The sequence below is a fragment of the Gossypium hirsutum genome, chromosome D10 (genome assembly GCF_007990345.1).
Source record: "Gossypium hirsutum isolate 1008001.06 chromosome D10, Gossypium_hirsutum_v2.1, whole genome shotgun sequence".
Lineage (NCBI taxonomy): Eukaryota > Viridiplantae > Streptophyta > Magnoliopsida > Malvales > Malvaceae > Gossypium > Gossypium hirsutum.
Genome location: NC_053446.1, coordinates 8,976,891 through 9,120,325, shown reverse-complemented (window position 1 = coordinate 9,120,325; position 143,435 = coordinate 8,976,891). Strand labels below are relative to the sequence as shown.

General features: G+C 33.1%; 12 protein-coding genes, 2 long non-coding RNA genes and 1 pseudogene across 33 annotated transcripts; 9 read left to right on the top strand and 6 right to left on the bottom strand.

Moving 5' to 3' along the window:
* Positions 1–3,138: 3,138 nt before the first annotated feature.
* Positions 3,139–4,092, bottom strand: LOC107914566 (uncharacterized). Its single transcript, XM_016843506.2, has 2 exons — positions 3,621–4,092; positions 3,139–3,536 (listed from the first exon to the last, which is right to left on the bottom strand). Exons 1-2 carry the CDS (start codon positions 3,760–3,762, stop codon positions 3,292–3,294), a joined length of 387 nt encoding a protein of 128 aa, XP_016698995.1. The 5' UTR covers positions 3,763–4,092; the 3' UTR covers positions 3,139–3,291.
* Positions 4,093–5,854: 1,762 nt separating this feature from the next.
* LOC107914160 (putative nuclease HARBI1) lies at positions 5,855–15,858 on the bottom strand. 6 transcript variants are annotated; one of them, XR_005919625.1, is made up of 5 exons: positions 15,201–15,858; positions 14,980–15,112; positions 6,848–7,392; positions 6,531–6,762; positions 5,855–6,415 (listed from the first exon to the last, which is right to left on the bottom strand). XR_005919625.1 is itself a non-coding variant. In XM_041103052.1 (4 exons), exons 2-4 carry the CDS (start codon positions 6,860–6,862, stop codon positions 6,138–6,140), a joined length of 525 nt encoding a protein of 174 aa, XP_040958986.1. In that variant the 5' UTR covers positions 6,863–7,392; positions 14,980–15,858; the 3' UTR covers positions 5,855–6,137. The 6 variants fall into 6 exon arrangements, 1 of the variants encoding a protein (XP_040958986.1); XR_005919627.1 differs by having other exon boundaries at positions 15,360–15,857; XR_005919626.1 differs by having other exon boundaries at positions 10,159–15,857.
* An 11,469-nt stretch (positions 15,859–27,327) lies between these two features.
* LOC107915300 (protein MAIN-LIKE 1-like) lies at positions 27,328–28,322 on the bottom strand. The gene is made up of 3 exons (XM_016844468.2): positions 27,670–28,322; positions 27,503–27,584; positions 27,328–27,405 (listed from the first exon to the last, which is right to left on the bottom strand). Exons 1-3 carry the CDS (start codon positions 28,320–28,322, stop codon positions 27,328–27,330), a joined length of 813 nt encoding a protein of 270 aa, XP_016699957.2.
* A 3,126-nt stretch (positions 28,323–31,448) lies between these two features.
* Positions 31,449–36,395, bottom strand: LOC107914161 (phospholipase D alpha 1). Of its 2 annotated transcripts, XM_016842956.2 has the most exons (4): positions 36,110–36,395; positions 35,847–35,943; positions 32,488–34,387; positions 31,449–32,108 (listed from the first exon to the last, which is right to left on the bottom strand). In XM_016842956.2, exons 2-4 carry the CDS (start codon positions 35,934–35,936, stop codon positions 31,675–31,677), a joined length of 2,424 nt encoding a protein of 807 aa, XP_016698445.1. In that variant the 5' UTR covers positions 35,937–35,943; positions 36,110–36,395; the 3' UTR covers positions 31,449–31,674.
* Positions 36,396–74,029: 37,634 nt separating this feature from the next.
* On the top strand, positions 74,030–75,203 carry LOC107915868 (ethylene-responsive transcription factor WIN1). 3 transcript variants are annotated; one of them, XM_016845065.2, is made up of 2 exons: positions 74,030–74,273; positions 74,588–75,203. In XM_016845065.2, exons 1-2 carry the CDS (start codon positions 74,194–74,196, stop codon positions 75,063–75,065), a joined length of 558 nt encoding a protein of 185 aa, XP_016700554.2. In that variant the 5' UTR covers positions 74,030–74,193; the 3' UTR covers positions 75,066–75,203. The 3 variants fall into 3 exon arrangements, with proteins under 3 accessions (XP_016700554.2, XP_040958985.1, XP_016700555.2); XM_041103051.1 differs by having other exon boundaries at positions 74,123–74,319; XM_016845066.2 differs by lacking the exon at positions 74,030–74,273 and adding an exon at positions 74,350–74,486.
* A 921-nt stretch (positions 75,204–76,124) lies between these two features.
* On the top strand, positions 76,125–79,578 carry LOC107914163 (TSET complex member tstD). 3 transcript variants are annotated; one of them, XR_001688715.2, is made up of 6 exons: positions 76,125–76,288; positions 77,265–77,378; positions 78,124–78,203; positions 78,693–78,817; positions 79,151–79,296; positions 79,371–79,578. XR_001688715.2 is itself a non-coding variant. In XM_016842959.2 (5 exons), the coding sequence occupies exons 1-5, from the start codon at positions 76,236–76,238 to the stop codon at positions 79,220–79,222; spliced, it is 444 nt and encodes a 147-aa protein (XP_016698448.1). In that variant the 5' UTR covers positions 76,125–76,235; the 3' UTR covers positions 79,223–79,578. The 3 variants fall into 3 exon arrangements, 2 of the variants coding, with proteins under 2 accessions (XP_016698448.1, XP_016698447.1); XM_016842959.2 differs by having other exon boundaries at positions 79,151–79,578; XM_016842958.2 differs by having other exon boundaries at positions 79,044–79,578.
* Positions 79,579–81,688: 2,110 nt separating this feature from the next.
* LOC121222377 (uncharacterized) lies at positions 81,689–92,283 on the top strand. The gene is made up of 3 exons (XR_005919622.1): positions 81,689–82,572; positions 90,873–91,199; positions 91,456–92,283. It is a non-coding gene; the product is annotated as an uncharacterized lncRNA (long non-coding RNA).
* Positions 92,284–92,565: 282 nt separating this feature from the next.
* On the top strand, positions 92,566–93,630 carry LOC107916042 (SPX domain-containing protein 1). Its single transcript, XM_016845212.2, has 3 exons — positions 92,566–92,953; positions 93,077–93,200; positions 93,284–93,630. The coding sequence occupies exons 1-3, from the start codon at positions 92,753–92,755 to the stop codon at positions 93,445–93,447; spliced, it is 489 nt and encodes a 162-aa protein (XP_016700701.1). The 5' UTR covers positions 92,566–92,752; the 3' UTR covers positions 93,448–93,630.
* Positions 93,631–94,504: 874 nt separating this feature from the next.
* LOC107914165 (DEAD-box ATP-dependent RNA helicase 15) lies at positions 94,505–99,639 on the top strand. Of its 2 annotated transcripts, none has more exons than XR_005919621.1 (12): positions 94,505–94,767; positions 94,898–95,011; positions 95,130–95,230; positions 95,852–96,024; positions 96,144–96,375; positions 96,481–96,599; positions 96,928–96,984; positions 97,316–97,500; positions 98,468–98,612; positions 98,699–98,782; positions 98,874–99,236; positions 99,325–99,639. XR_005919621.1 is itself a non-coding variant. In XM_016842960.2 (12 exons), exons 2-12 carry the CDS (start codon positions 94,899–94,901, stop codon positions 99,333–99,335), a joined length of 1,284 nt encoding a protein of 427 aa, XP_016698449.1. In that variant the 5' UTR covers positions 94,505–94,767; position 94,898; the 3' UTR covers positions 99,336–99,639. The 2 variants fall into 2 exon arrangements, 1 of the variants encoding a protein (XP_016698449.1); XM_016842960.2 differs by having other exon boundaries at positions 98,874–98,937.
* Positions 99,640–102,187: 2,548 nt separating this feature from the next.
* LOC107914715 (probable polygalacturonase At1g80170) lies at positions 102,188–104,570 on the top strand. Its single transcript, XM_016843730.2, has 9 exons — positions 102,188–102,506; positions 102,602–102,724; positions 102,814–102,951; positions 103,051–103,245; positions 103,311–103,518; positions 103,607–103,688; positions 103,771–103,879; positions 103,973–104,089; positions 104,170–104,570. Exons 1-9 carry the CDS (start codon positions 102,504–102,506, stop codon positions 104,401–104,403), a joined length of 1,209 nt encoding a protein of 402 aa, XP_016699219.2. The 5' UTR covers positions 102,188–102,503; the 3' UTR covers positions 104,404–104,570.
* A 6,744-nt stretch (positions 104,571–111,314) lies between these two features.
* LOC107915301 (probable polygalacturonase At3g15720) lies at positions 111,315–112,937 on the top strand (annotated as a pseudogene).
* Positions 112,938–119,208: 6,271 nt separating this feature from the next.
* On the bottom strand, positions 119,209–121,579 carry LOC107914406 (uncharacterized). 9 transcript variants are annotated; one of them, XR_005919618.1, is made up of 8 exons: positions 121,319–121,559; positions 121,147–121,198; positions 120,836–120,927; positions 120,639–120,735; positions 120,275–120,513; positions 120,107–120,197; positions 119,946–120,029; positions 119,209–119,828 (listed from the first exon to the last, which is right to left on the bottom strand). It is a non-coding gene; the product is annotated as an uncharacterized lncRNA (long non-coding RNA). The 9 variants fall into 9 exon arrangements; XR_001688829.2 differs by having other exon boundaries at positions 120,275–120,348; XR_005919616.1 differs by having other exon boundaries at positions 120,639–120,668; positions 121,319–121,558.
* A 5,431-nt stretch (positions 121,580–127,010) lies between these two features.
* Positions 127,011–129,127, top strand: LOC107915909 (probable polygalacturonase At3g15720). Its single transcript, XM_016845098.2, has 9 exons — positions 127,011–127,130; positions 127,224–127,361; positions 127,452–127,622; positions 127,709–127,732; positions 127,820–128,027; positions 128,152–128,233; positions 128,349–128,457; positions 128,566–128,679; positions 128,766–129,127. The coding sequence occupies exons 1-9, from the start codon at positions 127,086–127,088 to the stop codon at positions 128,994–128,996; spliced, it is 1,122 nt and encodes a 373-aa protein (XP_016700587.2). The 5' UTR covers positions 127,011–127,085; the 3' UTR covers positions 128,997–129,127.
* A 2,568-nt stretch (positions 129,128–131,695) lies between these two features.
* LOC107914166 (signal peptidase complex catalytic subunit SEC11A) lies at positions 131,696–134,795 on the top strand. The gene is made up of 8 exons (XM_016842962.2): positions 131,696–131,884; positions 132,291–132,403; positions 133,133–133,204; positions 133,328–133,363; positions 133,464–133,509; positions 133,603–133,690; positions 134,229–134,286; positions 134,568–134,795. The coding sequence occupies exons 1-8, from the start codon at positions 131,806–131,808 to the stop codon at positions 134,616–134,618; spliced, it is 543 nt and encodes a 180-aa protein (XP_016698451.1). The 5' UTR covers positions 131,696–131,805; the 3' UTR covers positions 134,619–134,795.
* Positions 134,796–138,894: 4,099 nt separating this feature from the next.
* LOC107914168 (EG45-like domain containing protein 2) lies at positions 138,895–139,879 on the bottom strand. The gene is made up of 3 exons (XM_016842964.2): positions 139,651–139,879; positions 139,260–139,539; positions 138,895–139,157 (listed from the first exon to the last, which is right to left on the bottom strand). Exons 1-3 carry the CDS (start codon positions 139,757–139,759, stop codon positions 139,151–139,153), a joined length of 396 nt encoding a protein of 131 aa, XP_016698453.1. The 5' UTR covers positions 139,760–139,879; the 3' UTR covers positions 138,895–139,150.
* Positions 139,880–143,435: the final 3,556 nt, after the last annotated feature.

Below are 143,435 nucleotides of genomic sequence, written 5' to 3'. Positions count from 1 at the left end.
AATTATTAGCTTTTGTAACCAATCTCCTTCCAATCTTCACAAGCACCACCAAGATACAATCACACATTATTTTCAACCCCAAATCACCAACTTCTAACGGTAAATAAAAATATCCCAATTAACAAGGTGCACTTTTCTTGTATTTTAAATAGATCCTCAAATAAATATCTGACATATCAATCTAATCACGTACATCTAAGCGTAATTTTGTAGTTTTCGTAGTATAAGTCCGTAGCAAAATTAATTATTTAACTCCTAGACTTGAATTATAATTGTTGGATGATTGTAATTATAAATCATACAAATCTAGAATTGAAACCCAAAAAATTAAAATTTATTTGAATGTAAGAAAATTGCTCAAAATTTCCCAAATATTTTGATACTTAACCACAAATCTAATTTTGGGTTTCACAACCAGAATTTATGGTAATCAAATTTAGAAGTATGGGTACGAATGCAAACCAAGTTAAGAATAAAGTGAGGTTGTTGATGACAGAAAACAAAAAGCATGGCTAAGGGAAATGCACTTAATTTGATTATGAAACACAAACTTGGGCCACATGTATACTTGTAAATTTATCTCAACTTAGAGGCCCATGTTAGTTGAATTTAGGATCTCCAAATCATTTTCTTCATGTGTTGACAGAAATACAGAATATATCTCAAGAAACTAGGGCCAAAATAGCAGTATCAGTTCCATGCTATTTCTTTCAAATCCTTAAGATATGTGCTCAACTCTATGTCTTTTGAATTCACTAATGTATCAACTATTGAAGAAACCGACATTATTGCTCATAGTTTATATGTATAGTGGAATGCACGCTAGAAGACACGAGAGGAATGCTTACATGGTTGAGTTTTAGATTTAGTATAATTTTGCGTTTATTTCGGTAGTGCTTGCTTGATAACTCATTTTATTATTATCTCATCTATTGATTATAAAATTCAAAATTCAACAAGCATGCTACATTTCACTTATATAAAAGATAAATGAATAAATAAACATGTCTTGATTTTGCTTTAGGATCTTTAAATTTCATTATTAGTGTATAAGATTGTATTTCAAATGAAAATATCGATTGCTATTAAATGCTAATTAAATTAGGTGAAATTAAAATTTCATTCAAGTACAAATTTAAATTTTATTTAGTGCAAACAAGTTTCAAGAGTATTATTGGATGGAGAGTGCTTATTTGGGTGAAGTGATAAAATTAGAGGGATTCTTTTTATTTTATTTTATTTTATTTAGATTGTTTTTACATAAATATGATAATTTATTATAATACACCTTCTTTTTCAAAAAAAAAAATGGGCACCGACTTGCAATATAGAAAAAAAAGAGAGAAAGAAAGTATATAATGGTTAACAGTTAACACTAATAGTGATTAAGTGGACCAAAACCAACCACTTGTCCATCACTCAATTAATCTTCTTTTTCTACATCAATTATTTTTTTCTCAAATATTTTAAATCAAATTTTTTATACCATATTTAGAAAACATTAATGGGTATTTAGTAAAAAAAATATACAAATTATTCATGAAAATTTTTTTTGATGGAAATATTATATTTGGTTAGAAGAGCTTCTCAGAAGTATAAAAAGGTGATTTGAATTAAAGGTTGAGTTGGTCAAATTAGGTAGGCAATGTTTGATTTTTAATGGAGTATCATTTGACTGTGAAGAATAAAATTATAGTAGGAAAGTAGGTGCTTAAGGTGGTCCAGACAGGTTTTTGGGCCCAAAATGTACTAACTAGAATGGGCATCATGTGAATGTTGATATAATCTTTGGTGGCTCAAATGTGTCGTGCAAGTTCTATCCCTATTTTCTTCTTTGCATTACACATTATTTTGTTTAAATTTAGATTTTCCTTTTCCTTTTTTTTGACTAATAAAAGTCACCCAATTTACTCACAATAATATTTGTTTCAGACCTTTATGGTTAGGTAAATCGCATGATGATGCTTAATTGATTTTTATACAATTATTTTAAAAATAACAATGGATTAATTTTTTAACTGTTTTCATAATTGTTGACAATGAATATTTCCGACTATATTTACTTTAATAAATTATAAATATAATAATTTATTTGATCTTTTAATTTTATAAATTATTATTCTAATTTTTATACCATATTAAAAAATATAAATTTAAAAATTAAATAAATTGTTATGCCTAAATTATATCAGTGTAACTTTTCATAAGAACAGTTGGAAAAAAAATGTGGGATTTACATTTTCTTGATTGAAGATTAAAATTTTAATTAGGCTTAATACATAATTTAGTATCTAAGTTTGATATTTTTTTTTAATGTAGTATTTGTATTTTTTTGTCCAATGTAATACCTGTATTTGACAAAAAAAAATATACATTTTAGTACTTAAAGGTAACAGTGTTAACTTTTTAATATTTAATTCAGGTTACCTAGTAATATTAGTGCTTAACTGTCATCAAATCAATCTTAAAACCCGAATAAATCACATCCATCATATTATATTTGATAGATTAAACGTAAAATTAAATAAATTCATAATTAACACTAAATTTATCCTAATAACTAAATCATAAAAAATTCAAATATAATAATATTAGCAATTAACTTTCACTAAATAAATCCTAAAACCTGACTAAACACTAAAAAAGTTGACATCGTTATCTTTAAGTACCAAAATTTTTGTCAAATACATGTACCAAATTGGATAAAAAATTAAGCACTATATTAAAAAAAAGTGTAAAACTTGAATACAATATGATTTATTAAGCCTTTTAATTGTTTTTGTATTTAATATATTATTTTAGTGAAAGTTTAAAAAATAAATTATTAATTACATTTGTTTAAACTTATTAACATTTCTTATGCATCTACCTGTTCCTACAAACATAAGTCTTAATTAGGGATGGGAATGAGCCAATATTTGTAAAATTTTGCAGAGTGCCTTTAGAGCTTTAAAGATAACTACAACAACAAAAAAACCCCATATTCAGAGTCATGTGTCTGCATTTAAATTATATATAGAATAAATTATTTATGAATTTAAATTAAAAATAATTTGTTTAATATAATAATCTTGGAAAATATATATTATTAGTTGAATTAGCAAAATTCCAGACTTGATATGCTGAAATAATTAGGAATTAGTTACGAATTCTGACATTTTCATTAGAAATTTTGCCCAAATTTAAGACTCGTAATTAGGACAGAGTGATATTATTTACATTCTAAACAAAGAGAAAAAGTTTTACACTTTTTGGTCTGCAAAAGCTAAGGAGAAGAGGGAATCAAAATAATCAATATGAACACTCCATTTTATGAACATGAACACGGTCCCTGAGAATTCCATTGTACAAAGCTATCCTATTTGCCGGCATTTCACTTCTGCAAAACCCATCCATTTTTCTTCTTCTTGTTGATGCTGCTGCAATTAACTTCTTGTGTTGTTCTTTTCTGTATTCTTGTCCATCGCCACTTGTTTCTTTAACATTCTCAGCAAACTGTACTTTTTTCTTCCTCTTTTTATCCCTTTTCTTTCCATCTACATGACCAACAATCAACAAAACATTAATTCAATCCATCAAAAAACATAGAAAAAGAAAAAGAAGCTTATCCCAAGGTGTACCTGAAGGCAAGCAAGAACGAAGGGTTTGTTTAGGAGGAGGAGACAAGGTTTTTTGCCTTGAAAAAGTGAGGAAAATAACAGTGCTGGAAACAACCATAGCGGTAGCTAAGACCAAGCCTTGTGAACATATACCTGACGACATAGTGGCAGCGATGGAAGATGATGTACTCAGTGTTTGGTTTATATATAGAAAGAAGTGAAAACTGAATACAAAGGAAGTGGCGCAAGGGAAATCGAGTTGGAGAAAAGGGTCAAATAGGGGATATTATAGAAAGAAAGAAAGAAAGGAACAGGCGTGAGGAACTAGAGTTCTCTGGTTTGATTAGCTTTCTATTGGAGTTTGGGTTTGGGATTTGGCATTTTATTTCAAAGGAAGTGAACCACATGGACAAGGCAAGGTGAAACTGAAAGGAAAGGAGCTTTGGGAAGAGGTGATGGGGTCGGTCAACAGAGTCCTCGGTCATGGAGTTCTAGAACGAAGTAAATGTCAAAGTAGTTTCTTTTATCTTCTTTAACAGGAAAAAAACAAAGAAAAATTGGGAATGTGTGTAATGTGTATTAGGTATGTGGACTAGATTTGCTCATGGTTGGTTCATTCGGACAATTCGAAGAATCCCTCGAAAAGTGGAAAAGTTTAAATAAAAATATAAGTTTAAAAAATGAGTTTGAATAAAAAAATGGTCCGTTTTAAAAAAGGGTAGGGGCTCAGGCAAGATATTTTTGTCCCGAGCCCTGCTCGATCCAACCCAAATTCACTAAATGTAAAAAAAAATCAGTTATTTTTTTTGTTATTTTAATGATATGTTCTTGTTATTTTCTACTTATTTTACTATCATTTCACTATTATATTGTTACTATTTTGTTGTCATTGTTTGGATATTGTATAACACTTGTTTTGTTTTGTTGTTAATTTTATTATTATTTTAGAGACATTTTGTTATTAAGTTGCATCTATCTTAGTATTATTTAAGTATACATATTTTTTAAAATTTATTTTCAATTTGGTCGGAAATATTTATTTTAATATTTTTAGTATTTTTGATGTATTATATATATTTAAAAGTTATGTAAAAATAATATAATATAAAAAAATTAATATGAGCAGACTAGGCTAAATTTGGATAAAATTTTAGGCCCATTTTTCGAGCCGGGTCAAGCCTTAATTTTTGTTTAGATCCAACCCATGATCACCAAGTTTTTTTAAATAAAAATCATAAATGAAAATTAATGCATAGGTAGATTACAATTAAATCACTACAACTACTCTTGTATTGGAACAAAATGGAAGTAACTATTGCAGTAATGCCACTTTCTTCATTGGGAATTTTAAGAAAAAACTAGAGATCGATAATAATTACTTTTTACTTCTATCATAGTTAGATTTTTTTTATAATAAATATTAATCAATCAAAAGTTTGCAACAAATCTTTCAACATTAGTGATGCACGAAACCAATCGTTATATAGGTTATCCTCTTTTTCATTATCTCAAAATTTAATTTCATGTTTTACCTAAAAGAATAGACTAATAAGAAAATTGATAACTTCCGTATATTAATGTTTTGTCTTCAAAATAAAAGTATAAATTCTACATTAAAACATAGTTATTTTGTTATTGAATTAATGGATTGGGACCTTCTTTTTGGTGTCATTAGTTGTAACTTTTGGAAAAGAAGAAACAACTTTATTTTTATAAGCATTATCCAGTTCTTTTGAAAAGTGTTGTGGAAAAATACTTTTGAGAAGTGCTTTTAAAAATTTTGAGTGTTTGGTATTCCTGTCAAAAAGTGCTTTTGAAGAATAAAATGTCTATTTTAGACATGATATTATAAAGTAACAAATATGTATTTAAATAATGTTTAAATTGTTTAATATTATGATATTTTAGCAAAAATATAAAAAATAATTTATTATAACTTATTGTTAATATTTTAATATATAATATCAATTTTAAATATTTCTAAGTAATTAATATTAATTATTTATTAAATTTAATTAGAATATATAAATTATATTTAAATATTTAAATATAATAATTAAATATTTGTAATTAGATATTGACACAATTGTATTATTATAAAAATTATTTTTTTATTTTTAATTAATGCTTTTAACACATTTGTCTTATTTTATTTTAAAATGTATTTGAATATATAACTCATATTAGATATTAACATAACATAGAAAACATAAACCTAACAAATTAAAATATTACATATATTTGGATTAAAGTTTTAAAAAGGGATAATATTTATATACCAAATATAAATACTAAAAATTTTACAATAGCATTTACAATTTAAAGTGAATTCATTAAACTAAAAGCTATAGCATCTCTTGTTAATTCCATTTCAAAACCACTTAAATTGTTTGATTCACCGTCATCATCACTATCATCGTCGTCGTCGTCGTCATCACTTTCTCGACCATGCGCATTTTCTAAATCAATAATATTCTCATATGTCCAGTTAATATCTTCGTATTCCATAAAATCTGCATCATTTCGACCGGCATATTTTCAAATAAAATTGTGTATCGTCATTGTAGCAACAACGATCATCGTTTGCTTTTCAAAACTATAACTTGGCATATCTCTTAAAATGGCCCATCTGTTTTTCAAAACACCAAAAGTTTGTTCAATTACACTACGTAATGATGAATGTGAATGATTGAATATCTCTTTACCAGATATCAATCTACCTCTACGAAAGTCAGGTAAATGATATCGTTGACCTCTATATGGTCCAAGATAACCTTTCATTTGAGGATTTCCAGAATCAACAAGATAATATTTTCCTACAAGTCATAATATAACAAACAATTAATTCAAGAATTTTTTTTTATAAAAATTATCAATTAAAGAACGTATACTTTATTATTTAAAAAATCACTTATAAATAAAATATCTAACCATTTGGTGGGTGCAGAAATTTGTATTTTGGATCTCGAATTGCATCAAGAAATATTCTAGTGTCATCTGCCGATCCTTCCCATCTAGCCATGACAAATGTGAAACACATATTAAAATCACATACTGCCATAACATTTTGAGTCGGGATACCTTTTCTTCCAATATAGGGAATTTGTTCATTTGGTGGAAGAATAGCCGCAATGTGAGTACCATCAATTGCACCTATGCAATCCTGAACAAATAATCATATTACTCTCGTGCATATTTTTAGTCGACCAAATATATCAAAATATAATAATATAAAATTAAATTTTAACCTTAAAATGCGGCATATATCTAGAATCTTTACGTATTTGTTCGGGTATTGAGCTAAAAAAAGATCTTCGGGTGCAATTAGATCAGTGGCCATCCTTGAAACTTTCTCAAGCACAATTGCAAAGTGTCGACTTATTGTTGATCCAGACCTTTGAAATCTTTCTTGACATTGGGAAACTTTTGCTCCGGTGCCCAAGATGTATAAAAAAATTCCCAACATTTCACTAGAAGATATGTTTCTTGAAGTTTGCAAGTTGTATCTTGTCTCCAAAACTCTCAACAAACTTGTGAATACCATTTTAGACATCCTAAAATTAATCATACAACGTGATTCGTGACCGTCAAGGATCTCTCGGATCCATGTCTCACCTGACTATTTTGAATCCATGCATGGTTGCCTCAATATATACTTCTCGTAATATAATTGCACAGAAGAAGATGCAACAACAAATAATTGGTTAAAACATTCCATGCGTTGTAAAATCTCTTTCTTTTCCCTCTCATCATCACTTTCATCACCGCTGTAATCCTCAACTATGCTCATCACCTGTGAATAAATTTTATATCCAAAATCATATATAAATAACTATTGATAAAACTAATTTAGTAAAAATAAGTAGAACATAAATTCAATATCTAAAGACCAAACATAAACAACTATTAAAAAAAACTAGATTACACATAAATAAGTAGAACATAAAATCAATATCCAAAAACCAAACATAAATAACTATTGATAAAACTAGTTTAGCATTGTTGTTTCGTCACATAATAGATATCTTTGAACCCTAGAAAATCAGAAAATTTTCAAATATCCTCCATTTCTGTCTTAAGCCACAAAGCTCTAATCTTGGGATTAATTGATAAAAACATAATTCGCTTGTCCTTATTGAGCAGTAATTTAAGTGCGAAAAAGTATAGGGGACTAGCTTCTGAAACTTCTTCCGACATGTTGTCAAGCATTTTGACTGCTTGTGGAATACCATATGGATCCATAACAGGAGTCAAACTAGATGTGGCTTGACTCATATTGTCAGCTGCATTGCATAATTTTTCTATTTGACTAGACAATCTTGCAGCCCCTCCAATTTGCTTTGAGGATTTCTTTCTTCTAGTTTTAAAATGTGAACTTGATATCTCAGGGTTTTTTCTTTTTTGACCGTTTCCATCAATTTGAACATCATTTGAAATGTGAACATCATTTGAAATGTGAACATCATTTAAAATGGGAACATCATTTCTCATATTTTCTTCTTCATTCTCTTCAGGTATTTCGTTGTTAACATCCTCAAAAAAATCACTACGGAGTGTACCAGAAGAAGGTGTCCATGCTTTATCACCTATTGCAACTATTCCCATGAACATTTGGTCCAACTTCCTTTCGAATTCAGGATCAATGCCCGATGTTCAAAATTTTTTAGCTTCAGGCATAACCTACATATAAAATGATAATTTAATAACAATAATTATCAATAATGTCATAAATAAGGAAAAAATTAAAAAATATTCAGAATTATTAATGTACCTGGAGCCTACTCTCCCACCAATCATCCGATGCATCAACGGTTCTTTTTATAGGATTCCATCCTAGACCAGTATCTTCGCATTTAAGTTTCTTCCAAGCTTTCCATTCTTTTTTTAGGGCATCCCACCTATTTTTAAGTTATCTTTGTGAAAAACCCTTGCCGGTTTCTTTCTCAAAGCTGGTCATTATTTTCAACCATCCATCTTTTGTGAAATGAGTACCAGGCTTATTGCCTTTCAGTATCTCTTTAATACAAATATTATAAAAGTAGATTGATCCATATGAAATATGGTTAAATGTGGAATCTGGTTAAATATCTTCCACCAAGACCATACAAATTCATGCCATTTTCCATACTAAAAAACTTTATTACTTTTTTTTCTCTTTTATTTCCGTGGGTAAACAATATTATAAAGTTAAAAACCCACAATTTTCCCCTCCTATTTATACTTGTGCCTTTGTATTTCAATATGTTCATAATTGGTATTAAGAAAATTTTGAAACATATTATGGGTGACTCCATTTTGATACACCCTCCCACCATTAATTAACGTGGCCCTCAACTTTTAATTGAAACAAAATCAACAGCAGCATAAACCAGTTCCCTACATTAATTGATTGTATTGCAAAACAATGGGCATGTCAGGATCAAAACCAGATAAATAGTCCCTACATATATGCAGCCTTGAGGGAGAGGATGGAGGAAGAGAAATCGAAAATAGTGAAGGAGAAGAAGAAGAGGGGAATTGATGTTGTGGATAGGAAAAAAGATTGTGGTAAGTTGGAAGGGAATGAAAAGCTTGAGAATGGGAAGAAATTAAATAATGGTGGGGTGAAGAAGTTTCGAGCTACGGATGTGGCACCGGCTAATGCAACAAAAGAAGTTTATGCTTCCATATTTACTTCTTCAAAGAAGTTGGATTTTAAGGATCGAGTTACTGTGGTGAAGAAGTTTAGAGCTGCAGATCATGTGACACCAGCTAAGGATGCTAAGGAAGTTTCTGTTTCCATATTTACTTTGAAGAAGTCGGTAGATCAATTCCGGCTTCTTAAAGGTGATCTGTTGGTATTTTTCTTTGTTCATGGATGAAGAATAGTGTGTTTCAAGGTTGCTATTCCCTCATATATTTCATTTTTCATTGAAACTGAATTGTACTTGTTTAACCTAGAAATCTAGTAAATATCTAATTTAAATATTGAATTACTATTAATATTTTCTATTACTTTCTTTGGTGTTATCTTTAAATTTGTGTTGTTACTGAATTTGAAGTTGTCCCAATAAATTAAATCATCTGTAGCTTTTCAAATCATGGAAAAAGATGAGATTTTGAGATAAAATCAGGACCAGCCTTCACATTAATTTTCACTATTCTTGTTTAGTATATCAAGTTTGATGAATACTGTAATGGAACAATGTTGTCAAATATTTGTCTTGAGTCCTTATATAGATGGTTTCATTGCTTAATTTGGATGGAAAATTCTTATGTTGTCTACCCTGTCAATTTCCCCTCATTAACAGCTCATCTTCAAGCTTCAATAGCCATCATTAATAAGTTTTAAGTTTAAATGTCTCCATTTTCAGACCTTTAGAACTTGAACACCAAAACCAAAAGAAAATCTAGTTTGTGTCGTATATACATTTCTTCACTTATCCTATGAATTAAACCTAGAGATCAAGGAAGCAAATCAACGGATAATTTGGTGTACTAATTTTCCAAGACATCACCAGCAATAAAAGAAATCTGAAAAAAAAATAAAGTTACCCAGACGAAAAAAAGATAAACTCACCGGTGGTGGAGAAGAGGAACAAAGAACCAAAGACTTCTTCAATGGAGAAGAGGAACAAATAACCAGCAGAGGAACAAAGAACTAGCACCAGTAGAGGAACAAAGAACCAACACCAGCAGAGGAACAAAGAACTAGCGATGAGAGAAGAGATGAGACCAAAGAACCAGCGTTGTGTGTAAGGCTAAAAAAGTAAAAGACCAGCCCAAAAGCACTTTTGGCTGAAAAAGCTAAAAATTTCTGCTTTTTCATCTGCCCAAAAGCACTTCAAATAAGTTAGAAATTTGCTACCAAATGAAGACCGTTCTTCATTACTTTTCAGAGAAAATCATTTTTCCATATAAAAGCTCATCTCTTAAGCAACAAAGAACACAGCCTAAGAGCTTCTTCGATAGATGTGTACGCTTTCACACGAAAGCTATATTTGCCTTATATTTTTCAAAACTTTCCTTGCGATCGCCTCCTCTTTTTGAGGTATGGAAGATTAATATTAATGATACTTTTAAAAAGGAAATGGAGATGTCAAATTCAAGAAGGATGATTATAGATTCAACTGATAGATGGTTATGGGGTTTTGCACGAAACATTGGTTTTTGCAATACTTATGATACTAGATGATTTAGATCAAATTTAGAAATTGGGTGGGCATCGAATTATTTTTGAAATAAGATAATTTAGTAGTTCTGCAACAAGTTTAGAACACGATCAATAACTAAAGACCAAATTACGTTATAGAGAGGGGAGTGCAAATCCAAACCCATCGGGGTTGAAGGTGCACCCGCACATGTGGACGATGCAAAATGTCCGGACTGGTCGGGCTTTCTGGGTCTACGGATATTTTATCCCAATATGTATCCTTAATTTTTCTCAACAGAGCTTATCTTTTTTTTGGAATCAAAAGGAGTTAATGCCTTTATTTAAGGTTTAAATTCTCCTTGATTCACGGACATGTTTTGGCTCAATTAGTCAAATATTTCAAAAAAATTCTCCCTTTGAATTTATTTTAAAAGCCAAATAATCTGACAGAGAAGATACACACTGAAATATTTTCCAACTTTTTCATGATATCATTCCCTGCATATTATTCAATCTGTTTTCCGGTGATAGACAAAAGCAAGCCCATTGTTCGTTGATCATTGCAGCCGTGCTATTGTTGTGTTCATCTTGTTGTTGTATCCTAAGAGACAACTGACCGACGTTTCTCCAGCACCCAGAGGAGCGGCCTAATCTATCTTAAGGAGACTATCTAAACAGGCCTCAACCACGAGTATAGTATTTGAATTTAATTTTTTTTTGTTTTTCCAGTTATATATATGTATTAATATTGCTCTTGTTTGACCTTGTGATTGATATAAAAAGTTTTATATTACTATTATTTTACTAACACTTGTGCAACAATCTTAAGACTGACTCATTCAAATCTTTCTAATCCGAGACAAACAGGACTCCAACGAGAGATTGTTTGATTTCTGTTTCAAACAGAAAATCAATTAAACATTCCTGTTTCAGGATTTTACTCCTGCAGTTTAACAGGATTTGTTTGATTTCTATTTCAAACAGAAAATCAATTGAACACTCCTGTTTCAGGATTCCATTCCTGCTGTTTAACAGGATTTGTTTGACTTCTCTTTCAAACAAAGAATTAATTGAACACTCCTATTTTTGGATTTTTTTCCTGTCATTTAACAAGATTTTTTTTTTATTTTTGTTTCAAATAGAATCTCTATTGAACACTCCTATTTCAGGATTTTTATTCCTGTCGTTCAACAGGATTTGTTCGATTTCCTCAATTCTATTTCAGGATTTTATTTCCTGCCGTTCAACAGAATTTATTCGATTTATGTTGTTAATAGTAATCGTTTAAGAGTAACAATTTGTTATAAAAAATTGGTTATTCAAGACAGTGATTTACTTGGGAGAAGGGTCAAACCAATGCTATTAACATTCGCGAGCGGTTAGATCAGGGGACTGCTAATGACGAATGGTGGACTTTGTTTCCAAACTACAAAGTGTATCATCTGTCATACTTTTTCTCGGATCATTGTCCTTTGCTCCTAAATTTGAAGTTGGAAAGTATGACTACAAGAGTGCATTATTTTTGCTTCGAGGCAGTCTGGCTCTTGGAGGACACATGTGAAATATAGGTTAAGAATTTGTAGGCCACTAGCTTGGGCTCTATTCCAACGAGGCTTTGTAAGGTTCGGGAGGGCCTTGATAAGTGGTTCATAAAAGTTACATTAAAAAATCACTTTCAAAAAAAGACCTTGAAAAACAGCTCCAAAGGCTAAATGATTTAACTCCAACTAATGAAGTTCTGGGGGACATTGTTGATACAAAACTAGCTCCTAGTATGGAGGCCGATAAAGAAGAACTGTATTGAGAACAAAGAGCTAGAGCAAACTGGTTGAAGAATGATGACCGAAACACGAACTTTTTCCACAAAGCAGCGTCCGAGAGAAGAAGAAGAAACACAGTGAAAAAATTGATAGACTCTAACGGAAATGTTTATGATAGTAAAGAGGGTCTTCTGTCACATGCTACCAGTTACTTTGATTCTCCATTTTCATCAAATGGAATTGCTCATACAGATGCCAATCTTGAGGGAGTTGAAACTTGCATTACAGCGTCAATGAATGTTGATCTCACAAAGGCATTTTCATATAAAGCAGTGTGTATGGCCCTTAAAAATATAAGTCCATTGAAGGCATCGGGAAAGTGTGATTTGGGTGTGGTATTTTGTTAAAGATCCTGGCACATTGTGGGTAAGGAGGTTGCAAGTTATTGTATTCAGGTGTTAAATGGAGATCATAATATCTCAAAATTAAATCAGACACGAATCATCCTTATTCCAAAGGTCAATAATCCTAGCCTATGTCTCAATTTTGACCTATTAGCCTTGTAATATTTTGTACAAAATCGTTACAAAAATGTTAGTAAACAGATTTCAGTCGGTACTATATTTTTGTATCAATGAAGCGCAAAGTGTTTTTGTACCTGAAAAACTCATTTGATAACATCTTGGCCGCATATGAAATTCTTCATTCGATGTCTAAGAGAAGACTAGGGAAATTGGGTTCTTTTGCTTTGAAACTTGACATGAGCAAAATATATGACAGGGTGGAATGACCTTTCTTAAGATTATGCTTAGAAGAATGGGTTTAGAAAATAATGAAATGTATTGAACCAGTCTCAGATTTCATGGTTCTGAATGAGCAGATAAAAGAAAGGTTCTTTCTAACTCGTGAGCTTAGATAGGGTAATTCACTTAGTCCCTACTTATTTCTCATATGTAGTGAGGGTTTATCGGCTTTGTTACGTTTGGCTTCTAAAAGGGGTGCACTCAAGGGAGTTCATGTGAATAAACATGCCCCACTCATCACTCATTTACTTTTCGTGGATGATAGTCTAATTTTCAGAGAGGCTACGATGGATGAGGCTAAGGTTCTTAAAGATATATTGAAGATATATGCCAATAGTTTGGGGCAGTTAATAAATTTCGATAAATCGGGATCTTTTTCAGTTTAAATGTGTGTCAAGAAATCAATGAGAATGTTTTGTCAAATATTGGGATTCAATTCAAGTAATAATCTTGAGAGATACCTTAGACTGCCTTCGATTGTGGGCAGGAACAAAAAGTTGTTGTTTAAAAATATTAAGGAGAGAATGAGCAAAAGGGTGGCTAGTTGGAGTGCGAGAATGCTTTCTATAGGGGGTAGAGAAGTCATTATCAAAGCAATTATCCAAGCAATCCCGTTGTATACGATGTTGTGTTTTCTTTTACTAAGCTTATTATGCAAGAAATCGGAAGCTGGGATCACAAGGTTCTGGTGGCAGAAAAAAGCCGAAAAGAGTGGATTGCATTGATGCTTTTGGAAATCCTTATGTGTTTCAAAACTAGATGGGGGTATGGTTTTCGAGACTTATCAAAATTCAACATTGTACTTTTAGCCAAGCAAGGGTGGAGATTAATGGAGAATCTTACTTCTCTAATGGCAATGATCATTCGTGCTAAGTACTATCATGACTCAAATTTGATGAAGGTTCAAACCCATCTCTCATTTGGCAAAGTATTTGGAGTTCTAATTCTCTGCTGGAATCTGGGCTTCGATGAAGGGTTGGATCAAGACAATCCGTCTCAATTTGGAAGGAATATTGGCTATCGGGGCATAATCGGGTGAGGATCACTACTAGCCCAATATCATGTCCGAATTGGGTTAGTGACTTAAGGTTACCTTGTTCAAGCAGTTGGAATCATGCTCTAATCGTTAGTATTTTCTCTTATAAAGAAGCAAAGAAAATTGTAAGCATTCCTATTCCACTAACTAGTCAATTTAATAAGTTAGTTTGGTTTAAGGAAAAATCTGGTATATATTCTATTGAGAGTAGGTATAAAGCACTTATGGAGCATTCAAACACAATCGCCATGGAGAGTGACTTATACAATCAGATTTGGAGCTTTAACTGCCTAGCAAAAATAAAAATTTTAGTTTGGAAATTTGTTTGAAATTACATTCCTACATTCCAGAATTTACATTTTCGATGAATTATGATGGAGAATTGTTGCTTGCGTTGTCGTGACTATAGTGAGTTAAATGTTCATGTTGCTCGTGACTATATGTTTGCAAAACAAGTGTGGTCGAAGCTTAATTATCAGTGGCCAATTTTAATTGCAGAGTCAAGTTTTATAGAGTGATTATCTTGGATGTTTGATAATATAGTAAGTGATAAGGATGAGGAAACTGCTATTACAATCTGAGCCCTTTGGTTTGCCTGAAACAAATTGCTACATGATAAAAAAGTGTTGTCTGTGAAAGAGGTTATTACCTTCATCAGAGGTTATGGAAGTGAATATCGGGATTTATCGGCAAATTTGCAACACCCTAGACCAAGGGAGATGATTCGCTGGAATCCCTTCCACCGAATTGGGTTAAAGTGAACATAGACGTTGGTTTCTCTGCTGCAAAATAGGTGACAACCTCAGGGTTTGTTATAAGAAACAAAGAGAGGCACATACTGGGTTATGGGTTTCGAGTACATGACCTTACCACAACAACTGCAATGGCAAAAGTGACCGCAATGTTCCATGAAGTTCAGTTCACCTCAGAAATAGGTTTCATGCATGTACTTTTTGAAAGTGGTTCAAAGCTCACAATAAAAAACATTACATCTCTAGACGAGGACTGTTCAGAGATGAGACCAATTACCTAGGATGTAAAGGTATGGGGAAAAATTTCTTCTGTTGTCGATTCGAGTACACCGTGTGCCAAGGTAACTCTATTGCACATGCTTTGATGGAGGAAGGAATGAGGAGGCTTGATGACTATTTCTGGGTCAAAGATGCACCGAGGAAAGCAAAGGAGTTGGCAGATTTTGACCGCTGATTTTAACAACCATCGTAGTCATCTGATTCTCTGTTCTGCTCGTGGATTTGGGGACATTTCTGATCTAAAGTAAGGCAACCTCAAACCCCTTCCATTTTGTTTTTTAGTTCGCCAGAATCGAAGGAAGGTTTTGCTGCCATTTAGGTTTTGTGGTGTCCAAAAGGGCCTAAAATGAAGTTTCTTGATTTCTATTTTTACTCTCTTGTTTTTCATGCTTTTTGTTGTTTCATGCTTTAATTTTTACTGTTGGCGTGTTTGTTGGGTTTTCTCCTGGATATTGTCTTTGGACTTGTGCTTTGTTTTTTTAGGCCCATTTATTTAATCTTAAATGGTAATCTTTTCAAAAAAAAAATCATAAATTTTACATTTTTGCATCTATCTGTATGAAATTGGATAAATATGTGTTTAGATTAAGATAATTTCGATATCCATTTGTCCAAATTTATTATGAGTGTATATTTTTATTAACTTCTGAATAATATTTTAGACTTTTAATTTTAAATTATTTTATGTACATGGCATAACATATTAGCATACTTATCCAAGTGGCATGTCACATGTCAACTTCTCATGGTTTACGTCTGCCTCATCAACAACTATTAATGGTGAAACTGATCAATGATTGTTTCGTTAACGAAAGGGGCCAATTGATTTTTATCATTATGTGCTCAATTGAGTGCATCTTTTCATAAGAGCTTGATTAATTCTTTTCTATACTAAGGATTTTTTATCCTTTAGCCTAAGCCCATGTTATGGTAAACTTTTCCCTTAATGTATACTACTTATAAAGTCTCTAATTGAGTTAGTGTTACAAGTTAATTAGACATCAATTAAATTGAAAAAAAATTGAAAAAATATAATTTTTAAAGACAACAAATTTTATAATAAGGCTAAACTTACAAAAATAGTCACTTTTGTTCGTCTCAGATTACATTTTAGCCACTTATGTTTGAAATGTTACATTTTAGTCACTTACGTTATTATTTTGTTACGAAGTGGTCACTCTACCATTAAACTCCGTTACCTTCCTAATAGCAGTCTTACGTGACAGTCCAAATATGTTTTAAATGCCAACTTGGATGTCTTATGTGGCAGTCCAAAATAAATTGATTTAATTAAAAACCTATTTTCATCCAGCAACTGGACATCCAAGTTGACATTTAAAACCCCTTTGGACTGCCACGTAGGACTGTCGTTAGGGAGATAACGGAGTTTATGTTGGATATTTGAGTGGAGACGATAGAACTTGAGACTTTTATGGAAATAAACAGTAGACTTCGAGGCACAAATGACGCTTTCCAAAGAGAACTATTTGCCCCTACACAAAGTTGCTAGAGAGTTAAGACAAAGGTCCTCCCGGGATACAACGAAGTTTTGAATTTCCTTTAATTAGCAAAATTGAGGAATTCCCTAACTCTTACTCTAGTTTTTGAAAATAAGATTAATTGTAATTGTATATTTGTGAGCACCATAATACCTTTATATATATGCACTCAATGAATACAATTTGAAGAGCCACAACCCTTCATATTGGACATACTCCTTGGGAGAAACATGTCCCATGGAAATGTATTCATTGGATGATAAATCATAACTTTTAATTTGAATAATGCTTATGAATAATTAAATTTGTAAGATGATAAATCGTCACTTTTAATTTGAATAGTGCTCATATTAATTTGCAATCTATACTTTCCATCAGTTTAACGGTAGAGTGACCATTTCGTAACAAAACGATAACGTAAGTGACTAAAACGTAACATTTCAAACATAAGTGACTTTAAAATGTAATCTGATACAAACAAAAATAACTATTTTTATAATTTAACCTTATTATAAATATATTTATATCCTTCAATGATTTTATAATTTATTTTTAAATTAAATAATTTAGATTAGAGAAAAAATCAAAATGTTGAGTTGATGCTTGCTCGATTTTTAATGTTGATTTTATATGTTATTTATCCTTTACTCACACGATGAGAATCACATAATTTAATTAAATATTTTGAATTTGGTTTGGAATTTTCTTTCTAAATAGTCTGATATGATTTAATCATATTTCGTGCTTTGTACGTTGTGTATGCATTAGGCTTCCCTTTTTGTCAAAGATTTTTATTTTTATTTTTATATAATTATATTATCAAATCAAATCAGAAAAATGTTTTAAAATAAATATAATTATTTTGCTAATTAATTAGATGTTTTTATTTACAATAATACTGAATAAAAATAAATATTTAATCCTAATTTCAGAAAATTTTAAACTACACGAGTATAATTGAAAACGTGACTAGTGTTTCATTTGTTTATATATTAATTTTAAATTTCTTTAATATATCCTATAAGACGTTCCACACATGTTATATATGAGATAATATTTCATGTAAAAATTATGAATTACTATAAAATTTTTTAAAATTTAAATAAATAATATTAGAATAATTAAACCTTGGACACTTGAATTTTTATTTCCAGAATAGTTAAATATACAAACTATCCATATAAGATTTTTAATTTTTATAAATTTATAAAAATTATTGTAAAACATTTTAAAATTGAAATAGAATAAAACAAATAAATGCTTTATGCTTTTTTAGTTGGCTCACATGTCAAAATATATAAACCTACCATTCACTTACATTTTGTTTTGTTGTTTTTAATTAGAAATTTAGGTTGTGTTTGGTTTAAGGAAACGAAAGTTATTTTTTATTTTTTTGGAAAATAGAAAATATTGAAGAAAATGTGTTTCGTTAAAAATGATTTTTGAAAAAAAGAAAATATATGAAAATTAGAAAATAATAAAAAATTATTTTTATTGTTTTCACTGAAAATATTTTGTAAAAGTGCTAAATATTTTTAACTTTAGATGAGTTGGCCCTGGTAATATAATTTTTTTTATTTTATTTCTGTTAGAGAAAAGTAGTTGCCAAATATTTTTATACTTTCATTATTAAAAATATTTTTTTATTTCTATTTACCAAACATGTTTTTCAATTTTAAAAATTATTTTCTAAAAAAAATAGAAAATGTTTTCAGAAACCATCGCAACCTTAGTTTTTAATAATCCTAAAAATATCCATTATATGGTGAAAATAATAGATAAATAATTATGTATACTAAAAATCCTATTTGTTACACCAAAAAATAAATAGGGTTAATTGAAATAATTAATTAAGTAAAGAATTAGGTTTGATAGTTAAGTAGTTAGTGTAATCTTTAGAGGATTAAATTCTGTCTACTCTTCTTCCATTTCTTTTCTTTTTAATTTCAACAAACTAGAATAAAAACCACATTAAAATAATATTATTAGGAGTGAAAATTTATCAAGATTTGGGTAATATTTTAATGGTTAAAGCTTGTTTCTCCTCCTTTGCATGCTCAAGTTCAAGCCACCCTATCTCCACCATTTAATATTTTTTGCCTAAATCTCTCCTAAGGTTTCAAACCCTAAGTTATTTAATCCATATTTCTAATTAGGTTAGGATTTTACTTCCTTTTCAAATCCCCTCATAATTTCGCTTCCACCTCTTATATTTCTTCCCTCTTTCTTTTATTCCCTTTTCTTGTCATCAAAATTTTATTCCATTACTGAGAATTTGTCTTGTTTCACGATTTTTAACTCGTTTTTCAATCAGATTTGTAGTCGCTATTAGAAACATTCTTTGATCATTGCCAATAATCAGACTCGTTTTAGGTGTAACGGACCAAATTTGATTGCGAGGAACGACGTTCAGGCTCCCGATGAAAGGTGTGTGTTGTCTTATAAGTGAATCAGGGCAAAACCGTGCCTAGGATAGGGCCACACGGGCGTGTGGACCATACGGCCCCTCACACGGCCATGTCCCCTTAGAACCCTAGGATAGTTCGAATCTCACACGACCCAAAACCCTCCACATGATCCGCCACATAGTCGTGTCTCTCCTGTACCTTGATTTTGCAATTCTTACACTACTTCAGTCTGTTACACGGTCGAGCCACACGACCATATAACCCCTCCACACGATCCAACCACATGGTCGTGTGCCATTGTTTTACAATTTTTCCCAAAAAATTATATTATATGTAGTTTAGTCCATAGAAATACTCAAAATTATTTTTAGTATTTTATTTTATTCAATTGAGTCCCTAATAATATGAATAAAGTTAGATTCTATAATTCAATTAATTGAATTATTATATATGTATGCATGATATATGAATAACATATGTGTCTCTTTTTTTGACAAAATAACATATGTCTTTTGTATCTGTACTTGTAATTATACATGCAACATGCATTATTTTTACCGTTAAATCGAATTCATGATAAGCATGTTACGCTTTGAAAAGGATGAAGTTCTGGCATATTAATAATCTGCAACTCTGGTGGTTTATCCACATACTTTTTGGTAACTCTCATCTGCAATTATGTTGTGTACTCACAACCATCTGACAGCGTTTTAACCTGTAACATTGGTGGTTCGCTCACCCATTATTTGACAGCTATTATCTGCAAACATGTTGTGTATCCACAATCATCTAGCAGCGTATGAACCTGCAACTTTTGTGGTTTATCCACAACCCAATATGTAGGGATGGATGATTTTTAGGGAACTCTTACTATGGTGTGTAGCGGTGGGGTAGGATCTTTTCTGTTAAATTTGAAACTATATTGCATTCTCAAAACATATGCAAATGAATCTGGGATGTCTGAGATAATAAATATATATATACGTTGATTGTGGTGATATGATATTCCGATGCTCCGAAACTGCTATTGTGAATTATTTTATGTGTTGTGATTTTGTATGCTAATCGGTTGCACTGATTTTCTTGTGATGGAACCCACACTGAGCTTCATAGCTCACTCCCTTTAATTTTCATCCTTATAGATAACTCACCAAGTTAGGACGCGAACACAACATCTGGAGGGTTTCGGCTCGGTTTTGTTAAAATATTTTATTTGTTACTTTATTTTTAGAGATTGTATTATTTTATTTTGAACTGTGACATGAGATATTGAGTTTGTTGTTTTTATTTTATTTATAGCTGCACGACACTTAGTTTAATTTTAGGATATTTAATGACGATTAATAATTAGTTATACATGAGCTCCGATTTTTATTAAAATCATAAACATATATCACTTTTTTGTTGCTAAATTATAATTTGAACTTGAGTATTAAATAAATTGGTAATAAATGAGGTTTTCAAAAGTAAACACTGTATATAGGATACTAAATTTAAATCATTTTTCAATTGGTAAGTTTTTCTGAAAATAGACTAAGATTTTCTTCTAAAATAAACAATTTTTTTTTAAATGGCTGTTTTCAAAACTCTGATAGTTTACTGAGTCATTCCGATGGCTAATCTAATCTTCCGAATTCGAGTCTAACATCTAGGCCGGGTTGGGGAGGTTACACTCTCACACATGTATACATGTGAAAACCATGAATTTAGAACATAGATATGTGTTTAAGAATAATATATAACAAATAATGAAACGTATGGTTTGAAACTAATTAATCATAATAACATATGAAATATATACGATATGAAAATTAAAAAAATAAATTAAATTGTGAGTAACACGAAATTTAAACATATAAATGCACCAGATTAACAATATTAAATGCTCTACAATTGTTTATCATGGTGTTGTCATCAATTTGTGAGTTAATGTTGAGTTGACTTGTGATACCAACTCGGTGACATTATCTAAATACACAAATTTGGTGAGAGAAAACATTTTATGTTAAGAGTTAAATTTATTATTATTATTGGTGTAGTGGTAAAAATTTTGTATATAAATTCATTAAACATGAGTTTAATCCCTAGACATATTAAATTTTAATTCTTTTATTTAAAAACTATATAAAAATATAGAAGGACAAAAAGGTCATCAAAATAATAGTAGTAGTCATTTAATAAAAGAGTATATTTGCTATTTTCTAACTAAATTGGTACACGATTAACCCGTGATACCAACTTAATTAGAGTTGTATTAATAGTATAGATAATGATATAAAGAAAGTGAAATAATTAGAAAGGAGAAAAAATAGAGTACTGGAACCAACTGAAATGATAGCTACATATGGTGTTTTAGAAATGTCAAAAAGAATATTAGAAATGAAAAAGAAAGGAAAAGTGAGTTAATAAATAAATAGAATACCATTTAAACAACTTAAACTATGAATATAATCTTATCAAATATGTCATTTGCTTTATTATTTTGATTTTTTTATTGAGTAGTGACATGGTTTTTTGATAATTGAATTATAGTAATTTTATATAAATATATTTATATGACTTATAAGTTAAAATTTAATGTTACCAGGTAAAAACTTATAAATCATATAGATATATTTATACGAGATTGTCATAATTCAATTATCAAAAATTTTATTATTTTATAAAAACATCTCAAATCAAGTTTTTGAAGTATAAATATTATATCAATTAAATCTTTTTGTTAACCTAATGATTAATTTATGCAGTAAAGATCAACTTAAATATCATATAATTAAATTATATCCATGGTAGCATATAAATAGCTTAGATATGAGGGTAAAATACCAAAAAAAATCACTTTTTTTTTCTAAATTTACCGAAATGGGCCCAGTATTTTATTATTTACCGGAATGGGCCATTTTCCCCTAAATCGCGTCCACGTCACCTCGAAGTCAGGGGACGTGCCAGGAAATCGCGGCCACGTCAGTGCGCTTTGCTGACGAGGCAACAAAGCGCGATTTGTGTGCACGTCAGGAAAGCGCGCTGACGTGGCCGCGATTTGTTGCCACGTAGCGCGCCCCTGGGGACGCGATTTCCCCGTTTTTCCCATGTTAGATTTTTGGATTTTAGGGTTTAGTGTTTAATGTTTTTAGGGTTTTAGAGAAAAAAGTAAAGAAATAAGAGATTAGGGTTTAAGGTTTCCTAATTAAATTAATTATAATTTATTCAAAATTGGATTATGTTTCGTGTTTATGGATTTTTAAGATAAAATCAAAGCAGGATGCTTTATCAGAAGGATTTCTGAAGTCGCGCCCACGTGTACGCGCTTTTGCTACAGTAGGTCCTGAAAAAATAATTTCGAGTTGACGTTTCTGAGCAAATAGTATAAAAAGCGCTTCAAGCAGGATGCTTTATGAGAAGAAATTGTGAAATCGCGCCCTCGTGGACGCGCTTTTGCTATAGTAGGTCTTGGAAGAAATAATTTCGAGTTGACGTTTCTGAGCAAATAGTTTAAAAAACGCTTCAAGCAGGATGCTATTTGAGAAGAATTTGTGAAATCGCGCCCTCGTGGACGCGCTTTTGCTACAGTAGGTCCTGGAAAAATAATTTCGAGTTGACGTTTCTGAGCAAATAGTTTTAAAAAAACGCTTCTAGCAGGATGCTAGTTGAGAAGAATTTGTGAAATCGCACTTTTGCTACTTTAGGGTTTAAAAGTTAAGGGTTAGTGGTTTTTAAGTTAAGGGTTAGGGTTTTTTAAGTTAAGAGTTTAGGGTTTTAAAGTTAAAGGTTTTAAAGTTAAGGGTTTTAAAGTTAAGGGTTTAGGGTTTTAAAGTTAAGGGTTAGGGTTAAGGTTTTTAAGTTAAGAGTTTAGGGTTTTTCAATTAAATTATGCATTTAATTATAAATTATAAATTTTTAAATTTTTAATAAATTAGTTTGAGGTTTTTAAGTAATAACTCAAAAAAATTTCTATTTTATTACATCAAATAATATCAAAATATTCAAAATATTTGTACAAATAAATTAAAATACAAATCAATCTCCGTGCTCGCCAGATTCAGTGCCACATGGCGGCCATTGACAGTTACGCGCTGGATTCCTCCTTTGTCCAGCTTCCGGCGACGGTTGTGGTTCCTCCGGCGGGGATTCTGGGTCTTCCGATAGGGCATCTGGTTGTCGTAGTTGGGACGATGAGCCACCTTGATAGAATAGTAAATGTGAAGGTGTTTGCATCACCAACGGCGACGGTGTTTGAAACCCATATGGTGGTGGGGATTGGTAAAAAGAAGAGCTCCTCGACGGCCCTTCTTGCGATCCCTCTTACGCCGCTGGCCTATACATCGGTGGTCCACTCGACGTAACAGAAAATGGAGCTGAACCGGGCCATTGGCTCCAACCTGCCATAGGACTCGAAAAAGGAAACATATAAAGGTTAGGATACATAAAAGGGCTAGAAAACGCACCTGGCATCATTTGAAAAGGTTGTGCCGTGGGTATCATCCGTTGAACTGTTGGGTTGGGTGACTGTGTCAATGCTCTCGTTGGGCCTGATGATTGAATGGTCGCTGATGATGGGCCGGGTGAATGTCTGGGCCTCGTTGAGGGGCCAACGTCGTCGTTCTGTCGTCTTGGATTTAAAGGCCCGCGTCTTTCCCTTTAGACACGTAATTATTGCTGCCTCGTATGGCATGGATCCTAAACCATGGCATGTATTCCGGCACGCACATTAACTCCGGAACAATGATCAGTTCCATAGTAGGTATATACTCATATCGATCTTCCCACATTTCGATATAGTGGGACCAGAATCTCGGCCAATCCGTATGCAGTTGCCGTAGGTCGATTTTGTGGTGATCATCAAACACCTCAGGTGCCACGGGAATTGGTTGTCTACATCCAAATTGCCGTAACACTCTGTCTGACTGGTGCATGTCCACGGTCGCATAGCTGATCAACGCGACTTTCGCGTGCCAAGCGTTTGGATTTTGTAAGAACTCATCCGGAATTGCTGCCCGAATTGCCGGATCCTCGTATGGTGTCCATTGAAACTATATGAACATGATAGAAATATTAGTTATATACATAATACTAAATACTAAATACTAAATATCAACCGACTAGCGAATGATGGAAATATCAATTTTATTTAATACTTACATGTGCTTCCGACTGTTGGTCTAATAGAAGTTGTATATCTTCAAGAGAGGTAGGTAATCGAGCATGACTTGCCGGATGGTTCCACCTAATTAAATAAATTTTTAGCATACTTTTATTTTTAAAAATCTACATAATAATTGTAAAATCTAATATAAAATTTACCTCGTTATGAGTGGGAATGTATATGGGTGGTCCACTCGAGGACATAGAAATGGAAAGTAAAATCGTGCCCATGATTGCAGTAGTGACAGGCAACCTCTGATTTTTACTTTAGTCGGTCGCGTCGCCCCACACATCTCCCGGTATAATATTGCCGAGACGGTAAACCCCCAAATCAATTCACCAGCTGCTCTAAAATCAACGAGTTTCATCAATCATCTTAAATGTACACGGCTCCGTGACAAGTTCGGCATCAGATAACCTTCAATTATCTGAAGAATGTATGCCCGAGCATATCGGATTCCTTCTACTTCGGTTGAATCATCATCTGGATCCGGGAATGTGTCTCGTAACCAGCCCATCTCGATCTTACCTCCTTCCATTTTCTCCGGAATAGTGCCCAAAAGCTCGTGGCACACTGCTCCCCAATCGCTAGATTAGGCAGACCTAGTGACTGGGTACCCGTCCACCGGTAACCCTAATTGCAGACTGACATCTTCCAACGTGATAGTGCACTCCCCACATGGAAGATGGAATGTGTGCGTCTCGGGTCTCCACCTCTCGATCAACGCACTGATAAGTTTCGGGTCCACCTTGCATCCCCGGCCTACCGTTACCATGTGCCAAAAACTCGCTTCCCGCAGGTAGTTCTCTACCAACGGTGATGGAGGAGCATGCATATTCCGGATATTGCATTCCAATATCCGATCTACAGACTTTTATAACAAATAATAAATTAATAATTATCTAAAAATGCATAAATAAAAAAATCTTAAATAATATTTAAAAATTAAATTTAACACTTACCATTTTCATTTGTTCGACGGATATGTGCTACTTATCAAGACGAGTCAATTCTCCGACCATTGCTGAAATCGTACAAATTTTTACGATTTAAAAAAAATTTAAAAAAATAAAATTATTTAAAAATCAATTTAAAAATAGGGATTTAAGAGAAATTTAAGAGGAAATTGAAAGCAAATTGAGATTAAATATGGATTTCAAAGAAATTTGGAAGGAATTTGAGAGCAAATTTAGAGGAAATTGAGAGGAAATTGAGAGGAAATTTGAGAGAGGATTTTTGTGAAAAAAATAAGGGGTGGGGGTATTTATAGATTTTTTTTTACCGTTAGGGGGGCAACGGTCAAAAAATGATCGTTGCACTGTTCACACGCAGAGCAAATCGTGTCCCCAGGGGCGCGCTACGTGGCAACAAATCGCGGCCACATCAGCGCGCTTTCCTGACGTGCGCACAAATCGCGCTTTCATGGACGCGCTTTGTTGCCTCGTCAGCAATGGTGCCATACTGATTGGAGGCACTACTCGTATTATAAATACGAGTTCTGTCCAGCTGAAGGGAGAAAAATCAAAAGAAAAATAAGAAGAGGTGTTGCGGAAAAGAAGAGAAAAAGAAAGTATTTTTTAAAAATAATTGATTATATTGTTGTTATTATTTTGTATATTTTGTAATATTTTTTTGTTTTAGTTTAGTTATTAAGATTAATAAAACTCAAAATAATAGTATTAGTTAGTATTATTACTATTACTATTATTGTTGCTGTTGTTGTTGTTGTTGTTAGTATTAAGATGTTATTAATGTATTAAGATGTAACTTAGTAATATTATTGTTAGCAAAAAACTAGTATTATTATTATGGTTACTTATTATTTTTATTTACCAAAATAAACTAGTTAGTAAAAAACTAGTATTATTATAATTAGTTAGTTAGTTATTATTTTTAGTAAAATTAATAATTTTAGTGTGTATTATTTTGAGTATAAAATTGTTAATATTATTAGTGTGTTAGTTATAAGGATTAGTGGTTAAACGGTTTTCATGTACAAAATTGCATATTGAAACATTAAAATTTTTTTAAGTAATTTAGTTACCGTTCGAGAATTTTTATGAGATTTTATTTTTTTTGACAGGTTAAATATTGAAGATGGATGCTAAGTTACAATCGACTGCCCTCCAAGTAAATATGGCTTCCCGCAACTATGATACCATTGTGTATACTCCAATGATGGTTGCAGGTAGGGCTGTGCATAATTCGGTTAACCCGATTTTTTTCGGTTAACCGACCGAGTTCGATTAATCGGTCGGTTAATCGAAAAAATTCGGTCGGGGGTCGGTTAATTTTTTTTTATTTTTTCGGTTAACGGTTAAATCGGTTCGAAACCGGTCGGTTAACCGAAAAAAATCGGGTAAACCAAATTTTGCAGGGTAGGGCCTAAAATAGGTCAAATTAAACTCGGCCCAATTTTTTCTCAAGCTCAACACCGAACTTTTTGGGTAATTTTTGGGTAATTCGGGTAATTTTTAACCAAAAATAAAAAACAAATAATTTTCAGTTAATTCGGTTAACCGACCTTATTAACTGAAAAAAATTCAGTTCGGTTAATTTTTTTTAGAAAAAATTCGGTTCGGTTAACAGTTAAAAATTTTGGAAGGTCGGTTAATTCGGTTATAGCAATTTCGGGTCAGTTAACCGGTTGGTTAACCGAATGAACACCCCTAGTTGCAGGTCGATAGCCATAACCATCTGAGGAATTCGGTGCAATTGATCGTTCCACAGTGCGGCAAATTTCCGGTGCTTAATTCCCTAGTCCAATTGAACTTTTCCTCTCTTTGTCAAGCCATGATCTTCCACCAACTGGCACGGCGGATCCGGGATAGGTTGGATGCAGCCAAACTGTCGAAGCACCCGATCGCCGTGATACCACTCGACGACGTTGAAATTTATAATTGGTGTGTTAGTGCATCATATGTGGGAATCAACGAGTGCGGACGAGGGTACAACATTTGTAATTTCCGGCCTCTGGTATGGCATCCATATAAACTGCATGAGTAATAACATTGTAACGAGTTAGACCGATAACATGTGAGTAATATATAGAAATAGAATAGATGTCATGAATATTAGAATAGTAGCTTACCCCTTCCCGGGCATGCTGTTCAATCCTGAGGCGGTATATCGGGACATCACACGACTTCCCGATGCCTAGACGGGTCGTCCACCTACAAAAAATAGTATAGGGTTAAGGGTTGGTAACATTACTCAATATATTATGACTACAAATAATGACAATTTATATTTTATCACCTGAGTGGCAGTGGATACAGATAGGGTTGGTAACTAACGCGTGCCAAAAACGGCATGCGATAAAGCGCCCAGGACTGCAACAGTATGAGGCATCCGCCGATGTCTTTAACATGCGGCTCTGTCGCCCGACAAAGCTCCCGATACAGCGTTGCTAGAACGGCGGAACCCCAGCTATACGACCTAGCAGTGGACAAATCAGCTAGCAGGGGCAAGTACGACAAATGCACACTGTCTTCGTTTGCATCAGGCATGAGTACTGCCCCTATCATATGCATGATGTACGCTCGAACAGCGCACATCAACTCACCTTCAGTGGCGGTCGCTGATAATTGTCCAATTTTGGCTTTTAGCCATGTAAATTTTATGCCGGAAAAATATTTATCACCGTCCTCTGGCGACTCTCTTAGGAGTTGATAACAAAGTGCAGCCAAATCGGTGAATGAAGATACTCCCGTTACGGGACTCCCATCAATTGGGAGCCCAAGCTGCATTGCAACATCCTCCAAGGTCACCGTGCACTCCCCGCAAGGAAAATGGAAAGTGTGGGTCTCCGAACGCCACCGCTCTACTAGCGCAGATAATAAATCAAAGTGCAAGTCGGAGGACCGGATCAATGCTACTGACCCAAATCCGGCTAGCTCCAGGTACGGCATCAATCGTGCATCCGGAGTACGGCATCAATCGTGCATCCAGAGCTATCTTTAAAACACTCACACGGCCCCTTAATACTCGGAACGAGTCCTGATAGTGTTAAATTACAGAAAAAATATTACGATAACATAATTTATTTGTATATATTGCGTATATCTTTTTTAAATAAATAGAACTCCTAATTAACAAATAATAAATCATACCGCGTTATTAGCCGTATCAGATATGTGTCTAATATCGCTTCGAATCAATCGAGCCATTGCGATGCCTGCAAGTTGAAAAAAAAGTTAGTAAAAAAATCTTACTTCGGCCATTTATTCGTATTTTTTTCTCCGCATTTTATTCCTTTAAAAAATATCATAATTTCTAATTTTATAATTTTACATTATTTCAGTGCATAATGTTTGAAATTTATTAATCTAGTGTGTTATTTAAATTAATTTGGTGTAAAAAAATAACCCTTACCCCTGCCCTTTGCTCGTATTATTTTCTCGATTTTTATTACTTTAAATAAAAATATATTATTCTTCTATTTTATTATTTTATATTATTTCAGTACATTTTCTTTGAAATATTTTGTATTAATTATTTCTAAATTTTAAAAAAGTTAGTAATACACTATTACTTCTGCCATTTGTTCGTATTTTTTTCTCCGTATTTTATTGCTTTAAAAAATATCATAAACTTAGTTTTTTTATAATTTTACATCATTTCAGTGCATAATGTTTGAAATTTATTAATTTAGTGTGTTAAGGGGGAAGAAAAGAAAATAATAAATAAGGAGGGATTAAAAGGTAATTAGCCACATATTGGTGCCGTCTTTTTATTCCCCTCCATCACCCTTTTTTTTCCCTCTATTATTTTGGTAAATAAACCCTTTCCCTTGCCCTTTGGTCGTATTATTATTTTCTCGATTTTTATTACTTTCAATAAAAATATATTATTTTCGTATTTTATTATTTTATATTATTTCAGTACATTTTGTTTCAATTATTTGTATAAATTATTTCTGAATTTTTTTAAAAAATTTACTAATACATTGTTATTTCCGCCATTTGTTCGTAATTTTTTATCCGCATTTTATTATTTTAAAAAATATCGTAATTTTTTATTTTATAATTTTACATTATTTCAATTTATTATGTTTGAAATTTATTACATGTACATTTTTCGCATTTTTTTCGCATTTTATTATTTTCGATAAATATACAATTCCCGTTTTTTCTTTTCGTATTTTATGTTTTCTTAAACATACTTCTTTGTCATTTTACTTTTAATGCTATTTTCCTAAAATTTTAATTTCAAATTCCTAAGTAAATGTCATAAAAAAATTCCCTAATCAACATACAATGTACATACCATTATTTTTTCATTCTAAATATATTTCATAAAATATATATGCTAAATAAAATAATAAAATAACTATAATGTACATAACATAAATTTTAAACACACAAATATTACAAAAAAAATTAAATTTATAAAAAAAAAATTACATTTTTTTTCTTTTTTTTCCTTCCTTCCCTCTTCTTCTTTTATTTTTTCTCTTCTCCTTTCCTTTTCTTTCCTTCTTTCTTTCCTTTTTCTTCTCCTTTCCTTTTCTTCTTCTTTATTTCTTTTTTTCTCTTCTCCTTTCCTTTTCTTTCCTTCTTTTTCTTTCTTTCCTCTCCTTCCTTTCTTTCTTTCTTTCTTTCTTTCCCTCTCCTTCTGCCCACCCCACCACCGACCCCCCTTTTTATGCATTGGTGCCACCAATGCCATTGGCGTGACCAGTGTCCCGTCACATCGATACAGATTTTTTTTGCAAGTTTTTTTGTTGTTTTTTATATATTTTGATAAATAAAAAAATATATTTTTTGGTAAATAAAAAAAAATTATAACATTTTGATTATTTTTTATTTTTTATTATAATATTTTTGTAGAAAACTAATTAATAGTGGAAAAGCTGGAGACACAAAAAATTGACGGTAGGAGTAGACTGAAAGGAGCAAAACAGGTGAGCACCACGTCTCCAATCACTGATGTTGAAAGCTGTACTTCACACACGCTTTCTACATTCTCAAATTAAAAGTCACCAACATCTAACTACGAACTTTCCTCTGTATGCAACCCGATAATGTCGTACATTTTGCCTGCAATAATGAAGTTAGGAAAAAATAATAGGAATTAAGATACCGACACCCTTTTTGTCTGCTCTTGTTATAAGATGATATATAATAATTTCTGTAATTAAAATTTGAAAGGGTCCATGCGTGTAAATAATCCATTTAATAGACTAGTACAACAATTGACCTTAGGATAGGGTAGGGTAGGTTCCACAATCAAATCTTGTATTCACATTTGCTTTTGAAAAGGAATGAAGGGAAACCAATAAGAAATCAATATTTGCAAGTCCATATATAAAATATTACAAAAAAGATTCTCCTCCATAATTTCTTTTGTTTAATTTTTGACAATTTTTCCGTCGACAATATCATTTACAAATGAGAATTCAGAACATTACATGACAGCTCTCAGCTTGTCCGATAATAGAAAGTACTAGTCCAGATGGCAAGTCCTATCCCTAGTTTTCTTGATTTTTATAAACGAGAATAAAAATAAATAACCATATATATATATTACTAATATTTAAAAAGAAGAAATCCATATATTAAACTTGTGGAGCGTAACATAATATGTGACCTTTGCACATATACTGTACCAAGGCCCAATCACAAATATGAAATGTTGAAGGCTTAGAATAAAATAAAATAATCGAGTGCATTCATTTGATTTTCTGGTTATCATGTGTAGAACTCAGAAGGCCTAGATACTTGGAATTTTGTGTAACGAGAACCTTGAGAAAGTTATGGATGAAGTTGCAGGACTAATCAGAAAATGATGCTTCAATTGAAAATAACAGAAGCAGGAGAGTTGAGTACCCCTGTTGCATAAGATACAAGATCAACAACGTAAGCAGACAATCTCATTCAGGCTATTACCAACCTGTTGTGATCAATGTCTTTACTTGACAACCAGTGAGCTAAGTTAAGAACTAGTCAGTAAAGCAGATCATGAAAAGTCTCTAACACAACAACCAAAAACTGCAGCTCAAATGCTTCCGCAAAGTGGTAACAACTAACAGATAATTAACAATAACCGCAGAACACATACACGGAGGCTACAAGTTTTATTATACCAGTCAGCACTAAAATCACAACACGGTATCACAGCTGACGGAAAAGCAATACCAACACAACACTGCAGCTCTGCAGACTATGACACAAGCACAAAAACAAGTTTTATTGTTACTACCAAAGCCAGTAACACCAAACTAGACAAGTTATTATTGCTTAAGAACAAAGTAAAGATCCCCTAAGTAGTGAGGATAGGTGGCAGATAATCAGATTTGGCACCAAGAACACGAGCCTTTGTGTCAGGGAAGAACTCGATGCCAGGCAATTCAGTGACAGATCCATCACTAGAAACACCGATGGGGTAGCGGAGTAGGTGTCCAGGCAAGTCTCGCTCAAGTGACTCACTTGAATAGAGATCCCAATATTTGTCAGCAACCTGATTCACCTTCCTGACACACTCTTCACTTTCTGGTGCGAGGAATGTGTCATCAAGCATGCCAAGGTGCTCATACCACAGTGACAAACGGAAACCATGGACCTGACCTCGTGCTGGTTCCCTTAATGATAAATGATATGGTTGATAGGCTCCCATGGCTATTTCAGAGTCTCTAGCACCATCCATGGATCGCTGGTTGATGTTGGCAGACCCAATTATTATGTATTCATCATCAACTGAAGAAAGCCAACCAAAGTTATATGAGATGTAGGTACTAAAGAGAAACATAAAAAAGAACTGAAGGGGAGCTCAGTGTTCAAAACAATTCGAATGAAAAAGCCTGTTAATTTTCATTATTTACAGCACCATGACCATTGCTCCTCCTTATACCACCTTACTTCAAAGGAAATTTTCCTCATGACCCAACCATATGGTGGATATATTCTGCAAAGGCTTGTATAATTTCAAAAAAAGAAAATGTCAACTTCAATGTCTCTGTCCCACTAGTGGTTCAAGGACCTACCAGATCCCCCCGGGCCGCCAAATTCAAAGCTAATATTCAATAACAGAAGCGAGGTGTGTGAATTAAATTTAAAAAAGGTATTCATCACCTACCAATCATCATTTTTGCATGAACATAGATCATGAAACGACGGGCCTCCTGAGCTCTGGCATAATCTGTATCAGGGTCTGGTCTTTCAGAAGGTTCATATTCTCCACTCTTCTTAACCTCTCGGTTCCCAAGGCAGAAAAATGTTAAATAGTTTCTGGGATTCTCGTCGCTACCCTTGGCTCTGAGAGCCTGAATGACATCCTTATACATCATGTCCATCGTCCTTCTCTGCCAATCTAATATTGCCTGAACTGAGGCACTCTCTGGGATTCCTTCTGGCCACATAGGGACAACAACATAAACTGTAAACCGTTCTCCTGCCTCGATCTTGCTAACAATTTTAAGTGAAAGTTCTTTGGGAATCAGATGCAAAGCATTAATATCCTCAGGCTTGATGTCATCAGGACTCCAGCCAAATGAGCTTCCGAGGAAATACTGATTTTCAATATAGATAAAATTCTTTGCTCGTCGTATAGCATTAATATAGGCATCCTGAATACTTCGGTCAATGATATTGTCCTTTCCACTCACAAGCCCAGCCCTGGCAGCATCTTCAGGTGTCTCAGGGAAACCAAAAGCAGCCCCACCATCAATTGATCTAAATAACTGTACATTCCAAGTTTCATGGTCATCAGGAAATGCAACTGGAGATGGGGGAATGATAACATCTTCAAGTTCCCTCAGCTGAAGAAGCACATCTTTACCGCCTTGTCTTCTCCATCTTTGCTCAAAATTGAACAAGACATCCCAGGCAATTGGCCCTTCAAGTCGGGAGTGGATATCGTGCCAAGGTTCCCTTGGTCCACCTTTGGTGATTGAAGCATCAGTGAAGTTTGGCTGATGGAAATCATCATGGTGAGCGGTGTCCAAGGTCCTGAACAGGGAATGGAAAGGTGTGTCATATCTCCCATCACAAAGATCAATACCTCCAACAAAGCTCACAATTCTCCTTTTCTCTGGATCTCCATTAGGCATTGCAGCATCCACTACAACAATCTTCTGGTGATGAGTGAACATTGTAGATATTTGTAATTCCTGCACAAAACTTCCACCATCATCTGGATTACGAGGGCATAAGACACAGTTGACATCAGTATCCTTGAAGAATTGTTCAGTTTCCTCATCATGGGTGGCCATTAACCCATCCTTCTTCAGCAATCCAACAGAAGTTCTATCATCCCAAACAAGCATATTAACCCTGACACCTTCACTTGCTTTCTTTTTCAGCAATTCACCAATAGTGATGTCACCCCCAGGCTTTGGCCTTCTTGAGTCTCTCACCAAACTGATCTCAGTATAAACAGACCAACCAGTAATGTAGATCATGTGTTTAGCGTTGGTGATAGCATCAAAAATATCTTCCCAGCATCTATGTGGCTCATAATTCTTGCCTCCAGCAAGAGGAATTTTAGGAACAAATCCGTCTGGGATATGAGCATCCTGGTACAGAGAAACTTTACACCCTTTTCTCTGCGGATAAAACGTATAGGGAACTCCAGGAAACTTACGACTTACGATACCACGGGCCCAGTTGCGGTCCTTTGTCACACCAAAATATTGAAGCTTCACATGGATTTTACCACCGCTTTTTATTGGATTCTTGTCTTCATCCAGGATTTCAACCCACCTATCCACTTCATCCCCTTCTGTAAGATCCTTAACAGGGACATATGCTCGTCCAATCAGAGTTGCTCCAATAGGATTGTCATCTTTGACAGTGAACACCACATTGGAAGCATTATGGGCACAGTAAATGTGGAAAGACTCAAACCACCTAGGGTTGGAAGTTTCATTTTCTATTGTTCTGGTTCGTCCAACTCTGGCCCTTTCAAGATCAATAGTTGCATAAATCTTTGGAACTCCTTTGCCAATGCCAATAGTCTCCTGAACATTTGCCACAAGCTGCAAGACAAATTTCATCCAGCAGTAACTTAAAGAACAGAAATGAGGTGACATGTTAACAATTCAAAGATTGAGAAGACAGTTAAAACAGAAAAACTCACCACTACATTGTGAAACGGGCTAATAATATTTCAGAACCAGTAAAGTAAACAAGACATAGAATAACGGAAATATTTGTCAAAATAAAAGGAGAGAATATATTCCAATAGCAAGAATGAAACAGAAGATGGAACCTTCCAATAAAAGGATAAATAAACCTTCCTATTACAATCTTCAAGAAATGTAACAGTCTATAAGCGTATATATGAGAAGAGTAAAAATAGCGTACAGGTGTTTATATTTATATGAAAGGAAAGAGTAAAATATAGCGACCAAAAGCATCAATGCAGGTATATGAGAGAAATGTTAAAGACAGGAGCAAATTGGCAGAAACTCAGTCTGCTGATTTCTACTCCAAAGAGATGGGGAAGTTAATGATTAATGGTTCCATTTTTTAAGAGCACTGATCATTGTCTAATTACTACAAGGTCTAAAATATGCTTGCTGCAAAGAAAAAAGTACTAGAAATAGGTATCAAATGCTTTTTCAAGGACAAACAGTCATTTATTTTATAAGCCCTGACCTGTGTCAATGAAGACGTATGTGACATATTTCAAAATCAAGAAAATGAATTTACAGAATTCTATTTCATTGCTATCCAATTAGTATTGCGTCCAACGCATATACATATGCGCACTTAAACAATCACACATATACATCTTCCTTTTCCACTTGCACAAAGGACTCTGCAACATGGTTAGTAGATTCAAACATTTTCCTCCCACATAACTACCCAGACCTCATGGATGTCCAAGTACAACAACCTAATCAAAAGAAACAGATCAAAGACAAAGACATGGATACACCCTTATTTCCTGACAACCTAAACAGTCTGGGAAAAAATGCTTGCTAAGAGCATCTCAAATAATTTTCTTTCTTTAGAATCACCCAAATAATCCCCATATATTTACAAAAAATCTGCTGTGTGACTGTTCAACAGTGAACCCATCTCCAAACACACTTGCTTTTAACTAGGAATAGTCTTCACTACTGGAGTTACTGAAAAGGAACATCTACAGAGCATTTTTCCAGGCCCCATTGATGGGATCCACAAAACAACGCCTAGATCTTATCTAATACTCCGACTTCTGGAGGGATCCATATATCCACACAAGTAATGTGAACATTCATAACTCAGATTATCCAAAAGGAAGAAAAAGGAGAAAAATCGATTATGTTTTCAAGATTAAGAAAAAAACGATCCATTACTGATCTTTTATGATAAAAACAACTTGGTTAACCTTAAAAAAAAAGAGCTAATTGGATAAGTCAACTAAACTAATCCAAAAAAAGAGACCCAAAAAGCAAAAATATAAAAAAGAGGTAAGCAATGATCCTGATCTAGCATAAGAATTTATACCTTGCCGAAGAAGTTTCCACCTCCATCATGAAGCCTATCAACTTCATAGATCGTAGCATGTAAAGTCCCATGGAGCAAAGTTTCCTCCATTTCTCAACTAAAAGAAAGAGAAAAGAAAGTTAATTCAACTAAGACAGAGAGATATTAACATAAGATAAACTCCAAAAGAAGAGTGGGAAACAGAGAAGATAAGTTCTTTAAAAAAAAAAAGCTTGCGAAGCAGAGAAATGAGCAAAGAAAAAAGGTAGATTCAAAAAATATACCCAAGCTTAAATCAGAAGAGATCTTGATCTGAGGATATCAAAGCAGCAGTGAAAGTGAGCTGTCCTTGATTTTCTCTTTATGTAAGGGATTTATATACGCAAAATACGCGTATCTAGTTTTGTAAAAATGGATATATAAATTATGGCTGCAACGTGGTGGCCGTGGGCAGACTAAAAGGAAAATTACTGACGGGAAAGAGACCCGGAAAATCAGCCCCTTAAATGGTTCCGCGTGGAGCCGAGTGGATCAGGGACTACGAAAGATTTTTTTTATAGGGACTGAATTACATAAAATCCCGATTTTTTCAATTCAATTTCAACTTTCTCTCTCACATTTTCAAATTTCTTTTAATTCCCTATTAATTTCTCACTCAAATTTTATTTCTCTCTCAACTCTTTTTTTATTTATTAAAATTATATTAAGATTTTCGTAAAATATTTTTCTATTACAATTTATTTCATGTTTTTAGAAATTAGCAATGGAAAATTTTCTAATATGTTTAAATGGCAAACATATTTTGGCCGATCAATTGCAAATGACAATTTTTTGGTTATATTTAATCTAATTTAATTTAAATACTTTCTTATTATATTGGAATTTAATATTTTGTATTTTTTATATATAGCCGGAAGATCAAATTTTGGAGACGTATATTTGTAATCTAAGAAAAACCTCAAAAAAATCATTTTTGAAGCTCGATCTATTCAGTCCCTAATTGGTAAGCATTTTCAAGTCATTTTCTTGTAATTTTTATGTTTTTGAGGTCATGGGAGCTTGATTTTGCTATCCCATGCACCAATTTGCAAAACTATTGAAGTTTTTGATAGCTTCCAATTTTTATTTCTTGAATAAATTGGTGTTAATTGATATATTTTAAGCTTAGATTATGAAAAGGACTAAATTATAATGTTTGGTTGTTAGTTTTGTACATAAGGACTAAAGTGAATAAATTGTGAAATTGATGTGAAATTCAGTAATAATAGATAGTAAAGAGTCCCTAAGGGATGTAATTGAAATCGATTTTAACATTGAGCCTAAAAATTAAAAGATATAGTTATTCTGATTTTAAGAACTAAATTAAATAAAATGTAAAACTTTGGTGATATCAAAAAATGAAGTTTCATAGGTTCATTCATATCATGATATAATGTATAAATGTTTAATATTAATGAATTGAATGGAATAATTGTCTAGATCGAAAATTGGATCAAATCAGTGATAATTAGGGAAAAGAAAAAAATTGTAGATTAGTCCCTATGTTTCAACTTGTTTGTTGTTTTTTCTAGGTAAGTTCATATGGTGTTTGTTTATCTAGATTGTTGTGTAATTGGTTTGTAATTATATGTGTTTGGTTGTGAATTGGTTCAAAAGGTGATATTTGGACTAAATTGAAAAGTAATGTTAATTTTTGTAATAGATGATCGTTTGAACTCAATAAAGGTTAGGATACGATTGACATACCAATAGGGTCTTGTGCTTACATGTAACACAGGTTTAGCTCGGACGAGTAACCTAATGTCGTTTTAAAGGTTTAGCTCGAACGGGTAACCTGACATGTATATATACTCAACTTGGACAAGTAATCGGAAGTGTCGTTATAAAAGTTTAGCTTGAACGGGTAATCTGACACGAATATATTTAGCTCGAATGAGCAACTGGTGTGGTATAGTTACCTGTGTATCCAAGTTTGTTTATAAGGGTGCATCAAACAATACAATTCATATGAAATGAGAAATTGAAATGAGATATAATGACCTTGATGTTCATGTAAAGAAATGTTGAATTGAACTTGAGTACTGTATTGGAGTAATGTCATGAACATGTATATGATTACATTATCCTTTGATTGAATGATATTGAAAATTTATTGTACAAAATGATATGAATTGGTATGATAAGTGATTAAGTTTTTGCATGGTTTGATTACATGTTAAAGCTCATCTTATTGATATTTTGGTTTACCATGTTTAGCCAAACTATGCCAATTTGTGGTGGCTTATTGTATTTAATTGAAAGATAATGTAAGTTTTTGTTTAATGCCTATGAACTTACTAAGCATCTTATATGCTTACCCTGTTTGTTCTTCCATTTTCCTTGTAGATCATCACTTTGCGTGTAACACCCCAATTCTAGCGGGTTCAAGGTTTTAGCGCATAACATCAAATTAGTTTGTGTGGCGAAGTAATATCTGCCCAAGTATCTCTTCTGGTGAACAGGTTGGGCGTATTTCAATCAAAGTGTAAGTGAATAATGGTGGTTTGTAAGATTACTATGTTAGTTGGAATAGGATGTCCACCAAGTAAAAAGGTAATTATGGAATGCATTCACGCCAAAAGTGTAGTGTGCCCTGTTTGTCTGAAGCACTGTACAAGTTAAGATACAAGGTAATTGAGTTAGGAACCAACTGGATAGACTAACCAGATAATTAAAATATTAGACTTTCATTAATTCTTTTCTCAAATGTTGTAGACCATTAGTGAAGACAATTCTAAAAGAATAAGACACATGTCAAATTCCACAATGGGGATAAAGGTCTTATATATATATTCGTATGTGGGCTTGAGAAAAAGAGTTCTTCATTTTTGTTCCATTAAAAATTATGTTGTTGATACTCTTTGAAGTTGAGTATAGTTCTCTCTCGTTAAGCTAAAACTGAGAATCTGATTTCAAGCAAAAGATGATCCCATTCCTGGTGGTTGTTGCTATTTGCATGTCAAATGTTAGGTCTGGAGGTAGTTGTTGTGTGTGAGTATCAGGTAAGTTTCTATGAGGACTCTTGCATGTATATTGTTCATATCAAGATATATATATTTGTAGCAAATAGTTCAAATCATGAAGCTAAAACATGAAAAGTATAGCATGAAAATGTTATGTTATGTTATGTTATGTTATGTTATGTTATGTTATGTTATGAATGCAATTATATAGAATCTGATAAGTTCAATCATGAAATGAATGGTGCATGAGTACTATGATGTCGAAGTATGGTTGTGTAAGTCTATATGAAGTAAATGTTATGAGGTATGTGCTAGTTTGGGTGTATGTTAATGGATTAATGTGTTGAGTTCATATTGTGTCATTGTATAAAGAGTCTGTAAGGTGGGTTTGTGTCTGGTCACTATGGTGGTAAATGATGGGTCCGTTGGGACAATAAACACGAAATCTAAAAGAAAAAGTCCATGGTCATGACATCCTCTAAAAAGGAATTAAAGGATGGTAATTTCCCTTGAGGTTTCTTGCGTGTCCCAAGCGATGATGGACAAACCTCACGGAAACGAGTTTAGTGTAACAAGTTAGGATTTTAGATGAAAATCTATTGTAATTGATTTTCTCTATTTATTGTTGTTTTCTATTTCTCCGTTAAAGTATAGTGGCGTTGTACAAAGTTTAAGTCATGATGCTATGTTTAATCTATCCAATGAAAGTAGAGGACATTAGGATAAGATGTATGGGATAAGCCCATCTACTTGAGACATAAACTTTGCCCTCTCTTTTATTAGTTTGTGTTTTCTCATTTGGCATAATGAAATTATTATTATTATTTTTAAATTACAAATACTATTTAACACTAAAAGAGAACTTAATATCCATAACTGTTGGAATACCCTAAAGCAAAACATATTCTAAAAAATAAATGTTAAATCTAGTTATTTTGGTAATTAATTAAATTTTCACTATATTTAAATAAAAACCTAAATTTTAAGTGAAAATTAAATGAATTTTTTAAAAATATTGTTATTTAGTAAGTAAATTTGAAAAAAGAAATCTAATAATAATAATAATAAGCTATAGTATATTTTTTAAGCCGTTGGGTAGGTTTTTCTAAGAAGACATTATTTTTTCTAAATTATATAAACGTTATAAGTGGCTTTTTTTTTTTGGTATAAGAAAAAGCAAAAGGCCAAAGCTAAATTGCCTTGTTTATTTTATTGTACACGACTTTAGTTTTCTTTTTTTAATGCAATTGCGCACATTTAAAAAAATAAATAAATTTAGTTGTTTTATATAATAAAGTTATCTTAGAGGCCCCACAATCAATTTTACAAAATTTCTTTATAAAAAATTTATTTATATAAATAAAAATTTGAATACAAACAAATAGTTTTATATAAAAATAAATTAAAATTTTCCACCCACTAAAATATAAAAATTCCTACCCCTTTTATTTTCTTTAAATATTTATCACTTTTAGTTAAACTTCTTTTATGCTCTCTTTCTAGAATTTTTACAAAATATATGATCCATCTTTTAGGCTAAAATATCAAAAAAAGCTAATTATTTTTAAAATTTACCGAAATGGGCCTAATATTTTTTTATTTACCGGAATGGGCCCTTTTCCCCTAAATCGCGCCCACGTTAGCGCGATGTCAGGGGATATGTCAACAAATCGCATCCACGTCAGCGCAATTTACTGACATGGGAACAAAGCGCAGCCTTGAAAGCGCGACTTGTGTCCACATCAGCAAAGTGCGCTGACGTGGACGCGATTTCGCGGTGTTTCCCACGTTAGGTTTTTTAGAGTTTTCCGGATTTTTAGGGCTTCGGAGAGAAATTAATTAATTAATTAAAATTAAATTACGTGGACGCGAAAAATTTGTTAAATCGCGCCCTCCTGGACGCGCTTTTGCTACAGTTGGTCCTGGAAGAAATAATTTCGATTTGACATTTCTAAGCAAATAGTATAAAATCGCTTCTACCACGATGCTTTATGAGAAGAATTTGTTAAATTGCGCCCACGTTGACGCGCTTTGCTGACGTGGAGGAGCATGCATATTCCGGATATTGCATTCCAATACCTGATCTACAGACTTTTATAACAAATAATAAATTAATAATTATCTAAAAATACATAAATAAAAAATTCTTAAATAATATTTAAAAATTATATTTAACGCTTACCATTTTCATTTGTTCCACCGATATGTGATGATTATCAAGACGAGTCAATTATCCGACCATTGATGAAATCGTACAAAATTTTACGGTATAAAATTTTTTTTAAAAAAATATTTTTTTTAAATTATTTAAAAATAGGGGTTTAAGAGAATTTTAAGAACTTAAGAGCAAATTGAAATTAAATATGGATTTGAGAGAAATTTTGAAGGAATTTGAGAGCAAATTGAGAGCAAATTGAGAAGAAATTTGAGAGAGAATTAGCTTATGAAAAAAAAAAGAAAGGGGTGGGGGTATTTATAGTTTTTTTTTACCGTTGGGAGGGGGCAACGGTTAAAAATTTGACCGTTGCACTGTTCACGCGCGGGTCAGATCGCGGCCACGTCAGCGCACTTTACTGACGTGGACACAAATCGCGCTCCAGAGGACGCGATTTGTTGACATGTCAGCAAAGCGCGCTGACATGGCCGCGATTTCCTGGAACGTCCCCTAACATCGCGCTGACGTGGACGCGATTTCGGGAAAAAAGGCCCATTCTGGTAAATAATAAAATACTGGGCCCATTTCGGTAAATTGCCCCATCTTTTAATCTTTTAATCTTTTTGAGTGAATCTCCTTAGGATAGTGATGGATTAATTTCTAAAAAATTAAGATAGTGATTTTGCTTGTGATAAATTAAAGTTTTTCATGCAAAATTAAGTTTTTATTGATTGGATTATTTTGAGATATTGATTTTGTATGATATTCTTAGTATCTATTGGAAAAATTGTAATTTATGGGAATTTTGAGACATATTTTCAATATGTAAACATGGAGAATTGAATCATAAAATTATGGTTTCATAATCTACTCTATGAGACCTTTATAAGGATATATCATATGCTCAAAATGGTTGAGTGATAAATGAGAAATTGATACTCAAAGTAAGCTACTTGTAAATATTTGTTTAGAAAAAAAAACAAAACTTAGATCCCAATTGTGTTAAATACCAAGTATGAGATATGTATATATACGAGAATCTACTTAAAAAGTGATTGAATGATTAAGTTTGAAACTTTATCTTGCATGCAAAGGGGTTCAAGTCCAAAATGAGCTTGTGGATATTTTAGCCCAACATGAAATTTATTTTTTTCAACAAATATGTAAAAAATCTTATATAAAAGGACATATATCTTGATTTTATTTTATTCTAAAAAATTTGATTTGATTGTCTTTTAATGTAGATTTTGTCTCCTTATACATGAATATTTCCAAAATTCCTCCAATTTGAATGCCTATAAAAGGCTAAGGTTTCTTCAGAATTTTTTGCTCAATCTCACTCTCTCTCATACCGAGATTATTTTCTCTCCAAAATTTTTCTCTTTTCCTCTCCATATTTTCCAACATTCGGTGATAGAAAAAGGTATTGTTTGTTCGTTGATCACTATAGAGGTGCTACTGCTTCGACCATCGTGTTGTTGTATGCTGGGAGACATTCGACCAATATTTCTCTAAGTACTGTAGGAGCGACCGAATCTGTCTTAAGGAAACTGTGTAAAATAAGCCTTAACATCTAGTAAAACTCATTTCTTCTTTTTTATTTCTCTTTTTTGTTATGTTATTTATTGGTTTTTTCATATCTGATAATTTAAATATAAATTATTGAAATTATTTTATTATATATATTTATTTATATTTATATATTTTTATTCGCTAACGTGTTTTGTCCAATAGTATATTAATTAGGATTTAATGTCTTTATATTCTTATATTCTTGAATATTGAATAGAAATTTAACATTTTTGTTTAGAAATGATTGTTAATAATATGATTATTGCAACTATTAAGTTTGACATATTATATTCTCAATTAAGTGATTTTTTTCGGTAAAGAAATTATATTTTATTCTTAACCACCAACGGTGAATTGCAAATTCCTTTCAATTCAAAGGATAAAAATGATATGAATAGAATATCAAATAATTTTAAATATTGTATAAATTTATACTAAAAAAACCTAATTAAATTAATTTTTTTATCTTAATTATTGATTAGAAGATTTAGTTTGTATGAATCGTTATTGATTTAATACTAATAATATGCTTGATTTTATGAAAATTTCATGTATTTAAGATTTAGATTTATTTAATTACTATTTTAATAATTTTATAATATTTTTATGTTTACATATATTATATATTGATTTATCAAGTGCAAAAATTATATATCAATTTAGATATTTTAATTTTTTTAAATTTGACCCCACAATTAAATGATAAATATAAAACAATGTCATATAAGTGATTAAGTTAATGGTATATGAACACCAAAACAAAATAATAAAAATTCCATATATACAATTCCACCAAATAAAAAAATTAAATTATATTACACATTAATTTAAAATTTATGTATAATTTTATAATTTATCTCTATTTTTTAAATTTTGCAATAGATTTTGTTTAATATCATATTTTTTAAATATGAGATTAAAAACATGTCAATTTTTAATTATTTATTTTTAATTTTTAAAAATATTATAATTTCATTGAAAATTATGTTTAAATATTCGAAAGAAAAAACGGCAGGATTGATGAGATGACAAGAGTCTCTCTTACCTTAATTAATGGTCTAGAGTTCGATCCTTAGCTTAGATATGGAACAACTTTAAAATTTGTAGCCGGCGTCTACCCCTTAATAGAAAACAAAATGATAGAAAGAGAAATTAGTAAGACAATACGTATCACATTATTTATGTAAAAAAAATTAAAAAGCAAATACTAATATATGGAATAACAGTCTTTTTAATACTTTCTCATCTTATTAAAAGTTCCCAATGAATCAAATAATTTTACTGTATTTATATTATTGGTCTGATGGTTCCTAGAATTTAACTATTGCAATGAACAAGAGCAAGGTTTTACTACTGTATTTATAATGTTGCTTTTGTCTGTATTTTTATGGCAATGGTCTGATATTTCCTACAATTTAACTATTGCAATAAATAAGAAGAAAGGGGTAAATCCCATTGAGCAATCTTTGATTGAAGCCTTGATGTACATATAGTTAACTATATGGTGAAAGTGTCTCACAAGTCCTTTTATCATACAAATTTTATCAAATTAGTTCTTTCACTATTAAAAAATAATTACCATCAGATTTTAATAGTATAAAAATTAAATTAGCTAATCTAATAGTAAAATAATTAATTTATTTCAAATGACCTGTAAAATATTTTCCAGGTTAGTGAGGGATTATAAATTTGTTTTTGCAACTAAAACACAATGACACATTGTGTGATCCTAATAAAGGATTGCTTTTTTATAGGAAAGACTACTTGTTTGCCCTCTTTTGGCTTAGTGTTAAATTTGATTCATTATTATATTTTTTTATCGTTTCAGCGCACTCGAATTCACGTCTTTTTATATTGACAACAATAGATATGTCAATCGAACTAATATTAAATCGACCAAATTATAGTAATTTTATAACACTATGAAGAACATTAAAACGCTGAATTACAATAATAATGATATCTATTTATTTCTCTCCATAATTACAGATCTCTTTTACTTAATATATATTTTTAATAGTAATTTGAATACCAATTATTATAGTTTGTTTTTTCCTCAGAATTTTAAAATAAATTAATTAGAATTAAATTAAAAATAATATCGATATTATTTTATTGGTATCTAAAATTCTATACTCCAGGATGATACTAATAAATTATTCCTAATATTAAATAACGGATGGAATGTTATTTTATTTTATTTTACCAAGAACTGATCAAATGTTGAAGAGAGATATTAAAATATATATATAAACGATCCATTCACACAATCCCATGCGCCATCAATCACTCATACAAATAATATTGATGTAAACAACTTAAAATATAATTTATTATTTGTAACGATTTGGTTTAGATTGTTGAATAGTTTTATATTTTTATAAAATATTATTTTCACATTCAATCTCATTTTTATAATATTACAGTTTTTTTATAAATAAATTAAATCGTTGAAATTTTTTTATATAAAATAAATAGTTACTCAACTTTACATCAAAATATAGATCATGAAAACAATTATAAAATTATATAAAACTAGGTTGATTTTACATTGATGTAAGTCTATTTCCTTAAGTAATGACAAGATCTTTGTCGAAGGGATATTCTTAAGTAAATAGACAAGTCATGTTTTTTAAATCAGATTGGTGATCAAACCGATCAAATTACCAATTCATCGATTCAAATTACCAGTTTTTTAAAAAATTTCAAAAATAAAAAATAAAAGAATTTAAAAATCGTGATTCAACTAATTTTTTACCTAATTCAACTGATCAATCTCATTCCGGATTAATATCTCGACCGATTTATAATCCAATCAATCTGATTTGGTTGCAATCACATTGTAAACAACATAAGTTCATAAAAGATGAAAAGGAAAAAAATATTTTTTAAAAAGAAAATAAAATTCACAAGATAGTAGTTTTTTTAGGAAAAGTTGGTGACTGGTACACGTGGTGGGCTAAATTCAAAAAGCAGCTGAGAAATTTTAAAAAGAAAATGTAGAGAAAAGTTTCCCATTGGCGTATAAAAGAATGATTGCCGACAGAAGTGTGAAGATCCAAGGCTGCCCCAAAACTTCTTCTGCTTGTCTTGGCACTGACAAAATGAAATCCAATGGTTGTTAGGAGCATAGTAGTCCCATCATGGCCGTTGAATGGCAAGATAAAGTTAGGCTACATCAAGGGCCAGCTTTTAAATGTTAAATGCCACATGCTCCCCTAATATTTATACATTACATTAATATACAAAAACATATTATCAATTATTAAATTCCATCAATCAACCTTTAATTATTTTTGTTTTCAGTGGCATCACCACATTTCTTATTTTTTATATTTTTATTTTTAAATTAAAATTTTAAAATTCAGGCCTAATACTGTTAAAATTATTTTATTAAATTCAAGTTCATTATAAAGTCATTTTTCTTAAATTATAGGTTTATTAAGTGAGTATTTTTTATTTTAAAATATCATACCAATAAATTTAACAAAAAAACTTTAACAGTGTTAACAATTGGATATGAATTTCTATTTATAAAAAATAGAGTGAATAAATTTCTAAATTTATAAAAAATATAAACTTATGACGTATTTTAACCTAATACTCAACATACAAAACTCATATATACTTTTATTTTTGTGGGTGCTTGGAATTTAAGTTTAAGGGTAATGTATTTGTACTTAATAATTCTGTAGTATTACGAGTGCTTAAGCTTTCTATGTATCTCTTTGGTGGGATTAAAATCAGAGGTCATCGAGTTGTTGATATTCTTTGTAGAGCTAATGACTTCTGGTAACATCGAGGACAACGAAGATTGTCCGTCAGGTTGTCGGAATACTATAAAAGTTTGGTTTAAGGACAAAGGGGGAGATAGCGCAGAAATACTAATTGACTCGGAACCGGCCACTACTGTCTCATGGAAAGATATGTTATTGGTTAACTCCTTTGAATTTGAAAATGAATCTAGGGAAAAATATGAGGAAATTTTTTATTTTATCAAAGGGGACTTCACTAAATCATTCGTTAATGGAATTCATGTAATTGCTTTTTTAGGTCAGGTTTAGAACTATTTGTTGAAGGACATGGAAACCACAGTTGTGGTTAAGCTTCTGGGACGCAACGCCAGTTATAATATTCTACAAAATAGGGTCTCGAGTTTGTGGTGTCCCTCAAAACCGTTCCAACTTATGGATGTGGAAAATCGATATTATTTTGCAAAATTTCATTGCATAGAAGATTATGAAAAATGAAAAAGTTCTTACTCAAGGATAATGTCTATGAAACCAACTAAAAATATGACAAAAGGCAAGTGCACCTATCGATAAATAGTATAGCTACGGTGAGCAAAGATATCATTCCCACAAGGACTAAAAGTACCAGTAATTACCATCTTTTTATTATTTAACTGACAAATTGAAGTGATTGAATTAAACTAAAATTAACTTAATTAATTAATTAAGAACTTGGCAAAGAACAAATAAGGAAAATAATCGAATAATAACCAAGAAGCGAAATAATACCTAGGAAGGAATCCACCTAGACTACATCTGTCATTATCAATCTGAATTGTTTATTTACTTAGTACCTTGATCCGTAGAAATCCCTAAATTATGTTAATATATCTCTTCAAGACTAAAAGCAACTCACTTTAGATTGATTAATTGAAGTTTCTTTCTAATTAAAACTCCTATTATTGCATTAACCCGATCTATGAATTCCCCTATTAGATTTGACTCTAATCTAGTAGATTTATATCGTCTTATTTCTAGGATTGCATGCAACTCCACTCAATTATGCTGATCTACTCTTAAACAGGGTCTATTCCTTATCTGAATTAAGCACATCAAAAATGAATTAATAATCCAGAAATATTAAATCAAAAATTAAACACACATAACTAAGAACAAGATTCAACTATTTATTGTGTAAAACATAAATTAAAAGATATAATTCATCATAGGGTTCATCTCCCCTAGGTATTTAGAAAATTAGTTTATAATCACGAATAAAAACATCTCAAAGTCAGCAGAATCACAAGAAATAAAGAAACTCATAAAAAAACTTTAAAGAAATTAAAAGGAGATCTTTAATCTTGATAGAAATCTGGTTCAGAGCTGACTTCAATGGTGTTTCCCGAGTTGTTTTCTTCAATATTCTCTAACGGCTCTATTTTCTCTTCATATATTTGGTATTTATAGATCTTAAAATGTCCGAATAACCTCAAAATTATGTTTTTTCGCATGTCCGAAATACAATTCGCGAAATCGACACGGTCTGGCACATGACTGTGTAGCAGCCCATGTGGCTCACACGATCGTGTGTCTAGCCCATGTGGGAAGGCCCAGCTCGTGTGGCTCTTGAAATCTACTCCAATTGTCCGATTTTTGCTCCATTTTTACTCGTTTTGCTCCCAAACGCTCTCCTAAACATAGAAACATGAATTTAAAAGATTAGGAGCATAAAATTCACCATTTGCATCGATTAATCACCCAAAAACGCATTAAGAACAAGATTAAAATATGTTACTTTTGACACTTATTAAAAGACCTTGGATCGTATTCGGCCAATATCTTACGATTCAACCGTGGACATTGGTATTTAACCCATATCAATCCTTTCCGTTTTTTGTTATGGCATGGATCCAAATGCCAGACCTTCCCGGGTATCTATACAATAAAAAGATTCTGGAGGAGATTGGCGGGTTAATAGGGAAGGTCACTAAACTTAACATCAATACTGATAATGGACTTAGGGGATGGTTTGCTAGAATGGCAATATTCGTAAATTTGGATAAGCTATTAATCTCCAAAATTCTGATCAATGGCAATCTACAAAGAATTGAGTATGAATTTTTATCGTCTATTTGCTTCTCTTGCGGGCGATACGGTCATGTTAAGGAACTTTGCCCAATATCGGCGGGTGACAAGGATTTAACTGGAGAAAATGAGAAGGCGAAAATGGCGGAATCGACAGTTGGAGTTACGGTGGAAGACACGACCGAGTTTGGTCCTTGGATGGTCGTCAAAGGAGTTCTCGCCAGAGTTCGAAGGAATTTCGCAAAACGACTGCTAAAAATCCGGTTAGTATTGAAGGAAGGTCTAGATTTAGGGCTTTAATTTTGGGAGTTAATGAAAAGGGGAAAGGGAAGATATGGAGGCGAATATTTCGGGGATTCATTTTAGGAAGGGAGATTTCCTTAAAAAGGTTGAATGAGAAGCCGATGGAAAAATAAGGGATGAGGTTGTCGGGCCGGAGAAAGATGAAGGGGGAGTAAGCAAGTTGGGTCATGAAAGCAAAGTTGGGCTTGGAAAACAGGCCGAATATTTGGATGGCACTTCTAATGGAGCTGGGTCGTCTAAAGTGGTTGGACTGCAATTGGGCTCATTGAAATATTTGGGAGTTGTTGCTGGAAATAATTCAGTTGGGAAACGGGCCTTAGGTGCTGATGGGCGGGTCTCTTTCTGTTCTGGGCCGTATGTTGGAAGTAATATAATGGATAAAAGTGTGTCAAGCCCAGTTGAGAATAAAATGGATAAAAGAGTGAGCTTCTGAAATCTGTATATGCTGAAATCTGTATTTGGTAAAGGTTTTTATGGAATTATTAGACTTTGAATTTTTAATAAGGATTTTACTGCATCATAGTTGCATTATAGTTCTATTACCTGCATTCCCCCATTTATGTTTCAATGCGCGAGAGAAATTCTGTCACTTTGTGTTCTATTACCTTGTCCTTGTGTCATCAACTTTTGGATCTTTATGGACTCGATTTAGAACTGGAATTTTCACGTGAAGAAAAACAATTTTCTGTGCTGAAAGAAATTTTAAAGCTTGGTATAGATGTAGTGGTGTCTGATGCATTTTCCTCCATATTTTTTGAAATTCTTGGAACTACATTTTGAGACTTGGAAGCTGTTCTTTCTGGGTTTTTGGTACCTGAACTGCTTGTGGATGAAATACAAGAAACTGCTGCAGAGTGCTGTGAATCTTCCTAACTAGGCACTAACTTGAGGGACTCAAGCTTCTTCCTCAACAGTTTGAGCCTCTTCTTAGCTTTGTTCATTACTTTGGTCTCTTCTTTGAGTTTTTTCATATATATATATATGAAGCTTGTGTTGTTTCTTATGGGATAAATTTTCGTTTAGGGTTAATTTTAGAAGTTTCAAAATCTAGATTCCGATTTCAATGCTAATGGCATTGGTTATTATGTCAAATCTTGAGAAATGAAAATTTTATCAGCAACTCATGTGATACAAAATGCATCAAATATGTATGGAACATTATACTTTTATAGCAAATCATAACAGAATTCAACTCTTATGATTTAACAGTCAATCTTCTTTGATAATAATTGCTATCTCATAAATGTTAATTATTTCTACTCAGAAGTGGATAATAATTTAATTAAGATACTTAACATAATGAAATATGGATTTTTCGTTTTTCTTTATCTTTTTTTTTGTGAATTTATTCATTTTTCTTTATTTACAAGTAATCGATATCAAAATCTTTTACGAAAAATCCGATTAGTACATCCTCAAACTATAATCTAGATATTAAATTGGTCTCTCTAATCTAGATTTTAAATTGGTCTCTATAAATTTTGATATTGAAAATTATAACTTATAATGTGATTCCTTTAGTTTTTTTAGAACATTAATATCCGATTATTCTTTTTTCTTCCAATTAAAACTTATAATGTGATTCTTTTTCTTCCAATTATAAATATATTAATATTTGTTGAAGTATTGGTACAAAGAAAGTAGTTTAATTTCTCAAAAAATTATTAATGCAATTATAAATATAAAAATTTATTAATACATATTAATATATGTAAAAACAACTTTTCCAGAAAATATTTTCAGGAAATCTGCCAAATAGCAGAAAATATTTTACACAGATTCAATCAAACACCAGAAAATATTTTCCAGTAAATCATTTTACAGAAAAGTAAAACATTTTCCAGAAATCATTTTACGGAAAATATTTTACTGGCAATCAAACGGACCCTAAGTTGGAAAATTACAGAAAAAGGCCTAATTATTCTAGAGGTCCTCATCTAAATGCCACTTCCCATTATAATCCAACTTTCGAAGGTCTGATTGAAATGGGGTTAACTGTAAATTCAAATGTGCTTGATCCTATGAAGCATTCGGCAGTGGTTTTTACGGATCATATTGGGATTAATGATAATGACTCTTTGGAGGTTGGTGACCCGACAAATTCTGAATCTGGAGTTTCCACCTCAAAATTGCGTGGGACAGTCAGGCACTACTGTTAGGAAAGGGTGGGTTTTTAATAAAACCATTAAGGATTGTAGCGAGTGCTTTAAGACTGTTAAAAACACCAAGGTCTCTCTTTTAGATTCGATGAACTCTATGGTGGGTTTAATAAATTCCCATATTGATACCAGGCCTAATAATGTTGTGGCAATTCCGAATAGCAAGCACCGTAGTATTAGAAGTACTTACACAGGTAATTGCATTAAAATTCAATTGTAAAAAATATTTTTACACAAATTATAAAAATCATATTATAAACATGAACATGTATGAATGTTTGCGATGGTTATAAAAAAAGTTTATTATATTATAAATCCTAATAATATATTTTTTATGTATTTTATAAAATTATATTATATAAATCTTAAAAAAATTATAAAGGTATGGCTAAAAATTTTATTATAAAAAATAATTTACATGTTATAAAATTGTTATAATATATTTATTTATAAAAACTTATGGCCAAAAAATTCGAACATAACTTATTTATGTGTCCATGCTATATATTATAAAAAAATAATATACTTATTCGTAAAAAAATGTTACAGTTTTTTTATCATAATTTATTTATAAAAAAATAACTTTCTAAATTTATGAAAAAATATATTATTTATAAGAAGTGTTATAAAGTTATTGGACAATTTATAATTTTTTATAACGGTTATATATTATAAAATTTATATGATTTTTTATTTAATTTTCGTATTATAAAAAGGGATATAACTTAACATAAGTCTTTCTCCAAATTAAGTTTATACAAGTTTTTATAATTAAGCTATAGACTATTTGGACCGCGAACCCAAATATTATAAGGTTGATACAAAATGTTTTCTTACACCATATCGTAGGTTGTGATATCATCTGATAGAATGGTATCAGACACAAATACTATAAACAATTCACAAACTCTTTAATTTGATGCATTCAAAACTTATGTGGTTGAGAAAAGAATTTGTTGTTCTAAAAAAATATTTTCCATATTAGCAACATCACCTTAGTATAGCATAAACAAGGGTAGAATCGTACTAACATATTACATATTTCATAACTTGAATCATATGTAGAATTAAGATAATACATATTTTAAAGAGTACATGGAAGAATGAGATCTTAATAATCTTAATGATGCAGGTTCAAATTAAAAAATGTTGAACTTGGTCAAGGACCAATGGATGATGATAAAGAGCATATATTAAATATTAAAGAGGGAATAACCCAACAAATATGCACTAGAGCAATTAGATAAAATTGCATATGATGTATATTTTTTTTTGTCATTTTTATTAGTAAGCATATTATTAACTATTTTTTAGACTAACATAATACATATGATGATTTGATTTTAATTTTTTTACTTGTTTAGAAATTATTTTTATCATACCTATATTTTTTATAGTAATTTATATTTTTATGTAACTATGGAATTACAATTTGTATTACCAAACATGACACGGGAAATTACAAGGTAATTACACATTGTCAACCAAAAACGTTTAGGGAATTACAATTCTTTGTAATTACAAGAGAGTGTAATTACTAATAACTATACTTTCATTTGATTATATTGTGCTTTCCAAATGGACTCTTAGTTGCTAAACTTGACAATTTCTCTCAACTTATCTCTTAATTTTTTGTTCATATAGTCCTAGACTTGTTTTTTTTTCTTAATTTAATCCCTAAATTTGGATTCCCGATAAGTCGTGATCATGTGATCCTTTAATATTGTGTCACATCATCATCTGAAAAATTTAAATATATATATAAAATCTAAAAATATCAAATAATTATAATTAAAAAAATATAGGTGATAGCATAACAGAATCTCAAGGTGCCATATCATCAAACTTTAATAGAATCTAACTTTGAAGACTAAATTGAAAAAAAAAACTACCAAAATTTGAAACTAATATGGACAAAAAAATACTTTCCTTTTATATCTATTAATAATGAAATACACAAAAACTTTTGTCTTAAACCAAACATATTGCAATTATGTGCAAGCCTACGACCATGAAATTCCTAGCCTAAAAGTTAGATTACATTTTGTCCTCTCTATTTAAAAAATGGGCAAATTAATCATTATACATTAGATTAAATAGCAAACTAGTCATTTTGTTAAAAATTCTATCAATTTTCATTGTTAAAAACTGGCCTTTATATGTCAACACGAGGTACATGTGGAACGCCACATGTACTATATGGTTATTTCGTCAACCGTGCTTATTTTTAATAGTACAAATGGATGAAATTTTTAATAAAAATGTTCAATTTGCTCTTTAATCTAAAGTACATGGACTAATTTGCCTACTTTTAGATAAAAGGGTCAAAATGTAATTTGACTCCTAGTATAGGAGCCTCCATGGTACTTTTACCCTATGCCCACTTATAGTATATGATGCGGAATCCCGGATCTAGACACAAGAGAAACACAAATTAGAAATAAAACGAGAATAAATAAAATTAGTTAAATAGTAAATAAATAATTAAATAAAAAGGATAGATTTGCCCTATGGAACCCTTGGTTAACTTGTAACCAAAAACGCCAATGATTGAGCGGCTCCCTATGAAACCCCTAGAAGAAGAACCTCTAGAAACACCGATGAACGGGAAAGAAATTTGAATATTTGTAACTCCGAAATACCCTCGAAAAGTAACAAACTCCAAACTAAATAACAAGAGAAGAATCACTCTACTCTAAAAAAATTTGCCTAACACAAATTTGAAAGAAAACAAATACTCTTCTTTTTTATTCCTCCCTCAATGTGTAGAAAACAAGCCTATTTATAGGCAAATTACAAGAGTAATTGAATCCTAATAAAACTCTTTCAAGAGTAATTGAATCCTAATAAAAACTCTTTAAAGAGTAATTGAATCCTAATAAAACTCTTTAAAATTATCTAAGAAAATAAATAAATAATAACCTAACCAATAAAATTACTTAACTCATAAATGATGTGTCCCAACCAATGAGAATTAAGTAAATAATAATAATATACATAAAAAATTAATCCACCAATTTATGGGCTTTTACTATTCTAAGATTGGTCCAGTGAATTGCATTCTCGTATTTATCAATGTCACGAACATGATGAATTAAATTTGTCGCAACAAAGTCTTGGACAAAAGCATTCATCTTTGATTTTAATTATCGTGCCTTGCTTCGAGTGATTGGACCACTAGGAAAGACAACCCTTTGAGTGTCACCTCCTTGGCTCGTATCATTCTCCCCCTCTTCAAGAAGATTCGTCCTCGAATCTGAACCTACATCAAATTCAAAAGGAGAAAGATCAGAAACATTGAAAGTAGCACTAACACTATACTCACCAGGAAGATCAATGCGATAAGCATTGTCATTTATTTTCTCGAGTACTTGGAATGGTCCATCTCCTCGTGCTTCAAGTTTATTCTTTCTCTTAGAAGGAAATCTTTCCTTCCTCATATGCACCCATACCCAATCTTCAGGTTCAAACAAGACTTGCTTTCGCCCTTTATTAACTCGATGTGCATTGGACTCATTCTTTTTCTCAATGGCTTTACGAGCCTTCTCATGGATCTCTTTCACTAAATCAGCTTTCCTTTCACCATTTAAATTAGCAATCTCATTCAAAGGAAAATGAAGCAAATCTAAAACAGTAAGTGGATTAAAGCCATATACAATCTCAAAAGGAGTAAAACTTGTGGAAGAATGAACAGAACGATTATAAGCAAACTTAACATAGGGTATCCATTCTTCCCAAGATTTAACATTCTTACCTATTATGGCTCTGAGCAAAGATCCCAAAACTCGATTTACCACCTCGGTTTGACCATTAGTTTGAGGGTGGCATGTAGTAGAGTAAAGTAATTTAGTACCTAACTTACCCCATAACACCTTCCAAAAGTGACTAAGAAATTTTGCATCTCTATCGGAAACGATAGTCCTTGGGATTCCATGTAATCTCACAACTTCACGGAAAAATAGATCGGCAACATGGGTTGCATCATCAGTCTTATGGCATGGAATGAAATGAGCCATTTTAGAAAATCGGTCCACAACCACAAAGATGCTATCTCGTCCACGCTTTATCCTTGGTAAACCTTGTCCCTTTAAGTGCTTAAGTGATTCATGGTCAGTGTGAATCACAAACTCCTTTGGTAAAAGGTAATGTTGCCAAACTTCTAATGCCCTTACCAAGGCATACAACTCTTTATCATAGGTCGAATAGTTCAAATGTGCTCCACCAAGTTTCTCACTAAAGTAGGCTAGTGGTTTACTATCTTGCATGAGGACGGCACCTATACCTACACCAGAAGCATCACATTCAATCTCAAAGGTCTTTTCAAAATTAGGTAAAACAAGAATAGGAGCATTACACAATTTATCTTTAAGTTCATTAAATTCTAATTCTTGCTTATCTGTCCAATGAAAAGATACATTCGTTTTAATAAGTGCAGTCAAAGGCGAAGCAATTGTGGAAAAGTTACGAACAAACCTGCGGTAGAAACCGGCTAACCCAAGGAAAGACCTTACCTCAGAAACAGTTTTAAGGATAGGCCATTCTTTAATTGCCTTTACTTTCTCCTCATCCACATGGATTCCTGTAGAACTTATCACAAAACCCAAAAAAACAAGCTTATCCATACAAAATGTGCATTTTTCAAGATTAGCAAAGAGTCGTTCATGCCTTAACACATCCAATACTAATTTAACATGCCTAACATGATCATTCAAAGTTTTGCTATAAATCAGTATGTCATCAAAATACACAACGACAAATTTTCCTAAAAAAGGTCTAAGTATGTGGTTCATTAATCTCATGAATGTGCTAGGAGCATTAGTTAAGCCAAATGGCATGACTAACCACTCATACAGGCCATACTTAGTCTTAAAAGTAGTTTTCCATTCATCACCTTGTTTCATTCTTATTTGATGGTAACCACTTTTTAAGTCAATTTTAGAGAAAATGCATGCACCATTAAGCTCATCCAACATATCATCTAATCGAGGAATTGGATATCGATACTTTACCGTAATCTTGTTGATAGCACGACAATCAACACACATTCTCCAAGAACTATCTTTTTTGGGACGAGAAGTACAGGAACCGCACAAGGGCTTAGACTCTCATGAATCAACCCTTTCTCTAAGAGATCTTCAACTTGTCTTTGCAACTCCTTAGTTTCTTCAGGATTGCTTCGATAAACTGGTCTATTCGGAATACTCGAACCAGGCACAAAATCAATTTGATGTTCAATCCCTCGTAAAGGAGGTAATCCCTTAGGCATTTCAAAAGGAAATACATCCTCAAAATCCTGCAAAAGATCAACAAAACAACTAGGCAAATGTGTATTAGAGTTAGTCAAAACAAAGTTTTCCCTAAACCTAATTATTACAAATGTTTGTTTTGTACAAAGAGCAAATTTGATATCTCGAAACCTAGCGAATAAACTCACTTTCTCATCTCGTGACTTGTGTGTGCAATCACTCACCAATGTTGGGCCTTTAAGTTGGCTTTTAACACTAATGGCCTCTTTACTCTCAGCCTTTTTCAATGATTTTACCTCACTTCCCTTACCCATCTCACTAGCAAGTTTGAGTTGATCACTGTAGACTTCTTGAGGAGGAAGTGGAGCCAAAGTAAACTTCTTTCCAAGGAACACAAAGGTATATTGGTTAAAGAACCCATCATGATTTACTCGTCGATCAAACTGCTATGGCCGTCCAAGTAATATGTGCCCAGCTTGCATTGGAACAACATCACACAAAACTTTATCAGAGTATCTACCAATGGAAAATGAAACTAAGCATTGTTTAGATACTTTTACCTCCCCACTATCATTCAGCCATTGCAAGCGGTATGGCCTTGGATGCTTCACACAAGGTAGGCCAAGTTTCTCAACAAGGGCAGAACTCACCACATTGGTACAACTTCCACTATCGATGATCAATGAACTAGGCTGTCCACCAATCAAACATCTCGTGTGAAAAATGTTATCTCTTTGTTCGCGCCCTTCCTCTTTAAACTGGACATTTAAAGCCCTTCGAGCAACAAGTGCTTTCTCACCATACTCCAAGTATTCTTCGTACTTATCATGAGTATGCACATCATCAGCATCTTCCAAAGGAGGCATCTCATCTTCGTTATCAGACTCAAAATCAACCTCGCCATCTTCTCGAATCACCAATGACTTTTTATTAGGGCATTCTCGAGCATAGTGACCCCTTCCTTGGCATTTGAAGCAGGTAATATCTTTTGGCTGCTTAATGGCACTAGGAGAAGTAGAAGAAGAAGATGGAGCTTGATTAGTAGAAGTAGAACCTTTAAATGAATTAGGCATACCTCTATCTTTGGAGTAAGTTCTAGGCTCATTTGGCTTGAACCGTGCATCTCTCCCATTCCACAATTTATCATCTTGTTTTTGCCAATTTCCTCTCCAAGCAGGATTAGAAACTGAACTAGCACCCCTCGGTGTCCCTTTCTTTCGTAATTACTTTTCAATGGTGAGTGCGGTTTGAAGCATCTCTTCAACATCCATGTAGTGTTGTAACTTAACTCGATTTGAAATCTCAGGCTTTAGGCCGGCAAGGAATCTAGCCATAGTTACCTCAGCCTTTTCAACAAGATTGCCTCTAATCTGAATAGTCTCCATCTCTTTGTAGTAGTCATCCATAGATCTATCTCCTTGAACAAGATGTTGGAGTCTTTGATGGAGTTCTCGATAATAGTATGGTGGAACAAACCGTTTTCGCAAGATGCGCCTCATTTCAACCCAAGTAGTAACAGGTTGTTCTCTATAAAGAATCTTGCTTTTACATAATTGATTCCACCATGTTAGTGCATAATTAATGAACTCAGCGACAGCGTATGTTACCTTTTTCTCATCAGAGTAATTGTAACAAGCAAAGACTACTTCCATCTTTTCCTCCCAATCAAGGTAAGCATCAGGATCATTCTTCCCTGAGAAAGAAGGAAATTTTGGTTTGGGGGTGTCATTGTTTCGTTCTACCCTTTCTCTAGGTACATACTCGGACTCAAAGTCATCATCAAAAACATGGTCCTCCCTTCGTTTAAAAGTTCGATCTCGCGAGTTTGATCGGCTTATAAAGGCTTCATTCAACTTCTTGTAATTATCGGCAATGTATCTCTCTTGAGTTGTAAGTTTTGTATCAAGATACTCCCTTTGCTCTTGTAACATCTGGGTCATGCGATGTTCGACTTGAGTTTGCAACTTTTTCATCTCTTTTTGTAACAACTCGACCAAAGGATCATTCTCTCTTTTTTGCTCATCCTATTCATTTTTACTAGTTTGGGATCTAGTGAGCGGCATGGTATCTGTGAAAGATCAAACAAACAAGAACAAGAAAGAAAAAATAATAATAACCTCACTCGTTAGCTCTCAAAAGAATAACTCTCTGAATGATTCAAAACTTGTAAGTATGTTTGGAGAGGGTTACTAATCAAGATCAAATAACGAAGGTGCAAACGTTAAAGAAACAATGAAGGCCCTAATTGCTCTAAGAGGCCAATAAACTTGACGATGCAATTTGTAATGGAGGCTACACGGATGAAGGAATTGTGCGTGCCTTTAATATCTGCTAACACAAGAAGAAACAATGTGTTAGAAAGCGTAAGAGAAAAAAAAACGTAGACCTGCAACGATCCCTAACTCTAGAGTCAAAGAAAAACTTTAATAAAAAGAAAACTTAAGAAAACTTTACCCAATTAAAAAAAAAAACAAAAATCAGAAACGTTCGGTGTCTTAAGATTTTCAAAAAAAATTGAAGCTTTAATTATACTTGAGTCAAGAAAAAAAGAAGGAAAAAATTCAATTTTGGAAAAAAAATAAAAAAATAATAATAGGAAAAGAAGAAACCTATGTATGAGAGGTAGGCAACTTTTTTTTTGCGCTGTTTGCTTTTTTTTTTTAGATTTTTCTCAACTTTTTTTTGCGCTTTTTGCTGTTTTTTATTAACTAATTTTTTTTAAATCGACGAAATCGATGAAAAGTGTTTTTGATATTTTGACTCGTTTCAGGTATGATTTTAGCTTCAAAAATAACACCGAATGGCCTGAAACTGATACCAACTGATGCGGAATCCCGGATCTAGACACAAGAGAAACACAAATTAGAAATAAAACGAGAATAAATAAAATTAGTTAAATAATAAATAAATAAATAATTAAATAAAAAGGATAGATTTGCCCTATAGAACCCTTGGTTAACTTGTAACCAAAAACGCCAATTATTGAGCGGCTCCCTACGAAACCCCTAGAAGAAGAACCTCTAGAAACACCGATGAACGGGAAAGAAATTTGAATATTTGTAACTCCGAAATACCCTCGAAAAGTAACAAACTCCAAACTAAATAGCAAGAGAAGAATCACTCTACTCTAAAAAAATTTGCCTCACACAAATTTGAAAGAAAACAAATACTCTTCTTTTTTATTCCTCCCTCAATGTGTAAAAAGCAAGCCTATTTATAGGCAAATTACAAGAGTAATTGAATCCTAATAAAACTCTTTCAAGAGTAATTGAATCCTAATAAAAACTCTTTAAAGAGTAATTGAATCCTAATAAAACTCTTTAAAATTATCTAAGAAAATAAATAAATAATAACCTAACCAATAAAATTACTTAACTCATAAATTATGTGTCCCAACCAATGAGAATTAAGTAAATAATAATAATAAGATACATAAAAAATTAATCCACCAATTTATGGGCTTTTACATTCCAAGATTGGTCCAGTGAATTGCATTCCCGTATTTATCAATGTCATGAACATGATGAATTAAATTTGTCGCAACAAAGTCTTGGACAAAAGCATTCATCTTTGATTTTAATTGTCGTGCCTTGCTTCGAGTGATTGGACCACTAGGAAAGACAACCCTTTGAGTGTCACCTCCTTGGCTCGTATCAGTATAGAATTAACTTCTATTAATTTAGCCAGTTGAGTATTAGCTCAATTGACACAACAAAGAGGATATGAATTTAAGCGCACTTAAATACATTTTTCTTTCGATTTAAGATATGAGAAAAGATTATGGATAAAACTAAATTACAACTCTAAACTGAAATCGTACAGTTCCGGAGCTATGGGATGATATCTATACTACCCATACTATTATATAAAAGCTCTTCCCTTGAAAAGAGATTAGTCGATTTCAAAATTGAAGCCATCAAATTTTGACAAGGGTTTCCATAAGCCATGATTCCAAAGTTAATTTGGACATATTTAGAATAAATTGATGTTAAATATAATGTTCTAGGTTAATTATATTTAATTATTAGGTTTGGGTTCAAAGCTGATAATATACTGGGACGAAGCTAGAAAATTTTTTAGGGGGCCGAAATTAAATTGTATTTTTTACAATAGTAAAAATGCAAATTTACCATTTTAATAGTTATATCTTTATAATTTTTAAAGGATTAAATCAAATTTTTATCATTTTGGGGGGCAAAGTGTAATTTTACCATTACAAATTTAAAATTTTAAGGACCCTAAAGAAAAAATTTCCATTTTAAAGGGGTCGAGGCGCCTAACAGCCCTTGGATTCGCCATTAATAATATATGTTGCAAGTTAGACGTAAATATATAAATTCAAATTTTTGGGTGTTGTCATTGCTCATATGCAATTTCGAACCTGGGCATACAGGAGGTGTTGTGTTTGTGGTTTCCACCTCCATTATTTTGTGTATAGGTTGAATCTAGCTAGCTGAGTTGTTGCTCTCAGTAGTGCAGGCAAATGATTAGGCGTCACATGATATGGAGGATCCCACTCTCCTTCACCACCTCTGATTTGATATTTGATTAATATTTCAACTATTTACCTTGTACGGGAAACAACTAACATTTGGCATAATAGATTTTTATCAAGTTTAGTAATATCTTAAGTGTGGAAACTCTTCATTTTTTAGGAAGTTGTCCAAGCCTTGGCTTAGATTTAGTCACACTAGGATCGGAATTCCTTTCGCTTAGATTTCTTCATTGGACATTTGTAGTAATAATAGTTTAAACTCACTTGAAGAATTTCATAATATATGCTTTAAATATTCAGATGTTGATTTTTTAGGTATGAAATACTATAATATGTTTCAGGTAATCTTTGTTAAAACAAAATTTTAGTTTTTTTTCTCAGCCTAAATAAATTATTATTAATACTCAAAAAGGTAAAAGTAACCAATTGGTTAGTAGATAAATACCACAAATAACCAGCTATAAGAACACCTAAGACCAACTACACCAACACCAAAATAAAAGCAACACAATCGCACCTAATTATATGGAGGAAAAATACTAGAATCCACTTGAAACAAAGCAATAATGGAACTCCAAATAACCAACACAATTTTGAATAACCATTACAATTTAATGTAAATTTTATGTGCACAAAATATGACTTGTTCATAAATTCTAGATTGTAAAAATAGCTAACCTTAGCATATTACAAGGAGTGACATTTTAATAGACGAAATTCAATTATATATATGATCCACATGATTTTAAATTGTTTTTCAATAATGCCTTATTTGTGGGAAGAGTTGTCACCATACATCTTTAATTGTCTTGCTATGGAATAATTAATACTTAAACCATAAAAAAATCCTAACCTTAATGTCTATGATGTTATGGAATAACCATTACTTTATAGTAGATGCATATAGAATAGTATACCTTACATATGTCGATTTTCAAATTATTTAGGAAAATAGGTTAAGTTGAAGTTATCGCCTTTCATAATTTGTGTCGCTATAAGTGAACAACGTTACATTCAAATCCTTCAAAAACCTTTTGATAACAGATTCAAAACATAGACTTAATGTCTTTTCATACTCGACTCTTTGAATTTCTATGCAAATGACTTCAAAAATTTCATCCAAATCATACATCTCAAATTTCATCCAAATCATACATCTCAAAGTTTTAAAGAAGGAAAACCATTTTTTTTTTTTTAGAAAAACTATTTACTAGCTACTAGTAAGTAGAATGTTGGAAAAAAAATAGATTTTGGAAGTTTTGAGGCATATTCTCGATTGGTAAAGATGGAGATTTGAATCAAAAAATTATGGTTTTATATTTACCCCATAGGACCTTTACAATGATATATCATATGCTCAAAATGGTTGAGTGATGAATGAGAAATCCATGTTCAAAGTAAGCCACTTGTGAATTATGTTAAGGAAAATGGAAAGCTTAATTCCACATTGGTTAGATATCAAGTGTGGAATATGTTTATATATATGAACCAACTTAATGGTTATTGAATGACTAAGCTAATGCTCTCCCTCTCGCGTTGGGGGGTGCAAATCCAAGCTTGTCGAGGTTGGGGGTGCACCTGCACAATGTGGGCGACGCGAAATGTTTAAACCTGTTTCTCTATTTTTCCTGCAAAAATTTTGAGATCTTGTCCTTGCATATTTCAAACCTCTTTTCGGTGATAGAATAAAGCTAGGCTATAGTTCGTTGATCACTGCAGCTGTGCTCATCTCGTTGTTGTATTCTGGGAGACAGTCAACCAACATTTCTCCAGCACCAAAGGAGCGACTGAATCTGTCTTAAGAAAACTGTGAAAACATGCCTCAACTACCAGTCAGATTTCTGCCTACCTACGAGTACAAAATTTTGATCCAGTTTTATTTCCAATTTCTATTTTTTAGATTTTAAATATATCTATATTATTCTAGTTCAATCTTGTGATTTAGATCAATATTTTACATTATTTTTTATTTCCTTAATGTATTTTGTAATATAGAATATCATCAATATATGGAACAAGGTAATAATTTACTCCTATTGACCTTATGGTATGTACAAGATTAACAACACCTTTAGTAAAATCAAATGATGTCTCAATGTTGCGAAACTTTATATACCAAATAATGGGTTACTAGTTTTTTATATATTTATATTGATTTTTTTAATTTAACATACCAAATTTTTATTTTTAAAGAAACCTTCAATTGAAACATGTATATCTTCTTTAAGATCTTATCAAAAATTGTTTTCACACCGACTTTATGTAGCTCTAAATCAAATGAGTTACAACGTCTATGATAGTTTTAAACGAATCCTTCTTAGAAACCATCAAGAAGGTCTTATAATGTTGACCTGAAACAGTTGCTAAGTTAACAAAAAACTGAATAGAGCAAAAGTGACTGTGAAAGTAAGCACTTTAGCAATAATTGTAGTAACCACAATGAAAACAGAGGACAACAAAGTTGTTTACACAGTTTGGTGTCCCTACGTCTGCAGAGCCTGTTGTGCGAATAGGGTAAGGGAGTGTAAATTATTATACTAGAAAATCACACTAGGTTCAATTCCTAAGAAAGATTATAGAGGTCATAGACTGTCCTGCTTAAAACCCAATCTTCTAGATAGAATCTCCCTCCAATGTAATTTAATAGCACAATATATCACTACAAATATACTCTACGAAATATTGAAAGAGAAACAATAAAGAACACCAAAAGTTTAAGGAGGTTCGGCAAATTACGCCTACATCCTCGAACACTACCAAATATATTTCACTGCAAAAGATACAAGTGAAAAATTACAAATAGAAAGAGGGAATATTTGTAACACCTCTTGTCTGACTCGGTTGCTGGGTCTGAGCTATAGGATGTTACATTCGTTGCTGGAGTAATAACCGGCAAATTCGCAGTAAAACAATCATTTATATTTTTTTAATATGATGTTGCATCATGACATCATCAAACAGTATGTCACCTCGTGACCTCAGGCCACTCGACATCACGATGTGATTCAATGGTTTGGCTGACATTGCGATGAACTAAGTTGCGCGTCGGGATATGGACTCTATTTTTGGTAAAATTTGAGCCATTTGGTACCTCTTTCAAGCTTCTAAACCAAACCTATCCTATCATTTGATCAACAAGACATCACTTTTACCTAATTCCAAACTTACCAAAACAACTAAACAACTCAAAGATCCAATTTAACCATACATAAGCGTTCAATCAAATCTTAAACAAACATTCATTCGATAACATCTACTAATCTCAACAATTACAAATGGCATTTCAATTTAACATTTAACTATGTAAATACTGAACCTCATCTATGTCTTACTAATTTGAAACTTATTATTTCACTTTACCATTATATTCTTATGCTTATTTTATAACATAATGGCTTTTAAGCCTTAAACACAAATAAACTTAACCATTCCCTAACTCAAATCACAAGCATAACATCAAAACATACCATTTAATACATTTCTAATTCACATGCCAACTACTAGGTTCATGTTCATAACTACCAAGGAATCTAACATTACTTGTTTATGCATTTCTAGATCATATGCCAAACCAAACATTCAAAATTATCATATGCCAAATACATCAAGACTTTTATACATTGAAATATATGTATCAAGACACTTATATACATCAAGACAACTATATACATGTCACAACCTAGGGTTCAAAATGATCCAACGTCTACCGATTCGATATTAGGATAGTGTGAGCTTTGATTCGATCCAGTTTGACGCGTTTCATAAGGTAGAAATCTACAAAGGAAAGGGAAAACAAACATGGTCAATGAAACAACTATTTGGCCGTTTCCATTATCATTGAATAGTTCATCATCATTTTAGTTGAAAGACACGTATCGATATTTTCGATTCCACTTTCAAGGGAATATGTCTAAAGCCATCACACTTCTCAAATGGTGCTTTCATTTACACTTGCTACTTGCTCATCTCTAATTAGTTCCCATAATGACATTGGTTGTCTATGCAATAAGCCTTTTATTTGTTTTTTTCTTAATTGTGAGGGGTTGATCGTGTTGTTCCTTTGACTGGGAAATCTCTGTAACACTCCTTATCTGTCTTAACATACGATATGAATGGGAGGTGCTACCCGAGCACTTTCAAATTTGGACCAAAAAGTTTATTTTATAAAAAAATTAATTTCACAACATGTTAATGTTCTTTGAATCAAATTAAACCAAGTCTAGAAAAACTCAAATTAATTATATAACGTTTTGTTTCATTGAATATTTATGTTGGCACATCCAAATCATAAAACAAATGTTCAAAGCTCCCGAGCAGAAACCCCAAACTTCTTGACAGATCCACACCTACGTGTTTAAATAACTAACACGTGAGCTCGAAAATAAGCACACCAAGATTCAATACTTCACGATTTCTTATAACTTATATTGAGTTTTATGTCAACTATGAAGTTACACATATTACGGGTCGTTTATCAAAAGAAACTAGATTCTCTTCACTTATAAATTCATTCATTATTACCTAAGACGTCCAAGTATGTTTTCGTATCATTAATCACTTTTTTTCACTTATGGTGGTTACTAATATTTTATTTCTTTTTCTTATTAATAAAATGACATCTAAAATGTTTTTTATATTTATATGTTTATTCAATCATGTTTATAATTATAAATGGTATGCATATATTTTGTCATTGTTAAAGTTCTAAATCATTAGCTTAAGAGTAGCTATAACATCTTAAGTTTATTGATTAGATAAAATTTATAGGTATTTTAGAGTAAATTTTCTTTAAATAATTATATATGAAAATGGCGTTAATATTATTTGTGATATAGTTGTAATAGGCTGACATAATTTAATATAATGTTCCATTGTAATTATTTTACGATAATTTTTATGTATGCATAATTAGATATCATCACTAAGTGTCTAAAACACTGTTTAAGAGTAACCTTCGCATCTTAAGTTGCTTGATTTAGATAAAGTAATTTTTTTAATAATCTCATTTTTTTTACACAATCCCTATAACTATTCATAGCTCCTCCCCAATCCATAAATAGGAGAATAATGTATTTCAGCATACTTGAACACACGTCCTCCTGTATTGACAACAATGTCCATGCCAGTCGAGTTAAGACTTAATCAACTAGATAAAGTAATTTTTAAATAATGACATAAGAAAATGACATTATATGAAATCATTTAGGCTATGCAATAAAATTTTCTAATTATTTTATAAAATTGGTTTTTTGGCCCTACATAAAATAATTAATTTTGTAAAATACCTGAGTAACACAAAAATATTCCATCAAATGTAAATTCTTCTAGGCTCACGGGTATTGATTATTCCAATTGAGTGTTTCAATTATTGTTTTATCATAAAATTACGTACATTTATATACTGGATGCACCTTTACCTTAAATATAAAGGTGCTTTATTCAAAATAAAGTATTATTTTTAGCATAATTATTTTATTGGCTTTTGTAATAATTTTTACTATTTTGAGGTTGCTACGTTTTCTAGTTAAGTGGTGATTAAAACTACTCTAAGAAGGAGTAAAGATTTTTAAAATATAGGATAACATTTAGCGATTTGAGACGTTAAAGATAGAAATGAAAATTTTCTCAAGGATTAAGATTTTAGTGGGAGTGGTTTTCTTCATAGGGTGAAAATTGAAGAATAAATTGTATGAATCTTTATAAAGAATTTAATTGTTTCCAAAACATACCTATAGAATTAACTTGAAAACAACCAAATAAAGAATACATTTGAAAACAATCAAATAAAGATTACATTTACAAACGAACAATAATCCCATTGATAAAACTACTAATAGCGTACAAAATATACAAATTAGTAGAATTTAGGAGATTCAATTGGAAAATAAAACTAGTTATTTCTTTAACTTATTGTATATCTAATTAATTTTAATTTAGACTAAACATGTTCTTATTTTTAATAAGCCATAAGCATTGGAATTATGAACTCTAACATAATGCTATGATAGAAAGATGAAACCAATGGCTAATCTCAAAGATTATTAAATTATCAGTCAGTAATGTCGAACAATATAAGGTTAGTTTGCAACAAAAGGTTTCAGTCAAAAAGAAGGTATCAATTATTATGTGTTGAAATATTTGAAGTTGCTGCAATGTACTAAGTGAAGTGTCCACGTCCTTTACCACTGTGACAAAACAACAACTTGCCGTATTTGAAAGATTGACAATTTATTGAACCAAACCTTTGGGCTCTGTTGATATCGTGGAATGATTCATACCCATCAATGAAGATTAATTCACTTGGAGAAATATAGCCTAAATCGTATCAAATTGGATCAGATGGTTATATCAAATCCCTTGGACCAAGGAAGTTGGATTGGATTAAAACTTGAAAACTATCAGCCAACAATCTATTTTACTTTGGTCGTTAAATAATATATTGTATTTAGCTATTTTAGCTTATATTTAGAAGGTATCATGGTTGATCTTCATTATACTAGCAAATCTCAAAAATCTTATATAAAAAAAAACTTGTATAGGTTTTGTATTGATTTTAAAGAGCACTGATTTGTTTAGTTAAGAACAATATTTGTGAGAGTGCATTTTTTATTGTAAAACATGTGTATGGTTGGTTTTAGAAATAAAGTTCTCAGGAGGAGAGTTTAGTAGTGAAATGTCTAGTCTTTGAACTACAAGAGTGGGGATTCTTTACTAAGTGTGTGTTAGAACTAGGATACTGGTTGATATTTGTTTCAAAGATAATAGATTCATCTCACTAAGCTAGGCTCTGTTCAAAAAGCACAATCCTACATCTAAAAAATATAATGCTGTGGAGTGCTTGTACTACTACAAATAGAGGTGGTTTCTCCACCTTTAGATTATCCCAAAATTTGTCATTTCTTTCATAAGAAAATTTTTCCTTCTTTCTATTTGTAATTTTTCACTTGTAGCTTTTACAGTGAAATATATTTAATAGTGTTTAAGGACGTAGGTGTAATTTGACGAACCTCGTTAAAATTTTGGTATTCTTTATTTTTTTTGTTAGCTCAATAAACAAACGAAAATGGCTAAGAGGGGGTGAATTGGCCTTTAAAAAATTTGGTGAAAGCAAAGACAGAAAATGAAATAATGAACACAAATACTTAGAGTGATTCGATCCCAATTGCCTACTCCACTACCTTAGCTTTCCACCACTAAGAAATTTCCCAAATTCACTAATTTGATAACCTTTGAGGACAAAGTTTAACCTTACAACTCTCTTAAGATTTCTACCCCAAATCTTAATACACAAACCCTCTCAAGAAAATACAAATAAGCAAACAAAGAAACAATCCTTACAAGATCAAAATGTTTGCAAATTAAGCTCAAATACAATGAAATACACTTGAGCAAAAGAATTGGACTAAAGCTCATAAGTGTATGAAAAAGAAATATGGAAATAGTAAGCTCAAAGGTTGTTTGATTGAAGATTTTTACTTGAAAGTGCTTTCTTGTTGTTGTAGGTATTTGGAAGATGGTATTTATACCCTCTAATTGATTTCCAACAGTTGAGGTTGTTGATGTAATGAATATGGTCGTTGGGGATGTAAAATTAGAGTATTTATTTCACCTGCAACTACGAGTATCGATACCAAATAAAAGGGTATTGATATTTTTTGTAATAAATGCTAATTCAGTGACCATTGGGATTTATTAATCGATACTAGAAATATTTTATCAGTACTTTTGGAAAAAAAGGTATTGATACCGAATCGATACTATGTAGGGTCTGTAAGAAACAAAATACTATTTTGGTATCATTTTTAAGGAAGGTATTGATTATTTTAAAAAAATATCGATACCTCAAAAATGGTATCGATAATTTTTAGGATTTCTGAAAATATAATGCAAGTTTGGTCTCAATTTTTCTAAGGGTATCGATAGTTTAAAAATTATCGATACTAGGCCAAAATGGTATCGATAATTTTTGGCCTAGAGTAATTTTGACTTGTTTGAAAATCATTTTGATAAGTTAAAATGATTTTGACTTGTTTGCAATCATTTTGACTTGATTTTAAAATTGTTTCAAAATTTTCTAAGAGTTTAATGCAAGTATTCAAAATTTTATCTCTTAGACTTCAAATTTAAAAATAATTTTGTCAATTTTAACTTACATCAAAATCTTTTATCAAATAAAGCTTGGATTAACAGTTTCTTTTTCAATATTTTGTAGGGTACATTTGTAGTGACATATTGTGCTATTAAATTATATTGGAGGGTGATTCTCTCTAAGAGGTGGGGTTTTAAGCGAGACTGTTTATGACCTCTCCAATCTTTCTTAGGAATTGAACATAGTGTAGTTTCTAGTACAATAATTTACTCTATTTTACCCTATTCGCACAACAAGTGGTATTAGAGGCGATGGATATTTGAAGTATGCTCTGTGGTTACGGTTTAAACTGATCTTCCATATCAAAAAGTATTTCCTTGGGCATATTGAAATATTATGGCTAAAATGATAAACAATCCAAGAGCTCCAACATCGTCCATGTGGTCGAGACTAGCAGTGGCAAATACAATATTGACAGTAGAGATCTTCGATGGCACATGTTATTCGATATGTGGCAAAGTGAGGTTCTAGATACTCTCTTTTAGCAACGTCTAGACATTGCCATTGATTAGAAGAAACCAGATGATATAGAGGAGAAATATTGGAAGACTACCAATCGTTTGGCATGTGGTACAATTTGATCGTACCTTTCTCGAGAACAAAGTTATGCTTTCTCAAAGAAGACTTCTGCAAATAGATTGTGGGTAGCACTAAAAGAAATTTTTTGAAGAAAAACAGTGAGAATAAGCTTCACATGAAGAAAAGGTTGTTTCGCTTCACTTATGTTCCAAGTACCATTATGAATGATCACGTCACCAGTTTTAATCAATTAATCACTAATCTGATGAATATGGATGAGATATTCAAAGATGAAGATTTAGATTTGATGTTTTTGGTTTCATTTCTTGAGGAGTTTGAGTTCTTTGAAACTACTTTACTTCATGGGAAGGTTGATGTATCTCTTAGTGAAGTGTGTGCTGCTTTACACAATTATGAACCGAGAAAGAAGGAAACGCAGAGAAATTCAACCGCAGATGTAGAAGATTTGGTAGTTTGGGGTTATTCACACACTTGAAGTAAAGTTCACAAGGGGAGATCCAAGTCGTAGGGGAAACCAAGCAAAGATGAGTGTGCTTTCTATCGAGAAAAAGGACACTAGAAGAAAGATTGCCCAAAGTTGAAAAATAAGGGTAAATCTGATAAAGGGAAAGCTGTAGCATAATCAAATGTAGCTGAGGGTGATGATGAAAGTTAGATTTCTCACTTGTTACATCAGTAACTAGCCATTCTTATTTATGAATGTTGGATTTAGCTTGCAACTATCATATTTGTAACAACTCGATTTTTAGTGGTACCGAAAATAGTAGTTTTAGAACCCTATTTCTATAAATCGAGTTTGTATATATTAAATATTAATATTTACAAGGTTAGTATAGAAATATATTAAATTTTGGTCTAGAAAATTTGTCGAATTGATAGTTAATCAAGGTACAATAACTAAATTGTAAAAGTTTATCGCTATAAATTTTTAATTAGCTAAAGGACAAAAATGGTAATTAAACCAATTATTATTAATAGATGGTGGAAAATGATGATAGAATCCACTTATAATTGTTGATGAAGGATTAATTAATATAATTATGATTTAAGTTAATTTAATTAGGTAATTAAGGTTTTAATTAAAGTATAAATGGTTAAAATACTAGAAAGAAAGAGAATTTATCATCTTTTCATCTTCCATGGCTACAACTTGCTAAGGAAAGAAAAGGAAAACCTTTTGAAAGTTTAAACTTTCGGTCTTCAAATTGGTAAGCTATTCAAGTCATTTTCTTCTAATTTTTATATTTTTGAGGTCATGAAAGCTTGATTTAGCTAGCCTATGTACTAGTTTGCAAAACTATTAGAGTTTTTGAAAGTTTTCATTGTTGAATCCTTGAAGAAATTGGTGTTAATTTTCTATACTTTAAGCTTAGATGTGAAAAAGGACTAGATTGTAAAGTTTTAATTGATAGTTTTATTCAAAAGGACTAAAGTGAATAAATTGTATAATTGATGTGAAATTTCTGTAATAATAGATAATAGAGGGTCCTAGAAGGATGTTATTAAGATAATTTTTGAAATCGAAGCTCAAATTTGAAAGATATTGTTATTTCAATTTTAGGGACTAAATTGAATAAAATGTAAAATATTAGGGGTATTTAGAAAATAAAATTAAACTAGTTCATGCATATTATGGGATTTTATAAAAATTTTATGTATTGATAAATTGAATTTAGTAATTGTATAGATCATGATTTGAACCAAATTGAGGATAATCGGGGAAAAGACAAAATTGTGGAATAATCCTTAAAGATACAATTGATTGTTGTTTTGCCAGGTAAGTTCATATGTTATGATTGTGTTTAAATTTTTAGGTATTTTAATTATGAAGATGTGTATGTTTAGTTGTAATTTTAATTGTTTGTGAATTGGTACAAAAGGTGAGATATGAACTAAATTGTAAAGAAATGGTTATATGTGTTAAAGATGCCCGGGTGAACTTAGTAAAGATTAGGATACAATTCATATGTCAATAAGGTTTATGCACGCTTGTACGAGATATGTGATTGTACAGGATAAGTGATTGTATGGAGATCATTACAGATTATATAGGGATCCGACATTTGTTACGGATCATTGAATATTGTATGTCTCTACGGAGACCCTAGTGTGGTAGAGGGACGTATTATAATATGATTATACGTATGATTGCCTACAAGCCTGGCACTTCGGTGCCTTGGTGTGGTGTAGTTACTACTCGGACGAGCAATTTGGTGTGGTGTAGTTACTTGTGTATCTGAATTAGTTCACTAGCGTTCATCGAGCTAAATGGTTAAGGAAAAGTGAAAAATTGCAATAGAATGGTATGAGCTTGGGATTCAAATGGCTAGATGTTGAAATGATTATAAGAAAGGCATTGAAATGTTGATTTAAGTGAATTGAAATGTTATATGTTTTGATTACGATATGATATGGTTATATGTTAAACTCATCTTGCTGTTATGTGATTTTCCATGTTCAGGCAAACTTTTCCAAGCTAAGTAGCTTGTTTTGTTTAGTTGCAAGCTAAGATAAGCTTTTGTTTAATGCCTATGAACTTACTAAGCTTGTATATCTTTACCCCATTTTTCCCTTTTCCTTGTAGATCATCATCTTATGGATCGCGTTAAGCCAGATTGACATAGAAACTCACACTCCACATTTTTGGTAGCTTTTTAATCATTTCGAGACAAGTATTGTGGCATGTATATAAGTAACTTGGTACATATTTGAAAGTTGTTTTGATGCATGGTGTTGAAAGGCATGATTTGGTAAGGTTGATGCATAGTTAGAATGACTTTTTTTGCTTAAAATATTTTAAGTATGGTATATGAAAATGGTCAAAATAGAATTGAAATGGCATGTCTCAAGTTGATTTGGTATTGGTATAACTTAATGTTTGAATGATTGGTTGTTATGCCCTAATGGCATGAAAATGTTAAGGTTTGATTGATGTTTAAGTGAATAATATCTTGATAAATGGTTGAACATGAATGCTTAAACTTGTTGAGTGTGGTTTAGGTATGTTTTGGACCAATTGAATCTAGTTTGATGCATATATTGAATAGGTTGGATGAAACGCTTGGAATAGGTACCAAATAGCTCAAATTTGTATCCCATTTTTTAGCATCAGATAGCACCTGGAGCACCAACTCTGGCACCTCATAGTTTTACCTTTGTTTTGCTAGCTCTTGTTCTTACCCAACCTTATACTTCATCAACCCAACCATGGGCAGAGCCACATATAGGATTGCGAGGTCAATTGACCCCACAAAGGAAAAGTAAAAAAATTAATTGCAAAATAAATTATATAATTGATGAATTGATCCCTACAAAAAATTTGAAAATGATCCCACAAAAAAATTGACTTCACAAATAATTTGAAAAATACCCACCAAAATATTTGAAAATGAATTATTTTATAAAACAAATTATTTTATAAAAAGTTAAATGAATTTTTCTCCACTACTAAAACCCCAAATTTCTTAATTCTTTTATTTTCCTTCAACACTCATCACTTTTCTCAAATTTTTCTTTATTCTCTCTCACATACTCACTAGAATTTTTACAAGATATGTAATCAATTTTTCGGTACTTTCAAGTAGGTCTCCCTTATATGATAACAACTCTTCTTTTCTTTTTCAAGCATTATTGATTAATCTCTAGAAAATTAGGGTTGCGGTTAACCCCTAGAAAATTAGGATTGCGATTTTTCTTGTGATTAAGATCTTTTATGCAAGATTTAGTTTTTTGATTTGTTAAATGATTTTGGGATATTGATTTTGTATGAGATCTTGATTGGGTAATAATTTTTAGAGGTTGATCAATACAAATCATTGAAAAAAATCAAGATTAATTGTATTTATAATCTCAAATTTCTTGAATATTGATTAGAAAATTAATATTTTTATTTAAAAATAGTTGTTACAATTATTGTAAATCTTGTGTTTGAAAATTGATATATTGTGACATTAAAAATCACTTGAATGAAGATTTATGGGAAGATGATGTAGGATGACAATTGCTACTCTCCAAATTGAGTTTCTATTTTGGTCCCCCCATCATGTACTGCTGAAACCTGAAAAACACAAAACATTCTATTAAAGTATAATAAAAAAGTTTAATAATACCTTATTTATTTATTAAACTCTAATAGGAAGTAGTAAATATCATTTATATTTACAAGCTACTGTTTGATTACATCACATGTGTTGTAATCATTATTATGGTAAAAAATTGATTATGAAGATGAAATATTTATTTGTAAACACTATAAATAATAAAGTGGCCTAACATTTGAAGTGCAAGTTTGTTAAAAATCACGAGACCAACTTTAAATTAGTGAAAGTGATACTTGTTGATGCGCATTTACATCATTCTTTTTAAGATATTTTCACAGCCAATTGTATTGTATTATATATTATTATTTAAAAGTGGTATGCATGTTAACGTAGCTACCTATGCCAAAAGAAGGTTGATCCCCGTAGACGGGCGGTGGCACCTAGGGTTTGCATATGCCATTTTCAAAATGGACCACAGATTAATGATCTTTTGCCAAATTCATCCATCTATGATTATGAATCTACTAAATTTCACTTGTTCACCATTATGTTTATGTTTTCCCTCATTTATTAACACACTTTACATTTTCTTTTTTCCTTTCATTTTTTTGCCATTTGTCATCACCACGTGGTTCAGTACTCAATTATTTAAAGCAAAACTACAAATTAAAATGCAAACATACATCTTTATAAATTGTGAAGCTGTTTGACAATTAAAAGTAACCAAACTGGTTGTACCCTTGGTAAAGCCACCTTCATAGTTGAGATTATGTACAAATATCCCACTAGCTACTTCCACATTTTAAAGACATACTTCCTCAGCTTCTGTCTCTCCCTCTCTCTCTCGTACACATACAAGCATAAAAAAAATTCATAACATTGAACAACAATATGGTACAATCAAAGAAATTCAGAGGTGTCAGGCAACGACAGTGGGGCACTTGGGTCTCAGAGATCCGCCACCCTTTGCTGTATTCTCAATAAATTAGCTTGCTGCAGCCATTTGTATATATATATGTGTGTGTGTGTGTGTGTGCATGTGTTTTCTTCATATTCTCTTACAATTATCAACATTTATATGATATCCTTCTTGTTCCTGCATATCTCCACACCTGGTGCAGCATTTCCAAATTGACTAACTACATGAATTAATATCCATTTCTATTTTAGTTCCATGCATGCATGTAATGATTAATTATGATTGAAACTATTCATATAATTAGTTAGTTGTAACTTATATATATGTAATAGTAGTGGATGCTGATGTCAATATAATTTGTGATAGGAAAAGAAGGGTTTGGCTTGGGACATTCGAAACAGCCGAAGAGGCAGCTCGAGCTTATGACGAGGCAGCCATTTTGATGAGCGGACGTAGCGCCAAAACAAACTTCCCAGTGCCCAAAAACCAAACAGGAGATGAGAATACCACGACTTGCAATGCCCTTTCTTCAATCCTCAGTGAAAAGCTTCGCAAATGTTGCAAAATCCCATCTCCTCCTTCCCTTACCTGTTTAAGGCTTGACACTGAGAATTCTCACATCGGGGTGTGGCAAAGGAGAGCAGGGAGCCGATCAGATTCATGCTGGGTAATGACGGTTGAGCTAGGGAAGAAAAATGGGGAAGTAACTGAGACTAATAAAATGCCGGCTTCAGATGAACCCATCACCAACAAAATGGTGAGACAGGAGGTTACTGATAATGGGTTAGACGAGGAAGAAAAGGCAGCATTGCAGATGATAGAAGAGCTTCTCAATAGGAATTGATCCTCATCAAAATCGGATCTTCCAAATTGCATATGTTTAAGTGCTTGTGAATGTGGTTGTGTTTGTTATGGTGCTTTATGAATTTATATTTAATGCGTTGACAAGAAAATTTAATATATTTGTTTTCAATTATTTTAATACCGGTTTGTTTATTTATATACTTTCTTTATTCCTATGTCATAATTATACCCATCATTGAAGGGGGTTTCATGTCTGCTCTTAGGCCTGGTGATGATAGCCATGTTGTGATCTTGACTGAATGGTTTTTTTTCAATTCAACAGCCTATGTTCATGTGGCTAAAACCTCCTTCAACTTGATGAAAGAAGCATTTAGTGCCAGTAGGGTTCATCTAATACCTTTAAGCTCTTGAAAGAGAAGAGCCTTCCTTCAATAGTAGACACACCCCGATGACGGTGTGGCAAAGTTCACTTAACCGTATAACTTTGTTGGTGTATGACAGGGAGTGAGAGTTTGCCATGCCAGTATCTCGCTGAGGTTTACCATAATTAATGATAGCTCGCAAAGCATCAATAATGTTCTGTAATTAGTTTTGGTTTTGAAGAAGGGAGAAGAGAGGAAAAAGAAAGTTAAAAGAAAAAAGTATAGGGAGTTAACCATTTAGTCACCATAATGTCAAAATGTGATACAATCAGTCATCATATAATAATTTTTTAAAATTTAAGGACCGAAATATAATTTAAATTAATTTAAAATTTTATTTTGATTATTTAAATTCTTTTAAGAAATTTTGAATTTTTATATATCTTATAACTTTATATATACTTAACTTTTTTGTAATTTATATGTTATTTTTTCAGAAATATATATTTAAATATTATTTTTATTTTTATAATTTTTAAAATTATTTGATATAAAAAATACATTACAACTTTTATATGGTTTTTGTCGCACATTAATATAAATAACCAAATGTATGGTTAGAATTAGAAACTAATAGGTACTAAATTACTAATTTTCCGTTTAAGCCAATCCAGAATTCATCCGACCCGACATCTGACCCGACCCGAACTAAACGCAAAATAAAGAAAGGAAAATGGGAAAGAAAACGGCGATTGACGACACAAAACAAAGCTGGAGCAACTTAGCTGATCTCCGTCTCCCTGCCTCAAGAGAAAAAGGAAGTATCTAATAGAGGGAGATACATCGCCATGATTCTCGCGGTGTTATTCGCCAACTCTGAAGGCAACATCTTAGTTGAACGGTACGTCTGCCCCTCCATTTTCTCCCATCCCATCCCATCCGATCCCATTCTATGCTTTTATTTCTTTTGCTGATTTTTCCAACTATGCTCTTTATCGCTTCTAGTTTGTTGAAGTAGTTGAATCTGCTTTGTATAGATGTAGATCGTTAATGGGTCTTTTTTTTTTATGGAAATCGAATAATTTTATTCTACTTTCTAGATGGGATTTGATTTGGTAGAAATTGGAAATGGATGATGTTTGGCAAACACATGATCTGTTGTGTCTGTTCATGATCTATGAAGCCGGCTTTATAGTTATTAGTAGAAACGAAAAAGAATGATGATGAAATGAGATAGATTCAGACAAATGATGTTGCTTTTGAGTTGATCATTCCACCATTTGCTAATGAAACCCTACTTTTTTTTTTCTCCTCTTCTATTCATTCCCGGGAAACATATTTGGGAATCTGAGCCTAGATTAAACCTCTGATATTAAACTCAGGAAACAATGTAAGAGAATACTATCTATTCCAAAGTCCAACTGAGGTCCAAAGTCAAACCAACATAAAGAAAGGACCATAGTTTCAAAGGTCTTGGAGACTAATCACAACTTTTCTTGTCATCCATATGTCAGTAGTAGAGGTGTGTGCTTAGAAAGAGTAGCCAAAGGAACATGACCTGGTTATGTTTCTTCAAAGGTGGTCCGAAGAAAGGTTAACAGAAAAAGAAGCATTTGATGACATCTCCTCATTAAGTGGTTGCTCTTAGGACTTTATCCATGGTTTTGTATTTTTCAGTCTCAAGAATCCTACTAATTATAGCTTCAGTCCTGTGAGTGTGAAGTAGTTTGAACTCATATAAATTGTTATTTGTAATTGTTTCTTTCAATATTGATCTGTTCTTTTGAGGAATATGCAATCCAACTTTCAAAGATTGGTATTTTATTTCTTTTTGATAACATAATTGGCATTACCTCAGGGATTATGTTTTATTGCAGCTTTAATGGAGTTCCAGCTGAGGAACGGCTGCATTGGAGATCTTTCCTAGTTAAACTGGGAGCAGATAATCTTAAAGGTGTTAAAAATGAAGAGCTGCTTGTTGCTTCTCACAAGTATGAATATCTTTCATCCATTTTACATTTCAGTATCTATCTTGTAGCTATAATGTATGTTTTCCGTCTCTAAATGCATTCTAGAATTATTCTGAGGAATGGATTCTGGAATGATTGGAAGGGCTAAATCTGGCGTAAATCAGGTCACACGGATTTTGCATCCTGTCAGCTGGCATTCAAATGATGTTTGCTATAACCTGGAAACTTGATTGAACTATGTGAAATGCTTGCATCTGCCATTAGCACAGAATTGATAGTTAATTGCTCAAGTCTTGCATGGACCGCAATGAGCACAGCATTCATTTTTAGTTCTTATGTAAATGTTTTAAACATGTAGCTAAAGTTTGTTAAGTTGCAGATAGTCTAAAGTATAAACAATGGTTCAACAGGCCTGATTCACTGGATTTCTTTCCCAAACTTCCATCTTTGCTCGTGTGGCCTGGTAACTTTCATAAGTGGAAAAGCCATTTTGAGAGTAAAAAGAAACATAGTCTGTACTTTCAGATACGTTTTAAACTGGGCAGTGGGTTCTTCTAATTCAAAATACAGCAGTACCATAACCTTTTTGCTTCTGTCATGTTTTATTTTTTTCTACCATGAAATTAAGTTAATTCCATGAGTTAAATCATCAGGGCCACAGGTTTCCTGTCTTTGTTGATTGTGGATGGATCTGTTTCCTAAACCTTAATTAAAGCCATCCTGAGATATCAGTTTAAATAACTGAACAAAAATGTTCTTTTATCAGGTCTGTTTACATTGTTTACACGGTGCTTGGAGATGTCAGTGTCTATGTTGTTGGCAAAGATGAGTATGATGAACTTGCATGTAAGTATATCTTGCCCTCTTTATATGTACAATCTTAGTTTGTGAGATTTAATAAAGCTACAAAACTTGAAACTTGACTAAAGTATGCAGTTTTCATGCTGTTTGAGGTGAGAGAGCTTGAATGGTTCATAGGTTCTTTGAAAGAACTGTTCTGAATGATTTGATATTAAAAAGCACTGGGTTTTCTGTATCGTGACTTGCACATATCTCTGTGCTCTTAGTTACATAAGCTTCTCTGTGATGTTTAACATTGCTTGCTCATAGTGCAATCCATTCTTATGGTCTGTAAATTAAAATAAATATTGCTTCTTCTTCTTTTTTATCTTTTGAAATGTAATTTAGCACTCCCCAGAATTAAAAAGAAAAGAAAGTTAACACCGATAATTGTAGTGCATTTGAAAGGGAATCAAATATATCGTCTAACATGGTGCATTAGGTTACATACTTGAATTTTATTACTGATTTACTTCCTGAATGGTTTTGCTCTAGTGGCAGAGGTGATCTTTGTTATAACCTCAGCTGTAAAGGATGTATGTGGGAAGCTACCAACAGAGCGCCTTTTTCTGGATAAATACGGAAGGATATGCTTGACTTTGGATGAAATTATTTGGAAGGTGAGGTCACAAGTTGGTATTCTAACTATAGTTTTGGCATTCTTCCTTTTGATCAAAAGCTGTTGGTACTATTTGTTTTAATTTGACTTGCACCACTTCAATGAGGCTTAAGAAAACTAATTATGATCTTTCATCTGGCCATGATTATCAAAACGCTAGAATTAATGTAGCATGTGGCAACTCACTTTCTTGTGCTGCTTAAGCACATCTAATATCTCTGTCCCAGGAAACAGTGACTTTTTGTGTGATTGCCAATGAGCATCCTTTTGCATTTTCTTCGATGGATACTGCTGCTAACGTTTTGCCGCACCCATTTTCTTAAATATTCTCAAGGGATATCTGGAGAACACGGATAAAGACAGGATCAGGAGATTAGTACGTTTAAAACCTCCAACCGAGTTTTAGGCTGAGAACACCCTACTGTCACAGCCCATTTGGAGGCAGTAGATTCAGGGTCCTGTACTCTACTGAAAGGCATGGTATATCCTCTGCTGTAGTATGTATTTACTATGCGGGTATTGTGTAATATCATGCTTCCTATTCTGCATTACAGATATTTTTCAGTTCTGGGTTGGAGCTTATGGAACTGTTAGATGGACATTGTGATATCCTCGCATTGATAGGATACCAGTGAAATGTTTTTTTATTTTTTTATTTGAAGTTGTGACTTAAGATGAGTTTGAAGACATAATTGTACTTTATTGTTATTTTCATGACCTTACTAACTTGAGAATATATATATAACGCAAATAATTTGGTATTGTGCTTTTGTACATAACTTGTTACGTTGTTTCAACTGGAATTATTGACATCTGCATCTTCATGAAGTGCTTATGAAATGATACCAATTGGGATTTTGGACTTCTTTCTATCTATAGGTTTTTACTTTTTAGTATTTATGATATTTAATTTGAAATTGGAGTTATCGAAAATCGCTAAGGTGATACTAATTTGGTAGAGTTGAAAATAGAATTTGATTATTTAGTAAAATGGTGGGAGATGAGCAAGTAAGAAAAGAAGAAATTAGGGGTAAAAATAAGATGTTTGTTTATTAAATTGAAAGAAATAAAAATAATAAAAATTCTGGTATAATAAATAAATGGACGCTAAACTTATAATAATCTATAAATTTCAGATTAAAATTACAATAATTATATCAATTCAACAGTACAGTATTTTATGTTTTAGATTCACTTGAATAATAATTTATGAAAAACAATTGGGTCTGGCTGAATGCATTTTTTACTTTCAAATCATATCAATTGATACTTTAAATATGAAATTTAACACTCGCAATGAAAGAAGAAGATGTTAAAAATATTGATCGTCACAACTGGTTTTAATTTCACTGTTTATATGTATCACCTACCAAACCAATTGATATTTAATATCAAGAGGCACAATTATAACCTTCAAAAGTAATTATAACGTGACACATTAAATCATCATTTCAAAAATAATTGATTTTCATATTTTTCGTTTTAAGCAATTTAACTTTTTTTTTCTTTTTTTTTTCATTCTCTTCTGCTTCTCCTTTTGTCTACCTCCCTACGTAATTTTTCTATATTTTCCATTTGTTAAAACTAGTCTCTATACTTTTATTTTTTGAACAATTTTTAATTTTGAGAAAAAATTATATTACATTATCGTCTGCCTATTAATTTCAATAGTTTATTTAAGAACTGAAAATTTTAAGAGATAATTATACCTCTATTAGTATCAATGGTTCTTTTAGAAGCTGGAAATATATTGTATTCCTCTATTATTGTATGCCTATTAATTTGTTTTTATGATTTTTACATAATTTTATAATTTTCGAGTCAATTGATAAAATTTATTATTATGCTAATTAGAAACATTTCATTATTTTAAAATGCCGGTAATTAAATTATGGCTTTTGATGATTAAGTAATTCAAAAGAAAGCTTGATTAACTATAAAATTTATCCATTGTTTTTATGTATTAAAGCATTAAATTTTTTTTAAAATTTTTACTGTTATTGAGTAAAAATCTTCATTGATTAAAAAAGAAGAAGGAACAGAATGATATGGAAATGCAATGTGAATATCACGGGGAGGATCTCTGGGAGCAACTGGTTGGGGAGGAGAGTGAACTGATTGTCTGTGTTTCTTTTAAGGACATGTTGATTGGGTCCAAGAGATCGGTAGGGTAGGCGGTGCAAGACAAGGATGAGGATGATGTTCAGTTGCTTGAGGGCGACGTGATTGTTGGAACAGAGGATGGTATGTCGTCGATAAGATTTTCTAATCGTGTTCATCAGATTTTGTATAAGAAATGTCAAGGACGATTGTCATGAAACTTCTGGGTAGAAAGGTTGGTTATCATGCGCTATCTAATAAGATCTATAGTTTGTGGAAGCCTTCGAATCCTATAACGATCATGGATCTAAAGAGTGATTATTATTTGGTTAAGTTGCAAGAGGAAGTGGATTACGTTCGAGCACTTACAGAAGGTCCATGGATAGTATTTAGCCATTATCTCACGGTGCAACCTTAGTCCAAATATTTTTCCACAAGTCAATTGTTCCCATCTAGTGTTAAGTCAATTGGGGAAATGATTGGTCGAGTCATCAAGCTGGATGATAACACAAGGAGTGCTTTGTGGGGTAGGTTTGTCTATTTGGCAGTTATGGTTGATCTCAATTAACCATTAGTATATAGGATTAAAGTGGATGATCGGGTTAAAGGGTGGAATATGAATCTTTTCCTAACGTGTGTTTTATGTGTAGCCATTATGGTCATATGAAAAAGTCGTGTACGACTTTGTCTTTTTAGGAGAAGCAATGAGGTGATGATGTTGTACCGTATTCGAAAACACGTCCCTGTGGGCTTAAGGCTAATCATGAAGGAGTTGAGGAGTATGGTCTTTGGATGATAGTTGATCAGTGGTTTAAGGAGAGCTGATTGGAGTAAGGGATCCAGTAAGGAAAACAAGAAAAGTGCGAATCTTCAAGGATCCCAATGTAATGCTCCGCAAGAATTAAGGGAAAATGATTTAGGGGATGTTCGGATTTTAAAGCTTGAGATTATTGCTAAATCTAAGGGAAAAGGTTTAGCCATTTATGATAATCCATTAGGGGTGGGTGAATCAATTTTGGATCATGATGATGTGAAGGGGGTTGGGCTATATGGCTTGGTTAATGCCTCTGAGATTAGTAACAGGAAAGTTCGTTTCATTGGTGGCTGGTCTAAGGGGTTTAGCGGGTTCATTGTTAGTTTTGAGATTAATAAGGGATTGAGCCAGATTGGGAATGATCTGATTCTTTCGGTAAATTTGGGGGCTAATGCCCAACTTGCATATAAGGAAACTTCGATGCAAGATAAATCTTTTCGAAAAATTGAACTGACGACGATTGAGGGGTCTAGTTCCTTGGTGGAAAAAGTCATAAAAACCATGCTTAACGTGGATAATCACTCGGTGGTGGCTTTTGTCGAAAATCAAAATCCTAACTTACCGGTGGATGTGACGATGGTTAGTGACCATTTGGCGATGCCTTTAGGTCTTGATTCTAGGAAGTTGGTTCAGGTGTAGGGGGCCCAAGCGTATTGAAAAGCTTTTAAATATTTTAAAAGGTAAAAGTGTTAAATTTAAGAATAATGGGTCTGTGCAATTGCCTATTTCGAAAGCAATGAGTTGTATCGCTGATGGAATTGGAAAGGCGATTTCTCTCTCGGCTATTGATTTAGGGGATGAAAGCATGTTGGCAGCTGAAGAGGATATAGCCATTGTTTGAGGTGGGGTATATTTCTTTCTTCTTCTTCTTTTATATTAATGCCAAATTTGTTTGTTTGGAACTATCAAGGTTGTGTAAGTCCTAAATTTATTAGGGTGGTTAAAGAGTACTTTGTTGAACATGAGGTTGAGATCAGCAACGTTCCTTGAAACTCGAGTTAGTGGACCTAAGGCGGATAAAATTATCGCCAATCTTGGGTTTGATTTTTCTCATAGAGTTCAAGCTCGAGGATTTTTCGGGGGAGTTTGGGTATGTTGGAGGAATGGTATTCAGATCCAGGTGCTTAATAATAATTCTCAATTTATTCGCTGTTACACTAGGAAGCAAGTGGGTACTTAGAGGTTGTTTGTCACTTTCGTATATGGTAGTCCGGATAAGCGGAAGCATAGGGACTTGTGGAACTAGTTAAATAGAATTACTCGATCTGTCAATGGTCATTGGTTATTGGTCAATGATTTTAATGCTACCTTATCCCCGGATGAGAAAAGAGAGGGGCGACCGATGTCTTTGGGTTGTAAATTTTTCTAGGATTTTGTCCAAGTTAGCAGTCTCAAAGACCTTGGATTCAAGGGTCCGCAATTTACTTAAAGAATGGGGTCAAGTTTGAAAGATTGGATACGACTATTGCAATTTTAATGGTTTTGACTCTTTTAAGATGTTTTGGTTTCTCATCTCCCTCATTTGAAATCATATCACAATCTGCTTTTATTATCCAAGGGATCCCTTATAATGAATCGATCGATTAGGCCTTTCCGATTTTTGGCTTCTCAGGTGCAACTTGAGCAATTTGTACATGATAATTGGAAACACGGTTAGGATATCTCTGCTAGTCTAGGTTATCTTTCTTTGGAGCTTCGGAAATGGAATAAAGTAGTACATAGGCATATTGGTAGACGAAAACAAGTTTTTACTCATCGAATTCGAAAAGTCCAAGCTGCACTTGATAGGAAGTATTCAAGATTTCTTTTGGAATTAAAGTTGGAGTTGCGAGTTGAATATGAAAAGACTCTTGATGAAGAATAATCTTTATGGAGGCAAAAATCAGGAGTAGAGTGGATTCAACAAGGAGATCATAATACTAAATATTTCCATACCAAGATATTGAGGTGGAGGAAATTTAATAAAATCTTTGCATTAAAGGTTGATAGAGAGTGGTGTTTTGATGATGGGGTTCTCCAACGGGAAGCAATTTTGTTTTCTAAGACCCTTTACTCCCTGAATGACCAAAGGCATGTTTTGTTTCCCTTACATGGTTTATTTCCTAGGATTGATTCGATTGGGTTAGAGGCTATGGCTAGGAATGTGACTGTAGATGAGATTTGAAGTGCTCTTTTTAGTATTGGGCCGTTGAAGGCTCTGGGTCCGGATGGACTCCATGCTTTATTCTACTAAAGCTAGTGGGAGATTGTCGGCCAGGATGTGTGTTCTTAGATTCGAGAAATTTTTTCTGGTTATCCTATTAATTGTTCTATTAACAGAACCTTGTTAGTATTTATCTCTAAAGTACAAAGTCCAAAATCCTTGTCCTAGTTTCATCCTATCAGCCTTTGTAAGGTCTTGTATAAGATTATTTCAAAGATTATTGTTACTCATTTTAAGCCTGTGTTTCCCAAGCTCATTGCTCAAAACCAAGTCAGCTTCGTAGCAGGGAGGCACATAATAGATAACATAATTATTTCCCAAGAGATTGTTCATTTGATGATAACCAAGAAGGGGGGAAGAGATGGATGGCCATCAATGTAGATCTGGAGAAGGCTTATGATAGACTCATGTGGGATTTTATTGAAGACACTGTTTGATGCAGGTATCCTTTATTTGCTGTATAGGATCATAATGGATTGCATTACTTCTGTGTCTATGTAGATTGTTTGGAATGGGAGTCTTTCAGAGGGGTTTAGTCCGATGAGAGGAATTTGTCGAGGGTGCCCTCTTTCCCCTTATCTGTTTGTTCTTTGCATGGAGAGATTGGGTCAGTTTATTCATAAAGAAGTTTAGGACAATACTTGGAGGCCTATCTAGATTGCAAAGAGATGCACCTATTTTTTGCTGATGATCTATTCTTGTTTGCGGAACCAGATGTCGATTAGGCACGAATGGTGAGGAAAGTGTTGTTCCAATAGGGTCGGAAGCGTGTAAATTATTGTACTAAAAAATCACACAAAGTTCAATTCCCAGGGAAGAGAGGTGGATCACATGGATCTCTTAAATACCAAGTCTTTCCTTAGACAGAATATCCCTTCTATAGTAATTTAATAGCACAATTAAATACTACTATTATACCCTCAAATATTGAAAGAAAAATAGGACAAGAAAGAACACAAGAGATTTAACGAGGTTCGGTAAATTATACCTACGTCCTCGGGCACTAACACCAGATGATAACTTTACTATCTCCAAAATATTACAAACAAATAGAATTCCTTAAGAATTCTCAAATGGGAGAAGAGAGAAAACTAAGAGAGAAAGATTGGTTGGGATGGTTGAAATGAGAAATGGTTAGGCCTATTTATAGTTGAAGTTCAGGGACTAACTTGCAAATGGCCTAAAAAATTAGGGACCAAAATTGTAATTATCCCTTTCAACTTTAAACAACTTGCCAACTATTTTTTTTTTTCGGTGCCAATTGCACCTCCCACCATTTTTGACTTTTCAACCCCTTTTTTAATTTAACTTATCAACAATCTCCACCTTGAAGATTTGATTAGGATAATCACATCTTCACACACTTCCTTCAACTCCCCAAATTCGATAAAGCTATCTTTTGTAGTGCCTCCAAATGCGCTCTCGAGCGCCATACACCTAAAGGTGCTCAAATTCTCAGGATGTTAATCAAGTTCAAACAATGATTAAACTTGATTGTTGTTACCACCTTGGTCATCATATCTGCGGGATTATCTGTTGTCGGAATCTTCTCAAGTAGAATTTTTCCTTTTTCAAAGACTTCCCGCACAAAGTGATATCTTACGTCGATATGCTTGGTTCTTGAATGATAGACTTGATTTTTCGCTAAATGAATAGCGCTTTGACTGTCACAATATAGACTAATGTGACTTTGAACAACTCCCAAGTCTTTCAATAATCCATTAAGCCAAATAGCCTCCTTAACAGCTTCTGTAACTGCCATATATTCTGCCTCTGTAGTAGACACAGCTACTGTAGACTGTAAGGTAGACTTCCAACTCACTGGGGCTTTCGCAAGAGTAAACAGATACCCCGTAGTTGAACGACGTTTATCTAAATCACCAGCAAAGTCAGAATCAACATATCCAACTACAAACTGACCAAGTGCTTCATCCTGTTCAAAAATTAAACCAACATCTACGGTTTTTCGAAGATACCGTAGAATCCATTTCACAGCTTGCCAATGTCCTTTTCCAGGATCATGCATATACCTGCTCACAACTCCAACAGCTTGTGAAATGTCAGGCCTCGTACACACCATCGCATACATCAAACTCCTAACTGCATTAGCATATGGGACTTTCGCCATATATTCTCTTTCTTCTTCAGTTTTCGGAGATAATTGAGCACTAAGTTTCAAATGAGAAGCAAGTGGGGTACTTACATGTTTTGTGTTTTCATTTACACCAAAACATTGTAATACCTTTTTCAGATATTGCTTCTGATTCAAACAAAGCTTGCCTCTCTGTCTATCTCTACTTATCTCCATGCCGAGAATCTTCTTGGCCTCACCTAGATCTTTCATCTCGAACTCTTGATTCAACTGAGCCTTCAGCTTATCTATCTCATTTTGGCTCTTCGAAGCGATTAACATATCATCAACATACAAGAGTAGATAAATGAAAGATCCGTCATGCAGCTTCTGCAAATACACACAATTGTCATATTTGCTTCTTGTGTACTTCTGCCTTCTCATAAAGCTATCAAATCGCTTGTACCACTGCCTCGGGGATTGCTTCAATCCATATAGCGATTTGTTAAGCTTACAAACCCAATTTCTACCACCAGCATCTGTGTATCCTTCTGGCTGAGTCATATAGATCTCCTCTTCTAACTCACCATGCAAGAAAGCCGTCTTAACATCAAGTTGAGCTAGCTCCAAATTCAACTGTGCTACCAAGGCCAACAAAATTCTAATGGAGGAATGCTTCACAACAGGGGAAAATACATCATTGTAGTCAATTCCCTCCTTCTGAGCGTAGCCTTTAGCTACCAATCTTGCCTTGTAGCGAATATCCTTCTTGCTAGGAGATCCATCTTTCTTTGCGAATACCCACTTGCATCCGATTGCCCTTTTACCTTTCGGTAATTGCGCCAACTCCCAAGTATTGTTCTTCCGGAGAGACTGCATTTCTTCATCCATGGCGCTTTTCCATTTATCACTTTCTAAGCTTTGCATTGCTTCTTGATAAGTGATAGGAATATCATCAACAACGGGAAGGGCGTAGGTCACCATATCAGTAAATCAAGCAGGTTTACGAATTTCTCTCCGTGGCCTTGCAACTGCAACTGGTTCTGGTGTACTTAGTGGTTCTTGGGTCAGAACCTCCTCAACCTCTAATTCCTCCATTGTGGCTGGAGAATTAGACTTATTAACTGGGCAAATCCCCATCTGCTCAAACTCCACCTGTTTTGGAGTACACTCCACCTGCTGTGGAGTATTGCTCGTCTGAATATCTTTATCTGCTACATTTTTCAATGTGGCAGATTCATCAAAGGTAACATCTCTGCTACAGATCATTTTCTTTGTGCTTAAGCACCAAAGACGAAATCCCTTCACTCCAGAAGTGATTCCCATAAAGAGAGCTTTCTTTGCCCTCAGATCTAACTTTGACTCCTTCACATGGTAATATGTAGTGGTTCCAAACACATGTAAGGAATCATAATCTGTAGCCGATTTTCCAGACCATACCTCCATAGGAGTTTTTCTTTCTAATGCAGATGATGGCAAACGATTAACAAGATGGCCAGCGTATGTCACAGCCTCAGCCCAAAATTGCTTGCCCAACCCAGCATTGGACAACATACATCGAACTTTCTCCAGCAATGTTCGATTCATACGCTCTGCCAATCCATTCTGCTGTGGTGTATCCCTAACTGTGAAGTGTCGAACAATACCATACTCTTGGCACACATCGAAGAACGGATCACTTTTATATTCCCCTCCATTGTCCGTCCTAAGCCGCTTGATTTTCTTGCCAGTCTGGTTTTCGATCATAGTTTTCCATTTAAGAAAAACTCCAAGCACTTCATCTTTAGTTTTCATGGTATACACCCAAACTCTTCTGGAAAAGTCATCAACAAAAGTAACAAAGTAGTGTTTTCCTCCCAACGAAGGTGTTTTGGAAGGCCCCCACACATCTGAGTGAATATATTCCAAAATACCTTTTGTATTATGGATAGCAGTGCCGAATTTCACTCTCTTTTGCTTTCCCAGAACACAGTGCTCACAACATTTTAATTTGCAAGCCTTTGCACCTTTCAACAATCCTTGCTTTGCCAGAATTTGCAAGGATTTTTCGCTGGCATGTCCTAACTTCATATGCCACAACTGCATTGAGTCCAAGTCTTTGTTACCGGAAGCTGCAGCGACTGCTCCAATAACTGTACTACCTTGGTAGTAATACAAGTTATTTTTCCTGATGCCCTTCAATATCACAAGTGCGCCAGATGTCACTTTCAAAATCCCATCTCTCATAGTAACAACTGAACCATTGGATTCCAAGGCTCCCAATGAGATGAGATTTTTCTTCAAACTGGGCACGTACCGAACATCAGTCAGAACTCTGGTTGATCCATCTTGATTCTTTAATTGGATTGAACCTATCCCAACAGTTTTACAGGCATTGTCATTGCCCATATAAACAACTCCTCCATTTAGTTCTACTAAATCAGAGAACCACTCCCGGTTAGGGGACATATGATAGGTACAACCCGAATCCAATATCCACTCATCTGAATGTAACGATGATGATGATGCAACCAGTGATAGTTCAGAGTCACTAGTATCATGCTTAGCAACATAAGCATCTACAGCAGCTTTTCCCTTATTCTTCAGCTTTGGACAATTTTTCTTCCAGTGGCCTTTCTCATGACAAAAAGCACATTCATCTTTCCCGAGTCTGGACTTTGACTTTGATCTCCCCTTTTGAGTTTTCTTCCGAGTGTATGAACGACCTCGGACTACTAAAGCTTCTGTATCTCTGATTGAGTTTTTCTGTTTGTCCTTCTTTCTCTGTTCATAACTGTATAAGGCCGCACAGACTTCGCTCAGAGATATATCACTCCTGCCATGAAGTAGAGTAGTTTCTAGGAACTCAAACTCTTCAGGAAGTGACCCCAACAGCATCAAAGCCAAATCTTCATCTTTGAATGTCTCATCCATATTCAGCAAATCAGTGACTAACTGATTAAATTTGGTGATGTGATCATTCATTGTGGTACTTGGGACGTAAGTGAAGCGAAACAGTCTTTTCTTCAAGTGGAGCTTATTTTGACTGTTTTTCTTCAAAAATTTTTCTTCAAGTGCCACCCATAACTTATTTGCAGAAGTCTCCTTTGAAAAAGCATACCTCTGCTCTCGAGAAAGGCATGATCGAATTGTGCCACATGCCAACCGATTGATCGCCTTCTAATCTTTCTCCTGTACATCATCTGGTTTCTCTTCATCAATGGCAATGTCTAGACCCTGCTGAAAAAGGGCATCTAGAACCTCACTTTGCCACATACCAAAATGGCCCGTGCCATCAAAGATCTCCACGGCCAATCTTGCATTTACAATTGTCGGTCTTGTCCACATGGACGATGTTGAAGCTCCTACACCGACCGTTTTCTCCATAATCTTTCAATATACTTAAGGAAATCTTTTCTGATGTGAAAGATCAGTTTAAACTGCAACCACAGAGCATACTACGATTAACCTTCGGCTCTTGATACCACTTGTTGTTCCAATAGGGTCGGAAGCGTGTAAATTATTGTACTAAAAAATCACACAAAGTTCAATTCCCAGGGAAGAGAGGTGGATCACATGGATCTCTTAAATACCAAGTCTTTCCTTAGACAGAATATCCCTTCTATAGTAATTTAATAGCACAATTAAATACTACTATTATACCCTCAAATATTGAAAGAAAAATAGGACAAGAAAGAACACAAGAGATTTAACGAGGTTCGGTAAATTATACCTACGTCCTCGGGCACTAACACCAGATGATAACTTTACTATCTCCAAAATATTACAAACAAATAGAATTCCTTAAGAATTCTCAAATGGGAGAAGAGAGAAAACTAAGAGAGAAAGATTGGTTGGGATGGTTGAAATGAGAAATGGTTAGGCCTATTTATAGTTGAAGTTCAGGGACTAACTTGCAAATGGCCTAAAAAATTAGGGACCAAAATTGCAATTATCCCTTTCAACTTTAAACAACTTGCCAACTATTTTTTTTCTTTCGGTGCCAATTGCACCTCCCACCATTTTTGACTTTTCAACCCCTTTTTTAATTTAACTTATCAACAGAAAGTACTAGATGTGTTCGGGGCTGCCTCGAGGCACAAAATGAATGCTAATAAGACAACTGTATTTTTCTCTAAAAATATTCAGCCTTATGAAGTAGTTGAAATTTGTAGTATTCTCGGTTTTGCTGAGACGAATGATTTGAGATCTTTCTTGGGCATGCCATTGTTTCATCCAAGGGTGACAACGAGCACTTTCAAGTTTATAGTGGATACAATCAGGAGGAAGTTAGATAGTTGGAATGCTAAAATGCTTTCCATGGCAAGAAGAGTTACTCGTGCGCGGTTGGTTCTCTTATCGATACCCAATTATTTTATGCAAAATGTTAAAATCCCTATCAGTGTCTTTGCTAAAATTGAAAGAACTGCTTGGAGATTTATTTGGGTTAAAGATACAAGAAGGCAAAATATGTCTTTGGTTAAATGGTCAGATTGTTGTCAACCTCTCATTAATGGTGGACTTGGAATCCGAAGTCTTAAGGAGCAAAATGACTTTTTTTTTTGCTTAAGTTGGGGTTTAATCTTCTCACAAATAAGCAAGCACTGTGAATTAAGATTCTTAAAGCCAAATACAAAGTTATAGAGGTATGTCCTGAAGATATCTCGAGGGGGTCGTTTTCTTTTATTTGGAGATCCTTGTCCAAGATTTGGCCAATTGTACGTCAAAATCTTCCTTGGACAATTGGCGCGATGGTAGTCTTATAAAGAATTGGACTGTGACTATTAATGTGAATACTACCTTAAGGGAGGTTTTGTTGGCAGAATGTAGATGGGATTGTAATTACCTAAGCTATTTTTTTTATAATAACATCCTTTCTTATATTGCAGGCGCTCTGCTTCCAAGCCCTTTAGTTGGACAGGATGAACTGGTCTCTTAACTGATCCGTCACTGTTAAATCTACTTATAACTTTCTTATACAAAATTCTTTAAATCTAGAAGATAACAAATGGAAGTTGGCTTGGTCTTTTTCTGGTCCTCCTCAAATAGTAAGACATTTTCTATGGTTGGTGCTTAAGAAGAGCCTGTTGACCAATGTCGAACGATGCAGAAAAGTTTTGGTTAGGGATCCTTATTGTGCCCTTTGTGAAAGTGTTGAAGAATCCATTATTCATGTTCTTTGAGATTGTGTTAATGCACGAGAAGTATGGAAGCAGGTAATCCCTTCGAGGGTTTTGGTGCAATTTTTTTCTATTCCATTTATGGAGTGGATTTCGATGAATTTAAGGAATAAGTTTAGTTTAGTTTTTACGGAAGTTGAATGACAATCTTTATTCGAAATTATCTATTGGATTTTGTGGAAACAAAGAAATTTGTGGGTGTTTCAAGGGGAAGCTTTTAATAGTTCTCACATTCTTTAATTAGCATGATGTTGGGCGAGTTTCATCAAACATAGACCCGAAATTTTGGCAGGTAGCATTGCGAGGAAGAGACGAGATCAAGTATGGACACCTCCACCTTCGGGATTCGTAAAGTTAAACATGGATGGAGTGAGGGACCCTATCTCGGGGTTTGCACCGATAGCTACTATGGCAAGAGATGAACTTGGTACTTGGCGTGGAGGAGTTGGGAGAAACATTGGTAGATGTAGTGTAGTGCAAGTTGAACTTTGGGCAATTTACGATGAACTCCTTATGGCGTGGGATGCTAATTAGGTTAATATTATTGTCGAAACAGATTGCGCTTAAGTTACGGAAGCCATTTTAAATAGGTCCTGTGGGCAATTGTACATGTATCTAATCTTGAGAATCCAAGAGCTTTGTAGGTGACAGTGGAGGGTGGTCATAAAGCAAATTCCAAGAGAAGTTAATATAGCTGCACATACGTTGGCTGGAATGATAAAAGCTTCCCCTTATGATCCGGTAGTGTTCTAGGAACCCTTGAAGGTGATCGCGGAGCATTTACGGTTGGATGATCGGTTTACACATGTTAACACCGAAATAATATTGTAATCGTTTTCGGTTTTTATCTAAAAGAAAATCATTAACATAAAAAATATTCATCTCTATTGATTTCTTTTCTACCAAAGCATATATATATATTTAAAAAATCCACATTCCCACAGTATCTTTGTGGTTTTTCAGCTTTCTTAATTAGTTTATCATGGTACGGAAGACTTTTTGCAGTAAATGCAAAATTAGTAATGTGTAGGGAAATTTTTCTGACGAGGGAAACAAAGAAAACATTGAAGAAACGTGGAATGAAAAGCTTATACTGATGCCAAGTTGCCAACATTTTCACTCATCAATGCATGAAACATAAAAGACAACCCTCCCTCGTCGGAGATTTTGTATTTATCGCTACAATCTCTTTGCCAAGATTTTGGAAGCAGTCAACTGATTTACCCTTCGTATATCCTAAAGGATAATGCAGTATATTCTTATATTTATATAAAAGCAATCGCTTTTCTTTGTATCTATCTAACCAGTATTTCGTGGTTTTGCGATACTTTAGAGGAAGATATATACTTTAGATCGAATATTATATATATGAATATGAGTGCTACTGCTAAGAAAATCTTGACAAGGCAGCTTTGTAAAAATACTCGAATTCTTCCACTGGCATCAAGGGAATATCCCATAATCTACCTCGGTATTATCTTCATGGTTCCAAACTTCACCGATATGGTCTCCTAAAAGATATAAATATATGTACAAATTAACCCTCTTCTTCACCAACCATTGGAATATTAACAGGGAGAGAAGAAGAGATGAAACACGGAAAAAGACACAGAGCTGAGATCGCAAGAAGCTTACCTCAATGGGAACGCAAGTTTTTGTGTTACAAGGCATTAAAGAAGAAACTGAAACTGAGACAAGACATGGGCTTCAGACACTCATTAGGCAGGGAACTCGATAAGGTCAATGACTTTTTCATTGACAAAGAGGAAGATTATATCATCCTCTTCAGGGTAATACTAATTCTTTCTTTTCATATCTGATTTTCCCTTGAAACGGAATTAAAATCATAAACTTTAGTTTTTTTTCCCCTTCATTTTGGTTCAAAGAAATTGTTATACGTTTTGGTGTTTCAGGAGCTTGAAAGCAAGGCTGAAAACATAAATGGCCATGAAGAAATATTGGAATTGCTCAAGGAAATTTTGGCTTTTCATTCAGAGATGGTGATGCTACTCCATTACAGCGTCATTAACTTTGCAGGTAATACACCCTATTTTTTAATCATGATTTACATTCGAATCTTTGCATTTGCAACCATTTTTTCAAGCTGTGAAACAAAACAGGGTTGATGAAGATTGTGAAGAAGCACAAGAAACGAGCAGGTGGACGTGTTTGCGCATCCTACATGCCCAGGGTTCTGCAACAGCCATTCTTCTCTACCGAGTTGCTTTACAATCTCATTAGAGGGTGTGAAGCTATACTTGAGCGCCTCTCTCCCCCACAATGATCCTTAATAAAGACCCATTTTTCTGTAAACTTGGTTTAGCTTTTGCTGGCATGACAAGTATTTTACCAGCTATAGCAAAGGCATGGCTTAACACGGTTACGGAGCGGAAAGGAAAATGATGCTCATTGCGCTACACATTGTATGTTGATGTTGTTATTATAAATGATTGAATATTCTCCTCTATCTTTTCTTTTTCTTCAATTACAATGCCCAAATAGAGGTAATTTTGAGTATTTAATTTTAAAGAATGAAGCATATTAAATTCATTTCCAACCCATTAATCCCATTTCTCAATCCTCTCTTCTACACCAACTTTAATTGGAATGAACTAAAATAAAGAGAATGGAAAGTAAAGATCCTTTCTACTATATTTTTGGTTTTTGGATTTACAAGTAAGAAATATTGAAATGTACTTTTATTTATTAACTATTTAAAAGATATGTACAAAAAAAAAAAGATTAATTTTATATTTTATGTATCATTATATTAAATTATTTATATATTATTTATTATTATATTTAAAATTTTAAAATATTTTGTAAATCATTAATTTTACAATTAATTTATATTTCATCTGCCATTATTTAAATATTATATAATTTTATTAATTTTTAAAGTTTTTATTATCATGATTATGACCTTCATTCAACCACAATTTTTTGCAGTAATAGAAAGCACATATGAAAAACACTTTTTTATTATCATGATTATGACCTTCATTCAACCACATGATTATTAATTTTCTATCACACTTTTTTTAAAAAAGCACATATGAAAAACACTTTTTATCCTTTAAATTTTATTTATCACAATTTAGGGAAAGTTGAGAAAAAAATAATTTTTAAGATGTGGAATACTATTTTTATCCTTTAAATTATTTAATGAAAAGGATATATGATTAAATAAATAATTATAATTAATACCAAAATTATAATATTTTCCTTTTCTTTATTAATTTTGACTATAATATATACTTTTCTTAACCTTTATTTTATTTCCTATTTTTGTTGATATATCATATATAGAAGGTATTGGGAGTCGTAATAAATTTTAAATAAATGAATAAAAATCTCAATATCGGAGGCTAAAGTTTGTCCAAATAAAAATCCTACCCTAAAGTGGTAAGGCCAAATCCGTCCTTCAACAAATTATTTCCTCTTCAAACCCTAGATCTGGGGTATTATTTTATCTTCTCCCTCTCTATTCCCCCCCCCCTCTCCGTTTTCAAATTTTTCATTTTTTCCCCTGTTTTAGTGTTTTTCGACTTATCAAAACCGCAAGTGCAAAAAAGAAAATCTCATCTTTTCTCGAATCTCAGAGGTACGAATTCTTCTACATTTCTGTTTCTTTCTCCTACAATATTTCAAAAACCCAACTATGAATTCGTTATTATTTTGGTTTTTGAAATAAAGCTTGGTTCTTTTTTTGTTTCATTTTATTGGTTGATTAGAATGGGGGAGATAAAGGACAACGACGCCTACGAGGAAGAGCTTCTCGACTACGAAGAAGAAGATGAAAAAGCCCCTGACTCTGCCTCCACTAAGGCTGCTGATTCTGCTAAGAAGTTAGTCATTTTAATTTATACATATTTTTAAGGAAAACAATGTTCTAATATAATCTGCTAGTTTTAGTGTAAAGCAATTTGATTTTAATTTGTTTCATTTTCTTTTTATGTGGTGTAGGGGGTATGTTGGAATTCACAGTTCGGGATTCAGAGACTTTCTGCTGAAACCGGAGCTGCTTCGATCTATTGTGGATTCTGGTTTTGAGCATCCTTCCGAAGGCAAAGTTTTAAGCTCATGTCTGATGTTAACATTCGTGAATTCCATGAATTAAGTCATTTTGTTTTTCTTGCTTTTTGTGACTTATAATGGTGGGCAGTATACAAGTTTGGTGCTTTATTATTTTGATTTACTGTTTTGGATGAAGCATTTGTTGTTACAGGATATGCTTTGTAGTAATCTTTGAAATACTTTGCGTTGAAATTATATTTTTTCAACTTAATTTATCTAGGCATGAAAGTCTTCAAAGTTATCATAGCTTTTCTTTCCTGTTGATTCAAACTGTTCATTTAAACTCTTTTTATTTTATTTTATTATATATATACTGTTTTTAATAAAATTTTTAATAATTCATTCATTCTAAGTTAGTTGGACTTGCCTACGGCTGAACATACAGTTTATATATGAATATGCTTCATCTGCATTGCCTGATTTACTTGATCTGGTTTGGTTGTTCTTTGATTCTGACTTGTTCAAGCTTGTATTATTCAGGTAATCACGATATCTATATTCATCATTACGACACGATAACTGGTTTGGTAATCTTTCCATTAAAGGATCAAGAAGAACATTTATAATTTACTGAGGGTTCGTCTACTACGGTTTTATTTTCTTTTCATTAGTGCAACACGAGTGCATCCCTCAAGCTATTCTGGGAATGGATGTGCTTTGCCAAGCAAAATCTGGAATGGGGAAAACAGCTGTTTTTGTTCTATCAACTCTTCAGCAAATTGAGCCTGTTGCTGGGCAAGTTGCTGCACTTGTTCTATGTCACACTAGAGAATTAGCATACCAGGTGGGTTTTAGAGTCTTGAATTTATTCTTTGGAATTAGCATGCCAGTTGAGGGTGTTTCAGTGCCATTTCATCACTGAATTCATTCTTACCAAGTATTACTTTTTCTATCCTTTAACAGATTTGCCATGAGTTTGAGAGGTTCAGTACTTATCTACCAGATATTAAAGTTGCTGTCTTCTATGGTGGTGTCAATATTAAGGTTCACAAGGATTTACTAAAGAACGAATGTCCTCATATTGTTGTTGGGACACCTGGAAGGATATTGGCTCTTACCAGGGATAAAGATCTTAGTTTGAAGAATGTTAGGCATTTTATACTCGATGAATGTGACAAGATGCTTGAGTCACTTGGTATACTGTCTAATTTCCATAAATCTGCTGCAAGTTTACTTTCACTGAGGCACTTTTTATTATCAATTGCCATTATTTCATTTATTTATTTTTCTAATTGTACAGACATGAGGAGAGATGTGCAAGAGATCTTCAAGATGACTCCACATGATAAGCAAGTTATGATGTTTTCAGCTACACTAAGCAAGGAAATTCGACCTGTGTGCAAGAAATTTATGCAAGATGTAATTACACTTCTTTTTTACTTTTTATCCTGTTGTCTCTTTAATTCTCTATCTTATGTGGGTAATATGTTGTTTTTATGTACCTTTGTTAATGTAAAGGATACATACTTTTAGAAATTGATTGCTTTTGAAATATAACTGCTATTTACACAACTTCATGCTAGAAATCTCTGGATTTTTTGCAATGTACTATTTTCAGATTCTACTATGTTTTTAATGGTTTGAAGTCTTGTGTTTGTGGTTGTTTTGTCATTTTTTGCTGTCAGCGTTGGGCTGTTCTAGAAATATATTTCTCCTTTGATGATCTTGTTTTATGTTTTTGTTGCAGCCCATGGAAATTTATGTTGATGATGAAGCCAAGTTGACTCTTCATGGTCTGGTACAGGTATGCATGCTGCTAATCACTGCATTTTTAACAGGCTTTGTTTGAACTGGAAGGAAAGGTAAAGGGTGTAGAAGTGACTTTTTGTTTTGATAATTCTCTGCGGTCAAGAAGGGATCTGGATCTAACCCTTCATATCCTTCAAATCAGAAGGATTTGTGAATGGAGATTCCTCCTTGAAAAATTCTGATTGGCTAGAAGAAATTTCCTTTCATTTTCTCGGCATCCAAACAAGGAAACCTTGACCTTTGTTTTCCCCTATTTTCCTCTTTCCAGCCCTTGTAGTTCCTATATAGGCTCATCGTTTAATCCATATTTTTTTAAACTTGTGCAGCATTACATTAAATTGAGTGAGCTAGAGAAAAATCGCAAGTTGAATGACCTTCTTGATGCCTTGGATTTCAACCAAGTAGTCATTTTTGTCAAAAGTGTGAACAGAGCAGCTGAGCTCAACAAGTTACTTGTGGAGTGCAATTTCCCCTCTATCTGCATCCACTCTGGAATGTCCCAGGAAGAAAGGTATGTATGCATTCTCTAATTTTTGGTGGGCATGATGGCCAAAGTATCACTTATCTATGACATGCATTAATTTTGGTATATTGACTTTCTTTGTGGTATCAATGCCTGGTTTTTTGCGATGTTTTCGCATTAGTGTAGAAGTGAACTGAGAAGCCGCTTTTAGTGAAGGCATAATATGTATATGCATGTCTGTGTATATAAATATAAAATAATATAAAATATAACTCCAGAAGACTGTTTCATTTTATATCCAAAACATGCAAAATTTTCTCTCAGTTCCGTTAGTAACATTCATAGTAATTTCATATTATTCCCCCTATCTTATTGTTAAGGGTACACCTAATGGAAAAAGGTAAAGAAATTAAAGAGAACCCCGGTTAGGCAGTTTTATTTTTATTTTTTAAAAATGCTTATTTCTTATAGAAAACTGTGCTTTGCACGAAGCGGTCTCAGGTGCTTCTGTTGTCCATTGCTAGCTAAGGTGCAAAGCCTAGGCACACTCCCTTGACAACATGAGGTTGTCTTGGGGGTATTTCTGTTTTCTGTATTATCCTTTTTTTGCAGTTGTGTGCGCTTTGTCGTTGGAAGCGGATGCATGAAGTTTTGGTATAGAGGGTACTTGTATCATGACTACTTCTATGCTACTAGTAACAAGATTATTTAATTGTTAATATGTATTTTGTCAGTAGTAGCTGTGTCTACCAAATCGTTTCTGCCATTTCAAAGTTCTTAAAGCTCTTGTTTCCCTAACCCTGATCATCTTTTGGTGAAAAAGGTGTTTTCCTCTAAGACAGTAGTGTTGATGTCGATGAAGTTGGTGTGTATATGAATATTTGTATATTGATGTCATTGGCATTAACATTCAGTGATTTTCTTTTAGTATGAAAATTTCTTTATGGAATGGGCGTTTGTGTGATTGTGGCTATCCTTAAAGAGGCTGATTATTATTTGTTTTCTATTTTTTAAGGTTGACACGATACAAGAATTTCAAGGAAGGGCATAAAAGAATTCTTGTGGCCACAGATTTAGTTGGAAGGGGAATTGACATCGAGCGTGTTAACATTGTAATCAACTACGACATGCCTGATTCTGCTGATACCTACTTGCATAGGGTAAGTTTATTTCTGACTTTGCAATTGAACTAAATTCATCTTCACCTCGACTTTCTATCACTTTCGGTGGTTCTCTGTTATGGCAGGTGGGTAGAGCCGGTAGGTTCGGCACCAAGGGACTTGCAATTACATTTGTCTCATCAACATCAGACTCTGATGTCCTTAATCAGGTACGTGATTTCTGTTTTTGGTATTCTGTTCTTTATCTCCATTTATATAGTCCCTTTTGTTTAATAACTATTTATACTTAAATGGTTTCAGGTTCAGGAAAGGTTTGAGGTGGATATAAAGGAGCTTCCTGAGCAAATTGATACTTCGACATACAGTAAGAAATTACCTACTATGCAATGTTATATGACTGAGGCGCTCGTGCATAATAGTTTGCTAAGTTGAGTATGTCAAAACTTATTACATTCATGGATATGGACTTTAATTACAGTTTCTAGGCACAGTCCATTTAAAATAATGCTTTAGTGTACAAGATTTGGTCCCAATGTATTTGCATATAGTTACAAATGATTTGAAGACCATAAAGAAATGAAGCTAATATGAATTGGGTTGGAGGAAGTTATGTTTCAAAGTGGTGCAACTGGCTATTATGTTGCTTATGGAATGAATGACGTGGTACTAAAAATCACAAAATTTGTTTTCATTTGCTTCTAACTTTCTCCTTCTGTTGGCTGTTTATTAGATCATATTTTCTTTTTTGTAGTGCCATCATGATAGAAGTTGTTGCTGCTAGACATCCAAGCACCTTTTTGGCTGGCTGATTTCGATTCGGAGATGAAAGGGCTTTGCCAGAACTGAGAATTGTTGTATACTATAGGGTGTTTTTATAAAGTCTTGATGTTAATAGGTGAGAAACATCTGCTCAAATTATCATTTTTGTTCTACGTACTACTGATTATTTTAATTGTTGCAATTAAGACTGAATCTGTAGTGTACTTGGTGGATTGAAATTGGATTGGGGTTACTCTCCTAATTTTGGGAATTTTCTTATCAATGGGTACTGTTGGTTCCAGGTTGATCTGAGGTTTCTGTTTATGTACACTTTTGTTTTATATTTGATAACCCTGTATTATATAAAGTTTGTATATATTTTTTCTTTTAAATGTATCAAATCATAAGCAAAGTATTTGGGAACATTCTACATATTAACCCTATCTTAATTAATAGAATTAAGAATCTAGAAATGTACCGATCATTTCTCAGTCTGTTGGTCTAGCAGCACCAATTCATCCACAATTGATATCTTCTATCAAAAGCTATAGATGGCAATGTTGATATTGCAGGCTAGATAAAGCTAGCACAAAGTCAATCTGCGTGGGTGTTGAGGCTATTTATGTGATTTGGATTATACATGGGAAGGATGACACTTCTTAGTAGGGTCTATATGACCTTAAGTTTTCCAAGTTTATCGACTAACTTTTGGGTGTCATTTTCTAAAATTGATAACATATGGTATTAGAGCATGTTAAACGCTCAAAAAAAAAATAGGTAGGATGTATTACTCTTATATCAGAAAGTAGAGTGAAAGTCTTTGGACATATAAACGAGTGCGTATCTTGCCAAACATATCTTTGTCAAAAAAGAAAATTATTCGAAAAAGAAAGTTATCCGATTATAGAGATTTATTTTTGTCAAAAAAAAAAAGTTATCCAATTATAGAGATTCTTAAGAATTAATTTACTTTTTTATGATTTATTGACTTTCACTTGTAATAAAGATTATAATTTTATCAAACTTTTCTCTCAGTCATAATTTCATTCCTAGCCAACTAGGTGAACCAAAACGCCAAAGCACAAGCAGCAAACCACCAACACTTAACATCCTTTTAGGTTTTGCCTCATAATCAAATAAGTAAAATTATTGTCATCCATATATTTGGTAAGAACTAAGAACTATGATATCTGAATTTCTAAGCTCTTTAATCTAAGTTATAGGTTTTAGTGAGGTTTGCAATGTCATTGATTCATTTAGTTTCATATCAGTTAGAAAAGTTTAAAATAAATAGTATGAGGGATATGTTCTCGCATTGCGAGATTGGCTTTTTACGGTTTGACAATCTATTTGTCTTTTAAAAATAATATTTTTATTTTTAAAAAATATTTTTTATTCTTTAATTTTAAAAATTAGAAAAAATTATGTTTGTTTAATGAAAATGAAAATGAAAATATCAAAATGCATATGATACTTATTTTTCACAATAAAAACATATAAAATAATTACTAAATATAATCAAATTAAAAATATGATTTTTTATAAATGAAAATGTTACTAATATAATAAAAATAAATTAAATAAAATTATTTAATTTTGTTTTTAAAAAAATAATTTTGATTCTTTAATTTTAAAAATTAAAAAAATCATGTTTGTTAAATGAAAATGAAAATATCAAAATGCATATGATACTTATTTTTCACAATAAAAACATGTAAGTTAACTACTAAATATTAAATTAAAAATTGATTTTCGATAAATAAAAATGTTACTAATAAAATAAAATAAAATAAAATAAATTTTATTTTTAAAAAATAATTTTGATTCTTTAATTTTAAAAATTGAAAAAATCATGTTTGTTAAATGAAAATGAAAATATGAAAATGCATACGATACTTATTTTTTCACAATAAAAACATGTAACATAATTACTAAATATAGTTAAATTAAAATATGATTTTACATAAATAAAAATGTTACTAATATGGTAAAAATAAATAAAATAAACATAAGTTATCTAATCAAAATAAAATAATTTTTATTTTATTAAAAATAAAAACTAGATTTTATTGTTAAAAAGGTTTTTGCAATTATATAGAGTTGAACCAAGTTGAAAGATGTTGAAAGAAAATGGTGCAAACCAAGATCAATTTATCAATTAAATTTAAACTTTTTTGTTTTCTAACTTTTTATGTGAGAGATATTACCTATGTATACTATATTTTTTTAATTAAGAGAAAGATTAAGCCAGTAAATTTATCATATACACACCATCAATAGCATTTAAAATAAAAAAAAATATCTAGAATTAAATCCCAAAAAAGGTAGCCAACATAACATATAAGCTGCCATTGCTAAGGCATGAGCTGCTCTATTACCTATCTTATGAGTCTAATGGAAGGATTTAAATCGGAAATAAGATTTTAATATATGAACAAAAAGTTTTTGTTTTTTTTTTCTTTTAGAGAGAGAATCTTATGACCAAGAAATATAATGTTTAAATTTCTGAGGCTCTTTAATTTGACTTATAACTTTTACCCAGACGGCAATATTTTTTATATATACTTTTTTGGAATGTATTTTTTTTTACATTAGAATAGTTTAGCTTTAATGGAAAAGGATTTGTTAGAAAAAATGAATGTTAGATCACCAGTTTATTGGTCCAACTGATCCAATTAAAATTAAAAATTCGGATTCAATCCGAAAGGTTGTAAAAACTACCAACTTTATTGGACAAATAAAGACATGTTATATTAACATCAACTTGTGCATAGGACTAGCTCGGCTAATGAAATAAATGTTTAAAATTTGTGATTTTTTTAATATTTAAAAACTGTGAACATGTATTACCTTTCATTGACATATGCTTTGGTTTCTGGTTTTGGTAAGATGATGGCATGAAATTTCCTTTTGATTAAGAAAAAAAAGAAAACTATGAAAATATAGAAAGGGATTATAAATATATATCAATCCAATCTGAATCACTGAGCCATGTAAGGAAAATTTACATTGCAGCTGTAGGCAAAAATCTATAACTGGAAAATTTGGCAGATTCTAGATTAATGATATGTCCAATTCAGCATTTCCTTCCTTAAACCAACAATCGAAATTCACCTTATAAATAATAAACTTTTGTCTTCATAAGAACCACACAGGCCTGCCTTGCGTACAATGGTAAGAAAATATACTCTCTACATTTTAAACCCAGTCTGCTTTTGTAATCTAACTGGTTGGAAATCCCATTTTTTTTCTTTTAAATTTTGTTGCAGGATTCATTATCAATCTCATATGCTATTTGCGTGGTCTCACTGTTAACAATTTGTATTAGTGCAAAAGAGTTTAACGTTCTAAGTTATGGAGCTTCTGGCAATGGCATTACTGACGATTCTTTGGTAAAATTTTTTCCCACTTTTCAGCTTATGAAATCTTGAATTTGCTTATATGTTTTCAGCTATTTTACTCAGAATTGTGTGGAATTCAGGCGTTCATGAAGGCATGGAAGGACACATGCAGTGAAGCAGCAAGTAGTGCTACCTTGGTTATTCCAAAAGGAAAACAATTTTTGGTGCATCCATTAATATTCACAGGCCCCTGCAAGTCTGGCGCTATAAATGTCATGGTAAGTGACAATAAACACTATTAATTACAAAGATTCCCACTGAAATCCAAAATATTTTCCCAGCGTAACGTGAGTAAATTGGCAATAAAACCTGTGCAGCTCTCAGGAACTATCTTGGCACCCAATGGTCCTGATCAGTGGAACGCATCCGATTTGTCAACATGGTTAGCATTTGAGGGCGTAACCGGTCTATCAATTTCTGGCTTTGGCACCATAGATGGACGTGGAAAGGGCTGGTGGGACCGATCATGCAGATATCATCCTGGTCAGGGATGTTTCACACTAGCACCAACGGTAAGCATGTCTAAAAAAGCCTACTTGTAATAGCATATAATGACTATATTGTGTTTTTCTTGTAGGCCCTCAGATTTCAGAACTGCAACAACCTTAAAATGTTGAACACTAATTTTCACAACAGCCCCCAAACACATGTATTACTGTTAGGATGCCAAAATGTCGAGTTGGGATTCTTGAATATACAATCACCCGGAACAAGCCCCAACACAGACGGCATACACATTCAGTTCGGCCGTAATGTTTCCATTCATAATTCACAAATTGCTGATGGTAATTTGACTGCCTTTTTCTTTGATTACATTGAAAGAATGGATGTCTGCAAGTGATACTTAAACATTTTTCATCGTTGATGAAACAGGTGATGATTGTATTTCCATTGGTGACAAGACTTATGATGTCAAAATTAATGACATTAAGTGTGGTCCTGGTCATGGTGTAAGGTAAGATACATTTTGTATTGAAAGACCAAAAATAAGATTAACTTTGCAGTCCATTTCAATGGGTTTGGGTTTGGGCATGTAGTATTGGAAGCCTAGGAAGGGATGGAGAAGTGGTTCAAGTAAACAACATTAATGTGAAAAGAGTAAGCTTCCATGGGACAACTAATGGGGTTCGAATCAAGACATGGCAGGTAATAAATTTCGTAACAAAGTTCAATAAAAACTCAAGAAAATATGAGTGAGTAAATTGTAAAGTTAAATTTGTATTCCACATATATATGCAGACAGGCAGAGGTCTTGTTCAAAATGTGACATTCACCAACATTAACTTCACGGCCGTAGAAAATCCAATTATCATTGATCAGTACTACTGTGATAAGCCAGATTCATGCAAGCCAACGGTGAGATATTCATATATGCATAAATTCAACTGTTCAATCTCTTGTCAAATATCGATGTTTATAATTGAAAACCTGGACAGGACACCGGAGTTCATATCAACGATGTAAGGTACTCAAAGTTAATAGGGACATCACAGACGGAAGTGACAATCAATCTGAATTGCAGCAATAATGTTCCATGCTCGGGCATTACATTAGACAACGTACGATTGGTGTCGGCAACTCATCAATTCAACCAATTGGTTTCTAGCTGTAACCATGTGTCTGGATTGAATAGAGGAATCATAGAGCCAAAATCATGTCTTAAAATTTGAGCGAGGGACAATGTGTGGATATATGGTTTTGATTTGTAGGCCTGAATTGTATAATCATTCATCCAAGATTTTGAAAATAATTGGAATCTTTGTAATTTGTGGTGCACGCATGGTTCAACATTGAAATAATAAGAAATCATTGCAATTGAGGAATTTTTTTCCTCGTATATTCATTTGCCTATATCCACTTTTATTTTTTTTGATTAATTTGTGAGGATTAATTTAATTATAATTTTATAAAGTAATGCCTAAATGATTTGAGTGATTTTTATAAATGAAATTTTGATTGTATTAGTAAGATTGAAGTCCTTAAATTTTAAACTCTCATATTTCATATAATTAATTAAAATTACGTCTATAGATGAAGCAGTAAGCTGAGTTTGATCCCCTCACAAACATTGGGCCGAGTATGATTTAAAAACCATTTCATGCAGCTTTGATCCGTACGACCAGTGACGTAGCGTGAAAATGGCCCGTCCAACTGGTTTATTAAAAAATACTTTCCTAGTCTTAGGCTTTAGATTCCACACCATTTTTAAATAGCTTAAATTTAAGAGCTTGGCTTAGGGTTTATTGGTAATCAAATTAAAGCACGGGCTGATGCAATACAGTTTAGACATGATATAAGAACCAGAGACTTGTTACACAGTTGATTGGCATTTGGTTATGCCATGTGTTTTCCCATCAATTTAGCTACTGCTCATGTTCAGCACCAGATCCAATAAAATTGTTGTTCTTGGGTATCTCTTAAACTTAAGTCTACCCATTCACCAATCTTCGCTTGCATCAACAAGTTCATTCATTCTTCTTTTTACTAACCTAATTCATCTGCACCATTATATATATATATATATGAATCTCTCCATATTGTTATCGTCATATATTATATTCCCCTACCATAGTATCCAAAATGGTGAGCTAGCTACGAGGATGTACCTCTTAATTAAACATAGATCTTGTCCATTTTTCGACTGCTAAATTAATTGATAAAGATTATGGTTGATGCAGGAACTGATCTTCACCGTTTTTACAATTTCGTACGTCCTCACACCAGGAGCAAGTGGTGCGACAAGTTTATTTAATGTGGTACATTATGGAGCAGTCGGAGACGGGAAAACCGACGATTCTGCTGTAAATTCTTCCACTGATCTTATCATTTCCTTTATTTACGTTAGCTTGTTATTCAATTATGGTTTTGACATTTTTTTTGGATAAAATTCATAGGTCTTTTCCAAAGCATGGAAAGCTACCTGCAATGCTCCTTCAAGAAATCCAATCCTCATTATACCAGAGACGAAGATATTCTTACTGAAGCCTGTCACTTTCAGCGGTGTTGGGTATGGGTCCCACTATGTGGGAAACCCATAGTTTCTGCCATAATGTTTTGTCAAAAGCCATTTTGGGGTTTTTTAACGGGTGTTGGGCAGAAAATTTGAGCAGAGCAAAAAAAAAATATCTCAAATTAAAACAGAGAGAAAGAGAGAAGAAAATTTCAGTTTTTTCAAGCTTGGTACAGCAGTGATCAACTCTTCGATCGAAGGTCCATCCGTGGTTCGATTGAGCTGATTTTTGGACAGCAGCTAGGTGATAAGGTGTTCTTGACTTTGTACGGTCGGATTTTTCATCCGAGTCTTGTAGCGTCGGAAATACCCATTTTTCAGTAGCTACGTTTTTGGTGATGTTCTCTCATTTTTCTCTCTTTTGCTAAAGATTACATATTGTTAGCCTTGTCGGAGTTGAATGCTTGTTGTAGGCTTGATATTGTGATCTTGTAGTCGAACATTTGATGATAGTAGAGCTCTTTATCGGACTCTAAAGTCCCGTGGTTTTTTACCCTTGATTTAAAGGGGTTTTCCACGAAAAAATATCGGTGTCTCTATTTATTTTTGTTGTGGTTGCATTAGTTGATTTGTGGTTGATTAAGGTTGCTAGAGAACATATCTTGTGCTATTGTGCTTGCCATAATTTTTACAGGAGTTATAAGGAGAGAAAGAACACCGGTTGTGCTTTCGCTTTGTTTCGGTTGTTCGGTTTCTTCCCAACAAACTGGTACCAGAGCTTGGTTATTGTGTCAGATAATTATGGAAATTAATACGAGCAAGATGATTATGTTGAATGGCACAAATTATCAACTTTGGCGGAATAAAATGAAGGACTTGTTGTTTGTGAAGGCTTTGCATCTTCCGGTCTTTACTACTCAAAAACCCGATTCGAAAAGTGATGAAGAATGGGAATTTGAGCATCAACAAGTGTGTGGCTTTATTCGGCAATTTGTTGAAGAAAATGTTTACAATCACATTGATCAGGAGACACATGCTCGAACATTGTGGGAGAAGCTTGAAAGCTTGTATGCTTCGAGGTCGGGCAATAACAAGTTATTTTTGCTGAAGAAAATGATGGCGCTGAAATATAAAGAAGGAATGTCTATAGCTGACCATGTTAGTGAATTTCAGAGTATGATGAATCAGTTGCTTGGTATGGGTGTCAAATTTGATGACGAGATTTTAGGACTTTGGTTGCTTGCTACTCTACCAGACTCTTGGGAGACCTTTCGAGTCTCACTCATTAATTCTGCCCCACAGGGTATTATTACTTTGGATTTGGCTAAGAGTGGTGTGTTGAATGAAGAGGTTAGAAGAAGATCTCAGGGTTCTACATCACAGTCCGAGGTGTTGGTTATCGAGAACAGGGGGAGAAACAGAGACAAAGATGGAAAGGGTAGAGATAAAAGCCGAAGCAAGTCAAGATCGAGATACAAGAATCTTGAGTGTCATCATTGTGGTAAGAAAGGCCATATCAAGAAATATTGCTTCAAGTGGAAGAAAGAGAACAAAAGTGGTGGTGATAAACACGACCGGAATGACGATGAAAAATCCGAGCGTGTTGCTACTGTTACTCGTGAAGATTTGTTAGTTATTTGTGATCAGAATTTGGTCAACCTAGCATGCGACGAGACTAGTTGGGTGATTGATACTGGTGCATCACTTCATGTCACGTCGAGGAAGGAATTCTTCACATCTTATACTCCTGGTGATTTTGGGGTATTGAAGATGGGTAATGATGGTTTGGTTTCGGTTATTGGTATGGGAGATGTTAGCTTGGTAAGTAACAACGGAACAAAGTTAACTCTCAAGGATGTCAGACATGCACCGGATGTCCGTTTGAATTTGATTTCTGCAGGAAAGCTTGATGATGAGGGATTCTGTAACACCTTCAGTGAAGGGCAGTGGAAGCTGACTAAAGGCTCCTTGGTTGTGGCTCGAGGAAAGAAGAGCTCAAATTTGTACTTGATGCAAGCTTTGACTTCTCGAGAGACGGTGAATGTGACACTGAATGACAACTCAAGTGAGTTGTGGCATAAACGACTCAGTCACATGAGTGAGAAGGGGCTTAACTGTTTAGCGAAGAAGAATCAACTTTCAGGTTTAAAGAATGCTACACTGAAGAATTGTGCTCATTGTCTAGCAGGAAAGCAGAAAAGAGTTTCATTTAGAAGCCATCCTCCTCATAGGAAATCAGAGTTGCTAGAGTTGGTCCATTCAGATGTTTGTGGTCCGATAAAAGTAAGATCACATGGTGGTGCACTTTACTTTGTGACTTTCATTGATGATTGTTCAAGAAAGCTATGGGTTTACACTTTGAAGTCTAAAAATCAAGTCTTTGAGGTGTTTAAACAGTTTCAAGCATCAGTTGAAAGGGAAACTGGGAAGAAGTTGAAGTGCATTCGTACTGATAATGGTGGCGAGTACACAGGGTCGTTTCATGAGTATTGTCTGCGACAGGGAATCAGACATCAGAGAACACCACCAAAGACTCCACAGTTAAATGGGTTAGCTGAAAGAATGAACCGAACATTGATTGAGAGAGTCAGATGTTTGTTGTCAGATGCAAAGTTACCAAGACCGTTTTGGGCTGAAGCTTTGAATACAGTGACACATGTGATAAATCTGTCTCCTAGTGTTCCTTTGAAAGGTGATGTGCCAGATAGAGTTTGGTTTGGTAAAGACGTGTCATATGATCACCTACGTGTGTTCGGTTGTAAAGCATTTGTTCATGTTCCAAAGGATGAAAGATCCAAGTTGGATGCCAAGGCTCGACAATGCATTTTTATTGGTTATGGTCTAGATGGTGAGTTTGGTTATAGACTCTATGATCCAGTTCAGAAGAAACTCGTGAGAAGCAGAGATGTTGTCTTCATTGAGGATCAGACCATTGATGACATTGATAAGACGGAGAAAGTGGATTCACAAGGTAGTGGTGACTTGATCGATGTGAATCCGGTTCCCCTAGACTCTTCACCAGATCCTATCCAGGATGATGTGCATGGTGATGTTAGTGGTGACCATCAGACTATAGGTGACTTTGATACTCCCATGGATGATGTTGTGAATGATCAACAACAAGCACCTATAGCTCCACCAGCAGTTCCACTTCGAAGGTCTTCTAGAGATCGACGATCTTCTGTCAGGTATTCTCCTGATGAATATGTTCTTTTGACTGACGGGGGAGAACCTGAATGTTATGAAGAGGCTATGGAGAGTGAATGCAAAGATCAGTGGGTTGAAGCGATGAAAGGCGAACTTCAATCATTGCATGAGAACCATACTTTTGAATTGGTGAAACTGCCTAAGGGCAAAAGAGCTTTGAAGAATCGGTGGGTTTACAGGTTGAAGCAAGAAGAGAAGTCTTCATCTCCACGATACAAAGCTAGATTGGTCGTCAAGGGTTATACTCAGAAAAAGGGGGTTGATTTTGAAGAAATATTTTCTCCGGTTGTGAAGATGTCCTCTATCAGAACTATACTGAGTTTGGCAGCTTGTTATGACCTAGAGGTTGAACAAATGGATGTGAAAACTGCTTTTCTTCATGGTGACTTGGAAGAAGAGCTTTACATGGAGCAGCCAGAGGGTTTTGTTGCACAAGGGAAAGAGGACTATGTGTGCAGATTGAAGAAGAGCTTGTATGGTTTGAAGCAAGCTCCAAGGCAATGGTACAAGAAGTTTGAGTCTGTTATGGGGGAGCAAGGCTACAAGAAGACTACTTCTGATCATTGTGTGTTTGTTAAGAGATTCTCTGGTGATGATTTTATTATTCTTTTGCTCTATGTTGATGATATGCTTATTGTTGGTCAGAATGCTTCTAGAATTGAGAAGTTGAAACAGGAGTTGAGTAAATCCTTTGCAATGAAGGATTTGGGGCCAGCAAAGCAAATTCTTGGCATAAGACTGACACGTGATAGAAAGGCCAAGAAATTATGGTTATCACAAGAGAGGTACATTGAGAAAGTACTTCAAAGGTTTAGTATGGACAAAGCTAAAGCGGTGAATACTCCATTTGCTATGCACTTTAGATTGAGTGTTAAGCATAGTCCTTCCACAGAAAAGGAGAAGGAAGAGATGCAGAAAATTCCTTACTCTTCAGCCGTGGGTAGTTTGATGTACGCAATGGTTTGCACGAGACCAGACTTGGCTTATGCCGTTGGTACAGTTAGTCGGTTTCTTTCTAATCCAGGCAGAGAGCATTGGAATGCAGTGAAGTGGATTATGAGATATCTTCGTGGCACTTCCAATATGAAACTTTGTTTCGGCAATGAGAAACCTGTTCTTGTTGGGTATACAGATTCAGACATGGCCGGAGACATTGACTCGAGGAGATCTACTTCAGGTTACTTAATCACTTATGCAGGGGGAGCTGTGGCATGGCAATCGAGACTGCAAAAGTGTGTTGCATTGTCCACCACCGAATCAGAGTTCATTGCAGCAACCGAAGCGTGTAAGGAGATGCTTTGGATGAAGAAGTTTGTGCATGAGCTTGGTTTTACTCAGGAGAAGTATGTCCTGTACTGTGATAGCCAGAGTGCTATTCATCTTGGTAAGAACTCAACTTTTCATGCTAGATCTAAGCATATTGATGTGAGGTACCATTGGATACGAGATGTTCTTGAAGCTAAGCTGTTAGAGCTTGAGAAGATACACACTAATGATAATGGTGCTGATATGTTGACGAAGGCCTTACCAAGAGGAAAGTTTGAAGCATGTTGTTTGACCTCCGGCATGGAGGCATTCCCCACATAGTTGGAGGGGGAGATTTGTTGGGTATGGGTCCCACTATGTGGGAAACCCATAGTTTCTGCCATAATGTTTTGTCAAAAGCCATTTGGGGTTTTTTAACGGGTGTTGGGCAGAAAATTTGAGCAGAGCAAAAAAAAATATCTCAAATTAAAACAGAGAGAAAGAGAGAAGAAAATTTCAGTTTTTTCAAGCTTGGTACAGCAGTGATCAACTCTTCGATCGAAGGTCCATCCGTGGTTCGATTGAGCTGATTTTTGGACAGCAGCTAGGTGATAAGGTGTTCTTGACTTTGTACGGTCGGATTTTTCATCCGAGTCTTGTAGCGTCAGAAATACCCATTTTTCAGTAGCTACGTTTTTGGTGATGTTCTCTCATTTTTCTCTCTTTTGCTAAAGATTACATATTGTTAGCCTTGTCGGAGTTGAATGCTTGTTGTAGGCTTGATATTGTGATCTTGTAGTCGAACATTTGATGATAGTAGAGCTCTTTATCGGACTCTAAAGTCCCGTGGTTTTTTACCCTTGATTTAAAGGGGTTTTCCACGAAAAAATATCGGTGTCTCTATTTATTTTTGTTGTGGTTGCATTAGTTGATTTGTGGTTGATTAAGGTTGCTAGAGAACATATCTTGTGCTATTGTGCTTGCCATAATTTTTACAGGAGTTATAAGGAGAGAAAGAACACCGGTTGTGCTTTCGCTTTGTTTCGGTTGTTCGGTTTCTTCCCAACAAGCGGTCCCTGCAAATCCACTTCTATCCATGTATTGGTAAATATAATCAATATATGTATATATTTTTTACATGTAATGAATGGGGCTCATATTGAAAACTTGACACCATAGATGTCAGGAAACATCGTTGCACCCAATTCCAAAATGGCATGGAAAGGTTTTCACATTAACAGGTGGCTTGCCTTCACACAAGTAAACGGACTTACCATCATTGGATCTGGCACAATTAATGGCCGAGGGGCTGCATGGTGGTCACAGCCTTGTTTGCATAAGGTTCCAAAGGTAGGTCAATACTGAAAATAATTCATTATTCTTCCTTCTTGTTATCTTGGGAAAAATTCTTATATATGTGTACTTTCTTTCTCCAGGGTGTAACCTGCAAACGACCAACAGTAAGCACAAACTTCCTTTTATGCTGATATTAATTATCTGCAATAACATTTATAATTAATTAATGGCTTATTTGTGTTTGTTGACAGGCACTGACTTTTTATAGGTGCAATGGGCTTGTGCTCAAGGGAATAAGACACATTAATAGCCAAAGAAACCATATTACTATATCCAATTGCAAAGATGTTACCTTCTCTAACCTGCATATAAGTGCCCCAAAAACAAGCCCTAACACTGACGGTATCGACATATCCGGTTCCAGCAACGTTCAGATACTGAATTCTTTCATCGGCACTGTTACTTCGGCTATATATGATGTTGACCATGAAAAACTTCTTTTTTCATATTATTGGATAAGCGCTAAGCAGTGTGGACTTTTTTTATATTGACCTTTATCACTGTGTGCAATGGTGGCAGGGGATGATTGCATAGCTATTAGCTCAGATTCATCCCACATCAATATTACTGGCATTGCATGCGGCCCTGGGCATGGCATCAGGTCAGTACTGAAAAAGAGAAATGTCCTGATTTCTTAATTTATACATAGTAGATCATATTCAAAATGTATAGATTTTGTTTGAAAAAGAAAGTACAAATTGCAGCATTGGAGCATTGGGTGCTCATGGAGAGGACACGGTGGAGGAAGTACATGTGCGAAATTGTACTTTAAAAGGAACCATGACAGGAGTCTGAATTAAGACATGCATGGCAGGTAATATTGTTAATTAGATATTGTAAAGCAAAGCAAGCAACTTGGTCAACAAGCTAGGTATCTATCCTGTTAACTTTTAACTAAAAACTTTTTCATGTTATATGTAGGGAGGCGTTGGAAATGCACGGAGGATCTCATTCGAGAAAATCAGGTTCGTTCGAGCCGATAGCTCCTATTATTATCGACCAGTATTATTGCCCCAGTAGAGTGAATTGCAAAAACGAGGTAAGTCAACTTGAATCCAAATGCTTTGACTTTCATATGCATATTGATGGTAGCTGACAATTAGATTTTTGAACCTAATTATGGTAGACATCGGGCATTAGGATCAGCGATGTATCGTACAGATCCATCATTGGAACTTCAACCACAGACAAGGTGATCAATTTGAGCAGCGACCAGAATGTTGGTTGCACCGACATTCAGTTCAATTATGTCTACATAAGCCCACGGACGTTCCAGGGAAGAAGGCCTATGCCTTCAGCTTCAACGCTCATGGAAACTACACCCATACCAGCCCTGTTGTGAAGGGAGTGCAAGCTTAACCAGGAGAAGAAGGTGGCTACTTGAAGAAAGATGGATGAAGGATTTGTTTGGTTATATCAAAACTTCGACGATGAATTTAATAAAAACATAAATCCCGTATAATCCAAATCTAAACTTCTTTTTAGTTTCAAATTCATTGGATCTGTAGTATTATTTTAATTCTTTTCAGCACGTATCTTTCTTCGAAACGTTGACTAATACAACTAATATATCGCTCCAACCAGTGGCGGAGCCACGTTGAGGCCCAGGGTGCCATAGCCCCCCAAAGTTTAAATTTTTTCAATTTAGTCCTTTGTAAATTTACACTATAACCCTCTCAAAAATATAATCAAGTAAGCCCTTCCAATATTTTTACAGGATTAAAAATAATATTAAAAAAATTATTCTTGATAAAAACAAAGAGAAAATATTCTTGAAGAAGTTAAATTACTCGTGATCTGACTTTTGAATGATATTTTTGTTAAATAATAATAAATAAATATTTATTTAACATAATAATATTTTATAAGTAATATAATAATATATATAAAAAGAAAAGAAAAGATGAAGAGACTTTTATAATATTCCTTCTTCATATTGGTGCTTAGCAAGAAAAGAAGAAGAAGAAATTTATTTATCATATTTCCTCCAAATTTGAACTATAAGGTATGTTTTTCTTCAAACTTTTTATAGATTTTGAATATTTGAAACTTGTTTTACATATATGTACCAATAGTTTTTTTGTTTTATCAAGTATATTAAAAGTTGTCATTAAAGGATATTGATGGAACTTGGAAGCTTATAAAATTAAGTGAAATGTGTTTGCTTTTGGATAAAAAATGATTAGGAGATGGTTTCTAACTTGTTAGAAGTGTAGAAATGAAATAAAAATAGTTAGATAATGTTATAGTAAGTTTCAACCAAGGTGAAGGGAAAGAAGAAAACCTTGGTCACTTTGTTTAAAATCATGTTAAATGATAGCTTGTGAAGCAGTGAACTTTCCTATGAAAACGGAATAAAACATGGTTAACCAAGTCAAATGATAACTATTTCGTCTTACTTGTTGAAATACTACTTCTTTTGAATATATTTTTTATATGTTTAAATTGATTGTCATGTTGGAATATTACTTTTTTTGAATCGATTCTTTATATGTTTAAATCGACTGTTACATAGCACTTCTAATTTTAACTTGCCCCCCAAGATTAATATCTTGGCTCCGCCACTAGCTCCAACATATATTATTTCGGAATAACTTACATTAGGATGATTCTAAAAACTTTAGTTTTTAAGTACTAATAAAATTTTGTCACATCATCAAATTTTAAAAACATAAAATTATTATTATACACTCATCCATAGAGATTATTTTATGGACCTTTCCCACCATATTAGTCACAGTCTCTTTCCAATTATTTAATAACATTTCAATAATTTTTTCCATGTGATTGACACATAATTTTGGTAATTTTTTATCCCAAACTTAGAACCCCAAACTTAAACTCGAACACCGGCCCCGTAACCTCGAACCCTTGAATCCTAAACCAGAACACTAAACTCCAAACTTGTAACCCATAACCCCAAATCTATGAACCTTGAACTCAAACCTTAAACCCTGATCCTCGGGATTTAGAGTTCAAGATTTAAGGTTCAGGATTTGAGTTCAAGGTTGGGGGTTCTGAGTTCGGAGTTCATGGTAAAATAATTACCAAAATTATGTGCCAATGATATGAAAAAATTGCACAAAAATTACTATTTTTTTAAAAAATTGGTTGCACAAAAATAAAAAAATATTAATTTATGAAAAAATGATTACAATTTAAAAAAAAAGAAAAGATGTTTGTTTATAATTTTAAAAACTAATTATTTTAAGTAATTTAATTAAATTTAAATTAAGTTGGAGAAGATATTAGATATAAATGAATGTATAATAATTTATCTTTAAAATTTAATAATGTGGCACTATTTTTTTGGTGCCTAAAAACTAGATATTTTAAAATTATTTTCTAGCAATAATTAATCATCTAACTGAATTTGATATAGAGCTAGGTTCCTCGCTTATTTTGTTGGGTTACTTCTGTTTTCATACATACATACATACATACATACATACATACATACATACATTTTATTTATAATTAGGGCGAGTATCCGATTTAAGTGAAAAATTTCGAGTTAGTTGAGTTGATGAGTCCTACTTTATTATTCTATTTTGATTTGAATTTTTTTTGAATTGAGTTGAGTGAAATACAATTCGAATCAAATCGAATAAATTTATTTGAGTTAAATAAAAAAATTAAATCGATAAAATATGAACATAAATACCATAGATAGATAGAGAGAGAGATTAAATCGATACAATATGACTAAACTTCACCAACAATGCACACACAATATTCTCTCTCTCTAACCTTAACTATTCATTTCAGTTGTAGTTTTACACCGAAGTTTTAGAGATAAAAGAAAATAAAAATGATAAATTAAAAGAAAATCTTTCATTAAGAGGCCATAAAATTGGTGATGAAGAATGTCACACCAAACCCACGAAAAAGGTTAATAAAATTGTCTTTGCACATGTAAGTGGATGTACTGTACATGTTATCAAATTTTGTTTTGAAAAAAAGAGTAATGAGCTCGTGACATATATATATGAATTAGACCTCAATGTCTTGATTTGATCATCCTCAAGCTATAGATGCTTTAAGGCATCACAAAATATTTTAATGCTTTTGTTGTGGGTTAAATGGTAACACCCCTCACCCGTCATCGTCACTAAAATCGAGTTATGGGATGTTACAGTACAAAAAAAAGGTTATAAACAATTAACAATAAAAAAAATCAATTACTTTAATCAATTCAATCATACAATGCCATTTAAAACTTTTCTCAATTCTTATATGAGCTTACGTGAGCTTTAGAGTTGACCCGTGAACGAACAAACAAGGATCAAATTGCAACCTGTTCAAAAGTTAAAGATAATCATGCAAAATAAGGGTTAAATAGCCATATGTCTAGGCCATGTAACTCTCTGAAGCCATGTGGATCAGATTACAAAATTTCATCAAAAGTCACACAATCGTGTGATTGGGTCGTGTAACAAACTGAGACCGTGTGAAAACTAAAGGACCAAATTTACAGTACTCACATGGGTGTGTGGCCAGCCGATGTGACAATCGGGAACCGTGTGCTTCTAATTCTTCCTATTATTCAATAGACACACAACCGTATGGATAAGCCGTGTGGTACAAAATATGCGATTTGGTACATGTTTCAATTTTCAATCTAAAAAGATAACTTCAAAACACAATTTGGCCAATAATAAACCTGTTCAAATTAATCCAAAACAATCCAAAAACATACTATATCAACCCCTTAATCATCAAACCAATATGCCTCAATGGCACCATTACATAACAAGGTTATAAGCACGTCACAAATCATACAATTAAATTGATTTCATACCACACCATCCGTCCAACTCAAACATTTTACAATGAGACATACATGTACTAATTAATGCGAAGCATAGACACATTTATTTTGTTGCAATTTGAATACATTTAACGACAATCTTGCATAGAGTATGGAATCAAAAGCTCACTAAGGGTCTGTTTGATTGGCGGAATTGATTTTTCGGAAAATCATTTTCAACTTTTCAAGCGTTTAATTGGCGGAAAACATTTTTCATTTGAAAAATGAACTCCAAAACACCGGAAAATGTCCTCTTTTTACGTAAAATGTCTTGCAGATTTTATTTCTGTTAGACATTTTCCATTCATTTTCTTGGGTCAGCCTCTCATTTCCTTCTCATTTCATTTCCTCCATCGAGTCTCATCCAAACCCACTTCCCAAAATCAACCGGGCATTGTTGCTGTCTATCCTCTCTTCGCTCATCACCGTCAACGCCGCGGCGACCACCGGATGGTTGCTCTTCCAAAACCTATACCACGCTTCTTGTTGAGACTTACCATCAACACCGGAGGCTCAGGGCTTTAATTGAAAAGCCGGAGAAGGAGGGCTCTTGCCCTATGCAAATACTTGGAGATGATGGAGATTAGACCAAAAATGATTTCTGGGCTGCAGTTAAATTTCTCAGGCATGCCTTCAGATCCAATGAAATCCTCCAGGTTCCTTTCTTTTTGCTCTTTCTCTGTGTTTTAATAATTTTGTGATCTTAAAGTTCAGATTTTTACTAAATTTGGAAGTTGGGTTTTAAGGATGTAATGATGTATTATGATGCTTAATGAAAATGGGACCTTGTTTGGTTTCTGAGAAAGGATGGAAAAAGGAAAAGTTTGGTTAGAAAATGGATGGAAAAATACAGTGAATTTAGTCTTTACAGTTCAGATTTTAACTACATATGAAAGTTGGGTTATAAGTATATAATGATTTATTATTATGCTTTATCTGAACTGAATGAAAAGGAAAGTTTGTTTGATCTCTGAGAAAGGAATGGAAAATGACAAATTTGGGTTAAAAAATGGATGGGAAAATATAGGAAATACAGATAGTCCTTAAATTTTAGATTTTTATTGAGTTTTGAAGTTGGGTTCTATGGTTGTAATGATTATTTTGATGCTTTATTTGAACCGAATGGAAATGGCACTCTGTTTGGTCACTGAGAAAGGGATAGAAAATGGATGGGAATATACAGAATATTGCAAAACATAGGATGTTTTCTAGTTTTTCTATTCGATTATTCTTTGATTTTTTAATGGTTATGCATTTGTGAACATGTTTTTCGTATGTGGAAGAACATAGATAAATCAAGAATCAATGAATTGAACTATGAAAAGATCATAGGATTGTTATGTGTTGCTGTTACAAGCATTTGTGCTGCTGTTACGAGCATTTTTTGTTTATACATTTTGAATTGGCTCAAGTTTTCTTATACTTCTTTCTTATGCTTATTGATTTGTAATTTCAATGATTGTTTTCTGACCTTGTTTGATTGATTCTGGTGTGAATCCCAACCAGCTTCAGTCTCAGGTTGCTTCTTGTACTATCGCATATTGATAGGGAATTATTGTCTATAACAGGTTGCTTCTTCAGCTTCAGCTTCAGTCTCAGGTTACTTCTTCAATTTAATGGTTAAGAATAATGATGTATAGGCTTTAACAGGTTGGTTTGTGCTGCCATTGTGTGCCTAAAGAAAAAGGATAACCCAAATACCTGCTTGAAGTTTTGCATTGTTTTGGAGAGTGATTATTGATTCAAGAGAGAGAACCATTACATGATAAGGTTTTTCTCGAAAGGGTTTGATGATAAAAGACTCCAGGCCATAATGGCCATTGATTTTTCAGGTTAAACCCGTCTGTAATAGACACTGAAGCATTTTAGAGGTGAAAATATTTTTATATAGTATGCCAGGAAAATCGCCTATCCCTTTCAGCTCATCCTTGACATGTAATTGTACTCTTTAGTATAGGTCGGAAAAATGTTTGAAGTGGTTCAAGCAAATAAGGACGAGAAGACCTGCGCTGAATGTGTTGATCTAAAATGCAACTCACCAAAAGATTCAGGGTAATGACTGACACCTATTCTGTACTTTGAAGCTGAAATGTAATGGTAGCAAACTATATGCTTGTGCATGCCACCTCACTGGTGCATCGCGGTCTAGTAAAACTGGCTGCATCATTTTTAGGAGATTTCTGTTGTTTTATCATTTGCTTTTGGACTATTTTTGATCACTACACCAAAACAGGTTTTTAACGGCGTTTTTTTAGGCCTTTAGCGGCGCTTCTTAGTGCCACTAAAAGTATTTGCGGCGCTTTCACAAGCGCCGCAAAAAACGCCTCTATCGACAACGTTGCTAACATTTGCGGCGTTTTTAGAAATAAGAGACGCTAAAGATCATGACCTTTAGCGGCGCTTTTTCCAAAAACGCCGCTAAAGAACAAGAACTTTAACGGCACTTTCCATAAAAACGCCGCTAAAGAACAAGACCTTTAGTGGCGCTTTCCCTAAAAACGCCACTAAAGAACAAGACTTTTAACGGCGCTTTACCTGAAAACGCCGCTAAAGAGCAAGACCTTTAGCGGCGTGTTTAGAGAAAGCGCCACTAAAAGTCACGAAAAAAAATTATTATAAAAACACCACAAATTATTATAAAAAATTATTATAAACGGCACTTTCCACAAATATTACCAGATTTATGAGATCATACATAAAAAAGATAATTTCTTTAAAAGATATAGTCTTCAAATTACGATTTTAAATCTTAGATTTGCATTTTAAAATACATACAAAAATAACATTATTTTTTATTTAAAAATAACATATGCAATATGAACAAAATAAAATATGTAATATGTGTAGGTGAAAACTTTTGTTTAATAATATTAATATGTACAAAAAATTTAAAATAAAGTCTAGATATTCAACCTACTTTATATGACTTTATAATATGAATAAAAATACAAGTATTCAATTGATTCACAATGTCAAGTCCCACATACCCATAAAACCTGCAGGGTAGGTCTTGTCAGTCCTAACCTTCCCATCTAACATAACATGCCTTTGCATAAGAATAGCAATCACTTCTCTGTATGTCAAAGCATACTTCAGTCTGTTTCGCAGAATGAGAATAATGGCGCGCGCGCGCGCGCACACACACACACACAAATCATTTATAGAAAGTCAAGAAAGGCAAATACTACCCAAATTTCATCCATCCATGCAGCAAGTAAATTATATATGGTAAACAACAACAATTTGTTTCAAAGACCAACTATATTCAAAACAACAACAGTTGGTCCAAGTGCATGGATGCACCAAAAACAGGATCAAATTTCCAATTTGACTAACTTTATTCAACCATCAAACTGGGGATAACAATAACTAACTTCAACTTCATTTATTATTTTATCTTAGCAGATTTCTCACAACATAAGCAGCTGAAGTACAATGAAACATATGAATGAAGTGAACCAAATTCAACCAGTCTCCAAGTGCCCCAAAAATGAGGAGGTCAAATGGTATTGTTCCCTATCAGATCTCTGCCGCCACAATCAAATTTACAGCAAGAAAATCACTAAAAAAAGCTGATCCAGAAATAGTAATAGAACTCCTGATGGACAAGAAATAAGAAAAAAGAGAACTAGTTGGCAGGTTACCTCTTCAGTTGTCAAAATATTTGCACCCTTGATATCCCGATGGATAACACCCTGTTCATGTAGATAAACCAAACCTTCCAAAAGCTGTTCAACAAGTAATTAACATATCGAAATGATACTTTAATAGGGAAATGAAGCAATAAATTGCAGTAGAAACAAACCTGGGCAATATAAACAGCCACCAATGATTCAGGAAAAGGCCCAAATTTATTTGGCTTGATAATGTTTGCAAGTGAACCGTTCTCCACATACCTTCAAACATGTAAAGCAATAAGTACAAGTTTCAAACAGCTCAAAGTACACTACAGTCACAATGTAAGGTTTCTTACTCAAGGATTATATGCAGGTGAGTTGTTGTCTTCAATGATCCAAGATACTTGACAATGTTTTTATGATTCAAATTCTACAAATAATTCAAATAAGATACCAAAACCCAACTTTTTACCATCAGTAATGAGACCAGCAGCAGTAACTAACTACCATGAAGATGGCCAGTGAAAAGCAAAAAATTAACAGGAAAATTAAAAGGGATTGATAGTTGCAACATAGCCAACCAGCAGTAAGACATCTGCAGTGCACATTTGCAGAACTCATGAGCATCAAACATACAAGGGAGAACACTGATGTAGCATTATAACAAGCAAAATGTTAAAAAGCACCAAAATGCAGTTAAGGCTTAAAGGAGGGAGTTACCTTCAATAACTCAATTCAATGTCAAGATTACTTGAGGATAACAAGCAACAGGAAGGCAAGACATGTAACAAGGAACATAAGCTACAAGCTTTTGTGACTAAACAAATTCCAAAAGCACAAGAACAACTAATTTCAATGATAATAACAAAAGAAAGAAAGAAACTTTACTAAAAAAAAAAAAGGCGGGGATGACTTACTAAAGAGTATCAGGTGGTCCGATAATTGTAACACTCCATTCAAAGATATTGTTTTCATCAACCAATCCGGCCGAGAACCCATCAACCGGATTCTTACAAAGATTTGACAAAAAAACAACAAATCAAAAACCCCCATTACGATGAATAAAATTGCATTCGTCAAGCAAAGTGCTTGATATTAGTTTATACTACAGTAAATAAAAATTGGCTACAAATGCTGATTATTTTGGAATAAAACATTTCAAAAATAAAGCTAAAGAAAATTGAAAGATAAGCATATAATATATAAAGAGATAAGCAAGGAAACTTACAGTTTCTGGTCATCGTCAATTTCTAGCTTCTTCTGGCATCGTCGATTTCTAGCTAAAATATAAGAGAAAAAAAAACAATAATAAAAAGAAAAGGGTGCACGGTTAAATTTTAAACTTCGTAAAGCTTATTTTTTTATGTAAGCAAGATACATTCATGGTTAAGAGATAGAACCTTCATGGCTGGCGGCGGATCAGAGGCGGTGGCTAAAATCACTTCGATTTCTTCCTTCTGCTTAGGGTTTTCAAAAACGAGTTCCCTCTTTTGGAAGATGATCAAAATTATAATTAAAAATCTATATAGAATAAATAACACCCAAAATTAGAAAATAAAGAGGAAAAATGGAACGAAACGTTAAGGGTTTGACGGGGAAAATTAGGGATTTCGAAAATTTGGGGAAAATATGGTGCGAATTTTTTTAAAAGTATTTGCGGCGTTTTTATACAAATGCCGCTATTGCTTACCTTTTGTGGCGTTTTTATGAAAAACGCTACAAAAAATTATTTCATTTAAGCAGATAAAATAAAAGATTTTTAGCATAACAAAACGACGTCGTTTTGTTCAAAATGAAATGATTTTTTGTGACATTTTTATCAAAAACGCCGCAAAAGATAAGCAATAGCGGCGTTTTTACGAAAAACACCGTAAAAACGCCGCAAACTAATAATTTTTAGCAGATAAAATAAATGATTTTTAGCATAACAAAACGACGTCGTTTTGTTCAAAATGAAATGATTTTTTGTGGCGTTTTTATGAAAAACGCCGCAAAAGGTAAGCAATAGCGGCGTTTTTACGAAAAAAGCCACAAACTAATAATTTTTAGCAGATAAAATAAAGGATTTTTAGCATAACAAAACGACGTCGTTTTGTTTAAAATGAAATGATTTTTTGTGGCGTTTTTACGAAAAACGCCGCAAACTAATAATTTTTAGCAGATAAAATAAAGGATTTTTAGCATAACAAAACGAAGTCGTTTTGTTCAAAATGAAATGATTTTTTGTGGCATTTTTATGAAAAACGCCGGAAAAGGTAAGTAATAGCGGCGTTTTTATAAAAAACGCCACAAAAAATTATTTCATTTTGAACAAAACGATGTCGTTTTGTTATGCTAAAAATCCTTTATTTTATCTGCTAAAAATTATTAGTTAAGTGATTTTATAAAACATTTATTATTACTATTTTTTATAAATTAGATTTTTATAAAAAAACTAAATACTTTCAAAATAAATATCGTATATTTTAATAAGAAAACAAATTATAAACCTTAAACCCTAAATTAACCAATCAATCTATATGCATAAAGTGATCATCTATCTATTATATATATCTTAAATAATATACTATACTCATAAATTCAATATATTAAATTTATTATTATCTATTTTACAAATACATAAGAACATATTTAATATAAAATTTAATAACCCATAAATCCCCCTAACCCTAAACCCATAACCCCTAAATCTCCCTAACCCCTTAAACATAACCCTAACCCCTAAATCCCCCTAACCCCTGAAACATAACCCAAACCCCCTAAAGCATAACCCCTAAATCACAAAACCCAAACCCTAAATCCATACCCCTACTCCTTAAAATACCATCCAAAAAAATTATTTAAAAGTATTTGATACATGTATCAATCTACATGAATAAAGTGATCATCTATATATTCTATATCTCTTAAATAATATAAACTATATACTCATAATTTCAATAAATTAAATTTATTATTATCTATTTTAGAAATATATAAGAACATATTTAATATAAAAATTAATAAAACTAATTAATCTAAACATAAACTCTAACCTAACCATTAAAACCCTAACCCCTAAATCCCTAACCCCTAAATCCCACTAACAATAGAGCATAATACCTAACCCCTAAACTTTAAATCCCAAACCCTAAATCCATACCCCGACCTACTCCTTAAACTCTAAACCATATACTATAGTGATAATTAATTCAATATTTTAAAATTAATACTATTCAATATTTTAAAATTAATACTATCTCTTTTACGATTACATAAGAAATTATTTAATATATAAACTAAAAAAATCATTAATGTATCCAAAAAACTTTAAAAATATTTTAAATAATAGTATTTTAATTTTTCCATTTTTAACAAATATTTTAAATTATTTTAAATCCCTAAGCATTAGCGGCGCTTTCATAAAAACGCCGCCAAATCCCCGAAAGCATAGAAAACGGCGCCGTTGGCTTAGTTTTTCTCGCGGTGCTTTCCCAAAAACGCAGCTAATTCCCCGAAAGCTAAGGAAACGGCGTCGTTGGGCTTAGGTTTTTTTGCGGCGCTTCCCCAAAACCGCCGCTAAAGCCATGAGCATTAGCGGCGCTTTCTCAAAAACGCTGCTAAAGCCCTGAGCATTAGAGACGCTTTCTTAAAAACGCCACTAAACACCCGAAAAGCTCAAAAAACGGCGTCGTTGGGCTTAGGTTTTTTGCGGCGCTTTCTCAAAAACGCCGCTAAAGCCCTGAGCATTAGCGGCGCTTCCTTAAAAACGCCGCTAAACCCACGAAAACTCAGAAAACGGTGTCGTTGGGCTTAGGTTTTTTTGCGGCGCTTTCTCAAAAACGCCGCTAAAGCCTTGAAAATTAGCGGCGCTTTCTTAAAAATGCCACAAAATCCCTGAAAGCTCAGTAAACGGCGTCGTTGGGCTTAGGTTTTTTGCGGCGCTTTCTGGAAAACACCGCTAATTCTTATTTCCAACGACGTTTTCTTGACGGCGCGCTAATGATCGATCTTTAGCGGCGTTTTTTATCCAAACGCCGCTAAAAACGCCGCTAAAAGCCTGTTTTGGTGTAGTGGATATTCTTACTCATCTAACCATAAATAACTAGTGTTTTTGAGAACTTGAAACATCAAACTGGTATTATTGACTTGGAATCATCCTCTTGCAGGTGTTTTGAGGCTTCAACTATGACATTCTCCAACGAAGATCAAGTTTTGCTCGTGGTCAAGGAAACTCCAGTTGTCAATGCTGGTATCTGTGTAGCTAGTCCAGGTTCCGTAACCAAGGATGCTAACTCTGGTTCAACTATAATTCAGGCCTCAACCAACACTCCGGATCAATTTCTGTTTCATCCAATGTCTTCAACTCTGTACTACTAATTATGCATTTGGATAATATTATTAATTTCTAGTATTTAATTGTAGTTTGGAAGCTAATTTATAATTATTCAATCCTTGTTTTTTATTTTTTTATAACAAAATTATAAATAATTTATTTGACTTTGGTTGTTTTTAATTTATGACGATTAATATTGTAGCTTAATAATTGAGTATTATTATATATTTAATTGATTTATTTAATTATAAATAAATCATTGCAATATATGTAAAAATAATTTAAAATATAAAAAATTATTAATATATGTAAAAATAATTTTTTCGGAAAATATTTTCAGGAAATCTGCCAAACAGCAAAAAATATTTTACACAGATTCAATCAAACACCAGAAAATATTTTCCAGTAAATTATTTTACAGAAAAGTAAAACATTTTTCAGAAATCATTTTACGGAAAACATTTTACTGGCAATCAAACGGACCCTAAGTTTCACAATCAAATTCCATAATAATATATATAATTATCACCATTTTATTTCTTTGTGCAAAATCTTTATGACAAGATAACAAATATCTCAAAACTCCCAGTACTAGATACATAAATTACTTATAATCTTAAAAAAATTATCACATAATAAAATAAAATATTATATAAAAACATACCTCTAATCAAATTTCTTTTAAACCCTAAAATTCTAAAGTTCTAGTAGCCAAAAAAGTCATGAAAATACCTTTTATACCCTAAAAGAACACCTTTAACTTAAAGTTCAATTAAAAAGATGGTGTTTGGTCTTTTTTTAGAAGTAAACTTAATTGTTCTTCTAATTCCATATTTTTAGAAGAATCACAATTTCTAAAATCAAATTTTAGGATCCAACAAATCAGGAATTGTATATACTGTGCAAGTTTTGCGATCATATACACATTTTTATAATTACCCATGGATTCAAACATATTCTGATGGATTTTAGTATTTCTACAAGACTTCAATTAGACTAGAAATCAAAAATTACAAGCTCTGATACCAATAAAAATTATCATGTCTAATAAACTATTATAAAAAATAAATACGGAATTAAAATTTAACGAACTTACAGGATTGTTCGATGTAAAACCGATCTTGATTCACTTGTCTAAAACAATATCACATAATGAAAAATTATCCATTTTTCACCATTTAAATTCTTCTTTTCAAATTTAGAGATTCGAGTATTATATTAATAGAAGAGAAACTTATTTCTCTTTGAATTTAGAAGAAAAACAATTTCAACCATTTTTGTTTACAATAGATTGATTAATGAAAATTAAACCAAATGGCATACTCTCTCTCGAACGCTCAAAATGCTATCATCTCTTTTTTGGGTTCAAATCCACCTAAGTAACGAAAGAACAGAAAAAGCCACAAGAAAACAAAAACATACCAAGTATTTGAGTAAATGGTCTCAATAGTATTAAATTATTACGAAGGATTACAACTGAGTGATTACAAATGAGAGGAAAAGTCTCTATTTATAGTTAAGCTCCCCCAGATCTAACGGTATAATTTATTTTACATCGACGATCGAGATTAAAGCTAAACTACTATTGAGATTCTTAAGGGATTTACATGATCCCATAAGATTACAAAATCAAATCTTAATTGGGTTCGGATTTTAATCCATTATAATCCAACTCGATCCAATATTTTTAATAAATTAAAAATTTAAAAATTAAAGATTTAATAAAAACTTTTAATTAAAATTTTCAAAAAATTTGACAGCGAATTTTCAAAAATTAGATGTTTAATTAAAATGTTTAAATAATTTAGAAGGGGTTAATAAAAAGTTTCAAAAATTTGAAATGCTAAAATAAAAAATAAAAAACGTACTAAGAAATTTAAAAAATTTTGTGAGTCCAATACCTCTAGCTTTCGTAACCGTCCGCCTCTGTCAAAGTTGAAACAATTTTAGTGTATCGAATAACATTCGCATGCCCACTTCAGTCCAAATGTTTTGCTAGTGACACTTCACCATATTCGCATGTTTCGTAGTCCTAAACATACCAGATGCCTTTATGCTATCATGGTTGTGAACTAAAAAAAAAAAAAACCTTAAAGGCATATGTTAACAATATAATATCGTGTTGCGGTCAACATAGGTAGTATTTAAAGGCATACACAGTCTAAGAATTGATCCCTATAGAACCCTTTATGCATCTGATTTTGGTGATATCATGTACTACCTGTTATGGCTACAAATATTAATCCAATCTTAATCATTGGAATTAAGAGGCTAGCCATGTAAGGAAAGTTTTACACTGCTCTTGTTGCCAAATCCTACAAATAAACAACGTGGCAGATTCTAAATTAATGATATGTCCAACTAAGCATTTCCTTCCTTAAAAAACAATTGATATTTCACCTTATAAATCATGCCTTTTGCCTTCATAAAAGTACACGAGCCTTCCTGCAGTTTCTTCCCTGTTGTCATCTCTATGTCTTTGCGTACAATGGTAAGAAAATAAAACTTCTATGCTCAGCACCAGATCCAATAAAATTGTTGTTCTTAGGTATTTCTTAAGCTTGATTACACCCATTCACCAAAATGTGCATGCATTAAGCAACAAGGAACTTGCACAACAAGTTCGTTCATTCTTTTTTGCATCTTATATATTATATTCCCCTACTATAGTACCCAAAATGGTGAGATAGCTACCAGGATGTCTCTTAAACATGGATCTTAGCCATTTTTCGACTGCTAAATTAATTTGATAAAGGTTATGGTTGATGCAGGAACTGATCTTCACCGTTTTTATTACAATTTTGTACGTCCTCACACCAGGAGCAAGTGGTGCAACAAATTTATTTAATGTGATGGATTATGGAGCAGTTGGAGACGGGAAAACCGATGATTCTGCTGTAAATTCATCCACTGAACTTATCACTTCCTTTTGCTTATGTTAGCTTGTTATGCAAGTATGCTTTTAACATTGTTTTGGATAAAATTCATAGGCCTTTTCCAAAGCATGGAAAGCTACCTGCAATTCTCCTTCAAGAAATCCAATCCTCGTTATACCAGCGTCGAAGATATTCTTACTGAAGCCTGTCACTTTCAGCGGTCCCTGCAAGTCCACGTCTATCCATGTATTGGTAAATATAATCAATATATGTATATATATTTTACATGTAATGAACGGGGCTCATATTGATAACTTGAACCTAATGAATTGAGTACCATAGATGTCAGGAAACATCGTTGCACCCGATTCCAAAAGCGCATGGAAAGGGTATCACCTTGACATGTGGCTTGCCTTCACTAATGTAAATGGACTTACCATCATTGGATCTGGAACAATTAATGGCCGAGGGGCTATATGGTGGTCAGAGTGTAGTTCGTATAGGGTTCCACAGGTAGGTCAATACTGCAAATAACTCATTATTCTTTCTCCTTGTTTTCTTGGGAAATTTTCTTATATATGTGTACTTTTGTTCTCCAGGGTGGAACCTGCAAAGGACCAACAGTAAACGCAAACTTTCTCTTCTGCTGATATTAATTATCTGCAATAACATTTATAATTAATTAATGGCTTATTAGTGTTTGTTGACAGGCACTGACTTTTTATAGGTGCAATGGGCTTGTGCTCAAGGGAACAAAACATATTAATAGCCAAAGAAACCATATTGCTATATTCAATTGCAAAGATGTTACCTTCTCTAACCTGCATATAAGTGCCCCAAAAACAAGCCCTAACACTGACGGTGTCGACATAGCCAGTTCCAGCAACGTTCGGATACTGAATTCTTTCATCGGCACTGGTACTTTGGCTATATATGATGTTGACCATGAAAAACTTCACTTTCTTCATATTATTGGATAAGCACTAAGCAGTGTGGATTTTTTTATATTGAACTTTGTTATCACTGTGTGCAATGGTGGCAGGGGATGATTGCATAGCTATTAGCTCAGGTTCATCCCACATCAATATTACTGGCATTGCATGCGGCCCTGGGCATGGCATCAGGTCAGTACACAACAACTACAACAAAATTGAATACATTCTTTATTCACAAAATAGTCCCGATTTCTGTAGATCATATTCAAATATATTGTTTCAAAAAAGAAAGCACAAAATGCAGCGTTGGATCATTGGGTGCTCATGGAGGGAACGACACAGTGGAGGAAGTGCATGTGCGAAATTGTACTTTCAATGAAACTATGACAGGAGTTAGAATTAAGACATGGCAGGTAATATTAATAATTAGATATCGTAAAGCTAGCAAGCAAGCAACTTGGTCAACAAGTTAGGTACTTATCTTATTAACTTTAACTAAAAACATTTTCATGTTATGTAAGGGAGGCGTTGGATATGCAAGGAAGATCTTATTCGAGAAAATCAAGTTCATCCGAGCTGATAACCCTATTATTATCGACCAGTACTATTGTCCCGGTGGTCATTGCAAAAACGAGGTGGGTCAACTTGAATCCAAATCTTTTGACTTCCATATGCATATTTATGGTAGCTGACAACTGGTTTTTGAACCTACTTATGGTAGACATCGGGCATTAAGATCAGCGACGTATCGTATAGATACATCACTGGAACATCAACCACCGACAAGGTGATCAATTTGAGCTGCGACCAGAATGTTGGTTGCACGAACATTCAGCTTTATTATGTCCACATAATATCTACAGTTCCAGGGAAGAAGGCCTACTCCTTCAGCTTCAACGCTCATGGAAACTGCACCCATACCAAACCTGTTGTGAAGGGACTGCAACCTTAACCAGGAGTAGAAGGTGGCTACTTCAAAAAAGATGGATCAAGGATTTGTATGGTTATATCAAAACTTTGACATTAGTTTATGTTTGTCTTATGTAATTCTAGTTCTGCCTATTTAATAAAACATCTACTCAGTCTATTCCAACTAGATTGCCACTGTTCATTAATTGTTTTAATTAGTAGATATACTGTTTCAAGAAGAGGGACTCACAAACTAAAATTTTTCATCAATTTGAGTAAATCTCTGCCTTCTCCAGCCATGAACGGCTGGGGTCACCGCTGCCTTCTGACCTGTAAAGGGCAACAAAGATGGTTCGCAATAAAGAGGTCATTGATGTCAAATTTGGAGATCTTGAGATGGAAGAAGCTGCTACATGTAAGAAATTCTTTAAAGACAGGCATTTGTCATATATTGATAATGGAGGTGGAATCACCAAAAATAAATTCTTATTATTAATTTTAATTATTTCTTATAATTTATGTGAATTTTGTGAAAGAAATTAAGTTTAAATATAAAATAAATAACTAAAAATTAAGTAAAAATAAATATTAGAAATAAATTAAACGCAATAAAAATAAACAAACAAAATTAAAATTAAATAAACCGAAAGCTCCAACTTTAAACATGGTTTTGATTTCGACTTCGAACATATCCTAACAATGGATTTTCTCCTCGAACTGATAAATTGATTATAATGATAATGAATAGTCTCAAACCACCCGAATTTACTGTGAGAATAGTCTGACAACTAGCTCTTATCTAATGAATAACCTTGAAATCAATTTCAACGATTTAATTCCTCGACAGCCTTGCGAGCTAGAAGGATCCGACTCTAATCCACAACTTCAACTGCATGGATCGTTTAAACTAGATCGTTAACTCCCTTGATGGATCCAACCACTTACTCAATTGATTGCGTCAATTTATTCTTTAGTGGACCAAACATGAAAATTATGGATCGTACCGATTCACCAATCGTATGTCATCCAATACCGAATTAAGGGCCCAACTCTATTTTAATGTTAAAATAACGATATGAGATGACTGGGTCTATTTCTTAATCCGAAGAATTAACGAATACTGAATTGAGAAATATACGTACTATTTTGAAATTTCACAATTTAAACACTAGATTAATTATCGACCTAAAACTAGAAATAAAATTTAACTACTCATCATAATTTAAAGATAAGAAAAAAACAATTAAAAAAAATTACTCAAAGACATTAAAATTGAAAATTCAAGAAAACTTAAAAACCCTAAAACCACCGTGCTACGACAATCCAAAAATTAAAAACAGAAACTAAGGAAAGTTGATATCCCTTTATACGCCCCCACATTCACGACTTATATAATAACAACAACAATTATTATTATTATTAAACCCCTAAAATAAAATATGTGTTCTTTTTGTGCTTCAAGATAAATCTAGTTATTAATTAAATCCTTACAAGAAATATTTTGTAAATAAAAATAATTATTAAAATATTTAATTTTGTGCTCCACTTCAACTCTTATAAAAAAATCTTCATTTTAATTTACATTTTGACTTATTTTCCGAGGCATTAGACAATATTGTACCCACATAAAAAAAATAGATCAATAAAGTGCCAAAATCAATAAAACTCATGTCCAAAAATATTTAAATGAATAACAAAAATATGTCAATTAAGCAAAGTATCAACTGAATCACGGGGAGAAGTGGATGATGGCTGGGATGCTGATGGCGTTCTCTTGAATGAAGATGATGTGGTGATATGAGGGATGGACTATATCCCGAGATTTGCTTCTTAGAGCGTGTTCACGATTTAATCAATAAGAGTATGGAGAAATCAATAATTGTACGTCGTCTTCGTCATTCCATCGGTTATAGGGCTCTCATTGGTAGAATCCAATCCGTGTGGATCTTGATATAATAATTGTTTTTTGGTGAAATTTGCATCAACGTAAGATTATAACAAAGTCCTCACTGAAGGACCATGAATGATTTATGGGCATTATCTTACTGTTCAACCTTAGAGTAGGGACTTCGCAACCAGAGGGTCATCCATTCAAGGTAGTTGTGTGGGTGTGGTTGTCGGGGTTACCTTACAAATATTACATGAAGAGTTTGATGAGGACAATTGCAGAAGTGCTTGGGAAAGTTGTGAACACAGATTATAACGTAATGATTGGCAAAAAGAGAGCGTTTCGCGTGGATTGCTATTGTTGTCGATTTAAACAAGCCTTTGACATCTTTTATGGGGATCAAGGGATTCACTCAGTGCATCGAATACGAGGGATTGCTTACCGTTTGTTATGCATGTGGTTACCATGATCATGCCAAAGAACATTGCAAGAAAGAGGGGACCAATGATCAGGCCAGCCAAGATTCTATGACTACAGGAAATGAGGAAGTGCATGAAAAGAATTCCATTTAGGAGTAGTGTTAAGTGTTTTTGAGAAGTTGAGAGAACAAAACAATAAAAAAGCAAAGGAAAATACTTTTTAAGGAATTTTTTGCATTTTTTATGGAAATTTTAAAGGAAGTTTAAGTTTTTTTAGAAGTTGCATTTGATTGGATGAAAAAAAAAATTAACGGAAAACATAGATGGGTAGCAGGTAATCAGAATGAAAGCATAGGAGTTAAATTGATAAAAACAGTACATGTACCAAAATGATAATTTAACTATAGTACAAGGGTCAAAAATGTATTAAGCCAAACATTTTAGATGGGATAGCAGCTATTCTGCGTCTTCTAATTTGGTATATAAACTACAAAGGAGAAAGAAGAACAACAAAGAAACTGAAACACATCGGAAAAAGAGAAAACATGGGTTGGATCGGAGACACCGTAGACTCCATCAAATCAATCCAGATCCGCCAGCTCCTCACCCAGGTCGTCAGCCTTGGTACGTATCTAACTAAATGCCATCTCTACGATATGTACCCAAGTCATATTGTGTTATACTTTTAAGAATTCAGAACGTAGTTTTACTTTTTGTTTCAGATAGATCCAGAGTGTGTAGTGTATTTTGTTTACGAATTTGTTTAGTGGCTCATTGGGGTTATTTTGTACTTCAATTCCAAGCGTAGCTATCGTCCAATTCCTTCATTTATTTTTTTTTACCGAATCTGTAATGGGCTCTGCAAAAGTGTAGGGTATATCTATGCATGTCTTTTGATCTCCTTTGTGTGTTACTGCAAAATCATGGACATGCGTGGGAATTTCGAATAAAAAAAATGTTTTGAAAAGTTGTTGTCATCAATTATTCCACCTGTGAAATTTTGATCATATGGAAAGATGTACTGTTTCAGGTATGATTGTTACGTCTGCCCTCATAATATGGAAGGGATTGATGTGTGTCACTGGCAGTGAGTCTCCTGTTGTCGTTGTTCTTTCAGGAAGTATGGAACCTGGCTTCAAGAGGGTAAGTCTACTTAAAGAAGATAATGCTTAAATGATTTTGGTGGGTTTCACTCTTTAGTTTTTTTCAATATTTTTGGAGTTTGAATATAGTTGGACGTAGCTGTCAGACACAGGTAATTTAGGGAAAATGAAGAGTTTGGATAACATAGGTTATACTTAGTCATTTCAGGAAGAAACATAAGAGAGTGTGACAATGAAGATTTGAACGGCTTTGAAATTTTATATTTTCAAATAATGGGCAGGGAGATGGCTGAATCTGCCATCTAACACCTTAAAGTGTGCACCTTTTTTCTCTCCCTGATATGTGCTGAGCTCTATATATGTAACTTAAAGCTTTGACTGATAGCATGCATCACTTCTTTTTACTGAGAACCCCTTTTTTTTCTTCTTGAAATTGATATCAATTTATTCCTTTCCTTGTATGTTGTCATTGTCATGGGTGAGGACAATGTTGTTCCAGTCCCTGCTTTATTTGAAATAAATTAGGGCAAATTAAAGTACTCTGTTGGTGCCAACAACACTCTGCTAGTTATTGCTAGCAATCTGCCAATAATCATGTCATTTGACTTTTAGACTGACGCACATTAGATTTGTAGTAAGATCAGAATGAAATTAATTTTGTCATACAATCATTTTAGTGGACCTGCTTGACATGTTTGACCAGTGTTGTTCATGTGAATCCCTATGTGTGTAGCTGTTGCTTAATTGGCTAGGATTATGTCATATGCAGGGGGATATTTTGTTCTTACACATGAGTAAAGATCCAATTCGAGCTGGAGAGATTGTTGTTTTTAATATTGATGTAAGTGCATTTGTTTTATTTTCTTATTTTTATTTCGTTCTGTATTTTATTTTATTGTTGTTACTGCTGTTTCAGCCTTCACGGTCTTTTGCTAATTCATTTCTCAAACTGTAAATTTGTCAGGGCCGTGAAATCCCAATTGTCCATCGTGTAATTAAGGTAACTTTTTAATACGCGCTACTTGTTTTTATTGATCTTTTACAGAGTTGTATGTATTATTACCGTAAGTCCCAATTGTTGATATTTGATATTATTGTAGGTCCATGAAAGGCAAGATACTGGAGAAGTTGATGTCCTCACCAAAGGTGATAGCTAATTTGGATAAATATTAAATTTGTTATTGCCAGAATTGCATTGTTTGGTATTTAAATGTTCTTCCTTTATCTATGCATTTTCAGGAGACAACAATTATGGGGATGACAGGCTTTTATATGCTCAAGGTCAGCAATATCTTCAAAGGCACCATATCATGGGCAGAGCTGTTGGGTAAAGCCTTTAGCATTAAACCTTTACTTTTGTGCATTACAGATTACCTTTTTGTTCTCTGTATTCATCTTCAAAATCATAGCATATCTTAAAGAATCTAACTCACAGACATTTATACTCATGCATGTTATGGAGATAGGGCATACTGGGAGATATCTTTGTTAATTTGTGTTACTTTTGTTCGAAGTTTGCATATTAGTATTTTTGTGTAAGACCACCCTCAAAGTTGGACAAAATGGGGATCAGAGTTTGATATCTCTCTTTTGATCGGAAAGCATATCAACTAGAGAATGATAATGATGTTTAATAAAATGCTAGACAACGATAATGACGTTTTATACTATGGGAAAGACACGAGTCTCATATATTAGTATGATTCAATTGTCCTGTTTGTCTTTAGAAGGTTTTATTGAAAAGATCTTGCATGTCTGAGTTTTGGGTTTGCTCTGCTCAATCATACTCTTAACATGTTTCAAGCAAAAGGGTGGTGTGCTTTTCAGTCCAAAAAGAATGTTCTAATCACGTACTTTTATTGCAGGTTCTTGCCGTATGTTGGTTGGGTCACTATAATCATGACTGAAAAGCCAATTATCAAGGTTCGTTTTCCATGTGACATGGATTGCTTAAACTAGAAAGCCAATTTCCTATTGTGCTACTAAACATTTTCTGAATCATGACTAGTGGCCACGATTATGTTACATTTACTTATAACATTCTTCCGGGGATTTCCCCTATTTCATTTTTGCATCTTTGCATCATTGGTGCATCAAAAACAAAATACATTCCCTCCATTCAAATTGGCCGGTCACGGTGGCCTCTAATTAAATGGTCATCTTATGGAACACCGTTGTCCTTTTGGTTTCTATTTTCGTTGCAGTATATTCTTATTGGAGCATTGGGGTTGCTGGTTATAACTTCCAAAGATTGACAGACAGTTGAAGCAAATCGAATGTGCGGCCAAATCCAAAGGAGATCCATCTAAAGAATTGTCAATTGCTTCTTCTATCCTCTCCTTTGTATTGGCCATTCCTAACTTTTGTATACTGAGAAAGGAAATGTTTTGATAATTTAAGGCAGTAAGAAAAAAGATAGTTAAGCAGGCTCAGCACCTTCTACAGTTTTCATTTATAATATATTTAAAATATTGGGATTTCTAACGACCGCTCCCATGTTTCAGACCGAACCAAAGACTGATCTGAGTTGCAACATTGAAGTTGGAGATATGATAACATTGTTATGCTTCTCATAGACCCATGCATGATCTTTGGGTTTTTACAATAACATTAATAACAAATTTCATGCTAAATCAAGGGAGGTTTTATAACTTTACGATTTCATTTGAAAATATTTTCAATTTTCGTTTATTTGGAAATATATATATATTTGCAAAGAAGAAAAAAAGATAAATTATATATGTAATATGCTAACAAAATAAATAAAAGGTATAAAAATAGAGGTCCATGAACTCAACTCAACCTCCCCCCCTCCCCCTCTTCCCCCCTAAAAAACACTTTTCTTGGAGCCTACAGGCTAGAACTGGAGCAACGATGATCAAAGGAAATGCTTAGGTAAACATTTCTGCTTCCCGCTCTTTACTTTTGATCAAAGGATTTTTTTTTTGGGGGGCGGGGGGGAGAGGGGGGCTTGTTTTAATATAGATTGGCAATGGATTGGTTTCCAAAATTCATTCTCTGCTTCAAGGCCTTATGAAAACTGGGCAACTGGGTAAGGGTAAGATGATAATGACATTCGTTACAAGTCATATACTGCCTTTTTCACCAACTCAATTAAATTCTTTAATATCTGTATTATCCAAGACTTAAATAGGCCATGGATTGAAAAAGGGATCGGTTGGTTAATCTGAAAACATAGCTTAAAATAGAAGCTGGTATTCCTTTTCTCCATGCAGTTATAGTTTCATGAGGCTAATTGTTGATGCCTTTGTTGCTTTTGTTATTTTCTTTTTTGTTCAAAGAAATATGCTTGCTGAACTGTCATGCAATTACAATTCCATTTTTCTCTGAATGAAGCTTGCCTATGGTGCTTAACATTCCATAAACATGATTTGTCATATTTGTTTCTTGGGGTTATGCTTTTGCATTATGTCAATACGGTATTTCAAATTCCTCATTTCAAGATTTTAGCTACATGAACCATTATTTTTGTCTTTTGTGCCTGCTAATGTATGTTTTCATATTGTTTCGTAGTGGGCTAATAATATCCTGCACCATGCATGATAGATTACCTGATCAAAACTCCAAGTTTTTACGTGTTAATACTTGGATTTCGTGGCGTTGACTTTACCAAAATGTTTCAGCTTCAATGATGAAGAATACAACGGCCCTGGAAAGAAGGAAAGCCCTTCCTAATTAGATAATGATCGAATGCTGAATTCGTATCCCTTATTTTTATCATTTGGGGCTAAACAACAACTTGTGCTTGCATAAGTCATATCACTCTTTACTAAGGAAAGATGCATGATAGAGCAACTAAGATTTGATTCTATGCTTATTGGTTTGTTCTCTCTATTGTGCAGGATAATCTTAAACCACAACAATACGCAACTACCTCGTGCCATCAATTGTACCTCTGCTTCTGCAGTAGATTTTACTACATCTGGTTTTCATTACTCTAAGCTACAAACCTTCTCTAAAGACGGTACAATACCCTGATATGGATCTTCTATAGCTAATACTATCAACATAATCAGCATTTCTGTTTGCTTCTATTTCTGTACTTTTGCCATTTCTTAAGAGAATCCCTTTCTTTGAGTTGCCCTTTTAAATAGTGTGAGATTAGAAATGCTGCATTGAGATGGACTCCTTTAGGGCCTTTCATGAACTAACACACTGCACTCACTTCATACGAAATGCTAGGCTGTGTTTGACAAACAGATTACTTTTCCCACAAAATGTTGCTTTCCTTTGCTTGCTAGTTTTCCTTCCATAGACTCTCCTAATCTATGATTTGACTTAATATGTGTGTGTTTAATGGTCTACAACCAAGATTACCGAAGTAGAAAGCATGCTGTGGTGTTTTCAGTTTTTGTCAACAATACGACTTTATATCTTTCAATCCCATGTTAAGGTTGCCGATGTTTTTATTTAGAGGAAAAGAAGTTAGTCTGGTTGGAGATTTGGGTTTGTACTTTCCTTATCCTAAAAAGATGCTAAACGTGCAACCGAAAGGATGAATGGGTCGAGGCTTTTGAGAATTAAATCAGCGTCCATATGGCCAGGTTTAATGGTCATTCAAGCTTTTGGAGAAAAGCAAAGCTCTCGAACATGCAGGGGAAGTAGAGAATCCATAGAATATGTTGGTAAAGGAGTGTGAAGCTATAGTGGAAGAAGAATATTTGGAAAGGTTAGATAAATGTGTTGTTGGCACAGCAAAAAAGGTTATTGAGGTCGAGGTCTTAACTGATAATCTTACAGCACTAGGAGTTTCATATATCTGCAAATTTTTATGGGAAGCATTTTCTCGTTGAATTCGATGACTAAAATACTTTGAAGAAGATGGAAGGAGTGGTCTTGGCTTGGCTTGGTCAATGGTTATCCAATATCCACCCTTGGTTGAGGGAGTTTGTATCTAGATGCAGAATAGTTGGATTAGTTTGCTTGGGCAACCCGGGTCACGCTTGGAACTATCCTACAATGTACAATTTTAGTTTGTTATGTGGACATCTCATTTATGTAGACTTGAATATGTGGAATTCCAATGATGTGAGCTAAGCCTTTATGGTTGTCAAAACAAAGTGCTTAGCTAGAATTGTGTATTACTGCCATATGGCAACAATAGGTACAAAGTCAAAAGTTACAGAAACTGACCTCAGTTATGTTCATAACCTTGTAGATGGCTTTCACGCAGTGTGCGATAGCCAAGATAGAGAGGCTAACGTGGATGCTTCTAGTAGGCATCTTGAAACGAATTCTGAGGGAAAGGGCATGCCTAATGGAGACAGCATTATAAGTGATGGGTCAGCCACTCAAAGTCTGATGCAGAGGTGTCAAGGTACCTTTAATGTGATGTTGGAGAATGAAAATGAAGCTGGTAGGGAGATTCATGGGATTGAAGCAAAAGGGTTGGACAATGGTGATGAGGAATGGTTCATAAAACTCAAAGATTTTGTTAAAAAGAAAGGGAAAAAATCAAAAAGAAAAAGAAATTGAAAGGAAAGAAAAGGTGAAGACGAAGGTGTCATTAAGGAACAATGTATTGGAGGTTGGTAATAAATCTTTTTCAATGGAGGGTGTTGAAGATTTAAGAAACCTAGGAGGTTGACACCATTGCATGTTGGAAGAGAGACATCATCAAAGAGGCTGAAGAAGCTTGGGCTCTAGGGAAAAGGTTAGGCTTTAGTGCAGTCAGAGTGGAAGAAGAGGTAGCTGTGGAACTGGGAAACATAAAGGCTACAAAAATTTGAATTAGCGGTTTTCAGAGGTGAAGAGGTGATGGCTTAGGAAGCTGCTCAATGAGGAATTTCGAGATGATCTTATTTTGCAAGCTTATGCCTTGAGGGGATTGTCCGATATTTGTCAAATAGTAGCATTTGGCTTGTGTGTTGGTATCTGGAGTTCACCGAGGGGGTTCATAGCTGCTAATCTTTTGTGATTGTAAGGAGTGTGCTTGATTTTTTAATGTTTTGCTCTCTTGCTGAGCTTGGTTGTTGTATAGTTGAACTTTGGGTTCTTTTAGGTTTCAGGAGTTTATAGGTTGTTTGTATTACATGTGAACTTGTATTTTCTTTCTCGTTTAGGAGTGTGTCCTTTGCATTGAGGTGTATTATAGTTTGTCAAGTGTGCTTGGTACATTGTCTTTATTAAGTTTTTGGTTAGGTTTTCCCTTTTGGGTTTTAATAAAATTTTATTATGATTGAGGGAAAACAATCTTCCAAACTATGCTTAGATATTATTTGAGCCTAAATGCCAAAGCTAAGTGGAACATTCATATAAATTTCCTCCTCAAGAACATCATCGCCATGTAAATAATACTCATTCAGAGAAAGACTGTCTTGCAGCAAATATTGCTCCATATCAACTCCTAATTTAACAAACTTGCTTGATGCATTAACTGATTCCTCTTAGTGAAGGCTCTTGAGCCAAAGTTTGAACATATGAAATGGTTTCATAGCTGTGTATGGACAAGTATCCTAGAAAATAGCCTGTCGTGCATCTTAGAGCATATAGTACTACTTCCATCACTAGTAAACATAATGAATGTAGATTTATTTAACAGAAATAATTGCATATAAATCTGGTATGTGATTCCTGTCTTTTTATGTAAAATCCTTAAAAATGGTTATCGCAAAAGTTACTGATATTTCCTTCTTTCGGTTAAAGATTTACAGACTTGATATTAACATCTTGATCACATTTCTAGCGTCTTCCTTGCATGTATTTTCTTTCTAACACAGGCTGAAACTGGTACTTCGATATGATTGTATTAATAGTAGCTTCTTCCTCAAATCCTGCAATATGTCATCAATCATTATGGTTAAATTCAGAAACATAAATTCCATATTGATTTGTCTGCCAAATAAGGAGATGAAGATAAAGAGAGAAGGATTTACTGTATATATTCTATATTGATTTTCCTTCCATGTTTATGTGCAATAGCAGCAAAAGCATCCCTGGACAGCATGATGGTAGAGGGGCATGGAGTGAAAGGGCAGAAATCCACCACTTTGACATCAATGGTTCTCCGCTTACATGGTCGCTTAGGTCCGCTCAGGCATCTTAATCGGTAACGCCTCCCACAAGCGGCGCCATTGTCCCATAATCCCTCGCTAACTGCAACAAACAAGTTCCCAGGTGGAAACTGTTCTTCTCTATTACCATCACATTTAGTTGCTGCATTGCAAGACAGAACACATGATTATGAAGATGAATTGTTAATATATATCTATATATATATAAAATTTAAGCTTTGAATTGTTTAGAAAGAAAAGAAATGATACTGACGTATATATGGTGGGTTATAATAGGATGCAGTGCCAATATCACCATGGACAAAGTATGCTTCTTTGCTTATAACTGCAGTAATCAGAATTGCCAAGATCAAGAGTGCCATTACCCTCAACTGAAGAATAACATAAACTATTTTTATCTACAGAAAATATATGAAGGTTGTTCACTCTTTTTCCTCCTTTAATTCCTTATCTAAGTTTCCTTAGCATGCCCAATATGGTAGCTAGGGAATATATATATATATATATATATTTGTTAAGCAGCATTTCAGGCGACCTAAAACACGTTAAAGATCACCAAACTTCAAAGTATGAAGTTACTTGTTTTGGTGGGTATCTTAGGTTAATTTGCGATCGTCACATCCATTCATTATTACTTTAGCGTTAACGTGATGTAGTAAAGTTAATGTTAGGCTTGGTTTCCACCCTTATTTATAAATCTTGTAATTACGCGTAGATGTCTTTATTAGTTTGCCTTTTGGCATTTGTTTTCCAAGGGAAAACTGAAAATTAATAAAAAAAATATAGCAGGAGAAATTGTGTAACTTAGAAGTAAACATGGAAAAGATTGGGATGAGGTTATATAGGAGAATATAAATAAATAGTGGAAGGGCAATGCTTGAAGAAGATGCTACGGTCGCTTTGTAAGCAAGGCAAAGAGTTTTGGTTATGATTGTTTAATTGGCTAGTCTAGTCCTCCTGACCTTCCCTTTTCACATTGATTTCATTCATCATCTTTAACAATTAATAAACTACATATTAATATATAAAAATATGTCATTTGGGCTCACACTTCATCAACTGACTGGAACACTCTTCCTTTTCATTTTCCATATTATCCAGCATTTTTCCTTCTAAATTTCTTTAAAGGAAATTTTTTAATATAACTAATTTAAACTGATATCATAATATCTTTTTTAAATAATTAAAATAATAATAATTAGATTTTATCACATTTGTGAGTGAACACAAATATTTTTATGTTAAAGATATATTTATAAAAATATTTCAATAGATGATTATTAGTGGAGTGACAAGATTTTTTATAAATTTTTTTTGGTTGTGTTAAATGTCCAAATAATGTTTTAGTTGTTTTATTTGAAAATTATATAACAATATCTTTATAATAATATTAATTACCCTTTAAAAGTAAGGTTATTTTGGTAATTTCATAGTTGAGTTAGTATCAAGTTAATTCATGATACCAACTCAGTTAACCATTTTACATATAACTAAAAATCTTATCACACGCGTAAGTGTGTGAAAATTACAAATTTAAAATACAAGTGTTGGGTGCAGGGGCAAGACATAATGCACTCTTAAGGGAAGAACGGGGTTCGAGTCTTGGAGACAAAATTGTTGAGAGGGGCAACCCTGAACCCCAAACATAGATTGTAAAATATATATGAAAAATACCAAAAGAAAATACAATAAATGACACAACTTATGCTTTAAAACTAAGTAATAATAACACATGAAATATGTACGTTATTAAAATAAAAATTTTATATTAAATTGTTTATCATGATATTGTCATCGGTCTTGAACTGCTGTTGAGTTAACTTATGACACCAACTTGATTAAATATATTATTAATATATACAATTGATGAAGGTACTAGAGTGTGCATAATAAAATCAAAATGTATAAGAATATCAAAATAAAGTTTTAACAGAGTGGTAAATTAAAGGTTTTATTGATGTAACTGGTGTAGGTTTGAAACTCACCATATGTATATTTTATTTTTTAAAAAGTGAAAAGACTAAAACACGCCCTCGAATAATATTACATATTTTAATTATGAAAGAGTATTCCTGTAATTTTCCATCTGAATTGTTGCTCGATTGACTCGCAATACTAACTCAATCAGAAGTTTAAATAATAGTATAGATATAAATATATTATTATAATTGATATTTAAAATCTCTTTCATTATCTTCATTTCTAACATGAACACGTTCCCATACCAGTTGAGATAAGGATTAATTAGAATAGGTTTTTTAGGCAAAAAATAGTGACTGATATCAATACATTAACCGACGACCTAATGCTACCGCAATTGAGGAAAGTTCCTTAGTTAAAATCTCCATGCTTATTTTATTGTAATTGTAACATTTTTTGAGTAAATCTTGTATAAGTATTACCTCTTTGGATGGATTAACAATGCTTTGAAAGTTGTCATATTTACTTCCAAGAAACTCATGACTTATCAAAGTCCAATATTGGTATACTAAATTCTATTTCATCTCCACTAATAATTTTAAGAAGTGTTGATTTGTTCCATAAAAAATAGTTGGATCAATGAAAAATAATTTACTTAATAATAAAACATAATTTTTTTTAATATCAAGTTCCGTTTTTGAAAAACGCAAGTTGATTTCTAGAAAAGAGCCTCTTACGAGTAACATGATTATATATATATATAAAGAGCTTAAGGTAGATAAGCTCTTAAACTTTGACAAAAAAATTAATGAAGCTTTTCAGTGAAACACATATTCAATTAAGTTTTTAAACTCTCAAATTGCATCAACTAAATAATTTTATTTTGATAAAGATTTTAGTGATAAGGACTTTAATGTTAATAGAGTTATATATAAACTCCACAAGAATAGTTGAAATGTGACAAATATCTCATTTGTTAATATATTAATATTTTTTATTTTTCTATCATACTCTATGAGACACATGTCACACTTTAAAAGGCTATACAAGCTGTGTATAGGATAAATTTCCTATATTTTTTAATTAAATTGAATAATTAATTTTAAAAATTTTCAATAGTAAATTGTTATACCCTTCCGCTACTCAAACACAAGTCAGCACCAGACGCATCATTGACTTCCCAGTTAACTCTATTTGAAGTGAATCCTTGACAGACCACCTTTTCCTCTTAGAGGAAACCATCCACCTGCCTTTTAGGTGCAAGCACTCTCCAAGTGTGAGCATCCTCTTGATATGATAAAGAGTCCATTTAGACGCAACAACCTCATACTAATAAGATCCCGTGATATACACTCATAATTATTCTTTGCATATTTGGCGGGACTGAACGTTTACATGCCACGCCACATTCATTGACTATAAATACCTTGATGAATGATAAAGAAGGGATCGATCTCTCAAGACCTTAAAATTGCTCTAAACAATTTTCTCCTTAATCAACTTGTCCTAGTTTCGACTCTCGACCTCTTTAGGTGAACCAACTTCTTCTACACTATTGTGATCTTCTCATTGTTTTCTGTAACAACCAGTTTTTTAGTGGCATCGAAAATGGTGGTTTCAAAACTCCATTTCTGATGATTGAGTCCATAATTATTATTTAAGATTTACAAGGTTAGTATGAAGTTTAATTAGAGTTTGGTCCTTTAATTTTGTTAAATGGATAGTTAACTAAGGTACAAGTGTGGTGGCCTTAAGATTAGTGGTGTTAGAAAATGAGGTATCGAGACCTTATTTTCGTAAACTGAGACTGTAAATATTTTTATTAAATATTTGCAGAGTTGTTGTATAGGTGAATTGAATTTTGGATAGACAATTTTGCCAAATTTGTGACTAATTAAGGTACAAGGACTAAATTGTAAAAGTGATAAAAGTTAATCTTTATGAATTTTTAATTAATTGGACAGCTAATTAGGCAAATGATCCATTTATAAATGGATATTCGGTGGTGACTGGACCCACTAATATGTTAATTAAGATTAACAATTAATTAATTAACTAATTTTAGTTAAAATAATTAAGATTAATTAATTTAATCATGCTAAAGTTAACAAGCCATCA

Coding starts and splice junctions, on each gene's coding strand:
- LOC107914566 (XM_016843506.2), bottom strand. CDS start 3,762: ATGTCGTCAGGTATATGTTCACAAGGCTTGGTCTTAGCTACCGCTATG. Junction 3,537..3,620: donor TCGTTCTTGCTTGCCTTCAG/GTACACCTTGGG, acceptor TTGGTCATGTAG/ATGGAAAGAAAAGGGATAAA.
- LOC107914160 (XM_041103052.1), bottom strand. Junction 6,416..6,530: donor ATTTCTGCACCCACCAAATG/GTTAGATATTTT, acceptor TATGACTTGTAG/GAAAATATTATCTTGTTGAT.
- LOC107915300 (XM_016844468.2), bottom strand. CDS start 28,322: ATGCCGTACCTGGAGCTAGCCGGATTTGGGTCAGTAGCATTGATCCGG. Junction 27,585..27,669: donor CTGTATCCACTGCCACTCAG/GTGATAAAATAT, acceptor TATTTTTTGTAG/GTGGACGACCCGTCTAGGCA. Junction 27,406..27,502: donor AACAGCATGCCCGGGAAGGG/GTAAGCTACTAT, acceptor TTACTCATGCAG/TTTATATGGATGCCATACCA.
- LOC107914161 (XM_016842956.2), bottom strand. CDS start 35,936: ATGGAGGAAACTTTGCTCCATGGGACTTTACATGCTACGATCTATGAA. Junction 34,388..35,846: donor GTGGAAACTTCTTCGGCAAG/GTATAAATTCTT, acceptor TTTGTCTTGCAG/CTTGTGGCAAATGTTCAGGA. Junction 32,109..32,487: donor TCATGCAAAAATGATGATTG/GTAGGTGATGAA, acceptor GGCTTTCTTCAG/TTGATGATGAATACATAATA.
- LOC107915868 (XM_016845065.2), top strand. CDS start 74,194: ATGGTACAATCAAAGAAATTCAGAGGTGTCAGGCAACGACAGTGGGGC. Junction 74,274..74,587: donor GAGATCCGCCACCCTTTGCT/GTATTCTCAATA, acceptor AATTTGTGATAG/GAAAAGAAGGGTTTGGCTTG.
- LOC107914163 (XM_016842958.2), top strand. CDS start 76,236: ATGATTCTCGCGGTGTTATTCGCCAACTCTGAAGGCAACATCTTAGTT. Junction 77,379..78,123: donor CTGCTTGTTGCTTCTCACAA/GTATGAATATCT, acceptor TTCTTTTATCAG/GTCTGTTTACATTGTTTACA. Junction 78,204..78,692: donor TGAGTATGATGAACTTGCAT/GTAAGTATATCT, acceptor GTTTTGCTCTAG/TGGCAGAGGTGATCTTTGTT.
- LOC107916042 (XM_016845212.2), top strand. CDS start 92,753: ATGAAACACGGAAAAAGACACAGAGCTGAGATCGCAAGAAGCTTACCT. Junction 92,954..93,076: donor ATTATATCATCCTCTTCAGG/GTAATACTAATT, acceptor TTGGTGTTTCAG/GAGCTTGAAAGCAAGGCTGA. Junction 93,201..93,283: donor CAGCGTCATTAACTTTGCAG/GTAATACACCCT, acceptor GAAACAAAACAG/GGTTGATGAAGATTGTGAAG.
- LOC107914165 (XM_016842960.2), top strand. CDS start 94,899: ATGGGGGAGATAAAGGACAACGACGCCTACGAGGAAGAGCTTCTCGAC. Junction 96,025..96,143: donor CTAGAGAATTAGCATACCAG/GTGGGTTTTAGA, acceptor ATCCTTTAACAG/ATTTGCCATGAGTTTGAGAG. Junction 98,783..98,873: donor ACTCTGATGTCCTTAATCAG/GTACGTGATTTC, acceptor AAATGGTTTCAG/GTTCAGGAAAGGTTTGAGGT.
- LOC107914715 (XM_016843730.2), top strand. Junction 103,246..103,310: donor GTTTCACACTAGCACCAACG/GTAAGCATGTCT, acceptor TTTTTCTTGTAG/GCCCTCAGATTTCAGAACTG. Junction 104,090..104,169: donor CAGATTCATGCAAGCCAACG/GTGAGATATTCA, acceptor AAACCTGGACAG/GACACCGGAGTTCATATCAA.
- LOC107915909 (XM_016845098.2), top strand. CDS start 127,086: ATGGATTATGGAGCAGTTGGAGACGGGAAAACCGATGATTCTGCT. Junction 127,362..127,451: donor CCACGTCTATCCATGTATTG/GTAAATATAATC, acceptor TGAGTACCATAG/ATGTCAGGAAACATCGTTGC. Junction 127,733..127,819: donor GAACCTGCAAAGGACCAACA/GTAAACGCAAAC, acceptor GTTTGTTGACAG/GCACTGACTTTTTATAGGTG.
- LOC107914166 (XM_016842962.2), top strand. CDS start 131,806: ATGGGTTGGATCGGAGACACCGTAGACTCCATCAAATCAATCCAGATC. Junction 132,404..133,132: donor TGGAACCTGGCTTCAAGAGG/GTAAGTCTACTT, acceptor TGTCATATGCAG/GGGGATATTTTGTTCTTACA. Junction 133,691..134,228: donor ATCATGGGCAGAGCTGTTGG/GTAAAGCCTTTA, acceptor CTTTTATTGCAG/GTTCTTGCCGTATGTTGGTT.
- LOC107914168 (XM_016842964.2), bottom strand. CDS start 139,759: ATGGCACTCTTGATCTTGGCAATTCTGATTACTGCAGTTATAAGCAAA. Junction 139,540..139,650: donor TTATAACCCACCATATATAC/GTCAGTATCATT, acceptor CTTGCAATGCAG/CAACTAAATGTGATGGTAAT.